Raw genomic sequence first — 108,536 nt, 5'->3', positions numbered from 1 at the left:
CTTTTCTGACATCATCACTGCAACTGTGGTGTCTTAATTTGAAATTTCTATCCTGGGCTTGAATAACTGTTTTTGTTTGCCTATTTAATGTTAATTAGAGTTCATATTAATGCTGAATGTTCCCCAAATGACTACGTGTCTGTTTATGAGCCATAAGAAATCATTAATGAACATGTAGAAAAACTAGATGTTTCAACAAATTCAGAAAGTCCTGAGTGTGTATTTTCAGAGCAGTGAGCTTTTGTTTTCAAGATAATGGGCTTAATCTCACAACTCACTCTTTAGACTGCTGTATTCATTTTGCTCATGCAAATTATTACATATTGCTCATTTAAATCTTTGATTACAAGTACAGAAGACACTGTGCAAGAGACTTTTTGCTTTTTATTGTCGCCCCATGGTCTTCTCTTTTGCACCTGTTGACTTACAATTGTGTAAAAGTTTTTCGCTCTTTGAAATTTTAGATTCTTCAGAGTCGCCACCTTTGGCTTTGATGGCAGCTTTACTCACTGTTGGTGTAACCAGAAGCATTTCTTATAATAAAGAAAGAAAAAGGAGAGGAAAGGGAAAGTGTGTCCAGACTTTTGACTGGTGCTGTATCTACAGTTGAATTGCTGTTCGTCACACAGTCAGTTTTATGTTTGCAGTGAAACTCAAGTGTTTAGGTGAGCGGAGAGACTGCAAAGGAAATAATTCAGTTTCCTTATGAGTGGGGACGAGTCTCTCCTGATACTGGGTAATACAGACAGTATTTGTACACAGACAGACACACACACATACAAGCTGTGCAGTGAACCGACTGACTGCATGGGCAGACAGTTCAAATGAGTTGAAAGAGTGTCCCTGGCTCTCTCCTCAGTTTTGTTTTATCCCACCTCCATGTCTGACTCACCATCGCCAGTTCTGATTGAAAGCAAAACAGTCCTGGGCTTGACTCCACTTTCATAAAACACCCTTACATTAAAACCAAGGTGATGTCTATCATGAAAAAAAAAAGTACTTACTAAAAGTGTCTGTCAGTCTTCCTGTCCTTGGCGACAAGTTGTGGTGACACATTTGTGTCTATTTCAAGTTTTTATTCTCGAACTTCAATCTGAGCTGACATATCCTTTGGCATACAATGCAGTATGTTTATGTTTAGCAGTCCTGTGTATTTGCATTTACCCACAGCATTTGCCTACTTTTGCAAAGTTACAGGAGTTACAGTAATTGAAAGGTTGATAGGCTGATAAATCCAGCCTGAGGTTGCCTGTCACAGCGAGGTGTTCTTGTGGTAATTGAGGTGATGTTGTGAAGGTTTGCTCCAGATTTTTTTTTTTTTTTATAAATAATAGAGAAGTGGTCACCTCTGAACACCAGGGATTCTCTCAACGGTTCAGAAAGTGAAACATATCAAACAACTCATTTTGAAATATGTCAAAGGATACACATAAGATTCAGTCCTACACAGCTTCCTCGCCTCTTCCTGCTTATCTACAGTATTTGTGCTTAATATAAATTGACCGTTGAACCAAAGATGTGGTTGTTTTTCAGAAATGAATGAATGCAAAATGAATGAATTTATCCAAAATGCTGTGATGTATTGTATGTTAAAGGGACAATTCATCCCCAAATCAAAAATACAGATTTCTCCTCTGCCTTGTTGTACCATTTATCCATCTAGATTGTTATGATCTGAGTTGCATAGCTGTGGAGATATCAGCAGTAGAGATGTCTGCCTTCTCTTGAATATAATGGAACTAGATTTCACTCACCTTATGGTCCTTATAGCACCAAAAAAAATACATTAGAAAAATTCAACACCAGTGTCTCTTTTCAGAAATCGTGACCTGGTTATTCAAGATAATCCACAAACCTTGTTGTGAGCAGTTTCACATAGGAACTTTTTTTTTCTGCTCACAGCTACGTCTGTGGATTATCTCAAATAACCAGGTCACGATTTCTGAAAAGAGACACTGGTGTTGAATTTTCAAGCGTAGTTTGAGCATTACATGCTGAATGCCATTTAGTCCCATTATATTGGAGAGAAGGCAGACACCCCTTCAGTCGATATCTCTAAAACTCTGCAACTCACACAAACAATCTAGATGTGTGAATAGCACTACGCGCCAGGGGAAAAATTTGTCATTTGGGCTGAATTGTTCCTTTAAATGTGATAACTTTGTTGTCACTACACCTGTTAAGCATTCTTTAGGTTTGAACTAAGACAAAGGCTTGCAAAGGTACCAAATACTGGCAGTAAAAACTTGACTCACAAAAAAACATTGGCAGACTTGTTTACTCACCTTATTCCTTTGTGCCAAAAGTTAACAATGGCCTTTATTCTCCATTAATCGGAGAAATGAGACCATTTTGTCAATACCTAATGTTAAGCACGTCCTCATGGTCAGCGAAAGGTCTGTATTTTACATCAGGTGCTCTGAGTCCTGACTGCTAAATAGTGCTTGTATCACTGTTATAAGGAAAAACACTCAATAATAGATGGATTGTTTTTCTGTCAACATGAGGGCTACACAAAGAAACTGTCATGAATTCTTCAATAAACTTCACCTTGCCTTGTTTTCTGTCTACTCATGTCCGAATATCCTCCCAAGCTCTCATAAAGAAATCATGTTCCTTTACTGCTCTACAAGGTAGCACATCAAGTGCAGGACGTAGCCTCAAGCTGAAACGGTCTGTGTGTGTGTGTGTGTAGACGTATTATTGCGTAAAAGGCCAAGGTAGACTTAGACAGTTTTAGAGAGTCTATTTAAAGGCCTTTTAAGAGTTGTACTTTTGTTAGAGCCTTGGGCAAAGAGAACTACAGGTCTCCAGTGGGAAAAATTCTCTGTGAAGTTGTACCCTTTACAATGTATCTGAAAATCCAACCAAGGGTACATTTCTCAATTAGCCATAACAGTGAATGATGAATTAAATAATATTCCTCACATGCTTGACTTCTGATGAAATAAAAAAATCATAAAAATGCCAGATCATTAAATTAAAAGAGGATATCAATGTTGCACATGTAGATCAGTGGTTCTCGACCAGGCTTGACTGCTGTGTGTGGTATTGTGACTGAGTGAAAATGAGTTAGTATGTCTAAACTGTCAGCCAGCGGATGTTGGTTAAATCATACATATAGTAAGGTAAATGTATTGGATAAAACTTCATTTGTGGGGGTGTGCATAAGACTGGCATGACAGTCATCATAAAGACATTTTTGTCCCGGTTAATGTCAAATTGTCATAATAAAGGCATTGCTGGCTTGATTAATGTCAAATTGTCATAACAGACATCTCAAACAATTACATAACAGACATTTTTTCATGGCAGCCTCATTGATATGAAGTAGGGTAAACACGGGTGTTACCAATCATAAGGACCTGTTCCATTTAGTGTGGCAGTGGCCAACCTGCACATAGCAGCATCCTGACTCTGGTTGACCTGAATGGAACAGAGCCTTAATGTGATGTCAGTGTTATGCTCACCCCGTCAAATGAAGGGTCACAAAGTATTGAATGAACTGTTGAAATAGTTTGCTAACATAACACAAGTAATGGAAATATAGTGAAAAAGCTGATAGTGATAGACAAATGGTTAAAACTAATAGAAACAGATAGCATTGTTATCTGTTGGCACTATACAAGTATAAGCACTAAATATTTATAATGCTTTATAACAATAATCAAAACACATTATAATGTATTAAATAATGAATTATATGATTAAGTATCATAATTATAATTGCTGTCATTGACAATTTTTACAAGGATCATAGTGTTTCCCAATTCTCATAAATGTAATACATTTAAGTCCTTTTATAATGCATTGTAATCTCTGTTGTAATGCCTTATAATATGAATAGAAGTTACTCTAAGTGGTCGTCATTCATTAGTGATGAAATTCCTGAGGTTTGACAGTGAATTGAATGCCTCGTTGATAATGTTTTGATGATGAACAATTGAATGTCAGACATTCACATTTCACTTTACTAAAACTACTAGGCTAGAAACACTAACTCAAATTCTAGATAATACCCAAAACACCTTATCCAACACTTAACCTGTAGCTGTTTATTATACTCGTACTCGCACTTCTGATCAACATAAAAGAAAAAAACATTGTTAAGTCTCAGCTTTCAGCCTTCAAGAAATATTTTTTTTTTAAATTTACACGATCTCTTATTTACATTCACTTCAGTGGAACGATTAAAAACTGTGCACTCTCCCCCTTCTTTGTAGTCACATAAACTCATTAGAGAGAAATGTGCAAATTACAATTCTCCATCATTAACAGTGATCATTAACACCACAGTTGTGTAAAAGTTTCCGAGCTCCATTCAGTAACTGAAACTCTACCAACACTCTGGACCTGATATGAGCACATTCACAGTGAAGTGATGAAGGGCAGCAGCTCATCATCAGATTAGTGACTTTAAAAAAGTACAACATGCGTAAATGTTATTGACCCTCATATCTCTCTGTCTTACTTACTACCAGGTGTCAGCTGCTCCATTCACTTCCATTCATTTTGGGTACTTAATCTACAGTATATATCATACTTATGAAGTACAAACTACTGTTGTCAAGATTTCTATAAAGAAGACAATTTCACATGTCAAAGGTATGTCTTGTTTTGATATTTTGTTTGATGTGACAGATTAATTACCTTTCCTGTACTGTGTTTTATTGTATTGTGTATCTTTGCCTTGCATAGTGTTGGGGAGTGGTTACCCGTGGTTACCAGCTGCCTGTTAGAGGAAAGATTCTGTTCAAACTACATCTCAAGTGAGAAATACTTCCTGTATTCAGAATTTGAAAAAGGCAACATTAGCAGTACCTTTGACTAAAAAAAAATATGTAAAAGAATAATATCACTGTATCCTAACCAGTGGCTCGTTTGCACCTGTTTTTTAAGGAGTAACTTTTGTTGATCAAATATTAACATACAAGTAAAATATACAGCTGCACATGAAGTAGAATTGTTTTCTAAATTTGAGTGAAATTAGTGTTTAGAGTGAGTTTTTGGCCCAATGAAAGCACCCCCATAACCCACTCCACAGGCATTTTAATAATGCTTAATGACCACTTTTTAAAAGCTGGCATTTATCTTGTCAACTTTTAACAATAGGGGGTGCTACATAACACACTTTTAGGATATATCAAAGACTGGGGGACTTCAATATTTTATTAAAACAAAGCTACATAAAAATGTAAAAAAAAACCAAACAATTGTTGGTAAATTATATTCATTGGCAGTGTGTCAGAAGCTGGTTGAAATGTGCCATGTAGCACAGTGAATGCAAACTTCACTAAATAATCTAAACAGTTCAGTTGTATGAAAGAACATTGCATCACCATTCACTTAAATATAATTTATATATACGTTTATATATACGTTCACTTAAAAAACACTTCAAATGAACACTTTTGGAACAGGTGGTGTTGATGACGGGGTACTTGTGTGCATCTGCCAGGACTTTAGGGGTACATCAGACAAAAAGGTTGGGAATCAATGATGCCTTCTGAGCCCTTTGTTCAATCTGTAGTCTCTATTTGAGCCCAGCGAGAGCTCCATCAGCCAAGGAGGGGCTTTGAAAGATAGCAGCCATAAGACCATTGTCTTATAAGACCAAGTCATTGTTTTCCTAGGAGGGTCTTACCCAGAAAAGGCGTTTGAGTGTTGCTCAGATCAGCTTCTGCCAAGCCTGGAGCTTGTCACACATAAGACACACACACACATGCCGCCAACCAGGAGCCTATCGCACACTAAACAAAAGGGGCCACATTCCTTACGTATTCCCACACGAGGTTACATCCTGCAGCAGGGGAAGAGTGGGATGCTGGGAATCCACTGGGGATCGACTAAGAACGACACTTCCTCTGCCGAAGGTCTTATCAGCTCTGTTTGTGTTTTTTTTTTTCTCTCCGTCTTCTTCACTATCTTCATCTTTCAATCCATCTCTACCTCCCACTCTGCTTCCCGCTCTCCTCGTCCCTCCCATCGGAATTGTGAGGCTTGATCTGAAGCTTTGGTTTAATATTTACTGTATTGTGGAGAGTCTTACAGTAGAAAATGCAGCAATGCAGATGTCCAGACAGGTATCTCAGTGAATAAAAGACTGGAAACACAAAATGACAAGTATCAGCACTCAAACTGAAAGAAACACCAGTATCTGACACAAGACAGTTGTTCTCAAGCAGCCCTCTATAGGATATTTGCCTGTGTGTGTGTGTGTATATGTGTGTCTTAAGGGCATTAGAGCACGGTCTTAGCAGAAAGAGAAGAGTGAGCTGACAGTGTGAGCTGGTTGCACTGAAGGAGAGAAGGGGTAGAAGAGGGAGAGTAGAGGAGGAGGAGGAGGGAGAAGGTTAGAAAGGGTCCTCCTGCCTTATATGGGAATTCATACTGCTTCACTTGTGGCTCAGTCTAAAAGCTGGAGTTGTTTCAGTTGAAAACACAGGGCTACAGCTGGCTGACGAAGTATTACAGGTCATGGAATATGTGCAGCAGCTCGGCTTTTACTTTGCAGCACGATTATATGCAATTCAATCAATAATGTGGTTGGAAGACAAAAACACAAACATTACACCACTGACCTCTCCTAAGTACCGCCCTCTTCGGAACAACGGTCAACTTTCTCCTTTCCTGTTTCCTGTACTTAGATATGCTACGTGCTAGGCTTGTCTTTGTTGAAAAGAAAACAAATGTTTTAACATAGAGGATGTTGCTGAGGGACCTGTAAAAACAAAAGGTCAGATCTTAAGTTAGCTAATATTAGCAAAACCTAAATAGCTAATCTATGTCAATCGTTCCCATGAGATGTCTAATGGAGTGCTTATTGCTTAGTGTTTCCTATAAAGCAGGCAGCTAGGGAGGGACTGATCGTTTACACCTATAGCTGTGTGTGTTATCTCTCCAGCTAATCAAGGAAAGCAGCCCATGGATGTAGGAAGGTGAGTGGTCTTATTAGCTGATGCTTTCCTGACAGAGAGCTCCCAGTGAACACGGCCAGACTGTGCAGCCAAAACACATTCCAAGACCAACAGAGGCCGGTTTGATGAGAGGGAATAGTATACAATACCAAGGTGGTCTTCTCGCTGGGCTTGGCTCCAGCAACCTGGGGCTGAGTCACGACTTATCAAGCTAACGGTAGTTGGTGGTTAGCTAGGTTACTTTAGCAACAAGTAAAGCTTTTTTCCATCAGGAAACTCTATAAATGACCCTGGCACTGTATTCCTTGTTGGTTTTGGAGGCTCGTCCTGGTGACCAGTCACGTTCACTGAGAGGCTACTGAGCCTGGTTTTGTTGCCCGCTAATGGCGACTAAGAGTTACGGGTTGCTACTTTAGCACAAAGTAAGCTAAAGTTATCTGTCTATCACATGTGAACCCAATCAATTCAATTCTCCCAAATCAGTGAATCACATCAGAAAGGTGTGCTTTTGAACCGTGAGACCTGGCCCCCAGAAACACCACAGTCCACTCTACTGAACAGATGTACTCGTCTTCCATGCTCCCCTGTGTCACGAGTGAGGAAGCGTTTCATTGGACACACTTTAGTATGATCTCGCGAGTGCAGGACAGTTTTACTGTTTTCCAGGAAAAAACAAACTCTGAAATACCCTTAAAATGTAACTGATAATACCTACAAAACAAACAAACAAACAAACACTTAAACATGGATTTGGTATCTTTACCTATCTAGTTACACCTAATAGGTAGTAAAAGCAAAACAATTGATAACTAGTGAGCTAATTTACATCAATCGTTAGCTAGCTAGTTAGGTAGCATTTATACTAACATTAGCTATCTTAAGATGTATACATGTGTCAGTTTTACAGCCTTCCACCTATATCTTTTAACCATCTTTAAAAATGTGTTTTCTTTTCAACAGAGGCAAGCCTTGCACATAGCATGTCTAAGTACAGGAAAGAGGAAAGGAGAAAATTGACCTAGGTTCCACCGGGTACCTAGCTTGCTCAGCTGTTAATGGAGCATGAAACGAAAAAGGGCGGGACTTGGGAATGGTCAACAGCAGAAATACTATATATCAGCACTGTACAGTAAATGGGCTTATCTGAGTGGCACCAGGCTTGTAGTTGCAGACAGAGATTGGGAGTTTGTGAATTTGGAGGATGGAGATAAGGGTGATGGGGGACGGTTTGGAGGTGGAGAGGGAGAACAGCTGGAGGGGTGGGAGAGAGACTCAGGTGGGCTCAGTCTAGTCCAGAGAGAGGAGTTGGCTCCCCTGAGGCCGGGAACACACACACACACACACACACACACATTCCACACACACACTCACAGACACAGACACAGACACATTTCACCACGTCTCATAGTTTAGCTGTGCCTTGATTTCTCCCCCCATGCCCCCCCCTCCTTATTTCCCCACTTTGCAGATACCCCGGCTGCTCTGGCGCTTTCAAAGCTACCTCCTTGTCTTGTCCTTCTCTAAAGCTATGAAATAAACTCTTCAGCTGCCGTGGATTCCAATCAGCCATCCACAATGCACAGGCATGCAAAAGCGTGCACCTAGACACACAGCACCACCACACTGACATGTTTTAGTTAGTGCGGTGACAGATTTGCTTCCTACAGAGTGCTTTTCTCTCTCTGTACCTGTCATGGATGTAGCTGCCAGAGGGGCTTCTGGTAAATGGCCAGCGCCAGGAACGGCAGAAGGAATAGGGAATTGGGCAATAATGAAGCCACAGAAGAAACACAGAACTAACACACACATACACACACACGCTCTTCCTATTCCCATGACTAGGCCAGTCCATTCCTTTGGTTCCTTCCATCGAGAGCAGGTAGATCCACGAACACTGCCTGGAGAATCTTGTGATTAATGACACGCCTGTCATGTCTAAACCCTCTTCATCTTTTTCCTGACGAGAGCCACTCTTCCTCTCCACACCTCCCTCCCCCCAGCGGTCTGGCAGACACACTACTGAAAATCCCCCGAGGCCAGCTGCAGCACATGCTGGGGAGTATCGCCCGGCTTACCTGATCCAAAGCTTCATTCATCTGTGTAGCCTCTGGAGGCCTGGAAAACACACTCAGTATCCTTAGACGAATGCACACATGGGGATTACAAATATATAAGTATGTACACACACATGCACTTTGAACCGCCGCAGACGCGCTGGCCAAACCCTCTATCCCCTCTGGATGCTATGCTCCATGGCCGTGCTTACAGACATCTTGGGCAGGGCTGGTGCACAGATAAACACTTTTAACAGGATAGTTGGGATTATTTGATGTAGGGTTGTACAAAGTAGTTAGTGTTTGCGAGTATATTACCTACAGTAGATGCTGGTCGGCACACCTACACCTTGGAAACTTGTTGGTTTATTGCTGCATCTGTAAGTGCAGGTTAAGACTCTACTGTGCAAAGAGAAAGCCATATATCAACAACATCCAGAAACACTGCTGACTTCTCTTGGCCCAAGTTTATCTGAGATGGATTGACACAAAGTGAAAAAGTGTGCTCTGGTTCACATTTTTAGGAAATCATGGATGTCATGTCCTTCGGGCTGAAAAGGGGAACGGCCATTCAAAGTGGTATCAGTGCTATTTTCAAAAGCCAGCATCTGTGATGCTACTGGGGTGTGTTAGTGTCCATAGCCTGGCTAACTGTTAGATCTGTGCAGGCCACATTATACCTAAAGTACAGGTTTTGGAACAACATATGCTGCCATCCAGATGATGTCTTTTTCACTGCTTATTTCAGTAAGATTATGCCTAGATGTATACTGCATGTGTTACAACAGCATACTTTTGTAGTAAAAGAGTCAAAGTACTTGACTGGCCCGCCTGCAGTCATGTCCTGTCTCCCACTGAAAATGTGTGGTGCATTATGAAGTGCAAAATACCACAACAGAGCTCTTGAAGTGGTATATCAAGCAAGAATGGGAAATAATTTCACTTTCGAAAACTTTTTGCAAATCATTGCATTCTGTTTTTATTTACATACATTTTATACATCCCACAAGTTTGGAATTGAGGTTGTAGGTGGACATTTTTAAGTGACTTAAACAACTCTTGTTGCTGTCCCTGTCCACAGCAATTCATTGTTTAGTTTCTGTGCTCGTGCTCCTCCCTGTCTCCCCTAATTGGGAACATCTTGACCAGCATCTACTGTAGATAATGCACTGACTGTCAAAAAGTACCTCACACAACCCTACGTCAAATAATCTGACCTATCCCTTTAAAAACAAGGCTCAAGAGAGGTGAGGTGAGGCTCAGACACCGTGAGTAACAAGAGGATCTTATTGAGGCCATTCTCCACCTGGAGATCCCCAACAAATGTGACTGAAGTCCCCGGTGACCGGAATGATCAGAGTTGAGACTTTGCGCCTGAGCCCCTTCTAATCACATTATCCACTGGCTCTGCCTGGCCCACATCACCTCAGCAATGATTAAGACAAACACAGGCGAGAGAGGAGGAGAAGGAGACAGCGAGAGACACAAAGAGAGTGCTGGCAGCCTAGAAGGAGGGGGTGGTCAGACAGACAAGGAGTGAGTCAGACAGGCAGATATCCTCCTACATGGAGGTCCGTCCAATAAAAGTGCAAATAATATGTAAAGATCGTGTTCAGCAGAGACAGTCTTTGAGCTGACTTTATCTGTTTGGGTGTTCGGGGTTTAGCCCTGTCAGATATCAGTATGATATCAGTGATTAGGGACTCTGGGTGTGAGGTGAGATCGGAGAAGCAGTTCTGACATCATTCAGTGTGTATACGTACATCCCTTTCACAAGGCCACCGAGGGCACAAACACAAAGACTAAGTGGTGAACAGAGCCTGCATGTGTGTGACTCAGTGCGCTCTGGACACACTCTTACGTCAGCCGCTGGAAACTCAATGAAAGCAAAGTGATTTGTCCAAGCAGAGGCTGCCAGAGGTTTTAAGTGTCCACCATCGCTCGCTCATCCCGGAGCATCGCTGGGATTTGTTCAAGAAACTCTACAACCTCAAGGCAGAGATGATAGGATTTGGTGATGCGCAATTCTCCTCTCCCTTGTCCATTTCTTTTTCTCTTTTCGCCACCCAGCTGTTCCTGTGAGCACATACTAACACACTGGGTTTTATTATGCTGATCTGACATTGCTGAAGTCGGGAGGGGAGACAGCTGTACTTGTGTGGCCCTGGGCGCACCCGTCATTAGTGCCAGCCTCACTCCACTCCTCCTCCTCCTCCATCCCTCCCTTGTTCTAGATCTCCCTCCTTTCTCGCCTACATTGTTTCCAAAACACCACCACACCCTTTTATAATATTTGCTGACCTAATTTCTGCCAGTCGTCCCACCTGTCCATCCATCTTAACAAGACACTGCACCCTCGCACGTCTCCAACTCCCCACTATCTGCCAGCGAGACGACAAAAACAACCGGTATTGTGTTGGTAAAAGGCTGAGTGCTGTGTGCTTGCCACTCAAGATTTTCTTGAATAGATAATCTCCAAATTGATTCAAGCTGGGCTCACATCTAATGGTCTGTGTGGGCTCTAATGTCTGCAGGAGATAATCAACACCCTGTGTTTCTGCGCTCTGTATTTCAGTCATTTATATTTCTTTGACTGTGTCTTCCTGCCCATACCTTCTCCTCATTGCCTTCCTTCATTTCTCTCTCTCAGGATCTCATCATCTGCTCCTTCTCATACAGTCTACCCATTCTCTTCCACCTCTCTTACCCGTTTCTTGTGATACTATCTGTGATACTTAGAGGTTGATTTCCCACTGTGCGTCATTAACCTTTTCTCTCTCGTCTTGGTTAAACCCAACAAGTACATTCTGCTGTTTGAGACTTAGGGAGCATGCTGCGCTCACTCAAGTGGGATGGGGGTTTCACCAGCGATCATAACTACATCCTTATTAGCCACTGAATTGATACTGTAGCTGCACTTCTTCCTTTTCCATATATCAATATTTCCTTGTGCCACGCTCTCTGTTACATAATTTCTCTCTTTGTTTTTACACAGAAGAGATACTGCAGAGGTGTCAAAGAAAATTACTCTACATGATACAAATCTCACCTCCCTTTATCTGCCATGTGACATAACACCAGTGCAAGACAAGAATGTACATGCCACATTGTCACCGTGGATGCAGTCCGATGATATGACCCAGTATATAGCGCTTTGTCGTTTTGCTTCATGCCTCCAGGGAGAGAGAAAGATAATCTTTGTGCATAAAATAAAGAGTCTGTCGAGTTCCTCTAAAAGTGAGTTTAATCACAATGAGTGAGGTGTAATTAATGTTTCACTGGTGCGCTGTGTATGTGCAGTCGAGGACCGTGGGTGAGAGGATGTAGTGTGCGGTCTCTCTAACAAGCTCCCACTCACCCCAGTGGAGGCAGGCAGGGAAGGCTGGAGTGACTGCGAGGCTGTTAGAGCAAGTGGGTTGCGTTGGACGTGTCCATGTCTGTGTGTGTGTGCGTGTGTGTGTGTGTGTGTGAGAGAGAGAGAGAATCTGTGAGTGTGTGCTTGTCAGTGAGTGTGTGTTAGTGTGTGAAAAAGTGTGCATGTGTGTCCTTTTGTGTGTGCTGTACTGGGATGTGGAAATTGAATGGAGCCTTTCAGTTCTACTGCTCGTCTCCCCGGGGGTGAGAGACTGGTTGCCATGGTTATCCTGGAATCCTGCCGCTAATGGGTGGGAGTTTGTGTAGCTCTGGCAACCTGGCCTGTCTAGGGTGGAATACGTGTGTGTGTTTGTGTGTGCAGTGTCTGTGTGTGTGTGTGTGTGTGTGTGTGTGTGTGTGTGTGTGTACCAGGGGGGTGTGGTTGGGTGGAGGCAACATTCTAGGACACAGGAGGTCACATATGTGAGAACACAAGCTTTCATTCCTGTACGCTCTTGCACGTACAAATGCAGACTCTCATATAGATGTTCTGCATGCAAAAATATCAAATCAAACCGAGGGCTGCAACTAATGATTTTTTTTCACATTTGATTAATCTGCCAATTATTTCCACCGTTAATCGGTTAGTTGATAAAATGGCAAAAAATTAGGAAAAATATTCATCGCATTTTTCATCAAATTGCTTTTGTTGCTTCCTTTGACAGTCTAAAACCCGTCAATTCTTCATTTACTATCATAAATGAAAACGAAAATCCTTTAATCACTTAAGCTCTGCAGTCGCACAAAATCACTTAGGCAAAGGTTTCCCCTAAATTTTATCAAAGATGCCTTAGAAAAAATGAGTTGCATAAAATCACCCTAAAGATTTCTTTATGTTGTAGGGGAAAACCTTTTAATCTCTAAATTTGTCTTTACAGAGTAAAGTGTTGATGTTTGCACTAGCAACTTTGTAGCTAGTTAGTCAAACTTTAACTGAACTCTGTGTCATAGATTTATCATACATGTTAACTATATTGTTTTATTGAAACTCACCAGTCTTCATCAACTCCTGTTGATGTTTGACTGTTTTATCTCTTTTCTTGCTGTCACAGTAATATTTTCGTATTTCTTCTTCTTTGCATTATGTGCTTGCGAAGCACAGGAGAACATTTTTTTTTATTCTTTTTCTTTTCTTTTCTCTTTGTTGTCCATTTTGGAGAAACTAGCTAACACAGACTAAACACAGACTAAGTGTGTTAGCTAAGCTAGCTAACAACTGACAATAATGCTGTCTAGTAACATTAAAGAATGATATGACTGAAGTTAAGCATGATAACTGGAATGCTCATGTCCTGTATTATGACAGTAACTGCTGTGAAAGCTGTCTTAACACAAACAACACATGTCCACATAGCGTTTTTTTTCTGACCAACAGTGCATTTTTTATATTGCTGCCAATATGAAGAGAGCGTTTGCGGAAGCCTAGAGAAAAGGCGCAGCGCCCAGTGTTTTTTTTTTCTTCAGAGGCTGCTCAGAGCACTTCTAGTTGAAAATCTCTAAAATGAGAAAGGCATTGGTGTCGTCACCATTGCTTTTTCCACGCAACCAATCAAATGTTAGATGGGGACTCATTACCCTGATAGCCAAGTAAATGGAGGCCATTCTTTTTTTCTGATGTGTGCCAGATAGCCAAGATTCAACTCGCATCAGTGCAGGAGCACACAGAGAAAGATTTTTGTAAAAGTGTCTGTGTGTTCAGCTCTCAGTACTTTTGTAGCTTCTTTCAGGCTTGTGGTTAAAGCCTCTGTTTGTACTTTCAGATGTCTGCTGTATTTTACTATTTCATGTTTGCTTTCAGCTGGATAGGAGTTGTGTTAAGTTAATGCTGATAAAAAAACAAACATTTCCTGATTTTTCTGCTTCATAATAAAAGCTTTCAGATAGCAAAATATCAGGGGACTTTTATTGTGAAGAATTTGTAGGAAATGTGATTAGCACACATTTTACAACAGTCTCAGTCAAGACACACTTTTGAGCAGGTAGCCTACATGCAAGTCTCTGCTTCGCTGGCAGGGCAAATAGATAAGAAAAAACAAACAAAAAAAAATGCTAGACTGTGGAACAATATTTCAAACATTTGTTGTCATAGAAACAAAACCCATGTGCAGCATGTTTTAAAAAATTGCACAGACGCTTCCTAATGCTCCACAGTGCCCTCCCAACACCTTTCTGCCAAGAAAAAAAACAACAAAAAACGGTATATGGACACAGGCCCAGAGAGGCTTAAACTTAAGTTTGAAACTTAAGGTGACTTTTGCAACTAGGCACCAGAACCAGCAAATATTTGAAATATTTGCTTGAAAAAATTGAATGATGAATCTCTCCTCAAAATACTTGTTGATTAATTGTCTTCCAACTGATGAATCAATTAAACGACTAATCATTGCAGCTGTAATGAAACCTCCACATCCAATGACAAAGCTCTAAATGAATGTCACAGTACTATGTAATGCCATAGTTTCCGGCTGACTTTTCCGAATCTCCCAGTAGCCATCAACCAGTGAAGAAAAATCTTTGATTCACTCACCCTACAAAGTCAAATTACAACCATGCTGCATATCATAATCATGCAGTGATGAAATAATCTTCTACTTTTACTATATTATTGCAAGTGTAAAACATAATGCAGTGAAATAGTTAAGCCCGGCTCTCCCGTCATCCCCATTACCATCCTTTTACCCTCAGGCGAGGAGTGGGACTCTTAACTGGGCACAGAGACCCCACTGAACAGGAACACAGTGGATAGTGGATAATGAAAACCTCCACACAGAGTAGATTAGTTAAGGGGAAGATACTGAGATTCTCACTGAGTGTTTCCCTTGCTACACAATTTCAGATATGATTAGAAATGCTTGTCCACAAAAGAGTTCCACCTCACAAATATGTGTGTGTGCATCTAACAGTGCATGCTAATTGGGATGTATTATTCAAATTGCATTATAAATTTGACACAGACCACTTTATGGATGGCAGCGAGGCTGGGCATGTACTATTGTGCAGAGAATATATGCCCGTGATATGCAATGTGACCAGATAATCCTGGTTTTCCTATTCCCAGTGTTCTGGTAGAGGGGATCAGTCTCTGCTAGTCACACAGATGTCTTGGCTCCTGTTCTTCTTGGAAGACTGATCCATATGTTGCGCGAACCCCTGTGGATTTAAAGGAACTTGGCTTTGGAATTCACTCTCCCCTATTCCAGTCATTATGTATGGCCAATTCACTGTAGCCTGGAAACATTAGGAAAATGTTTCTCTTGTACAGCATCCAACATGCATAAAAATAGAAAATAAAATGCAAATGCAATGTTGTGATTACCTTCACGCAGGATACTTTCATTATGTGCTCTGGATGAGAGACCAGGGGCCCGGGGATGAAATCATCTGTCAGGAAACTTGCTGTTGACAAGTTTGACTTGGTTTTTGATTCATTTTTGTATTGAACCCCTTTCAGAACAAGGCTGGGCCATGAAAAGTGCACAGATCCCCTCAAAATGCAGCGAGCAGAGGCTGAAGAATGTGGGACGGACTTGTGGTCAAACCCAGCAAGTCATGGGGGGTAGAAGGACTTTGTAGATCCACCCCTTGCTCCTTTGCCCAGATTTATGCCGAACAGTTATATAATTCAATAAACACTTCCAACTCAGCATTTTCAGTTGTATTACTACCAACTAATTATAGCGCAAGTGGAAAAAGTGAAGCAACTGTTACATATTTTGGATAATGGATGCTGATATATTTTACATGGCAGCTGGACAATATAAGAGTGAAGGTTTTCTTTCTGAAATATATGTCCTGTTGAGTGAATATCTTATCATCTTATGTAATGCATTCCTTCCCAGTGTGCTGCTATATAAGCAAAGGAGCACTGACAGCAAAACTATGAGGTACATATCCATTGTCAGTGTATTACCCACTGAAGATGCAGATTGGCACAACTCCAGTTTGGAGAAGCAGAGAGGAGAACCATCAGGGAAGCTGAGCAATGTGCTGCTCTGGACAGGGTCAGCAACAAAATGTATTTTAGTAGTCATTTAGTATCATTTCAAGTGTATGCTATAATTAGAATATTTTCACCACTTTACTTTCCTGTCAGACAGCCTCTTTCAACAGGAAAACGCCTATGGAGTTTGTTTGTTTTGGGGAGCGCAATACTTGGCTTATACAACAGAGGCTTCCTATCAGAAAAGGCTTTCTGATGGCAAAGAAAAACACTGAAAATATTCTAAATATAGTGCGCACATTAACTAATATTGATTTATTTTAGATGGACCTTTTTTTAAGTGGCTAAAATACCTTTTGTTGTTGACCCTGTCCATAGCAGTACATTGCTTAGCATCTGTGCTGGTCCTTCTCCAAACTGCGGATGTGTCTGCCAGCATCTACTGTAGCTAGTACACTGACTATCAATAAGTACCTCATACAATCCCACTTCAGATAATCCAAAGTATCCCTTTAATAGGTTTGCAGCATATACCGGCACCCTGGCTTTCCCTCATCAGAATCCCAGAAACCTCCTAACCAGGTCACTATGAGAGTTTCCTCTAATCCTTTATTTTGCATGTTCCCGTCTCCCTTCTCCAACCCTTAGCCTTTTTTGAGATTTCCACTCACTAACCCAGACAGCCTTAGCCTTGACTCGGGGCCACCCCATGCTCTCACTGTCCAACTATTTAACTAACCGCAGTGAAACAGCTTTAATTTCAGCTTACTGCTCAGCCTGGCTGAATGCAGCATCGCTTGGGGGTCTTTCTGGAAAGCCGTGGTATGGGGCCCAACAGGCCAGGCAGGCAGACAAGGGAGAACAACAGCCCTGTGCAGTTAGATCTCAGAGAGACCCCGGAGACACATACGTCAGTCAGAGCAGCCTCCCTCAGGAGTCGTTCAGTTAGTTATGGCTCTTTTAAATGCTTCTCTGCACCTCTGCTCGACGCATGGAGGTGAGAGTTATTGGATAGCCAATAGTCAACGGCTGGATAAAAAAACTATTAAAGATACATCTTTCAAGTGTGTTAGTGTACTGGCTGCTGTATTTGTTTTCACCTGACAAACTGTGGTTTCCCTCAATAGCTCAAAATTGCTTAGGTAAAAGACCTGAAAGGGAAAAATCAAGAGATCAGTCTTTTTCCACAGCTATGGCCACCATTCACATCATTTATGATGACATTTTACTTACCAAATGTTATTGCATGGACGTAGAGATGTGGTATCATCCCTGACCTGACATTGCTCAGGTGAGACGAGGCTTCTGAAAACCAGGCAGGTTTTAAAGGTCCAGAGATATATGGGGATTAATGGGCATTGTAACATAATAGAATAATATATTCATAAGTATTGTTTGATTCATTCAAAACCATCTGAAAATAAGAATCGTTGCGTTTCTGTTACTTTAGACAGAGCCATTTATATCTATAAAGGGTGTGGGTCCTCTTCCACAGAGTCTGCCATGTTGCACAGCCATGTTTCTACAGTAGCCCAGAATGGATAAACCAAACACCTGGGTCTAGATAGTGCCTTTTGCATTTTTTTTGCTAATTTCATGGACACTATAGGTTATCAGTCTTTCACAGTGAAAGGCAGTCCATTTTTATTTTCATTGCCCAATATCACAAATCACAATTTGCCTCAGACAGCTTTAGAATCCATACTTAAGACCCTTAATTTGGGTGAGGAAAACTCACCAAATATACCTTTTTAACAGGGAAAATGTAGAGGAAATTTCAGGGAGCACCACAGCAGAGGGATCCCCCTCCCAGGATGGACAGACATACAGTAGATGTTGCATGTACAGAACAGAGTAACAAAACATTTTGATGACAAAAATTCTGCTACATTGAATTATAAAATATGTGTATATGCTAGGATGGGGAGGGTGAGATGATATGTTTGCAATCTGCAAGCGCACTGCCAGATATCACTAAATCCTACACACTCGTTTTTTATGTAAATCACCAGTTTAACCAAATAATAAAAAACAGCCACAGAAAAATATGTATTTTAATCATGAGCAGAATTCTAAAACTGTGTAGTTGTAGTTCTTGAAAGTGGAGTCAAAGATTAAGTAGGCTAAAAGAAGTTGTGTAGCTTTCTAAGTTTAAATAATAAAAAAAAAAAAGTGACAATCTTAGTTAAATGAGAAGATTGATACCAACCTCAGGTCTGTACAGTAAACATGCAGCTAGAGCCAGCAACTGCTTAGCTTAGCATAAAGCTGGAAAGAGCTAGGCTAGCCTCCAAAGGCAATAAAATCAGGACTAGTAATTTCTCTGCTGGTTGCTTGGCAACTGGCTACAATCAAGAAATAGTTACCCTTTGGGACAGTGAGGTGTCATTTTTACACTTTACACCATGCTTTAACTACATATCAAATGAGAATAAATGTGTTTATTGCCTTTGGACAGAGCCAGAGCCCTGCTTCCTGTTTTTATGCTAAGCTAAGCAGGCTAAGCTAAGTTAAGCTACATTGCTACATATTTATCAGACAAGACATACAAGTTGTATCAGTCTTCTCATCCAACTCAACAAGAGCAAATAAGTGAGTTTCCCCAAAATATTAAACTTAACACCAGACCACAAAGCAGTGTTTCATTGCCTCCACTGAAGCATTGAAATCAGTTGGCCCTCTGATGATGGGTGTGATTGGATGAGGTCAAGTTGCACTTTCTAAGAGTGAAGTCACAGTATGCTGACACACCCTGATGTACACTTCTGTATCACTGCAGTAAGATGAGAAGCCAAACCACCAGAGGTCAGCAAAAACAAGATGTAATACATGTTTTGGATGATAACGATTTGTTTTTTAAAGTATGTCTGATTGGTTATCTGGTTGCTCTGCAGAGACATTGACATATGTCCTGAGTAAAATGTTACTGTAAAACCAATCGGTTTGGTAGCCAAAACTAAAACACAAGTAAAAGGAAACATATATTTAAAAAAAATCTTATCTTTTTTCAAGTTGTGAACAAAGTGTAAGGTAAAACAAAAAGTGAAAAGTCTATGTTCCAGGAAAGGTGGATGTGTGTGTGTATTTTTGCTGACACAGTAGACTGTGGATTTGTCTGGATGAAGGGGAATACATTTATGGTTTTTGAGGAGTGAGGGCCCACACCAGCCACCCTAGGGTCTTGTTATCCTCTCCTATGCCTGTGCTCTTGGGGCGACTTTAATGAATACTCCTGCTCCAGCCCTCCTCTGGCTCCAGTCAGGCTATCTACAGGGCTGCCCCCCCCCCCCCTCCTCCTTGACTGCGCCTGCCTGTACGGCAGAGCAGGTCCTTCTACAGCAAGACGGAAGGCTAAGATGGAGACAGCAAGGAGGCTAGGTGATCGAACTGAATAATTGATGTGTGGAGTTCACTCAAGAGTTTGTCTGAACACACTGACCACCATATATACACTTGCTCCTGTGCAGATTTGAAGGAGAAAGTGCAAAGATGGTGTTTGGGTTAAAACTTTATTTTTCTATTTCCTACCTCGTAAAAATTGAAAAACAGAGATTTGCTCATTACAAAATGTCAGTGATTACTAAGTGTCAAATTGACTCTGTCATCAGATGAGACTATAAATGAATGTAAACAGCATGGTAAGGAGTGAAATCATTCCTGTTGACTGGACTGATAAGAGAAATCGTGTCTCAAATGTGAACCTCTGATAGGGCCAAGCAGCAAGTGCTGAGGCACCTCCCATTACCTCATGGATAATGGGAGTTGACAGAGTAAAACTGCCAAGAAGCACGAGGCAGTAACATGAAGTGAAGAAATGTTTCAGCACGATATCTCCCCTTTATGAAGAAAGAGTCTCAATAAACGTTCTGTACACTGTGGCTAAACAGAGTCGAGGAAACATGTTGCATTTGTGATGTCAAGAGAGAGGTGAGGTGAAGCAGCAGCTGCTGGTAAATGGGAAGTTATGGAATCTGTCTTTGGTCAGTTTTCCAATAGTTTGTGGGCTAAAAAGGATAATGGACACATTAATAACGGATCTCTATTTCATGCTCTCTCATCTCGACTCATCACATGCTAATGAAATGTCACAGCCCCTCATGATCTGATATTGAGGCAGAAGGTACCCCTACCCATTTTTAACACACGATTAATGCTGTGAAGAGATTGCACTTTGGTTAGGTTTAGGCACTAAAACTACTTGGTTAGGTTTAGGACAAGATGATGTTTGGGAATACCATAACTAAATTCACCTTAAATCGCAGCATGTAACATTATGTGCATTACAAATTTTAACATTTTGGTTTCACATGGGACAACAACTCAAGTCACTGTGGTGAAAGTCCTGTGTTTATTTTAGCCATCCATCCACCAGCTCCTCCATGTGTGGACTTTCTCCTCTTTGTACTTCAGGCTAGGGCGTCTATATCCATGGATGGGTTTACACTGAAGTCACTTGGAAAGTCCAGTGTGTTGGGTACAGTTTACATCTGTATGACTGATCAAGGGGCAGTGACATTTCATCAGTAGCTGATGGGTTTGGAGTGAGACCAGGCTGGTCCCAGAGCAAGTGGTGATCTCTTTATTACTGACTTATTAGAGTCATGTATAGAAGGGAAACATAGACTCATGAAAGTGATCTCTTTTTTTTCCTCCAAACAATGACACGGTCTACTGTGTCAGCAAAAATACATCATTTTCTATATGTAAAGGGTGCATAAATAAACTTTAACATGGCTGCATACTGCAAGGTAGGTCTACTGAATGATGTCGTTTCCCTCCTGGATCTTGACCAGAGAACCTCTAAGTTGCCAAAAGTGCCTGCCTACATCTAATCTGAATTATAATACTGCATGATTCCTGTTTTATGGTCTGTAAATGCACAAGCAAGTCTTTTCTTGTATTTTTAGGGCAAGGGTAACAGCACGGTGTGTCTACATGTACAGTATGTGTGCGTGTGTGTCTTTGAATGTGGAGGACGGCTCAGAAAACTAACACTTCTGGAATGCCCCCTGCAGAGTGAGGACTTCAGGGTTGGATGTGTGTTTATGGGAGCGTTTTGGCAGGAAGAGGCAGGGACCCGGTCCAGAATAACGGAACAACAGTGGAATGTGGTACAGCAGGGAATATCCTGAGTCAAACACAAGGCAGTCCTGGGGTTTGAGGAGGAGGAGGAGCACTTTGTGGCAAGACTTTTGTAAACTACATTTTTATATTAAGATCGATGACACCCAGCGCACCATTCTCTTGTGCGTCTGACAACGCAACATGGATGCCTGCAATCGTTTTTCATTTGACTCTTTTCATTTCACACCACAACTAAATTAGAAGACCATGTCCCATGGAATATCTCTCAAACCTGTGACTCATTCACTGAAAATCTCTATCCAAATGTGAGAGCCTCAACTGTGGCGGTGTTGAAGTCACAGTGAATATGAAGTGTTAGTATTTCTCTTCAGGCTGTGCATTAGGCCGGATGCCACGCACCTTCGCCCACATGCCTCCCACGACCCAGCGCCCGTATATAGAGGGCAGAATCTGAGCCCAAGCTGCAAGCAGGCAGATAAAGACAATCTCATTGATGTAGGAGCAGCTCACTGTTAAAAAGAGACATCTCTGACACAACCCTGCTTGCGTTACCCTTGCTACAGAATCAGATTAACCACAGCAAGAATATTGTGCTGGGGCTCGAAGGCGTAGAGTCAGCTTTTACATACATATCAAGCAGTTATGGTGTATCTGTATATGTGAATATGTGTGTGCGTACATGGCCATAAACCTGGTGGTGGCTGTAGGGAAAAGACCTTTAACTGAAACATTGACAAGCAGCTCAGTCCATCAATTCCTTCAGGAGCCATGTCTATGCTTGTAATGACATAAATATGCATTGTGGAGCCTGTGAATGACATGTTCCACCCACAACACAGTCGACAAACTACACATCATCTTTCTTTTCTTGTGTGAAAACATAAGAATTTACAAAGAAAGTCTCTGTTGGGAATTCAAGGGACATTTTATCCCACCTGGTTAGCCAGCTAACACATAACGTCCCCATAACACTCCCAGAATGTTCCTTTGATTTGGTAACCCTCCCACATTTTTCTAAGAATGTTGCGAAAATGTTTTTGTGCAACGTGACATTCCCAAAACGTTGTAATTAACACATTACGTACTATTTTTTTTGGCAAAGGAGAACATTTCCTGAATGTAACCCAAATTCTCCTTTTAATATTCAGCCTTTCCTGGTCATTCAACTAACCTTCCCTGGAAGTTCTGTAAACATTGCATTACATTAGTCCTATGTGACTGTAATCAGGTTTAAGTCAAAAGAAGACTAAACCAGGTTGTTGTTCCCAACAACGCAACCTTTCACCCAAAGCATTTACAGAAATAGAAAATAGGTATTACACTTAAATTATTTAAGACAGTTGTCCAAATATGGATTGTGTCTTCTATTAAATAAAAAAAAAGAATGTTAGGGTAACAGATACGACTCTACAACCTCCCCTCACAGTACTTTCACTTCTAACTACACGGACCATCTACACACCCCAGAGTAGACTTCACTCCCAAGCTAACCCAAGTGCAAACACCGCATCTAGCGAGATGGCCATTTATATAAGTAACCCTGGGTAGAGACCACCCAAACTAACAGTTTCTTCAGCCAACACAAAGCAGCTAACACAAACACTGCAAAAGCTATTACAAAGGTAGAGCTAATACCAACTGCATGTACAGGCAAGCTAGCAGCAGCAGAGACAAAACTTGAGCAGAGCACAAATAGCACAATACATGAGCAACTAGCGGCTAACAGCTAACGTGAGCAAGCTTACAGCTAATCCCAAGGCAAGGCAAAGCAAGACCAAGACAAGACAACAGTGGTGATCTTGCACAGTGTATCATTCCATGACCCGCAAAACAGCTCGGTCCAATGACAGTCTCCCACACTTTAGCACTGCGGACAGGAGGAATACACTCGTGCACCTGCACAAAAGCGGTGGGGCACCTAAACGTCAGCCTGAGGCTTGCTCCGGAGGGGAACGCTCTCAGCAATGGAAGAGGAAGTGTAAAGCCTCCAAAGGATATTTGTCACCCCAAAGGAGATGAGGAAACAAGGAGGGGACAAGTGGTGATCCAAACAGAACACAAGTGAGCGAGCTCCTCCTAACCACCAGGTTATGTAAGGCCTACTCTTATGTACCCTTACATGAATGTTGTAATAATGTAACAATAAAATTGGTTTTACATAAGAAAAACTAAATATTCAAGTAACCCTCCTGGAACACTGGTCTACTTGTACAGAATGTTCTGAAAACAAGACCAAAACATTAGTTATATGTAAGGCATTCTAACTTCAAATGTTAAGGTTAAGTGTTAAATTAACTTTCTTGGAACATTCAGCTAACTCTCCAAGGCTGTTGTAATAACAACAAGAAAATTGGTTGTATGTCACTTGCTCTGGAAACATAACAGTAATCTTGGTTTTACATCAGAAAAACCTGCTGTTTTCACATCCAGAGGATGTTCTGCAGGAACACTCAATCAATGTTCTAAGAACATTTTGGGAACCACATTTTGCACGCTGTGGTTAGCTCAGGCATGTTTTTTCCTAGTAGTGTCTGTATAACACAATGAACGTCTCAACTCCACAGTACCACCCACATTACACCAAAGGACATTTGACAAACACCACCAAGAATCCTGTGGTCGATCTCTTACTCTAAATCTGCCTTCAGGAGTATTCCACCTGCTTTGTCTGTGTTTTTAATCATTATGAACAAGATTTGTGTGGAGTGTGATGCTGTACTACAGTATGAGCTCAGGCTACTGAGTCTGTCTCCAACTCTCTCTCTTTTACTCTTTTTCTCCCCCTCTCACTCCCGGGCTGTTTCCTCTCACTCTCTTTGTCTTTGCTGTTTTCTCTTGCTCTGCCTCTGCCAGACCTCTACTTTACACTCCCCCTCCTCCCTGAAACCAACTCCTTGGCAACCAGTTGCAGCGTCTCCCAGAAAGGTAGACAACCTCCCTGTGGTGCCACAGCAACCCAATGCAACATCAGACAGTGAGGCATGCTACATTATTAAGCAGAAACAGCCAAGAGGGGCTGTCGAGGACAGGATTGTGGACATGAGGGAGACAGCGAGACATAGAGAATCAGGGGGATACAAGTCCCAAACTGCCGGTTGTTGCAGTATAAACTTCAGAGGGGAAACAGCACTTCCAGCTTTGACTGGACATGCATGAGCATACATATGAGCACAGAGTAACACATTTGCTCACTGTGTGAGCGGTGTGAGCATGTAACAGAGAAGGGGGAGAAATGTTGGAGCGGTTACATTCAGCCAAACCCACAGGGGGATCAATAAGGAACATCTGGGGCTGGGGTGGACAGGGCGGCTTTTGTTTGCAGGCAGTACATTGGCCTGACACCTCACCCAGATTCTCTCTGGGTTTCTACATGGGGGAGGGAGGGAGAAATTGCTGGGGGGTGCAACCAGGGAGGGAAAGGTGTTTGCTTTTCTACAGGCAAAATTTGTCTGTTCCAAGGCCAAGGATATATACCGAGGGTGCTCCTACCATTGTATTTGAGAGAAAATTGATTCTATTTTTAGATAGAAATGTTCTACACTTATTCTGTGCTATTTTCTATTTTCAACTAATATAATTAAATATGGAATCCCTTTCTGATCAGCTGTGTGTGGCTGGGCTTGGTGATAACAGCAAATCAATATCAACATGATCACATCTTCAAAATGCAAAATCACTTGTCAAGTTGAGTCAGTGATGTCATCACAGTGGCCTCTATATGAAGTTAAATTGCAAATGTCAGAGTGCAGCTAGCATTCTCAAGAACTCTACTTCAGAAATATTTTGTGGAGAAATCTGCCAATTTCTTTGTATTTTTAATTTGGATAAAATTATGGCAACACATGAGTTAGGCACTCCTCATTCACCGTCTTGTTTACGTAGCAGAAGAGGCGGGGCTACCAAACTTGTGAACATGGCAGCCCAGGGTGCCAAGGAAGCAGCCGTGGTGACTACAGTGGCTGTGATGAACACCGATTCGTACAGATATAAGTCATGCATGTATTTTTTAGCAATAAGCATCCCTATATTGTTGTCAGACTGAAGCCACCAATATGTTTATTATTTATTTAAATCTCTAAAGATTTGGTACCGTAAATCAGATATAAATCAATATATTGGTGTGTTTTTAATTGGTAGGAGGAGGAAGGGCCAGCCCGTCATGAATAAACAAGCCAGTAAATGTTTTGGTGGATGGCAGCAAAGCTCTGCTTGGCTTCAGTTCGCCCACAAAAAAGAAACTGTAATCAGCATTTCCAGTATGGGCACAAGGGCCGTCCTTGATTTGAGACAGCTCTACCTTATTGAACTTTGCACACTACACAAGTGACTACAGTGTGAAAAAAGTGTAACAAAATCTAACAAAAGTAACCGAATCAAGACAGCATAAGAGTCTACAGCCATGTGAGTATGCATTGTCTGGTTTGATACAAAATGCTAATGTCAGAATATTACCAAGTTATAAAATTCGATAATTTAAGAGTTTGGTAGCTGGATTGAACAATGATGGCCGCTGTGGTGGAACAGACCAAGAATTACCTGCCGGGGGGCTCCAGGGCAAAATTGAGCTCCTGGCCCCTATTGGCCCCCAAATTCTCCACTTCTCCACTTCTCTATTTTGGTATTATTTTCCCAGACAACCAGGAACAAACCAGTGCTTCTGTTCTGGAACACTGCCCTGCAACACCTGTGACATATTATATATAGGAGCTGCATTAAAAGCTCTAGTGGTGTATATTCCAGAGTTCAATATTATTATTATTTTTTTTACGCTTGCCAGTTATTACTTGCCCCTGTACAAGTTGTCTTATTTATTAGCAGTTATCAAATAGCAACAAAGACTAAAGTTAATTGTCATGTTTAATCTAGAGCTGCAGAGTATTTTCAATTATTTTCATTTTAATTGATCAATGAATTGTTTAGTGTATAAACTGTCAGAAAATAGTGACAGTGTGATGTGATGCCTTTAAATATCTAAAAGATACTCAGTTTAATATGATAATAAACAGAGAAAAACAGGAAATCTCCATATTTCAGAGGCTGGAAACAACTTTGTCTGCCATTTTTGCATGAAAAATTACTTTATACTTTATAATTACTAACAATTAACTGATAATCAAAACTGTTTAATTTTGAAAAACCTTTTTACTATTTGAGCGAGTTGCTAGATTTACTAGCCCGTCATGGCATTTTACTTGCCCCGGGCAATCCTAATTGTTGAGCCCTGCATTCCCAAACAAATTTGCAATTTGTCAAATTACTAGAATATAATTGGCAGACAATGTACCTGGGGAAGTTGGGGCCCCTGAGGGTCTGAGGCCTCAGGGCATTTACCTACCTGCTTTACCTGGCTTGTAATCCAGCCTTGCAACAGTCAACAAGAACAATGCCATGCTGTAGACCAGTGGTCTCCAAACTATGTGCTGGTGCTCTGATTCTTCTGACAACCATATGTTATTATTGCAATATACAACTATACAAAAAGTCATGAATGATTTTTTCATTTATTGTATCAGTACTTAGTATGCATTCATTTCCCAATACACAGGCAAAAAAAAAACAAAAAACTTTAAAAACACTCTGTCAAAGCGGACCCCAATTTTTTGCCATTCATGCAGTTGCCAGATGGTGGGAATTATTAGTGTCTGTCTCTCCCTCTTTTTAGTTCCATTACCTAATTTTTCATTTTGTTACTGGGTTTAAATAGAGACTATTTTGCACAGATATGATTTTTGGCTTGCCCTTTGGTGTGCCTTGGGCACAAAAAGTTTTAAATCAACTACTATAGACATTCCAACTCCAGCAGCAGTACAGACATCACAGCAGAGGTGCTGTTTTAGTAATCAGTAAGACATGCTGTCAGACTTGGATAAAACAGGAAGAAAGTTAAAAGCCACAGGGATAAAGGGTGTGTAAACAACTTAAACAACACATCTATTAACTTTATCACTCCATTTGCATGCTTCATCGTTGACCACAAATCACAAATAGCTACTGTAAATTGAAGTAGATCCTTCAGTAAAGGTCTGAATATAATTAAAATCAATGCTGAAAGGATCTCTCTTTTGTATTAGCAGTATCCTTGACTGTGCTGAACTGCAGAGCTCCACAGAGTCATGGTGACAAAAGTGAAACATCATCTATTCTTCATCAGGTAGTCGAGTCTCTGACAGCCTAGCCCACTTCATGTTCCTGGAGATGAATGTACTTTCCTCAGTCTGCACTGCACTTTAAACAAGGGGATATACACAAATGTTGAAAAGGAGAGACAGACAGAGAGAGCACAAATATAGGCAGCGGAGGACTGAAATGGAAAAAAGTGGAGGAGATGAGAGAGAGGCTGAAGTGGATAGAGAGGGGGAAACTAGAAAACAGAGAGAAAGAGAGTTGGAGGGTGGTTTACTCAGAGAGAAAGGGGGAGCGAGAGGAGGAGAGAGGAGAGGTAATGAGGCCAGTGACTGGCTTTACACCTCGTCTCTGTGGAAACTAATTGGGAGAGAGCTGGAGGGCACTAATTTGAGCACTCTGCTGGGTAAATGTAGTGCAACGAACTATGAAGGGTAAATCAATGTACTACCTCTCCCTACACCTCGCTTTCTCTCTTTCTCCACCTCACACCCCCCTCCGCCCCACCTCCCATTATTGTTTCCTAATAAAAATTCCATTGACTTCAACTATGCTTGTGGGCATAAAGGTATCGACCTGGGCAGACATCATGCGTGCTGATGAGGTACAGCTCACCAGAGAGGAGTTCTGCTAGTTAACCAGCGAAAAAAAAAAAAAACACTGAATCATCAGGACTGGAGATCTCTGTTCAATCAAACTGGCACGGTGAGGTGTCGGCATGTGGCACTGTTCCTTCTGAGCTCAGCTTTACTGTACATCCTGTAAGGTTGTAGCACCGTATGATCAGCCAATACATTTCCCAACAGTCTGGAGATACATTTTCTTCCCACAGCCGCTGAGTATCAGAGGATGTAATGATCGAAATGCAGCAATGCTTACTTGGGATGTATTATGTACAGCATGTGTGTGTTCTCTCCCAGGGTGGCGTGTCTGTCTGATGGGAGAAAAGGAAACAGAATGTATAGTTGCCCCCCGTCGTGAGCCCAAGGGTGGCTGAACAAGGAGCCAGAATTTGGGAGGTCTTAAGGGGAATTATCCTCACCCTCAGGCGCGAGGATATAGCAGGCTTTTCATCACATAACAGAGGAGCCCTGCTCTTGTCGACATACACAGTGAGATTCAACAATGCTGAAAGAGAAGAAGGGAAACAAAGATGGAGCTCTGTGCATTAACAGACAGAGAAGTTTGAGTGCTCAGTTATTCATCAGTAACAGTAGTTCTGATAAGAGATGCACCCGAATCCCAATACATTATACGGGAAAGCACAAATAGTGGAATTAAAACAAACATTTCTTCTATCTGAAGTTGCTCATTATCATTTGGAAAAAGTCACATCTATGGTTATCCCTGCATAGTCAAAAAAATGGTGGCATCTAGCATATAATCAATCACTGATTTAATGCACCAAGATTATTCCCTTCAACTGAGGGATTTTAAATATATTTGTAAATCACATTTCCAATCGAAACAGAATCTTTAGGATAATAAAACCTTTTTTTGTTGTCAGTTTCTAATTATTCTATATCCCCCAGTTAAAGGGGAGGTGGTGGTGGAGTTCAAGAAGTTGAAAACTTAGTTTAGCTCGAAATGAAAACATTGCATTGGCAATGGATATTATGTATTTGCCTATTTCCCATAACTTCCTGTATAAACCACACTGACTTCTGAGCTTTTATCCAAATACAGAAACAAATATGAATACAGATATATATATATATACAGAAATAGATGATGTTGTTGGTTGAGCAGATACAGAGACAAATACAGATATTTTTATTATTTGAGCAGATACAGATAGAAATAATGGCATCTCCGTGCACCTCTAGTTCTGATCTGAAGTTCATGTATACAACTTATGGTTGTGTATTTTTGTCAACTCTTGCAACCGAAAGAACAGAAAAGTTGCTGTCTGTGAGCAAGGATGCACGATATGGAGTGATTATGTGTGTTTGTCTAACTCCACCTTTCATTGTGGTACTTGGAGGATGCTGATCTGCTCTGTTCAGTGCCATCTGCCCCCCTCTCTCTCGGTGACTGTGCCTTGCAGCTTGGCCCCCTGGGAAATAGCTGTGGATAAGTTATTCAATTAGAGGGGCATTATTGGCCCGCTCTCTCGGAGGACAGAGCTGATGATGCTGTGATTATACCGCTCTGCATTCCTTTATGGCTCGGCACCCCCTGTCTCTGTGTGTGCACGCTTGTGTGTGTGTGCTTACTTCTACACAGACACAGTTTTGCACTGGGAGTGTGTGTGTGTTTCTGGGTGTGTGTGTTAAATCAACAAATAATGTTTGTAGGGTGACTGGATGTGGAGAGGAGGTGGAGAGGGTTAAAAATAGGGGTCTATCAGAGATGCTTGGGTGATTTCAAATGAGCCCATCTAAGTTTCAATTCAAACACACACTCACACAACACATATGGGCTGACCACGCATCGTCTCAGAGAGGATGGAGACGTGCCCCTTCTTAGTGACTAATCAGTGTGAGATGGAGAGGCTCAACAACTCCCACTGGCTTTCAATTAGTAGTTCGTTTTAAAGTCTTCTTTTATGGCAGAACACATCTATGTTACAGTAGATGTGTTACCATACAATGAATCAAATTATGATTTCCTGATAATAGTGAGCCCAGTGAGTATTTTTCCATTGAAACAATGTTTAAACCAGACTAGGTCAATACTAATTACATGGCTGAACCGTGTATGGTCAATGTGCAAAAATGTGGCCACTTTGATACAGTCAGTGGTGGTGTCTGAATTCCTGAATCTGCAATTTTCTGTAGTAGTTGTCCCAGTAATATTTGTTGTTTAAGTGTACTGGAGTAGCATGTCATATGATTAGGCTATGTTTGACTGAAAATGGTTAGAAGAACAGTACTTTGTGCTCATATCTTCAGATGTTTGATTTGAAAGAGAAGATGTTTTAATGGTAATGATCAGACTGGTTGTTATTCGGGGTGCTTTAACTGTGTGCTTTCCCTCATGCCACTCGGTGCATAGAGAGATGTTTTCTCTCAGCCTCTGCTCTATGCATGCTCCATACTCTATAATTATGAAAGTAGTTTAAAAGCACAGACACAAAGAGCAACTATTTACTGCATAGTGCTGTCAGAAACTGAGAATTAGGTAATAATTAGTCTGATCAGCCACTATCAGTAATCAATACACACATTATTAAATCATTAATCAAACCAATAAACTAACAGCAATCAACGTCAGACAATCATCTAATACTTTAACAGTTACCATGACAAAACAAAGCTCCCTGCAATCTGTGGGGAAAATATTACACCAGACTCAAGAAATATGACATGTTAACCATTCCTTGTCTGTCCATAAAAATGCATAACACAAGTTAAAAGGTGTCATGTATCATCAGTCTTCTTCTCAATTCGCCATCAATGTAATTCATAAAGATAAACTATATTTCAGTACAACCTTTACATTTTGTTGCCTCAGTTTGTTATCAGCCTGTGTTGTTTGGCTGTGCTATTTTAGTGGTAGAAGACTGTGGGAATGAGAGGGAGCTGTTTCGAAAGTTAAGATTTCTCACTAAAATACATGCTGGTTGGTGGATCAGATAGACGCCAAATTAAACACTGACTCATAACACTGTGAATTAACTGTCTATTGTGTGAGTGATGGTATTTGAGGAGTTTTTTTTAACCAAAGTAACTAACCAAGTCTGTGCATACTTTCTTTCTAATGATATTAAACATGTTTATTTTATCAAAACGTCAAGACGAGAGAAAGACTGATTTAGGACAGCTAAGACAGAAGTTTTATGGAAGCAGAATGCAGTAAAGTGTGTTTCTGGGGCTGTAAGAGACCAGGTAAGGATGACATGTGGTGTATTTTTAAATTCATATACTACATGTGTATCTACACAACTATTTAAAACTCCAATGCTGTAAGTGTGACTCTATATTTGCCCTCGTGGTGATTCAGTTTGAAAGAGCAACAGGATGCAGCAGCGGCCTAACTTCATCACTCAGCTGCTGACAGACATCCACTTTTAGGGCTGGCCCCGCTGTTGCAGTCCAGCATAAAAACAGTTAAGGTTACAGATAAAAAGATGTTTGTTTCAAAAAAGTTTATTCACCTGCTATTTGCAGACATCAATTGACTGTTTGCATTTACACCATATTTCGTTGGGATTTGCAACAGTGACATTTTTTATCCTCTGCCTATCGTCACTTTGGACCTTCACGATGGACCTACATCCACATTTCTTTGTTGAAAGCCAGAAAAAAAACAGGAGTCAAACTGTCTGGATGAAGGTGCTGTGTTTTACCCACTCATGCACCACATCTTGCTATTAAGTAAAACATCTTTTTGCTCTCTTGCTGGCAGCACACAGTTCTATATAGTTCGGATTTATGATATTTTATGTGGAAACTCAAGTGTGTTGAATTTATGTCTTTGTGTAGACCAGATTTCACCTACCAGTGAAATATGACTTTAGAAATGCCTTCACACTAATTATTATTGCCTCTTTCAACTTTCAACTGAGCAAATTATCAACGTGATTAAACAAATATGGGTTTTGTGACATGTTGATGTTATAACTGCATTTTAACCATTTGAAAAGAGGGCAAAAAGAGGTCTTAGACGTTCAGACTGACCAGCAACCCCTTTTCAAGTAGAAATCAATGTTGAAATCCTGGTTGGTGCTCACTGGGAGCAATCATGTCAACTTGACTGTGTGCTTTTCAGTTTCATACTGGAGGGTATTTCAGGTGATTTCTTTTGTCCCCAGAATACTGGTCAGAACAAGAAACAACACTGCTCGAGACAAAGAAATGGAGGGGGAGACATCTCAGCAGGCCAACACACCCAAATCCAAATACATTCCCTCTCTGCGGACCAGTGAGGTGGTCTTTAAAGTGCTGCCATGATGGGTCTGCCCTATCTGCCCACTGCAGACCCACAGATGCCCTCCCGGGGGGACAGGCTAGAGGGGAGCAGGGCAGCGGGCCTGGAGCCTCATCTGCTCTGCCCAGAATACAAATAGGTCAGTGTGTGGTGGGAGAGGAGGGGCACAGGGAGGGACACACACACACACACACACACACACACACACACACTGACCATGAACAAGAAGGGGTCCTGCCAGCTGAATTCCTCCATTGGCCATGATGGGAAGGGCCATCTGGTATCAATGTGGGGAAGTCAAGCAAGCTTGTGAGAGCACACGCCCGCAACCCCTCCAACACACACACACACACACACACACACACACACACACACACACACACACACACACACACACACACACACACAGACACACAAACACACACACACACAGAGCAGACATGATTTTGAATCTCTAAGACAGTCGGGATGGCACCTGAACATCATGTCAGTGACCTTTCATTAAGAGTTTCCAAAGCAATACTCGCCTCCCAGTAGGGAGACGCTCAGTCACCTTTTATAACAGGGTTCTTCAGCAGTTGCAACATGGGGTCCACTAAATAATTATCTGATAATTTTTGATTTTTGTCAAAGTTTATTTTTTCACAAATTGAAACATGTCTGAAAATAAACATTCACATGAATCCAACAAATAAATCAGCCTATTTGTATAAAAAAAGAAGCAAGAGAGATAAAAAAAGATTTACACAACATTAACATGCATCCTCATGCAGTCATGTAAGTTAACTAACCTACTAAATCATTATGTGGCACCTATCCTGAACAGCCACTGTAAAACCTCAATGCTCAAATTAATTAATCTTAATAAGTAGTGAAAACTTTGTTTTGTTTTGAAGTTCTGACAAAGAAAAATGTTGAGTGCCAGTAGTATTTTTTTCTTTGTTTATTCAGTGAGAAAGGTGAATGAAATTTGCATTTACTGAAAATATTTGAGTTTGCTTAATCAATGATGTTAATTTCACTGAAATCAAAGAGTGCATGTAAAAAGTCAAAATATTTAAGCACTGATAACCTCAAACTGAATTTATGAACTAAAAAAAATGTAAATAAAAAAATAAAATTGTGGCAAATGATTGCCTCATTCTTTTGAGTACTGCTAACTTACTTACAGTGCATGTATTATTGCAACATATTGGCCAATTAGTTGTCTAAGCCTAAATGCACAGGCACTGTGAGCCACAGTGGATTGTTTTGTAACTTCATGAACAAGAGACTCTGACATACCCTCCATCTCAGAAACCACTGATGAAAGCGACGGTGACGCTAACACAGCTAACATTAGCCACGCTGCTGGAATAGCAACTGTGGGTAAGCATGAGTGAGAGCAGACTCAAAAATATTCAATAATATTTAGTAAAGGGGCTTTGCTCCATCTCTCTGTCAGGTAAATGGTCAATAAATAATTTGACAAGCCCTAGTGATCCCTGTTTGATGCTATTCAGATTAAATGCAAAACAAACAGCTGCCATAGTGTGTCACATGAGGTGTGTGCAGCTAGTAGCACAAACACACAGCGCAGGACCATGACATGCCGTGGGTGACTTGCTATTGTGATTGTCTATCTTTGATTACTTTGAACTTTATTAATCTGAGAAGTGAGATGTTTTGAAAGCAGCAAATTAACCAATATAATTGGCAGGCTACCATATAGCCTACCACTTGTTTCCTTCTAGTTTTAAACCATGGCAAACCATAAAAATGTTCTCAACAATATTTAGACATTAGCTTCAAATTATCAGCAATAGCAAGACGTGAGGAGAGGAAGTCCAAATGCTACTGGAGTATTAGTTGGAGAGTTAGTTGAACATAATAGTGTAGTCTTCATGGATCCTTTATCTGACTTAGGTTTGTGCAAGTTAGAATCAATCACAATCATGTAGGCCTTTAGATACACAAAGCATGCAGCTGACCATTGCTTGACTAATTCAAATGTCGATGATGACCCCACTTTTATGTCTGCAGTTTAATTTAATTTTTGCAGCTCTGCACTCAATCTTTCAGGTTTCTCCTGTTTTGGAAATTCCTGGAAGTAAGAAAAACTTTAGCCGGGGTAAAAATAGACATTGTTTGGCTGTGATGTAATCCTGTGGCTGTATTCTAAAGTTTTCTTTCTGCTGCTGGTGCAGGCTCAACATATCGCTGAAAAGGGAAACTGATTTATTTTGGCTTAATATCAAAACCCTGGCCTGATGAGGGAAGGCTTGCACAGAGTAAATCAAGTAGAAAATAAGCAGGGTTGAATTATTTTCAAAAGCCAGCGTGCTATTAAGCCGGAGCAGGCCCGTGGCAGCAGCTCATGAAAAGAAAACATTTCTGGGTTTTCCATCATACAATTTCTTGTTCTTAATATCAGCACCTCTTCATAGATACATAAACTTTCAGAAGGACACCAAGAGCTTTACATCAGCCTTCTGCATGAGTGTATTGAAACATATGCGCTGTAAAAAGTGTGTAAGACCCCTGCTGTACAGTACATCTGCCAGCGGCGATGTAAGAGCAGATGAGAGTTGAAGAGGTCTGGATAAGCACTACTGTTCGTGTACTCTGTGCTGATGTTACAGAGCTACAAGTTACAGAATGGATCTGGAAATGAACCTTCAAAATCACATTAACAGCGAGCTTTGGAACAAGGAATTGATTTGTCTCCCAGACATTCACATCCTCTCACGGAGACGCAGCAATTGAAATTATTACGACTTGAGCCTCCCCTCCTGCACTTGCATTAGCAAGATAAGTTCTGCACCACGGCTCGCAAATATCTCAAGCATCCTTGTCTCCACCCACCACAGTCTTAGGCCTATGTCTGGAAAAAAAATCATTTGTTGTGCAGCAATCTGCGTCTTTTTGATTAACACCCCCATTCTACTTCCATGGCGTGCCCCCGCCTCACCTCTCTTTCTTCCTCCCTCTCCCTCTACGCACATCCATCTCTATGATTATTTAAACGGGTGCCAGAAAAACACTGTGACCCGTCTAATTTGGGCTGTGTGAGAGCGTAGAGAGGAGAGAGGGGCCCTGCGATTTTCCACACTCCCTTTTACCGAGCGGGGAAGTGGCGGGTGAGAGAGAAGCTGTTGCCATGGCTACCTGCTGGCAGCTTCTGTCCTTGTGTTTGGAGAGCACTGGCTGTTCCCTCTCTACCCAGCGCCTGGGAGGGAGTGGAGGGAGGTGAGGAAGGAGAAGGAGGTGAGGGGAGGAAGGAGGTGCGGGTGAGGGCGAGGGGTGGGGGAGAGTCTGGGAGGGGTCGAGCTGCCAAAGAGGGAACAACACAAGGTCTCGCCGCAACAAAACCAAAGGGCTGCTGGCTGGGAAAAGAGCAACAAAAGAGCAACACTGAGTGCAACACTGGTGGCTGATCAATCCCTGCTAAACACACACACACACACACACACACACACACACACACACACACACACACACACACACTGGTGCTGATGATAGGCTTGACAGCAGTGGGGGGATGTGGAGGAGTGGCAGTGGATAATTGCTTCAATGCTGCCATACAATTCAGGTGTCTCCACTGCCATGTGAGGAGGCTTATCTCTCAGTCACTCCTCACTGGATCTTCAGCTTAGAAACTCAGAGCAACACGGAGTTAACCAGAAGATTCATATTGTCATCATCAAACCTGTACATGTTTGGTTCACAAACTTTCCAGCCATGATGAACCCTCGCCACATCCTGAATGGGTCAAGGTGTTGCATTTTGGTTTTCAGGGGCAGAAGTAGTGAATTACAAGGACTAAAATCACAGTAATTAATAATTTTTTTAAATGGGGTACTTGTACTTTTTTCAAGTCTGTAATTTTACTCATACTTAAAGGGACAGTTAACCCCCAAATCCAACATATTTTTTTTCCCTCTAGCTGCTATTTATCCATCTAGATTATTTTGGATTGAGTAGCTGGGTCTAAATGGCACTTGGCTTGTGATCAAAGCACCAAAAACATTTACATTTGAAAAATTAAGGACCAGTGTCTCTTTCCATAAATCATGACCCGGTTACTTAAGTTAATCCACAGATCTAGTTGTGAGCAAATTTCTTTCTAGTAGAATAATTAGAGTTCCAGTAGATTCTACCATATAAAGTAAGAAGTTCCAACATGCATCTGCTCACAACAAGGTATGTGCATTATCTTGAATAACGGGTTCATGATTTCCAGAAGGAGAAATGACTTTGTTACAGCAATTTGAGTAGCTGTAATTTGCCACTTCCTCCCCTGGAAACCACACAGTGACACACTGACACCTATGGGATGTAGGGAAGGGTTCACCACGGCGACATCTTGAACCAACATATGGATGAAAAAAACAAACAAACAAAACCAAACAAAATGCTACAGCAAGTACAGGTTTGGAGAGGTGACTGTGATCACTGACAGGAACAGCACAGATTTGGAGAAACAGACTGACCCTTCCTGAGTTTCCCCCCTTCGATTGTTTTGGGCTCCATTAACAGTTGAGCAAGCTCGGTACCTGGCAGAACCTCAGTCAAGTTTCTCTTCTCCTTTTTCCTGTAATTAGATATGCTATGTGCTTGGATTGTCTACGTTGAAAAGAAAAACAAATAACATCCATGGGATCGCCTCATCTTCTACTACTACTGACTACTAAGTAGCTAACTAAACTAAGGTTGTGTCTGAAATTCCCTCATTCTCTACTCCCAAATCAAGGCATTTTTATATACAGTAGAAGACAATATACTGACCTTACTATACAGTGAAGAAGAAACATTTTTGACATTACTCTCACTTTCCACACTACGTTCCATTAATTATGCAGTTGCTGTTATTTTTCTTTCAGCGTGATGCACTGTGGAATATATTGCTTCATTTGTGATACTGAAAACACTTTAAACATCAATGGTTAAAAAAGTATAACTTTAGATAATCTGGGTAGTTTTTATACTATATATATGTACTTTTACTTGATTATTTCTTTTACACCAGTAGTTTTTTAGTGGTTGAGTAATAACTCAGTACTTGAACTTGAGTACAGATTTTCAGTACCCCTTCCACAATCGGTGGTTCGGTTGATGTTTCAGTCACAACCTTTCATGGTATTCCTTGCAGCACTTCTTGTGTGCGCACAGGTGACTCAGGTATTTCAGGATGGCTTCGGTGTCTCAGGCTCCACCCTGGGTCTAGCCACCCAGTAAGATGATCTAGGTAATGGATAGCTGTGGAATGGACATAATACGGAGCTAGCAGTTTTAAAACACACAGGTCTCCTTGTTACTTTCCTAGCTACCCTTTCATCCTCTTAAGCTCTGGAGCTATTTGTCAGCTAATCCAAACTATTTCCGTCTCTTTGTACCTTTTCTTTTGTCTTATCTTATTTGCAGAGTAAAAAATGTGAGAGTCTTGCTACAGGCACCCCCTTCCTACCATGTGTCCCTATGTTGGCTATCAGGACTTTATTGTGTGTCTCTGTATTGGTGTTAAAGTTCATTCTATAAGTGTGTGTGTGTGTGTGTGTGTGCAGGAGCTTTGCGGTTGCTATTAGACACAGCGTGCCTGGTGGTTATGCTGAAGCGTCCCCCTCCCCGCCCCCGCTCTCCCCCTCCTCCCCCCCCTGGCAGGAGGCTGACCTTGGCAGGGCCTGACAGAGAGCTGGCCTGGAGGGGGATCCACGGAGCTCCACGCCAGCCCACTGAGCCAACCCACTGAGCCAACCCACTCAGTCTGTGCAGGTGTACTGACGCCTGGACAAACACATGCACACACACACACACACACACCACACACACACACACACACACGCATGCATAGCCACTAGACCAGAGGAGGCCCCCTGAGCAAGCAGATGTCCTAACGCTCCAGTTCTCTGTGTTACCTTTCTTCTGGATTTCTCATGGTCACTTTCTTTTTTCTCCATTGATTCTGTTTCTTATTTTCTCTTCTAACTCCTTTTCATTTGTCACTATCGGACTGTATTCTTGGCTTCAGTTATTGCAGTGGTACATAGTGGAAAATAAAAGTCCATGGAGACGTGGCTGAATCACACTTGTCACAGACCATACAGTGCCACGTATTTGGAATCTATTAGTTGATGACAGATGCACATGAATAAATACAGTAGATGTATAAATGTATGTATGAATCAATAATTTACTCCTTATGGCTGTCTTCACCAGTGTTCACTATAGTATCCATGTAGCAGAATACTGAATGAAACTTCCATTTCCAAATCCTCGGGAAAATTCACTGTGGAAATTCAGCAATCTGTTTTCAAAAAGATCAGTAAAAATGCAAGTCATGAAAGCATTGCATCACAACTTATATATGAAATAACAAACTACACAAATATAAGATGAAAACAGACATGTTTGGATTGTGCAGCTTCATCTATGAGCAAAAGTACAGTTCATCATCCTCAGTCATTTTTAGTATGCTGTTTACACTGTACATACAGTCCATTTCCTGTTAATTAGATCACTGAGTGATGAACTAATAAGAAGGTAAAGTCATGGAATATCAGTGTCAAACAGAAATAATACATAAGAAAGTACACACACTCAAAACTTTTTCAAGCAGCTGGGGTTTGGGGCCTTTAAAAACGTAACACTTTATTAAGGGGTGTGCATAAGACTCATAACACTGTCAAAACCATGCCATGACATCTGTCATAAACATAAAGAATTTTTCCAGAGTGTGACTGTGTCATTTGATCAGTTATGTCATTTTTAATGCAAAGTTGACATTGTTTAAGAAAGAAATTAAGAAATTTAATTTAAGAAATTGCTTTATGTTTTCACATTACATTAAACTATCATATGTGGTTGGTTTTGACACTGGCCATCATGAGACTGTTATAAGTGTGTCATGAGTATTTTCCTTGATTTAAAGTGAAGTGGAAACATTTGGACTTGTCATAAAGATGTCATTAAATGTTAATAAAGCCAGTTTGATGGCAAAGTACAGTACCAAGGTACCTTGCTCTGTTGGTACAAATACATGGACAGGTTATGTTGCCTTGGTTAATATCAAGCTGTCATAATAAAGACATTATTGGCTTGATTAATGTCAAGTTGTCAAAATGTCTGAATGACTCTTAATGACAACAGTCATAAAGACTCCTTCATGTTCATGACAGATGTCATTACATTTTTATGACGGTGTCATGGCAGCCTTAAGCACATCCGTTCAAATCAGGTGGCACCAAAACATTGCCATGTGTCTGGGTGTGCATAAATATGCCCAATAGTTAGTTATAGTGGGGGACATCAGTTGGAAGGAAATAGGCTGACATGATGTATTTGCTCAGTATTAAGAGCAATGGGCTGATGATATGGTAAACAAAATTTTGTATATTAAGGATGATAAAATATGTCATATATAATTCATCTAAAAAGCAAAGATCCTTATGTGCCCAGCTGATTTTACTACCTATTGTTGAAACTGTTCGATATTTCTTCCTGGAAGAAGAAAAGTGGATTTGTTTAGTGTTGGCATTGAAAATGAGTTTCACCTTGTTTTCTACTACCTATTTTTTTTTTTTTTTTTTTTTTTTTTACCGGGAACTGCACAATACCTTGTTCAGCAACATAAAAACATGTATTGATTTTGTGAATATGGGTGATGCACAAAGATAGAGTTGGTTTATCAAGATAAACATGCGGTTTGTTACAGTTCTTTGCAGCATACAATTCATTTAAACTTTATTTCAAATATGTTTTCTTCTTTTTTGAGTGACTGTAATATGATGTGGTCATTTGTTGTATTTATTTTTTGCTCCTAAATGTATTACTGGAACATGTGTGTCTTGTGATCCCATGGGCCAGATGTGTGGCATGAAACAGAAATAAAAGATCTAATCACATAAAATATTTGCAGGATTAAGACAATTTCTGAAGCAAAAACAAACACCCACAGTTCATAAAGTGCCAGAAAGTCTTTCAAAGTCCCTCCAGTCAAAAATGTGCTTTTCTTATTTTTACTTCACTTGAATGTATGACCTTCAATGCGACATGTTTGGGAAGGCTGTTTTCACATTCATTTACCGAAATGTGCTGTGTTCTGTACTGTAACAGAAAGAGAGTCATGACATGCATCATCCTCCAAAAAGTTTTGTGTCAAAAGATAGAAGATTTTGTGCACGACAGGCGGGCCGACAGATGTACATGCTCAGGCCAATCCATTGTACTTCTCAGATTTCATTCTGGAGCACAAAAAACCTTGACTTGTGAAGCTGAAAGGAAGCGCTTCTCATTTCATGTATGTGGCCCTATTATGTTGGGCATTGAGACCAGAGTGGTTCTGCAGGGAATAAAGAGAAGCTCCAGAGGTGAGCACTTCATTGTCTAGCAACCAGGGCTGTCTGACAGTATGAATATATGCTCTTGTCCATCCAGCTTTCAAGGTCTCATGTTGATTCTTCACTCTCAGTTTTCCTTGCAGCTACATTTTATATTTTATTTTTCATCCACGCCTTGTCAATTTTTTAACGCTCTTTTTATTCCATTCAAAGTCCTTTCTGAAATCTTTGAAAATGAGCTATAAATTTTATCCCACAGTTTGTCCTCTTCTTCAAAAGTATTTCAGGCATACAACTTGTGTTTATGCATACGTATTGATTATAATGATATCCTTGAACTCAGGGATCCTCAAAGTGCAGCCTGCAGGCCAATGGTGGCCTTCACAAAAAGTTTAGGCTTTATATTTTAGTCATTCAATGTCAATACTTTAATTTTCACTCCGTGTCAAACTTTGCCTACCTAGCATTATCAATCATGTCAGGAACTCAGGAAGAACTCGTCAGTTTTTAAGCTATAATATGTGACACTGTCACATTAAAATGTCTAAAAATGTTAGACATATTTAAATTAATTTTTATCTCTAATGTTTCCAACAATAATTGAACAACTGAATAATTGAGAAGTAATACATAAAATGTTTAAGGTGTGTGGTTTTACAGCCACCTATAGTTGGTATGTAACTTCTGGGAAAACACTGAATACATCAGATACATCAGAGAGTGAGGAAGGAAGTTAAACATGACTAAACATAATTTGAATACAACTAGCAAATTATGTCATCCGTGAACAATGATTTTTGCCTGAGTTATGTCAGATAGATTTTCATCAACGTTCGTGCTTTTTTTTTTGACAATGAAGAAAACAACTCCCATGATCCCATGCTACTTCACAACGTTATTAAACTGCATCTTTTGTTTTTGTTTTAATGTGAGAGAAGCCCCCTAGTGGCAGAATATACATATTATGCGTTTAATGTGGAATTGAGATAGAAAATCCACCAAACAGTGGAGGAGAAAAAGAGGTTTCAGGAAAAATGGAACACCTCAGACCTTGGGGGAAAAATAAAAATGATCTGCCTTATTAGACTCTTGTGTTCAAGGAAATTTTATGTTACACCATCATGAGGCTGGTTTTACACAGTGAAACTTTTAGGAAACTTTTGGTTGAAACTCAGGTGAAACTAAGTTGCAGATGAGTTGCATAGTGTAAAGCCGTCTGCAACACACTTGATAATTTGTAAGATAATGATAATTAGAATGCTATAATTAAATAACTGGACAGAGAATTTCAATTAGACCAAATACTGACATTAAACATTCCACATTCCAAACATTTCAAATGATTGATTTCAACTTGACAAGGCTTATTACCAAAATGAACAGCGTAATAATACAGAGCAGATCTTTTGGATATTTTCAGAGGGAAATGATTGTGGTAGACTTCACGTAACACCATCAACAAACAAATATGAATAAGGCAGGAAGTTTGATTACATTGCAGTTAGCGGGTGACAGTCATAGCTGCGATAGTTTTGATGAGAATCAGAGCCGTTATATAAAATACAATCATATGTCAAGCTACAATTTCAATCTGATGTCACAATACTGTCAACAAAGAAGATTAGAGGACCAATAGCTCACTGGAGGCTCGCTGGATCAAGCCCCTTGAACACAGTGTTAAATGATCGGCTGGTCTCTCTTTTGAGTATCCAGTATGTCATGTTTTCCCCTAGTGGTTACCTATTTTTTCCAGGGCAGCCAGCAGGAAACAAAGTAACCAACCAGTGCCAAAAGAAAAAGCAATGCAACACATTTGAATTGATATGATCCACCAAGAAAACGATTTGAAATAAAATACAAAGATGCAAAGTTACAATGACACTTTCCAAGAAAACAACTATTTAAAAAAAAAAAAAAAAGCCAATCCATGAAGTTGCATGGACATTTCATGCAATTTGCAGCCTGCATCTAGTTGCATGAAAGTTTCACTATGTAAAGCCAGTTTTAGAACAATGACAAATCCTGCAACAATTTCATGTGTTTTCCTGTACAGGCCTCAGTCATATACTGGCTCTCTAAATTGGCACTCATCATCAAAACTCTGAAAACCCCTGCTTTAACACAACCAACAATAAAAGAGAATGTCCTCCTGTTTCTTGAGTGTTTTTCTCCCCATGTTCCCACTCCCTCCCTCCCTCCATCCTGACTGTGCAGTAACAGGTTGTGTTTAGCTTCTCTGCTCTCTACTTCCTCGTCTGGCATGTCTGTTCTTTCGGTCCAGAGTCTAAAGTTCAGCCAGAGACAACAGGAAGGGAGCATCACATCGCTCACTCGCTGCATTTCACAACACACACACACACACACACACACACACACACACACACACACACACACACACACATTTTTTTCAGACAAGTCCAGGCTTCCTTTGCACAGTAAGAATGCTCGCCCCCTCAGTGTAGAAATTTTGTATGTGTGACTAAATGATGAATGGTGTTACAATAATTTGATGAGATTGGGTCAGATGATGCAAGGGTAATGCATGTGTAATGATAATGCTCTTCTTGATGTCTTACAGCTTATTATGCTGCTCCACAAATGATCCCCCCAGACACCCACGCCGTCTTTGAACTGCTCCCACCCCAGGGTGACGCATTAGCAACCTATCTGGAGTTGGCGCAGCCTTGGGAGAGGTGCTTGTGTCTCAGGTGTTTAATAAGCCCTACTGGGGCACCAGGATGGAGCTGGGAGCTCTGACTCGAGCATCCGACCCCCTTCAGATACCTCCCTTCCCATGCATCTCCTACGGTGACCCCTCCCCCATGTCCCTCACACACCACCTCCCATCATCCTCTCCCATTCTTCCTCCTCTTCACAGTCTCCTCCAGCAGATCTCTGTATCTTCCTCCCCCCCTTTTCTGTCCACACTCCTCCCTCCTCCACCTCCCTCGAAGCGCCTGTTTGCGCTCGACTCTGCCTGCCTTCCTTCAACACATGCCAGGACTCCTGGGGCACCAGTTACACAGCGAGGATTTCATTTGAAAGATCTCCTTAGGACGTCATTATAAGGATCATCACCGGGCCTTGTGGCTGATGTTACATTAGTGTTCCATCACACACAGAGCCTTCAAAGCACCTATTAACTAGCCAGCCCTCTTATCACACAAATCAGAAAATTTCTCCAAGATTAAGTAATGCCATATTAATCTGTAATTGACCACTGTCATGTGTAAATCCACTCAAGACCATGAGATTTAAACCACATGTCAGTAATATGAAGTGCCTGTGGTTTTCAGCTCAGATTCACTGATTGCCTGAAACAACAGGTAGGCCTAATTGAAAAGCAGGTATGTCGGATTATGTTGATAAGAGACTGACAGTGGAGGAAGTCTGATAATGTTTTGTAACCAGAACAACATGTTGCATTGGCTACAAGTGTCATAATGTGCGGGCTTGATATTCTCACACAGCTTCAGTTGCATGTCACCATTGCATTATTGAAAATATGATCCGGTATTCTATAACTTTAAACTTACACTTGAGGAAGTTTTAAAATGGCTGCCTTTCTGAGATGGACTAATCAAGTTCTTTGAAACTGATCTGTCGAAACAGTCTTTCAGTTGCTGCTTGGCTGTGTATTCCTTCTTGTGCTGTTGTCAGTTTTTAATCTTATTTAGCCACATTCTTCACTAATTTGTCCTACAAATTTTCCTCAAAGGATGAGAAATTTGAGCTTCTATGCCATTAGGCTATTTTTTAGCAAGCCATCAAACAATGCAATTTTTAAAAAACTGTCTGACTGGCTAGTGACCGATGTAATGTTTCTGTTAATGTTTTAGCAAGCTAGTAAACAATGTAAAGTTTCGTTGATTTTTTTTAGCTAGCTAGAAAACAATATAATAATTTTTAGTGAGCTAGCAAAGAATGTGATGTTTTGTTAAGGAATACAGAGCCAAAGGAATACAGAGCCAAAAGATAGTGTTTCCACTCTTTTATACATTTGCCAGTACAGGTCCTGACAACACTGAAATATATTTTTATTGATTTATTTATTTATTTTAATTTGGGTAAGCAGGCATCTCCATACTGATTATCTTTATTGGTGAAACCCAGTGTTTGAATCTCATCTTGTTATGAAAGGAAGTAAGGATTATTCCAATACACACACACACACACACACAAAAAAAAAAAAAAAAAAATCAGCAAGCATTTAGCTGTGTGTTTAACAGCAGTTCAGTTTTTCCACCCTAAGAGCTGTTCTTATGGTGTGGTTGGATGGTAGGTGGCTGGGTATTGTAGTAGGTGCCATGGAAACCACACACAAAAAAGCTTTTTTTGGAGCTTTACTGACGATTGTGTAACACAGCCTTATTTCACCCCTATTCAGTAAAAATAGGGGTGAAACAGATGTAAAACTCTCAGTTATACTGGTAAGAGATATAGTACAGTTCTAAAAATCTATTTAAACATGTAATCTTTAAATTATATGTGTGGTATCAAAATGCTTTAAAAAAATAAGAATTTAACCACCCTTTTACAGTATAGCTAGACGGTTTTGCAGTCTGCAATTATATCCCATTTGAATTTACACTATGGCCAGATCATCCGTCCTCTCCATTATTGTATCCATCCATTCATCCACTCATTCAACCAGCCCTGCTTCCCACTGGACTCCTACAGCCCCTCCTATCCAGACAGCCGCAAAATACACTTCTTAATTCACCCGCATACAATCACTCAACCATCCCTCTATCCAGCCTATCCAACCTTATTAATCTCGTCCTCCACCCCTTTCGTTCCATCCTCTCGTCTCCACCCAACCATTTTATCCCCCATTCATTGCAAACAGAAGACATACAGTATCTGAAGTGAAACAGAATGAATATTAAGCGGGGAGCAGTTGGACCACAATCACTGTACTCCTGTCTTTTTGCCTCCTCTCTGTCTCTCTTCCTCTCTATCATCTCTGGCTCTCTCAATCATGCTCCTCCAGCTCCATGATAAAGAGTGGTATGAGCTCCATCAGCCATGCAGATGAGTCCCGCTTCCTTTACCTTAATTAGAGCTCTCAGGGGACTGGCTGTGGGCGCTGAGCAGCATCAGCATCAGCCTCTCGTACCACAGAGATACCTTTCATCAAGCCGGAGAACACCATGATGAAAACTGACATGGGCACCGTGGCTCAGGCTCCATATAGAAGAGTATTTAAAAGCAGTCATTACAGGGAAATGTTCCTGCGTGTTATTCAAGGCTGGTCACTTAAACAGCAGGCGGAAATGTGGAAATTTACTGTACTGAGCAGAAACTAAAAGCCAGCTGAGAGGAGAGAAATATAGTCCGGTGAGAATTGTGAAAGGTGAAACATTATGTTCATTTGGTGATTAGCTGATCCACACAAAATCAATCTGCAATTTTAATGATCAATTAATTGTTTGGATCACCTGTTTTAAACAAAAAAAATCACTGTTTAAAGCTTCTCAAATGTAAATATTTGCTGCAGCCAAACAAAAACAAGTAAATTGATTATACAGACTCTGATTTACTAACTGCATTATTTTCAGACATCAGATTAATAAATTAATCAAGAAATTGATATTATAATCAACAGATATTTTATTAATCTATAATAAAAAATAATAACTGGTTGGTTTCCCCAGAGTGTACTGTATCAGTTATTGAAAGTTTTTTGTTAGTGTTGTTAATAAAGTTTCATTACAGCTGTGATCTTTGTAAATACAGAGACCTACAGTATATTCTAATGATACATATTTTAAAACAAAGATGTTTTTCATCTACATATGAAAATCTTAAAAAGCTGCTACTAGCAATTCTGGAGAAAGTTGGTTGATTGTTGAGTCTTATTCCCAGGGCATCAAATATATTGAAATCCATATGTTCACAAAAATCATAAAAAATCTCCATGGCACACTCTTTTAAAACAGTTAAAATATCTTTATTGTCACAGCACTCATGTTAGACCTTAAAGCAAATAAAATTTGACGCCTTTCAGCATCAATCAAAAGAGAGCTTTTGAACCTCAGATGAAGGCTCGATGCAGAAATGCATCAAATCAAAATTAAGGCATTTTAATTGTTTTAAAAGAGTGTTTTTTGATTTTTGTATACAAATGTATGCCTATCTTAAGAGCATCTCAAATAAACTCAAACTGAGTTCAGTCAACTTTTGATTTCCACATGTTCAGTTAAGGCTGGGTGATGATGACAAAATCAAATATCATAATATTTTTGACCATATTCTTTGATATTGCAGCAATATGGGGATGACCACTGGTGCTTTCACAAAATATCAACATAATGAGATTTCATCAGTAATGTGGATATATTGACTGAGTGGCAAATAGGCAAATAGGCTAATAGCACAACTATAGCAATCTAGTAAGTTCAGAAAATTATGGATTAATTGACTATTAATCAATTATTAAATTAATTGCCAACTATTTTGATAATCAATTAATTGGTTTGAGTAATTCTAAAAGGAAAAAAGTAAAACTTGTCTCATTTCAGTGTACTAAATGTGAATATTTTCTGTTTTCTTTACTCCTCTCTGACAGTAAAATAAATATCTTTGAGTTGTGGACAAACCAAAACATCTGAGGAAGTCATCAGCAGTGATCAACATTTTCCACAATTTTCTGACATTTTAAAGGTATACAACAATTAACTGATTAACTGAAAAAATAATCTGACTATGAAAGTAATTGTTAGTTGCAGTCCTACACTTCACTGTAATGCAGCCTTAAAAACCAGGAAAAGATGATTTATCAATCTAAGACAATATCTTGTCTCATGTCATGATATAATATTAATATATTACCCAGGCCTATGTTTATTATTTACCACAAAATGACAACAGATATCAGCAAATCCTCACATCTGAGAGGCTGGAACCATCACATTTCGATATTTTTACTCGAAAAATTACTTAAATGATCAATTGATAATGAAAATTTAGTTCAGTTACAAGTTACAACATGTTACTAAAATCTTTTAAAGAATTCCCGTGTATTTCCAGCAACTATTATCAAACGATAACTTGTCAAAAGATAAACTCATGTTTATTTGTAATCAAACAGAGTTCATAATTTCCCCTGTACACCTTCCTCTCCGTCCCCTTTAAACGGGGAGGTGCTCCGGTGCTCACCCCCGGCCCGGCGGGGCTCTCCGCTGCGCTGCGCTCCGCTCCGGGAGGGGTGGAGAAGGAGCTCGGGCTGGCTGAGAGCGGACGCGTCGGAAACCTCCCCGGAGGGGCCCCGTGTAATTCGATGCATGCTGTTAAAGCTTAGAGTATATTGTCTTCCCTTTGCTTATGAAGCCTCCACCCACCGGCCCACCCTACATTTAGCGGATCATGTGACTCGGGGTAAGTCATTTGCAAGTACAACAGTTCTCTGTGCGCTCCCATTCATTTCCTGAGAACTGCCTGAGCTGAGCAGCTGAGAGGCAGAAGGGGAGGGAGCTGCTCACTCACATACACTCACACACACACTCACACACACACACACATACACACGTACATACAGGCAGAGTGAGAGGAGAGAAGAGGAGAGGAGAGGGAGAGGAGGAGAGGAGACAGAAAGGAAAACAGTCTCCTAGTCTCCACGGCTCTGCAGCTTCTGACAAGGTCTGTGCATTTCTTTCTCGTCCTGTTCCTCTGCTGGCTGCTGCTGCTGCTGCTGCTGTGTGCTTCATTTGTCACGTTGCTGGGCTTTGTGCTTGTGTTCAGTGCGTCTCGTTCAGCTGTCATTTCTCTGTCAGGGCAGATGACAGCTCAGATCACCTATGGCATTGTATTTGGTGTTTGTCAGTGGGGGTGGGGGGGGGCCCTGCATGGAGCTGAGTGGACAACATGCAACACCTATTCCTAATGTATTCATAAGCTGTCAAGAGAATAAAACTGATCATACACTGAGTGACCATGGGCATGAGCATCATCCTGACTGTACTGTGCCGGCACCAGTGGTTAAGTCTCACTTATTTACCTGTAAAGCAAGTTCAAGCTGAGCTGTGTTGTAGAAATCACTTTGACGGAGAGTCTTAATGGGAACACATGAGAGTCACCAAACTCTCTCTCAGCACTTCTCTCTGGAAAAAAAGTTTGCTGCTTGTCAGAGTTCTGTGCATGCCTTAAGAGAGTTGTGTGTGTGTGTGTATGTGTGAGTGTGGGTGTGAGACAGGCTTGTTTTCCTACTGTAGCAGCTTAGAGACAGAGAAACGAGGCTGTTAGCAACGGGTTAAACATTAGGAGGCTCGGGTAGCGGAGGAAGGACACTGGGGGGGGGAGGTGTGTGTGTGTGTGTGTGTGTGTGTGTGGTGTGTGGGAGTGTTGCAGGGGTGGTGTCTTGGATGTCATCGGCAGCGCTCTCACTTCCAGGGTAATAGTCATTGGTATTGATGGGTGGCTGTCAGAGAGGCAGAGAGCCACCAGGTTGGGGAGAGTGGCCGGGGGCTGGCCCTTGGCTGTTATTTTCAATTACAGGGGACTGGGGCAGAGCTGACAGCAAAGGCATTTGTACATCCAGCAAGGGGGGAGGAGGAGAAGGAGGAGGAGGAGGGTGTGTGAGGGAGGGGAGGGAGAGGAACGGGAGGGGGGATGAGACTCTGGCCTCTGCTCCTGGGTTTGATGTGGAAACTGAGCACTGACCTCTGTGACTTTACCCCCGCGTTGTGGAGAGGCCCTGCCTTGCCTGGAACTGTATGACAGTGTGGTAGGGTGTGTGTTTGTGTGTTTTTAAGTGGGGGTCTCATCCACAGGAAAAAAAACTAATAATAAGGGGGGGTGGGGTGTCATGTGTATGGGGATGAGACCCCCTGCAGCTCATGGATGTTCAGCGGGCGAGATTAGTGCCCATTTAAACTCTCACTTAAATCCATTTACAAAGGGGCCTTCTTCTCCTTGTGCATGAATAATCAGGCTGATGTTACCACACATGTAGAGAAGACTCATATTGGAAGACGACTCATGTTGGAGCTGTGAAACAGGAAACATACAAATATTTCCTGGTGTTGATGAGCAAGTCACTGATGCTTGTTATTAGGAGAGGGTGCTATTAGCTGAAAATAATACCATAATTCTGCATGTTTTTTCTCCATAACAGTACTCATGACAATATGATAAAATGCTGAAGAATATTTTTCTTCACCACAGAATCAAAAATAATATTTTTCTCTTAACTGTATTGCTATATATCTATTAAGATTGTTTTGGTGTGAGTTAGAGAAATATCGAAGTGTGCGTCTACTTATGGACGAGAGGTTACGGCGCAGCCAAGGAGGACACCATTATTGTAAATGTGGTGTTGTTTGGTAAAACAAAGCAGTTCCTATCTGAAAATGCTCACAACAAGGTCTGTGGATTATCTTGAGTAAACAGGTCATGATTTCTGGAAAGAGACATTGTGTTGAGTTTTTCAAATGTATTTTTTTGGCACTTTGAGCAGCACAAGCTGAGTGCCCTCTTGTTCCATTATATTTGTTAGAAGACAGACATCTTCACAGCCAAAGTGACGTCTTCAAATTACTTCTTCTGTCCAACCAACAGTCCAAAGCCTAAATACTCTTCATTTACTATCATAAATGACAAACAAATCTTTACAATTACAAGCTTGAACCACCAAATGTTTCACATTTTTGCTTGAAAAACGACTGAAACTTCATGATAACTTCGATAAAGGTGGCTGCTGAACTATTAACCTTATAAACTGTGCCTGTACAGACTAGTGTTTTTCTATGGAGCTGAACTTGAACCAGCAACAGACTGTACATACCGCTCAGCGCTACTTTGAGGCACGGCTTTATGAACAGTGATGCATTCACTTACAGATGAACATACTGTACTAAAATTTACAAATTCAGTTGGTTATGTACAGTCAGCAAAGATGAATCTTTGAATCAGCAAAGTGCGTTATAGATTAAGTCCTCAAGATTAAACAACAAAATATGCTGTTTGTCCAAGAAGACAATAGTGTTGATCAGTGTCTAAAAGCTGTGGTTAAAGTTTGGTAAGGCGAAAGCATAAAAACGACTTGCTTAAGTTTAGGTAAAAGTCATGGATTGGCTCAAAATGACCACTTTGTTACGGTTAGTGATCCTTCAATGTATGATTACAAAAATAATGGCCAGGTTTAGGTTAGGAAACAATCACGGTCATGGTTAGATGATCAGTGAACCGCAGTCCCAAAAACTCATCTCTGGCTCTCCGCACACTCAAAGAGGTGCTTCAGCTTGAGATGGTGAAATAGGTCTGTTGTAGTGCCCCTTTTTTGCTTGTTGGTGCTGTACATCTGCTTAACTATGCTGATTCGCCACACCCCTACAATCGCATCAAGCTGCTACTGCTACTGCCACTGTGATTCCTTCAGTGACTCAAGCCCCCCCCATCCACTCACGACACGGTCCAAGAGCTTATGATAGAGATCAGTGCAGGTGGGGGGGACTCAATTAAAAAGCCCATCACCAACGGATAGACTCTATCTGTCCATCAACACCGCTCTGCCCAGCACATTTAATTGCGCAGCAGGATTCCCCCACTAAAGGCATCATCTGTCTGCCACAGATCACAACTCACAAATTGGGTGCATGTTGACAGACTGAATCTTTCAGGAAGAACTGGCATGCTCTAGTATCTAGAGAGACATGTATTCTCACTGTCTTCTATCAGGGAGATGTGAAATTCCCTTTATTACCCCTAATCAGCAGGGTTAACTGCTGGCATATTGACTGACCGCTGTATCATTGATCCAGTTAGGTGTTATGGAGTGTATCGACATTGATTGCAGATAGACTGCAGTGCTCTATATGGCTGGATTCATCTGGGTACCCAACTGCAAACCAAGGCCAAAGAGGAACGTGGGAGATTACAAAGATTGGGTATGCTCAAGGTACATCGAGGGATATCCTGTGGCCACTGGTCACAAAGGTGGTGTTGCGTCAAACCCAGATTTTCAGCCACAGGAGACTGCCAGATGCAAAGACCCTGAAACACACGCGATGACTCCCACACACACACACCCACACACTCTTGCAATAGATCGTCAAGGGCATGCATATGCAATATGTGAGACAGACTGCACCCAAATAATGGGTGACTTTGTATATTGATAGATGAACCTGCCCCCTGTGATTGGGTACTGTTCATCATCACCAGTAATAACAAAAAATGAATTATAGTTGTAAAAATTAGTCCAAAATTTCTGCATTTTTATTTATTTTGAATATTTTAAACCCCACACCAAATAAAATCCCCCCTTTCCCTTCCCAAACCTGTACAAAACCCTCCATCCTGTCAGTCTGTCATTTAACAGTTATTTATGTATTGGAGAAAGCATGTGCAATATCCTTCCTCTTATACTGTTATTACTACCATAGTGCTTGCATACTGTGACATTTCACATTCAGTAGTATGCAATTCTAAGGTTTCAGACATACTAATAAATTTCACACAGTTTTTGCACACTAAAAAGCATGTTGGTAAGGAATTTCGGACGTGGTCAGTGGCTGATTGGTGGCTAAAGTCAGACAAAAAAAGTGAACAAAGTCCAGTAATCTCAAACAACAACTTATCCAACAAGTTAATTAATGCCCTGAAGATGTCGGGGAAGTTGTTGATGCCCCACATAAAGTTTCGTTGTCCATCGAGGGTTTGTTTAAACTCTTAAGGTGCTAGCTGCTGTGCTAACGTTAGCTGCAGTTGCTTTGGGTAACTTAGTTTCAGGCTACCAAACACAGTGCTTTAGTGTTTAGATATCTTTTGTGTTTGGTTAAATGTAAACCCTTGCCAGCTTTCTATTTTGCATTATAAATATTATAGGAAGTATGGTCTGTGTTGTGTTTTGAAAAGTTTAACCACACTTGTGAGTGCTTTCTGCTTGCTGCTGCCCTGACTCACTGTGACTGGAACAAGCTGCAGAGGTATGCCACTCTCTCTCTATACTCTAGTTACTTTCTCATCCAGATTAGGGTGGCAAATAATGATTATTTTCATTGTTGGTTAATCTGTTGATTATTTTCAAGATAAAGTTTGGTCTATAGATGTCAGAAAATGATGAAGAAGAGTAAAGAAAATTAAAAAAATATCTACATTTAAAAAGCTGGAATTGCAGATGCACTTAAAATTTTTAATGTGTATCGACATTTGGTACCAATTCATTTAACACGAGTTGGTACTCAGCAGTACCGACACAATTTGGGTGGGACCCTTATAAAGAGTTTGGTACCCAACCCTACTACTCCCAAAGCAAAGTAAATCAACATGACAAAAGGTCATGATTCAAAAGTGTTAAACATCCAAAACATCTGCTGTTTTTTTGTTGTAGTTTCATTCTTAATAGTAAGACATGCGTCGGTAGTTTCATTTAACTTCCTGTGCGTGAAATAAGACTAATATTAGTAGTAGGTATTTCTGCAAGCTGAACTCCCCGTGCTGTTATTTCACCATGGCAGAAGATGACAAAATGTTCTCTCCCTTTGCGATTTCTCTTGTGGATTCAACCTTTAACCCCAGTGTCCAGCCCACGTTTGTTTACTAAAATTGAGTTAAGGGTGTACATGGAGTGCTAGAACGTGTGTGTTTTGTGACTGAGTGAGTGAGAGGAGAGAGAGAGAGAGAGCACGGAAAGTATTGTGCAACGACCAGTGACTCTGAGGCTGATAGTCTAAATAGTGAGCACAAACAGAAAGAACTACAGTCTAACATGGGTGATTGCATTTTGTCAAACATCATTGTGAGTATTTTAATCATTTGCTGCATTCCTCTGTTTAATAGTCTATACTCTCTGCAGTGACCAGGCTGATCTTTTGATGGAAGGAAAAACTGTCATCAAGCAATAAACAAACTCAGCGGAGGCAGAGTTTAAAGGGATAGTTTGGATTATTTGAATTGTGGTTTGTATGTGGTTCTTATCGATCATCAGTGTATTAGCTACAGTAGCAGCCAGGCAACACACCCCCGGTTAGGAGAAGCACAGAGGAGTACCAGCAAACAATTTACCGCTGTGGACCGGGTCAGATACAAAAGGTATTTTAGCCACTTAAAAAAGGTTTGGTTGGCTTTTATAACAGCGGTTTCCTGTCCATTAAGACTGTCTGATGGTAAGGCAAAGTGGTGAACATACTCTTAATATGATGTACACCTAAACTAATATTTATGTTTTTAGGTGGACGCTTTTTTAGTGGCTAAAGTACCTTTTGTTGCTAACCCTCTGCTCTCTCTGCTTTTCCTAACCGGGTTCAAGCTAATTCCCATCTACTGTAGGTAATACACTGACTATGGGTTAGTACCTCATACAGCCCCAGATTAAATAATGCAAACTATCCCTTTAAGATTATGTAGCCCAACCAGCACATTGATCCAAGTCTTTTTTTTTTTCTAGTAATGACACCATCTCTAGAGTAGCACACTCGGAGCTGCTTACTGGAAGTGACTCATTCAGCAGAGCTTGCCCCCAGACTCTGATTTAAGGCTGCTCGACATGTTTCCATGGCTAGGATGGAAAGGTGTGTCAATGGAAGGCCTGTCTATCTGTGCTTATGTTTCTCCTTTCAACCTAGTGTGTATTTTTACTTCAGCCAAATATGGTCAGTGAACATGAGGAAGGAGAAAAGGAAGGAAGCCAAGAAAAGAGGATGGAAGAGCATTCAAAGTCAGCATTTTTTGACTGTTTTTGAGCTGGTTTTACAGGAAGAGTTTCCCTTTACAGAATCTTTGGGGAGCTACATCTCTCTAGCTCCTGTGCAGATGGTTTCAGCAGACCTTCGTAAGGATGTTGCGTGGATCACTGTGAACTTTGTTTCCAGTCGTATTGTAGGTCAACTGTTAGGAAAGAAAATTATGCACACAACATGTGGAACCCATTTGGGGTGCCTTTGGTGTTCCACAGGCTGTTTGGCTTAAATGCAACCGAATGTAGGTTCACACTATGGGCCGTAACTCCTCTCAATTAGCTGCTTCAACCAGGTATCAGCACGGCGCAGCAGCAACAGTCAAAAAAGAGAGGAAAAATAATCGAAGTGAAGGCGTGAGTAGATGAGTAATAGAGGTAAACACAGCTGCTGGCTTTTATTGAGTGGTGTTGAAGAGCTGGAATGGGTCAAACCAAGAGGAAAAACTGGTGAGCGAAAATAACTGCGCGCACATTTGATGTAACAAGTGTCAGTGTGTTGGAATGTTTTGGTTGGTCCGTTATTGTCTCTTTCCATGTGCTGTGCGTTGGGGTGGATTTGGTTGTGTCAGCACAAAGTGAGGTTAGATGGGGTAGACTCTTCATGATGCTGCATCAAGAGGACTCTGGGAGAAACACCAAGTGAAATGCTTTTGTGTGTATATTTATATATATATATATGTATATGCATCCACGCATAGCTTTGTTTGTATCACAAGAGATGGCGAGTGAGAAAAAAAGGGCACAGGGAGAAAAGTGAAAAAAATCAGAGTGTGTGTTTAAGTGGTATTATTATTATTTCTTTGTGACTTGTTTACAGTAGATACTGTAGATGAGTCAGTGTATTGGTGCCTCTGCATGCTTGCATTGTACAGTTATTGTAAAACATCTAGGTCGATCTTTGAGAGTGCATGTGAGTGCACATGTGCTGTGATGCATGCAGGAGACAAGCTATTGTGAATAGTATGTACACAGTGCATATGTTGGGGGGAGGGGGATTGTCACACACACATTCAAACATACGTGTAATGCACACACGCACACACCATCAGAGCCTAGGGGGATATAAGGCAGTAGCCTACTCAAAGAACCCCCCCATTAGAGCAGGACTGTACGGTACTGTCATCCCTTGGGGAAGGGAGGAAAAGAGAGAGAGTATGTGGGTGGTTGGTGGTGGTGGGACGGATGCAGGTTATTGTGAGGATGCTAATCTAATGCATCCCACCTCCTGCTAGGGCAAGAGATGAGAGCAGGGTTTCAGTCTGACCCTCTGCTCCAGCACATAGAAAGCAGCTAAAACCTTCGCATGAGAGTCGGGCTGTTGTGGTGACAAAATTCCCCTGCAGTTATTTAGGTTGGCTCAACAGCATGGTACATGGTATTAGCCCCACTCTGTTTATTTTTGTAAATTTCTTAATGTGTGATAAATGAATGTGGCTTACCTTGGAAAAATATGAATGGAAGTTAGTGGCAAGAGGCGAATATTTGTTTCATCCTGTTTGAATTGTGCTACACATTTTTAAATTTTTAATTTAAAAGATAATTTATGTCTCAAGAAAGTCCCAGTTTGATGCAAAACCATTTAAATATAAGACTGTAAAGAATGGAAAAACTACATCAATGGTAGGAACAAAAATTGTCTCTCACCATTGACTACAGTTCCTATATTTCTTGAAGTAAAGCCCCATGGGGCACACTGGAAGGGCAGGACTTCACCTGTTTGGTGCAATAACGCTCTGTGGATCGCACCACACTGCCCAGCAGGCAGCGTTATGGTCCGAGCAAGCCAGCTGCTGGGTGCTAGTCATAGTTACACAACATTGCAAATGAATTCCTGCTTCAGTCTATCAGGCAAATTTACATACAGCAGCAACACAAACACACAGGTGAAGAGTATCAGTGTCCGACAACAAAGCTAATTCAAGCTCACACTAGTAAAAACCTTAAAGCAAAAACACGTAACATTTCAGCATTAAAATGTCTTAAAACATGAGACATATGTTACATATTTTGTCGAGTTCAATAACAAAAGGAGATCAAATATAGATCAGAATTCTGTTACTGCGTTGCTTATTTCTCACCCACCAGCTCCACGCTCTCTTTGGCTCTGTGCATGCTCTTGTTGCAAAAAACCAAGATGGCAGCCTCCATAATGCCAAACTTTAGTCTTCAAAACAGTAGTCCACACATCAATGGGTGATATCACGGTGGCTCCGTGCACTAATATACTGTCTATGTCAGTAGTGTGGTATTTCAAAATTATTGCAAAAGCCCCACATGGGAAGAGCAATGATTGGGTGTCATCATGATTCATTTGCTTGTACCTTCACAATATGTTCTTGTGGGGTTTTATTCTTAGCACATGCTGTTGACAATATCCCTCTGTTTTATACAGTAGTGGTGTCCTTACACTGTAGCTATGAAAGCAGTCATAAGAAAATAATAACTGGCTTTCCAGTATTTTATTTACTGTGAATTCTGTACAGGACTGTGCCCACGATGCACCTCTGTCAGGCTGAGATGATTATGAAGTGCTGCAGTGTGGCCACCTCAACCTAGGACCTGTGCACTGAGAGTAAATAAGAGACGAGGACAGAGTCGCTGAGTGCATTTTTTATTGATTCACTGGAGCTAACCTCTTTCTCTCTACCTCCCTCCTTCTCTTTCATGCACACATGTACAATATCGCCCTACAGAGTGTAAACTTCACCATAAACATGCGGAGAATATTCCTGAAAGGTTGTGCTAGCTACGCCTTACGTTTATCCTGGTTTGCTCAGCTCCACCTCCCCCCTCCTTTGGTACAAGTGAGGTTTTTGTGTCAGAGGCTATTTTAGATGCACAGCGACTGACCCTACTGCATTTACTGAGGTGTATGTGTGTGTGTGTGTGTGTGTGTGTGTGTGTGTGTGTGTGTGTGTGTGTCTGTGTGTGTGTGTGTGAAGGGTGTTCCAGAGAGGTCACCCGACCATGTTGAAGCAAGTGGACCTCGCAGTGTATTGGCTCTTTTGGAACCGTTTTATGGCATGTTTGTGGTTTCTTTTGCACCAAATTCAATCCAGCCTTCACACTGAATATTTAACTTATTCTTTCTCATGATTACATCAAAATGATCTTCAATTGGACATAAACTGTCTGGAATGGTGTCACAAATTGCTTTGACTTTTAAGTCGAAGCTCACTTGAGTAATGCCACCTCACTTTAGCGCTGTCACGGTCACAGCTTGTTTAGCTGTTTCTCTGCTGCATTTGAGGCACATGATGCAAGAGGATGTCAGACTCTTCTGTTTACCTCACTCTGGAGCACTGTGGAGGAGTGTGTGTGTGTGTGTGTGTGTGTTCGGTGTGCGCGTGTTAGTATGTGTGTGCACACTGTAGGTGTGTGTGGGTGGCTGTTTGTGTTGAATGGGCATCTTTATTCTTCTTTCATGAGCAAAGCAGCAATATTGAGAGACAGTGTTGTGTGTGTGCATGTGTACATGTGTGTGTGTGTGTGTGTCTGTCTCTTAATCTAAGATAAATATGGTTCATTGTGGGTGCAGGCAGAGGTCACAAGGCTTGTGTGTGTGGTAGCCAGATTGTAGAACAGAGCAGGGGCTCAGGAAGTCAACTTTATAAGAAGTGCGTTTGACACACAGACAGAGACGCAGACAGACCAGACAGCGACCGACTCTTCTTTTCGCTTTGAGTGTTTCCTCTCAGAATAAGTAGCTTCTTCATTTCCCACAGTTTCACTGGCGGAGGTGGGGAGCTTTCACAAAGACAAAAAGCCACAAAAAAATTACCAAATTCACAAAAGATTTCCCTTTTGTCCTGTTAAAAACTGATATTTTAGACAGCCTAATAAAGAAATGGAGGGAGTTGAGTTTTTATACTAACATTTGACATTTTAAAGAGACGCTAGAGACATATCTGCTGTCATCTGCTTAGTTTAAATAAGAGTGTTTGTGCTGACTTTTTAAAAAGACAGTATGTAACATTTTTCCATTGCTGTTCAGCATGTTTAGCTGTGTTTCTGCCTTCTGTTTGAGCACCTTTTATTAAAAACTGTACATTTGTTTTCTTGTGTAAACATACTGGCACAGTTGCAGTGCTGTATGTAGTGTCCACTCAGCAAAGTGTTCCTACAAATTATTTTCATCTGTGTGTGCATATATATATATGTATGTGTGTGTGTGTGTGTGTATGTGTATGTGTGTGTGCTAGTGAAGGCAGTGGACTTGAGCTGCATCCGGCGACCTCATCCCCCTCATCCCGACAGGATTACTGACACAGGATCCCCCTGCCCCTGGCAGAAATAGCAAGGACCCAAGGGCAATCCACCAGAATATGGGAACTTCCGTGGGCCTTGCTAGTGTGTGTGCAAATGTGTGTTGTTTGTGTGTGTGTTGTCTGTGTATTTATGGGTATCAGCTCTCTATAAATGGAGCTGGTTTCCTCCCAGGTGCTGAGCTCTTTGGCTCAGGCAAGAACATGAGTTCATGCACATACCCCTGCCCCTGTCCCTGTGTTTTTTTTTTTTGACTCTTTAGTTATTGCTCCTGCTGTATAGAGAGAATTTACTGTAGATTAGACCCTATACTGTATATGAAGGAACATTTTTGTATGAGATGTGTACAGGAACTTACATAATGAGGTCATTGTGCAGACATAAAGAAATTGGCATGCCACATTGTTGCTAAGCCCATTTCCATGTACATATACTTTGTCAAATCCCCTGAACCCAGGCTCATTTAAAGGCAACTATACAGGATTTTCCCAAAAAACAATGCATAGACGTATACAAAAATAATCCGTCTCAATCATCACCCGCAACCCACCCGAAGTGTGTGGCGGCGTCCGCATCCGCAGGGACCCCGCCCTCCACCCATACCTTCTTATTTTCTCATTATTTTTCTGTGCTTGGGATATTTTGCCAACGCAGAACGTAGGTCTGAGCAATCTTAGATTTTGTAAATCATTATATCGTGATAGGGCATAATATTGTGTTATGATTTTAAAGGCTTCATTACAGTAAAGTGATGCAGATTTCTGATCTTAAAGACTGTCCAGACTGATTCTGTCCATATCACCCAGCCGTAATGCATCATATTCTATATGTGTGCACTATTTGTGAATTTATTTTGATATGTTATTTTGGAGAAAATGTCTATATCAAGATATATAATGTAGATCATGGAATAGCCTAAAAATATTATTTACAAATAACTTACTGCTCCCTATAAAACAGATAATTTAGTACTATAAAATCAAAGGTCTCTTATCTGTTATCTGTTTTTCTAAACTGGGTCACAAATGTGCAATTTCTTTTTTTTCTTTCTTTTTTTTTTTTTTTTTAGATTTTCTCATGGCAGGGTTTCACCACAATGCAGCTTGATTTGTATTCTGACATATTGATCAATCAGATCAATACTCACCCTTTGCCATCTCCATTCAGCCTGTGCAAATAATTTTAGTGTCCATCTTTGCAGCTATCTCAGCCTGTTCTCACTGCGTCTTTGGTTTCATAAGTGCGCGTATTTTCCTGTGCATGGCATTTTTTGACAAGCATTTTGTCGATAATATCCTGCCTCAAAGCCAGCTTTAAGAGTGGTCATGCAAGGGGTCATGTTCCATTATGTGATGGGTCTTGAGTATTTTGTTGCTGGTGGCAGGCTATTTAAATAAAATGATCCTTTATTGTGTATTTATTGTGCAGCCAAGTTTTGAGACATTGAGACACCGTTCCATCGGATGGTTTTTGAATTGCAGGCTACATGTCTGAGTGCAGTAGGGAGCCTAGTCATTCAAGTACATCACATCATATTCAACAACAAGTGAAGCCTGGATAGTATCAGACAGATAGAGGATGACATTCACTTTAAATTGATGGGACCTGATGAGCTCCCCATGTTTTTCTGTATGTCCCAGAGATGAAAACATTCAACACATGAGATGTGTATTCTGTATAATAATAGCTGTGTTCATGAAGAAAGCTGTGTTTTCTCTCTGTGGGGCTGATTTATTCCCAGAAGGAAAAGGGCAGGGTGTTTTGAGGTGAAGTGCATCAGTTGAGTGCATCTCTAAGGGGTTTTTAACCCTAAAGGGAACTGTTTTCTCTTTTTTTCAAAGAGTAGTGCATATAAAACTGTGGTTTGATACCATTGTGCTCGACTAGGGTTAGAGAAGTCCATGCTTCCATGAGCAGCGAGGTAGCAGCACTCTGCTCTCTTGAGCCCCGTTCAAAAATGTCCCAGAAGCATCCAAAAGACTTCGCTTGCTGCTCCTGCCAAGGAAAATACGGCTTATGAAATGGAAATTCTGAGACCATTCACAGAGTGCCAGGAATGATTAGAAAAAAAAGACTATGTCCATCTCAGTACATCCAGGAGTGAAGACTGAGGGAAAACACACAGCCCCACCTCACTCACACAGACAGCAGCATTGTTGTTTACCTGGTGCTGTTAAAGGTTAGAAAGTCATTAAAGGGGAATTCCACCAATTTTATAGGTCAGTTACCTCGTCATGGGGAGTACTACTCAGCTTGTGGAACAGTTGTTATGTTTCTTCTGTGGCTCTGCAGGGAGTTTTGTTAAGTCTGACTAAATAAGCCCTGATGAAGTCATCAGATATATAACAGAATATCTGAGTTACAAATTGAGAATGTCAATTTAAAAGACATTCACCAGGCAGGGAGGGACTTAAAGCTGCAGTAGGTAGAAAGCTTATAAACTTTTGAGTGTTGAGTCTCATCTGAGTTAGGTTTCATTCTCTCCATCGGCCCCACCTACCAGACAAGCAATACTCGCCTTATGCACACACACAACAGTTTACCGAGCAAGAATGGCCCGACAGACATCAACTGTGTGGAATAAAGCAGATACCTGAGAGTACAAACACCTTTAGCTTCAGTTAGCGCTTCAGTGAGAGATTTGTCAGCACAGCTCAGTGCATTAAAAGCAATTATGGAAGTGCAAATCAACACAACACGGTTTGAATCAGTGCGGCCAAAAATGCTAGCACAAAAGCCCCATGACTGTGCTTGTGTGTCAGTTCTGACAGTACTCCCCAAAGAAGTCAATTCTTTCCTTTACATCCCTCCTCTCTTTACTCTCACGACGTGACTTTCAAACACATTTCTCCTCCGGTCAGTAGTCAACATGGACAGAGACACTAATTATCTCACTGTAAACAGTGCAGTCACTGCTGCACACAGGTTTACAAGCAAACATGAAGATAAATCCACTTTTTAATTTAACAAACAAATGCTGAGCTCTCATCTGGCTGGTCTGCAGCTCTGCAGTTTCTTCGTGGGTCGCTGCTGCAGAGGGCTGAGAGGCAGGAATGAAAATAAATCCTCTTTTTAATCCCAAAAGTTTAAAACATACACTCTGAGCTACCCTCCTGCCAATGAAGGCATCGGCATCGGCATCGGCGTGAACCCAGTGTTTCTTCCTCCAAAAGCTCCAGTGTACCACCGACCCTCTCATCCAGTACTCCCCAGCTCTGAGCAGCTGTCTGTCGGCTCTGCGTCTCAGCTCTGCTCAGTCCTTTTGGCCCTCGGCAAAGCACCGCGATAGATGTGAATGAACACAACTGAAGGTAAAGTCAACCCAGTGAGCTGAAAAACTCCTGGGCTGAGCATATTGCTCCTTAGCTTGACTCTTTTTTAAGATTCTCTGTCTGATAATTCCAACTTTTCCTGCAGGAGTTTATTCTGAAAGGTTATTATGAAAATTCTTGAAATTATCTAGAATTTATTAAATTATTTTTCAATGATACCAAAACAATATTGCCGACCCTAGCCTTAAGAATGGTAAAATTAAAACAATAAAGTATTGAGTATATTATGAGAAATGCAGCACACAGTGTGTTCTGACCCATACTTAAGAACTGAGGTTTTGTTCAGACGGAAGGGAAATCAGATTTGTTTCTCTCATCAGATTTTTAAGACACACTGTCTGCACTTTTCTTTGCAAGTGATCAGATTGGATTTGTGTATTCAGACATCTGCATGGGTGGCTGTGGTAACAACATAGGCATCAGTAACCACGCACACTGGAGGTGTGTTCAAATTGATGCAAATAAAAAAACAGACAGACACAGATCTGTAGAAATCTGATTGGTATCACACTTCAAACCACTTCCAAATGTGGCTTGGATCCAATTTGCAAAAACTGCATTTCATGTGTTTTTTGCTGGTCAAACTCTCTCAAATTAATCCAGATACAATTTGGATTATGCCAAAAAATGGATTTGGGCTTGCAGTGTAAACATGGCCTAAAAGTCAGGATATCTCAGCCTCTTCTGCTTTGATTTTGAGAGACTTTGATCTGTCTGCTGTGAGTGCACAACTGTATAGATGTTTAGGGAACTTCAGAGTTCATCTCAAGTTTTTGTCTGAATAGCGGAAGAAAACGATCTGTAGGAGCTTAAGTCAGCCATTTTTGGAGTTTTTCACTTCCTCCTTTCTGCAAAAAAGGGGTTTGAAGTTTAAAGGGTACTTAGTCAAAGTGTGTAACAAGTATACAATTTACTCAGCCCTCCGTACTTTTGGACGATCTATGGCAATCCAAAGGACATCTAGATATATTTGTGTCCCTAAACCTAATCAGATAATAACCAGAGTGTTGTCACATTATAAAACATATAAAACATCCATTGTGTGACTTCAGTGTCAAACTATCCTTTTAAAATCACCAAAGTTACATAATAACACAAACAAACTAATCAGTCGAGGCAGTGGTACACCAGCGACTCCTATGCTGGAGAGTTGGTTGCTTTGGAGAGAGCAATATTTGGTTTATATAACTGTAGTTTCCCATCAGAAAGGTTGTCTGGTGGCAAGGTAAAGCTGTGAAAATATTCAAAAATATAGAGTACACTTAAACTGATATTGATTTTTTTAGGTGAAGCTTTTTGAAGAGGCTAAAATACCGTTTGTTGCTGATCCTGTCCACAGCAGTTCATTGCTTAGCTTCTGTGCTCGTTCTGCTCTTTTCTTCTCCCAGTATGTCATACAACCCTACATCAAATAATCCAAAGTATCCCTGAGGGTTAACGGTTTGTTTTTTAGCTCACTTTTACAATTCCAACAAAACACAGAATATAACATGCTAGTTATTTTGCAAAAATTACATATTTATCCAGGATTATATTTTGTATGCAGTGAAGAGATGTCAAAAAGTCAGATTGTAGTTTTGGCTTAATATGTTGTTTATACGTTTTGGCTTGACCTCTGTGGGTTGAGTGTTTAAGTCTGCTGAACCTTTGACCACACTGAGCGCCGTTATTTGACTGGGTGCAGTTACTCTAAGTAGTAACTCTGCAGGGAACTATTTGAATGGGCTCTCAAGACCAGAATGAGGCCAACAAGATGAGGTCATGAACAGACAGACACAGCTTTAACATGAAGCAGACTGAGGCTGGAATCGAAAATCAGCTGTGATTCAGCTGTGTGGCTCTATTGTGTCTACACTGCTACAAAACAAGACGATTTTACTATTAGACTTTCATTTTCGTGCCACTCAGCCAATTCTCTTTGTTACCTGTCTAATGAGCTTGTTGTGGACATAGTCAGCTCTCTACTTTTTCTAAAAGTTGCTGCACTGTGACTCAAAAGAGAGGAAGCGGAGGAGTGAGCTGGTGAGCTAGCAGTTGTAGGCTGGTTATCAGGCCAACGTGTCACATCGGGGTGTCCAGGGGCACAGAAGAGGGAAGTGAGTCGCGGCAAAGAGGCCAGCGGCACACGATACAGGCAAAACACAGGAAATGCTTGCCTCACATCACCTACAGCGCTGTCCTTTTCATGTACACATCCAGCACTGGTTAATCATTTGTTTTTTATTTGCAACATGTTTTTCCTCTCTGTTACCCTCCCTTGCCTTTCCCTCTTCTTTCTCTCCTCTCTGTGGTAGAGGACTGGGTGGGAGGGGGGTCTGTTGGCATTCTTGCACCGTGTTCTTGCGCTCGACCGGGCCTTGGCTTGGATCCATATCCCCTCTCTACCCTCTCTCGCTTCTCTGATTCCCACCCCTCCTCCTCCTCCGCCCCACTAAACACCCTCCCCCCCCTCCTCAACCTCTTCAACTCCCCTCGGTCGCTTCCCTAACCGCTGCCCCTGCCAGCAACTCGCTGCGCTCCTCAACAAGCACTCCCCCCACACCCTCACTCACTTCTCTTGCTATCACCTTCCTTAACACTTCCTCATGTATCTCCCATAATTCATTGCCCCTTCCCCTTCCCCTCACCCTTCTTTTCCGTCTCTCTTCCATCGCAGCCCGTGGCAGCAGGTCCGGCCTCTGTGACACAGATGCACCCAGTTGCTCTGGGCGCTCGACATGGGAACGAAGCATTGGCGGGGCCGTCTGTTACAGTGTGTTTCAGGGTGTGTGTGTGTGTGTGAGCAAGTACGTGCACATAGGAGGGAGATGAGAGAGAAAACAGAGATGGTACACACAGCCAGATACTAAATCTAGTTTCAAGAGTTTGTATAAGCTTAGCTTTCACTTGAACAAAAAATGGGTTTCAACGCAGTGTGAGTGAACATCCAGAGACAGCATGTGCTGAGAGAACATGAACTCACAGCACAGGTGAGATGAAGCTAAAGGGTTCTTAAGGCTGCTGGAAATCCTAGAAAACACTTGAATTACAATGTAATGTTTTCAGTGCTTGAATTTGTTATAGCATTACTTTCATAATCACTCTGTGAATTAGCTTTTTAGATAAAGTAATTAGAGCTGTAACGATATTGGACTAATCGGTCAGTTGCGAGTTAGTTATTAGTTAAGTACTGAGGAAATCACCAATTATTTTGATAACTGATTAATTGGTTTGAGTATTTTTTAAAAGAAAAACTATCCAAATTCTCTGATTTCAACTCATGTGAATAATTTCTGGTTTCTTTAGTCTTCTATGAGTTGCGGAAGTGAGTTGCGGCCAAGAAACTGAATATCTTCAGGTTGTGGACAGAATGAAGTATTTTAGGATGTCACCTTGGGCTTTGGGAAATAGTGATCAAGATTTTCTGACATTTTATGTACCAAACAACTACTGGACTACTAAAGAAAATACAAGGATATAAGGCAAATTATTTATCATTTACAATAAGGTTATATAACAAGGTGTTCAATGTAGTTCCCTCTTGATTGATTGATTGATTGGACTTGGCCGAACAGATAAAGAAGAAGCTGCTCTTCAGTCTAATGGTACAGGAGTGAATACTTAGGTATCTCTTGCCAGACGGCAGCAGGCTGAGCAGGCTGTGACTGGGTGGGTATTGTCTTTTAGTATCCTTTAGGTTCCATGCAGGTGCTTCACCTTCCTGATATCACTGGTGCCCTTTAGATGCTACTGATATTCTAGGAAGTTTTAATGACTTGCTGTAGAGTTGTCCTGGGCTGTGCACATCCCTTCTCTGTGATGTTGATTCCCAGGAACCTAAAACTGTTCCCCTGCCCCACCTCAGCTCCACTGATGTACACAGGGGTGAGGGTCTTTGCCTCTTTTCTCTGGGAATCATCAATCAGCTCCTTGGTTTTGCTGATTTCCTCCCAACATTAAATCTCCTGGTTGTTTGGAATCCAGTTGATAATGGTGGTGTCACCCGTGAACTTAATGTTGTTTTCTCCATGTCAGGGGCTGTAGTCATGGGTGTACACCATGAACAGGAGGGGGCTGAGCACACACCTTGAGAGGCTCCGCTGTTGAGCATTGGAGTGGAGGAGATGAAACCGACAATGCGAACTGTCTGGGGTCTATTTACAAGGAAGTCCAATATGTAGCTGCAGAATGTGGTAGATTGTGTTGGATGCTGAGCTGAAATCAACAAACAGCATTCTGATATAGGTGTTGATCTCCTCAAGGTGAGTGAAAACTGAATGGAGATGGCATCCTCTGTGAATCTGTTGGTTCTGAATGCAAGCCGGTGAGGGATGAGGCTGGCTGGGATGATGTCCTGGTGAAAGTGATCACCAGATTAAGTTAGTTTCAGTTCAAAAAAAGAAATAAAATAAGTCAGAGAGCCTCATTGCTTTCGCCTTTCGCACCAAATGAAGATGGCTCTGCTGGAGTTTTGCTTCCCAGTCTGCATGTAGTGGTGATCTAGTGTGATCTGTCAGTCCTTGTAGATGTATGCTCTCTGATGGACCACTGAGTGGGAGGCTAACATACAACAACATGCTGGGAGTTGCTGTTTAAATGAGCACTGGCATGAAAGCAAAAAAAAAAGAAAAGAACTGAGGTTTATATTGGCTCTGGCAGGTTATATAGGATACCATGTCTACTTACAGACAGGAGACACACTTAAATGTCTTTTCTTTTAATTTGTCACCCTTCTGTATTTATAACAATAATATCTCATTTAATGTTATGCCTTTTACCTCAGCTGTGAGGTGCTGGAATAGCTTGGAAATGTACCTTGAAAAGTACTTGAATTTGACATTGGAAGACGTGTAGGATCCCTGAACCCTATCACTGCTTTTATAGACTTGTTAGAATTTTTACGCATTTTCCTTTAGAAATTTTTTGGCTTCATGTAGTTTGTGCATGGTCTCCTGCACGTGTGGATTATGCCACTAGTCTGTGAGGTCAACATTTGGTCTACGAAGGTCTGATGCTTTTTAGAGAGGTTTGTCACATCTTATTGATCCAGCTACTCCAGCTACTGTAGTTTGTTCTGGGTTGGTTTGCCTGGGCTTTATCCTTCCACTCCAGCTCTCGCCCCCATCATCAGCACAGAGCTGATAGCCATCAGCGAACTTCGAGATAGAGGACCTGAGGTCATAGATGTGGGTATGTGGTGGGAGTTCCAGTCCATACTTTGAAATGCATTAACAGACACACAAATAAGCACAAACTGAAAAGCGCAGAGGGCGGCAGACCCTGAAATATGTATATTTCGATCATTTTTTGCTGTAAGAACTGGCCTCAATCTTCACCTGCTCCCCTTTTCTTTCTTTTTTTATTCTAGGGATTTTGGTGGGGACAGGAGGGCGGGTAGGAGCGAGAAATGAGATGCCTCAACACTCCACTGCCCTCCTCTCTCCATCCAACTCCCCCACACACCTGGGATGGCCATTTCATTTCAGAGTGCAGCAAATGGAAAGGTGATCTTAATCTACCCTGTTTCCCTCTAACCCCCCTCCCTCTCTCCATCTCCCACACACAGAGCCTCACACCGCTGATGGACAGCACACTGTTGGTTGCCTCTGCCTGCCGCCAGCACACCAAATTTAGTGATAGAGAATCCTGTATACACATTGCTTTATTACCTTGAACAAATTCTGTTCATTTGAAACTCAATCTTTGCTCATATTGTTATCTGTTGGTTTGCGATCTAAAATACTAACCAGCAGACATGATCCTTTCATGGGAACAAAAGCAGTTGACTTCGGTCAAAGTATTTCGACACGACCTCTTCGATACACAGCGCTCCTGTGTTAGCTCATTACTCAGTGTTAGGTCTCTCTCATTGCTGTTAGCTCTTTAATCATTACAGTCACAAGCAGAGGTATGCAATGGGTATTGATTTCCTATGACTAGCCTGCTGCAGGCCAGTTCATTAGGAGGGTGATCACAAACCACTGGATTAACTGGACTCCAGGCACCAGGAAAGGTTCTTGCTTTCAAGAAATGTTCTGACTCTGTCATGTTGCGCAAAACTGAAAGCTGTTTTCATCTTTATCCCTCTATGGTACAGTGTTGCTTCTAGGTAACACCCCCACCTTTGGCCTTTTACACTCACACAATAAATCTTCAATTATGGTGCAATGCTGTTAAGGTAGAATCAGTAGGATTTTTCCAACCTTGTTGTAAACTCACCAGAAAGATAGTTTAGTCTAATTCCCATGATGACAAATACCAACATTTTGGTTTGGTAAATTGTTCAGAGCAAAGCAAAATAATGAGGAAAATAAGCAAATACTGGCAGACTGCAGAGTCTCTGCAGATACAGACACCGCCACACATTTCTAGTGGGTCATAAAGGATAATTGAAAGATATGATGTTTATATGAGTTTATACAGTGTGTTTTAGGAAAATGTTGCATATTATTCCTATAAAAATATGGTGGCATGGTCTGAAGGAAACTAATAGCAGTGTTTTAATTTGTCACATGACAGGAGCACATGTTGAACCCTTTTTGCATCCTTCACATAGTTCAGCTCCATCATCTCTCCACAAGAATAGTCTGTAAATGCCATTTGTTATTACTACTACTAATACTACTATTACTTTAATAGGTCAGTAAAGTTTAAAGTCTAATTGTTTAATGTACTTTATTTGATCATTTATTAATAGAAAACTGTTATAATGTAAATGTTGCCTTAAAGTAACACTGTACAATCATGGATTCCCACTGTGACACTATTGGTATTGTGTATTTAAGTTTATTTACTGCTCAACATAGATAGGGTGAAAAATATATTGATCGCTATTTCGTTTTATTTTAACACATAAACAGTGAGCCAAAGATGGCAGCAACACAACAAATGGTGGCAACTGTATGTCAGGAACGACACACAGCAGGAAACTAAAAACAAGCATTTAAATGTAACACAAATGGTCAAACACTAAATGTGACTCACTAACTTGTTTTGAGGAGGGTTATGGTGGCTTGTTCATTCTTATAGCCTATTCCACCTTGTTGTACAATGTTGCCTGAGGGTAACAAACTTCTGAAAAGAGTTCATTTTCAATGTTTTTCTAATAACAAATGGCATAAGTTTTTAGCTGGTGAGGCAATTGAATACCAGTACAGTGCTAAACTGTATTAAATTTGAAACAATAACTGTCTTTTTTCATTCTTTACCATTATAGTAAAGCATTACTTTAAGGCAACACAGCCTAAAGTGTACCCTAAACAATTATTTCTTTAAAGTTTCTAATATTTATATAGTCTATTTTATGTCAAAAAAGATTACAGCATTTTTTTTTAACCAAGTACCAAGTAGTATCATAATGCGTACCAGAGGCAGTGACAGGAGTGTGCACATTTAGCATAGAGAGCAAATAAGTTTGGTTGATGTAACTTTTTTTCAGGCTCTCAAAAGAACATTTTGATTAAGCGATTTAATCGAAAAAGATATTTCTTTCCTCTGAGATGGAGAAAATGCCAGAATGATGGTCATCTCCAGGAAAACAAACCTCACTTTCTGCCTCTCTTAGTGCACTCCTCTCTCTTCTTCTCTTTAACACATGGCTTCAGGCTGGACTGAGGCTGCAGCTCCACCCGCCCAGCCGTTACTATGGCAACACTATCTGGGCCTACCAAGACCTGAAGCCGAAGGACATCCTGGACAACAATACAATAGCAGCACAGCCAGGGTACCTGAGGGACTTAGACCTGAGAGGCGAGATCTGGGGGGTTGCAGATTGAGAGAGCAAATCCTCCCTCTTTCTCCACCTCCCTCACACACAAACACAGTCAGGATTAGCCTTTTGCTTGAGAAACTAAGAGGCAGTGGAACAATAAATGATTTTTCTGTCGCAGTTTTTATTGAAATCTGTCAAAAGAAATGTTTTTGATAACTATTTTGAGTGGATTTTCTGGTGAGTAAAAAAAACTCTTGATTTTTAGGCAGGCCGCATGGATGTAGTGTTAGATCCGAGGTAGTCAGTAGACTTAAATGATCTGGTAACCAGCATATGTCATTCATGATCAGCTGAGTTTTTTGTCTCCGCACCCGAGTGGTCATGAGGGCTGCGGTGCTGTATGCTCACTGCAAAGACTGGGCCACACATCCTGCTGCTGGTGCCAGCGGTGGAGAGTAATAGAGATGTTTAGAGTCTATTTGCCGTGCTTGCATTCCTTCATGTACTGCTGCTAAAATAATAAGGGGGAGGGTTACCTCAGGTCGGCCCCAGCTGAGGGATACGGAACATGCATTGTTGTCATTGGCTCCATCTGAGTATCCCTCTTAAAGCCACAGCGCGGAGCTGAGGAGCCGGGCACTGCTGCCCACTTTGCAGCGGCACGGTGCTCAGAGGCAACAGAGTGAGGATGAATGTATGGATGTACCAAGAAGTGTGTTTTCGTGTGTCTTTGCATGTGTATAAGTGATCACAAACCACTGGATTAATGGGACTCCAAGCACATTAGGAAAGGTTGTTGCTTTCAAGAAATGTTCCGACTGTGTACAAAACAGTATCTTCAAAAGTGTCAAGCGTGAAATTTTTCCATTTCCAAGTATCTATTTTTTTTTATTTTGCACTGAAATTGTGAGCAAATGAAAATTGCAAAAAAAAAACAGTTTTTTCCCCCCTATTTTTGTACAATTAAAAATCGAAAGACAGCTTGTTTCAAAGTAGAATAAAACCTCACTCTGCTCTAAGTGTTCAAAGTAACCTTACCAAAAAGGTTCAGGATTACAAAAATTCTTTCACAATATGCTTAATCTGTAAATGATGACGTGCACCTGGGTGTTTTCCACAAAGAAGCAAAATCTTTTTGGAGCTAAAACTCAGTCAATACAGCAAGCACACAATTATAAAATATAAAAGTCATCAGTTTATGCCATTATTCAACTGGTTTGCACATTTATGATATGAATTAATTAATTTATATAGATTTTTAAAAGGGTAATGAATCTGAATGTCTTGGAACTATGGTCGACCAAGACTTTTGGCACCGATTACTGTTTAAGTTGACTATCAAAGGGCAGCCAAAAAAAACTCAAAAAACAACTGAGTCAGTTTAATGAGATACACTTATATGATGTTTGTGCGGGGTACTGCTATGGTTGGTGGAACTCATGGGAAGCTACGATGACTGGCCAAAATTGCAAGGCTGAGCAGAATTCATGGGGATTGGTTGAATTTTGTGTCAACTGTTGTGATCACAACATTGCGGCTTCCTGGGGCAGGATTAGAGCTGCAATGATTAGTCAATTAATCGATTAGTTGTCAACTCTTAAAGTAATTGTCAATCATTTTGATAATTGAAGTGAATATTTTCTGGTTTCTTCAGTCCTCCATCACAGTAAACTGAATAACTTTGGGTTGTGGACAAAATAAGACATGTGAGGACAACATTTTGGGCTTTGGAAAGCAGTGATCAACACTTATTCACCATTTTCTGATATTTTGTGGACCAAACAACTAATCGATTAATTGAAAAAATTATCATCAGACTAATTGATAATGTAAGTAATTAGTTGCAGCCCCAGAATCAATTATTGTTTATTATTCCAGTGGTTAGGGTAAAAATACTGTCTGGTTGTGTTGCCGCTGCTGTTGAGTAACTGTATATCAAAGCAAGTATTTGTATTCCATTGAAGTGTTAAGAGGATTTTATTCAGTGTTATGAAGTGTTATTAGCCCTGCAGCAGCCCACCAGGCAATTGAAAATCTTTATTATGTAGAGGAGGGAGTCATGCTGTGCACTCACTGAGTTTACACAGTTTGTGTGCATCTTTTTGTCTGTCAGCTTCTGATGATTCTCAAACATGAATCTATTTAAAATGTGTTTATTTCTCAGTGGGTGCACAACATTGTAGATGTCCATGTGTGAATAACTGAGTGTGGGACCTGCTTAGTCATGCTAAAACACCCGTCTTACACCTCCTCTGTATCCTTTCACAGGCAGCCGAAGAAACAGGATGTTAATGCTTGACGGAATGCCTGCAGTCCGAGTCAAAGCTGAGCCCCTGGAATCGGAACAAGGGGTAAGAGAGCAGTTGTTTTCCAGACAATTCCCCCCCTTTTTTTTTTTCCTGCTTTCCTTTCCGTCTTTCCTCCTCCCGGCAATGGGCCGATAATCACTCCCAGGCCTGAGCAAGTGAGTGAGTTAGAGAGCGAGTGAGCGAGCGTTGGGGGCTAAGAGGAGTGGTCGGAGAGCATGGTAGTAAGCAGGAAGAGGAGAAGAACCAAGAGGAGGAGGAGAGCCACAGCTGGAGCAGGAATGCATTGGGGTGTTTCAGGGAGGTGGCTGGGGCCAGCGGAGAGTCTGTGCTGGCTGAGGGTGATTGCGCAGATGTAGTCACTGCTTCGGGGAGGAGGGTCACATGGGAAACTCTAAATCTTATCTGTCTCTCTCTGTTCCTGCCCCTTTATGTCTCTCAATTTCCACTCATCCTTCCATACCCGTCTTTCTCATTAACAAACACGAGTAATCTCGCTCTCTTAGACACAAATATGCACAGACAAACACAACACACCAAACTACAGAGTGCTGCAAGGACGACATTTTTGTAGGCCAACGGTGAAGTTAGCATCACTCTGGTTCCAATTGGATTTTTCCATTGTTTTCTGGATTAGTACAGAAAATAAGTTCTGTGGTGAACAAAAGTTCAGCAAGAAACAAACTAGCGCTACTTTTATGATTTTTGAGGCGTAAATGCCAAAAGTAAAAAGCTAACATTAGCTAACATAACGAACCACACCACGGTCTTGTGACTCAGCATCAAGTGACTGGTGTTCAGCGTGATGACGTAACGTCCCAAACAACCTCTGTGGTCTTAGCGATCACCATTTCAAAGACATAAAAGCTTCAGAATTCATGAGTGGGGTATTTACGGACGTATTTTATGTTTTAGAAAAAAACATGCAAATCTGATGAACAAATGTTGACCTTATTTCAGGCAAATAACCAAAAACCAATTCAAAAAAGCCACTGTGGTCAAGACAAGGGAACCAGGGGTGCTAATCAGCTGACTCATTTCCAGATTTTACTCATAGTATTCCTGCGCCACTCTCTACTCTTCCACTTCAAACGCTGTCACAGGTAGGGCTGTCGTGGTGGCAGGATTTTGCCTGCAGTTATTTAGGTTGGCTCTAAAGTGCGGTATGTGGTATTAGCAGTATTCTTTTGTTTGTTTTTATTTGTGTTTCTTTTTGTTTGTTTTTTTGTAGAAAAAGTCATTTGGGCTCACCTCACTGCCTAGTGGGCAACTTTACGGTCTGAGCAAGCTGCTGGGTGCTAGTCACAGCTATACAATGTTTTTCCTGTGTAGGTATGCCACGTACCTACAGGGCATGTCTATCGAATAAATTTACATACAGTAACAACACAGCCACAGAAGCACACACCAGCGATGAGGATCACAATGCAGATCTGGCTGGCTTCACTATAACAACAAAGCTGACACAGCTCACACTGCGCTATTAACTTTCACAAAAAGCGACATGAAAAAAACAGGTTGCTGGCATCCAATCTACTACTGCCGTTATTTAGCTGGCTTCAAATGAGACTTAAATGCACAAATATGTAAATTCTGCTGTCTCTTACATTAAAACACAAGACATAGTTTGATGGTGTCTATGAAGTGGTGTGGGATCATGGCAGTTGTTATCTGTTAAACAACCACCATGGCTGATGTGACTCAGACAGAAATCATGTCAGTAGATCTGGTAATAATAAAGTTTTTACTTACTATGACGTTTCCTTGGAAATTATAGCAACTAGCCCCTAGCTAGCAACTGTGAGCAGGAAAAGCACCGTTACTTTGAATAAATTATGGAATTCCCAGCATGTGAACATTGATAGAGACTTTTGGGTCGTGTGTATTGATCCATCCCTGAGCTTTAGCCATTACCGGTCCTTGTCAAATTTTTTGGAGCACTGATTCAATCATTGAAACACACTGAGTAAAACAAGCAGGAGAAAAAGAAACATGAACATGGTGGTTGCTGTGGTTGTTAACCATCCACTGTGGCTGGCTTGTCAATAGCTCAGTATTTCAAAATTGCACTTCCATCTCTTCCCCTACTGTATCTCAAGCATGCCTCTACTCTTCTCGCAGTGCTCCGTGTCACGTGTGTGTTGTTTCCATCGCTCAATATGAATTCATCACAGAGGAGGAGTTAATAGTCTCTCCAGGAACTGTGTTGCCTTAATTGTTAAATGCTTCGTCTTTGATGAGTTTGTTTCCATCAGAAGGCTACATTGCACATTTCAATCTCATTTTTGACTATTATGTTCAATTAGACTGTGTATATTGACCATGTTAGGAATAATGGAGTTACCTCATGCAGGGTTTTCAGGGCCCACATGCTGTATCAGTGCTCTCTGGTCCAGCATACCTAGAAATAAAGTGGTCTTGTTGTGGAGAAGCTGTTGCTAGGTTACAAGGGCTTTGTGTTGGTGCCACAGCTGTGTGTGCAGCGGGTGCAAGCCACTTAATATTTGTAATCATGATGAATTAGTGTTCAGTTATTATTGATTTCCATTCATAACATATCAATAATATCTTGCCCCCTAATATATCACCAAGAGCACTCTGTGTGAGAGGAGCAAAATAGTTTCAGTTGAGACAAACCCGAGAGCATTAGTCCGTGATGGATGAGAAAAATACCAGCTGCTGATAACCCATCAGATTACCTCAACTCTTGTAGAGAATTGTTTGGTGTGTAGGTGCTTTGTATTGATAAGAATTGAATCTGTTCTCCACATGTAAGGGCTTGACAGGGAGGCAGTAGGTGGTGACTTTCCCGATGTCCTTCTCTCAGCTGTGGCTGAAGGGTTTAAGAGCTGTGCTACCTAAAACCCGGAGTTTGAAGTCATTCTCCATACGTGTAGTGATGTCAGTCACAGACAGGATGTGAGCACCGCTGCCCACACGTCTTTGAAGTGCACCGAGATCCAATCTCGCCCTAACAGACTGTGCTTCCCTTTCGACGGCAGACACAGACAGACAGTTTAGGCTGCTGCAGAAATGTGGTCTTCATTTGGGTGGCGGGGGGCCAAGGGCTTGCTGGAAATGGTCTGCCTCGTTAGACAATTCGCCCGCAAGGGGCTGGAAAATCTGCCCCGCTAACCAGTATCCCCTAATAAAGACAATGGCATGTGCACAGAGGCAGGCAGGCGGGTCGAGCATATCTTTATATGTGTGTCAGAGTGTGTGCGTGTGTGTAGGTTTGAGCGCGTACATGTGTTTGTATCTGTCAAAATGAAAGTGGGGGTGGCTTCAGGTTTCCATTCGTGCTGGTTTAGATATGCCTGAGAACTTAACCCCAAAATGCAAATAACTTTTCTGTTTTTCACTTTTGCGTTAGACTAAACACTCTGTTGTTTTGACCTTTACACACAAGTGCACTAGTATCTCCCTTTTTACACTGTAAAAGTTTACCAGGTTGTCAGTTACTGACTGTCATGATCATGGTCCAAAAACAGAGAGGCAGCAAAAAAACAGTGAGCTTAACACTTTTGAAAGCAGAGTTAACACATTCTTTTTTATATTTGAAAAGTGGAAGTCATCAGTGAAAACAATCACCCATCTTAAGTTCAGTTCCCTCAGGTGGTTTGCCACAGCATTCTCGGTCAGCTGCCTGTTTATCAAAAAAGCAAGTTTAAATGAAATTGAATGAGCTTATAATTAATTCAGATTCATTTGAATATAACCCAAGTTGTTTAAACCAAACTACAAGGGAGAACATTGACATTGTTATGATGTTTTCTAGTTGAAAGTGTGTTTGTTAATGACCAGCTTAGCTCCAGTGGAGCAGCTGTGAAACAATGAATAAACACTTTAGTTCCTATAAAGTCTTCATAATAAAAGTCCTGTATTATTTTGTTATTTAAAGGCTTTTTTTATGAAGCAGCTAGATTGGAAAAAGTTGAGTTTTCATTAGCAGTAACTTAACAGGACTCCTATACGTCTGAAAGCAAACATGAAACAGTAAAAATAATGCAGATACCGGAAAGTACAAACAGCGACACAGGAGAGAAACTAAACTTGAAACCACAGCGATTTGTGGGTGACTTTTTACAACGCTTTTCTGTCTGCAAACACATCAGTTGAGTCTCAACGCATGCTTGTTGAGAGGCAGAAAGGAGGGTCTTCGGTGGGTGGAGCTTGCTGCAGCCCCTTTCCAGAAAAGGTTCATCTCAGGCCTGACTCAGAGCATTTAAAGTATAAGTATAATCCCCACAGTCGTGGTCATGACCAGTCTTGGTTTTCTTTGTCTAAGACTGAAACGAGGCTGAAAAAAAATGCGGTGGAAGAGACTGACACTTTCAAAACTGGGTGTCGAGACCAAGACAGATTTCAATTACTATAAAACTAATTTGACTGCTAACCAAATGCAGACTACATACAGCTGCTACTAATTTCGATATTTGTGCATTTGAAAAAAACTGATGACTCTGTATTTGCAGATATTGAATATTTTTAATGTATACTAAACATTAAGGACCCTTTAAAATGGTCTTTTCAGGAAAGAGTTTTTACAGTTGAAAAATAAGTCTCTGTAATGGACGAAATGTATAATTGTAAATTGTATTTTCTAAATTACTTCACACATATTTAGCATTTCTAATCTCTTATTTCTTTTCGCTCATTGTTTGACATATATACACTGATATATCTGCAATGAGTGAAAATTGGCCTGGGGGTTTAACTTAGAATTCATTTGCATGAACAGGTGGGTGCATATTTTCCACAGCAGCTTCAAACATATCTCAGACAATCAGAGATTAGGTCTACCACAACATATATATTTTGTTAACCATAAAATACTATTGAACAGTATTAAGATTACAGTTTATGGTGGTTGACATGCATATACTCTCTTCAACCTCCTCTTTTAATTATGTCTTCTTTCAGTGGCAGGGAAGACTGGCAACACTGCAGAACTTTAGTATCCTACTAGACACAACCTAAGAGCCCTTACTGAGTAAGACAAGATTTCTAAAACACTGAGATCAGCCTCAATGGGTGTAATGACTTCAAAGCCTTCAGGCGGTAGCTTCAGGCAGTCCGTGACACTCACGTCCTATACAGAACATGCAAACACAGAAAGATCACGTGCAACAGCAGCTGGATGATAGCCTGAGGGTCTGTCAAGAAAGGCTGCACAGAGTTTATGTAGGAGTTGATGCAAGAGAAGCACAGATCACATTTGACATTACAAACAGACACATTATCAATTAGGTGATATTTCTTTTGAAAAATTTCTCAAGGTAAAGCTGTGTAAGCCGCAAAAAGATCCAGCCAGTCAGGAATAAAATCAAATACAAAATGTTGATAGCCCAAAGGAGGGATCTTTAGGTTAGGAGACTGGACTCTGAAGCACGTATTTAGCATTTATAAGCACCAGGCCTAGAATTACATCATTTTAGGGACAAGGCTTAGCTTGTGGTGATGTCAGTTTTTCAAGGGAATGAAGGCCAAATGTGAGGACAGCTAGGCCGTCAAATACAATGATGATTAGTAAGTCCACACAAATAATGAGCCTAATTAAATTTTTAGCATGAAATAAATAAGCTTTTTATTTTGCAAAATAATTTATTGGTATTTACAAATATTTGTACAAACTTCAACTCCAACTCAAGTCAATCAGTCTCCTAACTCATTTGAAAATAACAACACGTTACTCATTAGGCACATGACACTAATTTGGCCACTGGGTGACCGTCAATGTGGTGATGTTAGAGTAATACCTAACATTATATGTTGCATTTCTTGTCTCATTTGTCCACTAATTTATCAAGCTGTCTTACCTCAGCTCACTTGACCTTCTCTTCTCACAAGTTCACTTAGGCACAGCTTGAGAAATCGATTAAGTTTCCTGGTTCATGCGAGGCTCGAAATCAAACCCACCACTGGTGCACAGCATGTGTCTAAATACTGTTTTATAATTTAGGAGAAGTTTTTTAAATTGAAATTGATTTTTAAATTGAATAAAATTTGTCGCTCTTCTGATGAGACATCCAAGGCTGACAAGCCTTTACACGGCTGTGCTGGTCTTTATGGTGTGGCGTATTGACTCAAAGAAAGATTTGATCACTGGGAATTTGTTCAGTTCATCCATATTGAGACTCAACTTGAAATACTCTGCAATTTTAGTGACCATCGACAATGTAGGTTGTATGTCCTCTGTCTTAAATACAAAATAGACGCCCCCAGTCTGCTCTGCTGACAGGTGCAGGTGGCAGTGCTTCTTGCAGCGATGAAAATGGGGTAAAATTGTAACGCAACCGATTGCTAATTTGAAAACATAACTACCGATTTATTATTTAAGTGTTTACAACCCATTTAATAACATAATTATTAACCATTTAGAAATCATTTATAAGGGTAGTCTTACATCTGTACATTAATAAACAGCGGGACTTAAAGTAAAGCGTTACCAACTCTAAACGGTGACTCTGATTAACTGAAAGAAAATCTGTTGCTATATGCATTTCTAACATATGAATATTGTGAGTATAACAAAGAGTACAACAAATTCTTTCTCTGCAAACTCAGGGTCTCCACCCATCAGAGTTATAACTTCTTAACAGTCACCCCAGGGACATGACTCATTGTGTTATAAGAGGACAAAACAATTCTACAACCAACATTTGCAAATTAAAAAAATGAAGCATTGCAAAGCAGTAAAGAAGAGGTTACATCAGCTGCTCCATTCATGTTTTACCATCAGTGGCTCTCTCATTAACAAGCTGACTAATTAAACCCAATCATATTCTTACAGGTGTACAGAACAGCCATTACAACCTGACACCTCTTGATACAGAGACCTTCGTGCCAATACCATTCGCCGCTGCAGCGTCCTCCTCCACCCCGGCCTCCTCCCGTTCTGTTGAGGCTTCTGATGCTTCTAATAATGTATGTCTTAATTAAGAGGGGTTAGATCTCCCAGCAGAATCCTCACTGCAGCTCGGATTTTCTGAGAGCTCCCACAAAGAGCAGAGACTTTTTCCACCGAATATAACTTCATAACTATTTGCTATAAATGGTCAGTTCCTTGTGGGAACTTCCACTGACTGAGCTGCACCACTAAAAAGAAACTGAGGAGTTTCCACCAAAGATGATTTCTTCAACACAGTACAACAAAAATAATCATCTCATCCAATTATTCACAAAGGCTGGGGTCAAGGTTTTTTTTCAGTTGCGATACTAAGGCTGTTTATACTCTTTGATATGTTAAAAAAGTCTTGAAGGGATTGTTCGGGTTAGTTGAAGTGGGTCTATATGAAGTTCTGATCTAAAGCCAGTGCATTACCTCAAAGAAGAGGAGAAGCAGTAGGAGTCACAGTGTTAGAAGCAAAGCAATGTACTGCTGTGGACAGGGTCAGCAGCAAAATGTGTTTTAACCATTTAAAAGAGGTCCACCCAGAAAATCAACATCAGTTTAACTGTATTATATTTAGAATATTTTCACTGCTTAACCTTTCTGTCAGACAGCCTTTTCTGATGCTGTTATGTTAGCCAAATATCACTTTCTCCAAAACAACCAGACCTAACAGGCAAAATTAGAAATTTTACCTTCACCTTTACTTATACTGGAGTTGCTGGTATCTCAGTTGTTCATGTTATTTTGACTTTGATGTGTTGAAAAGTTGGCTCGGATTTGCACAATAAAACAAGCAAACTAGAGCTGCAACGATTAGTTGATTTATTGATTAGTCGATCAAAGGAAAATGGACTGGAATTGTGAATTGCGAATTACTGAAACAATTGAATTGCGTTGATCAATCGTTTCAGTAATTTTCCAAGCAAAATGTGAAAATTTAGCTGGTTAATTTTGAGGATTTTCTGCTTGGGGGCGTGCTGGCTGTCATCTACTGTAGGTATTACACTGACTATAGATAAATACCCCATACAGTCCCACTTCAAATAATCCCTTTAAGCTGTTTTCAGTTGTGACACTAAAGGCTGTTTATATTCTCTTCTCTCTAAGTAAAAAAAACCTCAAATCAAAATAATTAAATTGTTTTTTTCCTGCAAAAGCATGATTACATACATAAAGCTGTGTAAAAACCCATTAAAATGCTTGGTGGGTGGTATGATGAAGCAGATCATAATGTGCTGTGAACCTTGACCTGACACCACTGACCCAGAGCTGAACCCCACTGAGGTCCAGAGGTCATCAGAGGTCATCAGAGGGCATATTTCATGGGGCAGGGTTTGTTTTCCAACTGAGCAGGAGTTACACAGGGAGAAGCCCATTTTGATTCATGGGGTCGTAACATTTCCTGTAGGCTGAAAACGAGTATACAAGTCTGGAGTAAAAATAGTAAGCTACTACATAAAACAACACACACACAAGCACACACACCACTCAGAAAAATTCGTAATTCACCGCAGACCCACTCTCAGCCAGCATTACATAAGAGGAAAGAAATGTGAGTCTCAAAAACAAAAGCGAGGATTAAAATCCACACTACAGAACATTTTTTATATCTGCAGCAGCTGCGATTGGAGTGCGAATTTGAGTTTTTCCCTTCACTTTAATGAGCTTTTCCTGTATGATTAGTAAAAAATCCTGGATGTGCTCGCTCCCTGATGGCCCTAACTGTGACTCAGCCTCTGAAAGGCTCCACTGTGAGGATCAACACCGCTCACCACACACTTTAGCACCCCTCCCACATCGAGCACAGTCAGTCGAGATCTGCTACATCACATGAAACATGGTTCATCTGACATTATAACAAAAATTGTGATATCAAAGATGCTCCAAAGTGTGGGAGTCTGGAGAAACAAATAGCTAGTAGCAGGGGTGAGTGTCGCTTTTCAACTGTGTATGTTCCTCATTATCTTTTCCAAGTAAACAGGTTCCTGAAACTTGTGCGGACAGATGGAGCGGTTGTGTTACAGTCTGCTTGGTGTTAAGTGAAAGATGTGTTGAGGGATACACTGAGCCACCAGCGTTGGCCTTAGGAGGCCCATCGCTGAGAGACATAGAGAGACGGTCAGGAAATTGAGCCCATATGATGTTTTTCCACCGTCACAAAGGAGATTTAGGAGAGATACGAGGGGGGAGCCAAGAGAGCTACGATTCTGTGGGAGTGATGGAAAACAGGAGGAAAAGAGTGAGAGAGCCACCCACGCCAGAGAGCAGAGAAAGTGTACGATGAAAGGAGGCGAGTGTGAGAGACGCTATCTTTACTCCTCTGCGTTTCATCTGCGTATGACATCATGTAAACCAGGGGGACTTCTCAGGAGGAGTTGAATGCTTGAATGGACTTGAGGAAATGAACTTTTTTCCTAATAAATATCACTGCGTATACTTTTATGACATATCTCCATCATGCAGTATTGTTATCTCTGCTGAGAGGAGATCATGCAGTGGGTCATGTGTGTATGTGTATGTGTGCGTGGTCAATGGGACTGGAGCTTCCCCACTACTAATCTCACATACTAGTAACATTAGGGATTCCAAATAAGAACTGGTTCAAAAATCATGATTCCAAAGGATTAATTGAGAAATTTTAATTCTGATTTTGCTAATGGACAAATTTCACTTGTTTGCACCTGCAGAATGTGAGTTGAATGCATGCATGTGTCTCCTCATGCTTGTCTTATTAAAGTGTACAGCATTATTCTCAGTTAGCTCACTCGGCTGTTGCTAAGTTGCTTGGCGGGCAGGTGAATAGCACAAATTGTGTAAGTTGTGTAAGTAACAGTCATCTCGGTTTAGTAAATGCTATGCAACAAAACGGTTTACAAGGACAAAATAGTCTATCATTATAATGAAGCCTAAGTAAAACCCAGAAAGAAGAAACCCCAAGAAACCAGAAAAGACGTTGTTACAGTTGTCAAGCTCACTAGTTCCCAAACAAGAGTCTGGCTAGGGGCTGCAAGTCATCAATAACTGCTAGGCTAAAAACAAGGCTGACCTTTTGGCCTTTGTTGTGTCTCAAAACCTGACATCCATAGAAAACTTTTGTCTCATCTTCTGGAGCATCTGCAGATAAATTCCATACCCGATATGTCATGATCCATTAAAGAGAAGCTCGACACGTGAAGCGATTATCATGAAATTTGGTTTGTTATGGACATGAGAAGTTGAACATGATAGTGGCTACTTGTTGGAATCAAATTCCATTACTGGGGTGATCTAAATCAGATTTATGCCAAAACATTTTCAAATAATCTATTTCATTTTTGTAAAGCTGCCTGGTTGCCTTTAATGCTCTAAACGAATAACAAAAGTTATCAGAGGTTTTCAAAGTGGGGGCCTCCCCAGGGAGCAGGGACAGTTTCAGGGGAGGTTCAGTGAGTGGAAGTGAAAAAATGTTACATTAATAATCAAAAGAAAATCACATAGAATAGCCTAAATGTGTGTGCTTTGGTTAAAGAGATAGTTCAGAGAGATTATTTATGTATTCAGTGTAGTCTGATGTTATGTTAAACAGTCATATTACACTATCTTGGCTTAATAGTTGGGCGCCTATGTGACAAAATATCCATGATTTCATGGACATCCAGTAGTCAAGCAAAATAAACAAATTAAATTAAAGGGGCATCTTTTACCAAGCATTGTCTGAGTCGAGGCCCACATACTCAGACTTTAAAAACCCCTGTTTTACGTAAATAACAGAGTTTAAATTGAGAAACTCATCAGCCTGTCTTTTTTCCTTATTAAGTTTATACAGTTAGGTCAACCCAGGGTGTTTGATTGATACCATTACACTACTCTATGCACATTAAAGACAGTTGATGATGGCATTGCAGTAGGTGCTTCACCATCAGTGGACTGGTCGTCTTCACTCTCAAGATTCTTGAGAACTCTTCTAGATGTTTCTGAAGCTGAATACTTTTACAAAAACAAGTGTCCTTGTCCTGAATTCATTCACACATCACTTTTTGTCCATGAATTTGTTAATTGTAGATATATTGTTTCTCCTACTTATTTCTTGCCTGTTGTGTGAGGCAGTCAAGTGTATTTTTAAAGCATTAAAATGACAAAATGAATGAATGAAACAGTGGAGGAGAAATCTCACGTCAATTTTTCTTTTTCTCCCACAGTCACCTAAAGTGCGCCCTTATTCTGCGATGGACGGCGTCCCCTTCTTCCTCAGCAGAGTCAAAGCTGAACCTCCAGAAGACCTGCTCGCTCACGACCTGCACTTCCACACGCAGACCGAGCCTGTCGACCTGTCAATCAACAAACCCCGCCCCTCGTCTTCATCCACCACCCCTCCCACCACCTTGTCTTCTTCCCCTCTCAGATCCGCTTTCTCTCCGTCTTCTTTATCGTCGTCATCCTCCTCCTCCTCCTCTCCATCGGTTATCACCTCAGCCTCATCGGTGCTCACACCAGGCCCTCTGGTCGCCCCCGGAAGCGGGGTGAGAGGTCAGCCGTATTTGCACATCCTGCACTCTGTGCCGCCGCCTCCATCCAGCCCTCTGAGCCTGCAGGGAGCAGGGAAGCTGGCCAGCCATGTTCACCGCATCCCAGTTGTGGTACAGTCACTGCCCCTCATGTACACCACTGCCGTTCGATCACCCTCCAGCCTCAACAACACCATCATGCTACCTCTGCTGGATGAGGTCAAAAGCCAGGGCAAAGGTGAGACCACCTTCCCCGAATTTACTCCATTATCATTTATTCTTTGGGGATTTATGCTTGAACCTCTTTCATTAATTCCAGTTAGAAACTCTGTAATTTCAAAGGTGTGCCAGCAATAATTTAAGAACTCAGAGAACTGTAAAGGAAAAGGTAAAGCATTATGATTGTGCTCCTCCGTCATGATGAGTCGTCTCATGAAAGCTTTGACAGTTTCTCCACCTACTAAGAAACAGCAAGTAGAGGTCAGTTAGATCACAAAAAATATTTAACTAAATCAACCGGTTGTCAAAAATCTCAATATACATCAATAATGTTCTTGCTAAGGTGTGCTTAAAAGTAGGCCTGCAGCTAATGATTATTTGCGTTATGGCCGGAAGCATTATGTTTGTAACATCTACTGATTTACCACTCCATATATTCAGTTATTAAATTTTAATACTTTCTTTTGTCAAAAAAATATGCCTTTTTATTGCAGCTGTGTGCTTCCCTTCTTTTGACATGGCCTAAGAGCCAGGTCGTAATAAACTGAACCCAAATGAGCCCCCAGTTTGTTACGACTTGTCTCTTAGGCCAAGTACACAAAGTTGCACTAAAAAAGACGTATTTGAATCTGAGAGAGGGCAAGAATGGATAGCTGATCTTAAATGCACTCTGGGTGGACTGGCCAGGTGCATCCAGTTGCACTAATAAACTCCACCCACCAGGACCACAGGAAAACAGAAACACAGACAGGCTCCCTGGGCAAGACACACACAACCACAGGCCATGGCTGAGACAGTGAGTCATCACACATTTTGCTTGAAAAATCGATTAATCAGTTATCAAAACTCTTGGCAAATAATTTTCTTTCGATCGATCAACTAAGCAATTGTTGCAGCTCTACTTAAAAGCCTTCCAAAATAATGAAAAGCCCATAGATTTTCATGGAGATCCTTTTGACAAATGGATTAAAAAGTAGTTCATGTCTGATTAAGCAGTTTCTGGGTCAAAACCAATGCGATGACAGTCAGGTCCATACTGGCATCATGCTGTGAAGAAAGAGCTGCAATATGTGTGTGATACAGCAGGAGATACCCAATGACAAGCTGTTTATGATGGTGTATTTCTCTGCCCAGATGCCCTACTATCTATAGTCAAAGAACTTGCAGATACAGTGCTGTGAAAGCTGACAGTGTGTGTACGTTCTTTCAGAGACGGCCCCTCAGGCCATAATGTTCTACCTTCAGAGTGAAGACAAGGTTTACAGGTTCAAAGGCTCTCCCATCCTTAACTGACAGAGACTTTACTTTGCTGTTTTAAATAGCCTCTGGTGCAGGTAACCAGGACCACACCTGTTGTTACCTTTCTTTCTCTCAAGGAGCAAATATCTGAGGCAGTTTTAGACCTTTCTGGCCTGGTCTTGACTGTGTTTTCTCTCTGGGTGTGGTTTTACTGTGAACCACTGGGAGTGAGCCTACAGTAGGTGTTTCTGTCCAGCTCAAGCTGTACACAGGGCAACTGTTGGTTGTAAAAGAGGCTGCTTCTTGTCACTCCCTGCACTGTAGGATGGACAGACACCCTTAACTCACACCCGTGCGTTCTCTGTACATACAAGCAAACAAACAGAGATGTGTAATTAGGGCATGTGCTCAGACAGACACTTGGCCGGCTGCTGGGTGTGGTGGTCCCCTTAGAGATGGGCGTTTTAAATGCTGGATGTCTGCTCCAAAGGAGAGGAGAGGAAAGAAGGAAGGACAGGAAAAACAAGACTTGCATAAGAGGGTGTGGATGGTTATTGAAGATGGGTGGCACTTACACAAACACATACACGCACACAAGTACAGCACAGCATCAGCTCTGCCCAGCTCTGAAGGCACCAAACACAAAGGAAATGGGGTGAATGAGTGTTTAATGTTGGGTGTGGTGCATACAGTCATTTTTAATGAGAAAGCAACCAGCAGACAAACAGAACATTTAGCTATTTATTGCACTTAAAGCGATAGTTCACTCAGAAATGAAATTTCACTCAATATCTACTGAGCCCTGTGCTGATGTGAGGATGGGTGAAGATCTCCAGGTCACAAAACACTCCCGGAGCTTCAGCGGAAAACAGCGTTGCAGCCAAATCCAGTACAATTGGAGTGAATGGTGACCAGTTTTAAAATGTGAAAAAAACGAACACAAAATGTCTCCATTTCGCTTTAATGTGACTGAGAAGATTTACACAGAGATGCTGCTGGTCAGTTGAGTACCATAAGCGTAATTAGAACATCATGATGGAAGTATGATGGTCATTCCCATGTTCTTTTATGTCTCATAAGTTGCTGCGCCAGTTTTTGGGTTGATACCATTTATAACACAGACTTGGTGCAAAATATAGCCATTTTGACCACTTAGGAATTCAGAAAAATGGTCAAAATACCTTCAAAATACCACATTTACAGCCGTACACATTGAGGGGTACCATAGAAAAAATCAGTGATTTGGTGTCAAAAACCTTTAACAATTGGAATTTTCTGTAAGAACTGCATTTTTCGATGATTAGATGGTAAGTTTTGTCCTGGAAATTTTCAGTATACTTAGGAAACCCATCCATCCATGACTTTAGTTTGTTGTTTATTCAGATTGTGATTATGCTAGAGGTCACAATAGTTCATTTTATCCAGTGAAATAGCCTTGTCTCCCAGCAATTACATTTATATACAACAAATATGCAACAGCAAGTATGTTTTTTTAGGTAGATGTGATGCCGACCAAAATATGTTTATATTAACATAATGAGGCGAGTCGATAAAATGTCACTGACAACATGTTTAATTTGTTTAATCCACTCGTGACTACAGCATTACTCAAAAGTCAAGTGTGTGTGATTTGAGATTCCTGTGTCAGTGTGTGTATGCCTGCACCAGAGCAAGAAACTGATGGGAGTCACAGCTGCAAAAAGATTTAAGACAGACTAACAAAGTGCTTTTGTTGCCAAAAAATCACAGTCTTTACCAAAGCCTACCCAAAGTGCTTTTATCATATAAACTTCCCCAAAATTATGATATTTTTTCACCTTAACAAAAGCATTTTTGTTGCAAGAGTCTGGACATGAACCCTGGACTATGGTGTTAAAGTCCTGCACCCAATTCCTGACAAGCTAGGATCACATAGTTGGTACCAATGGATGCCTTAGGACTTCTAGTTTCAATATGAGTATCTACACTCTAGCAGAGTTTATTACTGCAGTAGGTAGAGCTGTGAAATGCTTTCTGGGTGCCTTCTTCAGCACTTGGAGTCCTTTGAACAGCACGTGATGTGTGTGTACTTAGCACTGGTGCTGGATATAGAAAAAATACTTCCCACATCAGATTAAATAAGTGCTACAAGATATCTTGTTTTCTTTTTCAAGTATTGTAGGTATTGGTTGATGGATGGAAAAACAAGTTGTTGACATCAGGAGTCACTAACTAAAGCCCATTCCCCCATATAAAGTTTAATGTGAGGGTCAAGAACCCACGTTTACCTTGTTTGACTTGATACAAACCCAACAACCATGTGCAATGATGCAAGTCTCAGTCATACTGAAGCTTTCAACACAGATACAAAAACACTTGCATGCACTTCCACTCATCCTCATGCACACACACACACATACAGACACACACAGACACACACAGACACACACAGACACACACACACACACACAGGTTGGCCATCCTCTTTAAGAGAGGGCGGGTACCCTTCCTTTCACTGCTGTCTCCCTGTCTCCGGCAGGAGGTTGCCATGGAAACAGGGCTTGACTGGAAACAACAGGAGAGAAAGAAAGAAATCCGGTGCTCTGCCCACCTCTCCACCACTCCTCCTTTGTGTCCCTCGCTCAAAATACCCCTTTCCAGCACACGATGCATTTCAAACTAATTACAGGTTTTCCATAGGGTAGGCGAGTTGGTGACCACTCTGCATGTCTTAGTCTGCATCAACGGTTAGAAACCTTTAAAAGCAAATGCTTCAACAGACTTACAGTATTATTTTTGCACCCTCCGAGCCCCCCACCAGCCCCCAGTAATAACACCATATCTACTCCCAACTCTAGACCCTTATTATGGGCCATTATGGCCACAGTCTCGGCTGAGAGGGCAGTGGGGGTGAAGTCCTGATAGCTTATAAAAGCACGAGGCTTGCAGTAACTGGGGATGTTGCAGGACTCAGTGGAAAATGCATCTCTATATAATTGTCGTTTACATATTCATAAACAAGAAAAGTTATTAGTTACTGCAATATTTTAGCAATGCAGTTTCCAAGTTAAATATTCTTCTGTGTTTTTTTTAATAACTATATGACTTTATTAGTGTTTAGCTGACTGGATTTCCAGGAACTTTTCTTTGACAAGTAGTCTGTGGTAGTTTTTTTCACATTCATCTCTTGAGTTATCCAGGATGTACGCAGCCTGTGTCCATGGAGACAGAGAGATGACAGAATGGCTGCAGGCTCTGGCAATATATCCAATGAGTGGTTCAGGGGAGAAGTTGTCACAACTTATGGAATAGATGTAACTTTGTCAAGAGACCCCAGTGCTCATTGGCTCAGAGGGTCATCCTTAATAGCATGCCGACCAGTCAAATGTTCGACTTGTTTTCTCTTGGTTACTGTGCAAAAGAAAAGAATGAAAGTAGGGACAAAGCTGCCTTGTTAATTGTCAGGATGTTCTGCGAAAAGAATACAGCAGCGAATTGATGGAGTTAGACTTTTGTGTTGTCTTCAGGCCTTTTATGTTTTGTCATTATTATGAATATGATTCTCTGTCAGTTGCACATGTAGGAGAACTTAAAGCAGAGTGCTGTGCAGAGCTGCACTCATGTATGCACACATACTTTTAAAGGGATAGCTAGGGTTATTTGAAGTGGGGTTGTATGGGTTACTTGTCTATAGTCAGTGCAGAACAGTAGACGGCGGTTGACGAGCCCCCAGTCTGAAGAAGCAGCAGCAGTACCTGTGTAGGAATCAGAGCAATGAACTGCTGTGGAACAGGGTCAACAGCAGAACATATTTTTGCCTCCTAGGAAAAAGGCCTAGCTAAAAAATTATTTTTTTTTTATACATATGCTATATTTAGAATAACACCGCTTTACCTCGCCATCAGACATCCTTTTCCGCTGGTCTGCTTCTGCCTTGATTGGTTGGTTTCTTTGTGTTATTATGTGACTTCAGTGTTTTAAAAGCTTACTTGGGATCTGTCAAAGTCACACAAGAACACATGAAACTAACCATTCAAGGCAGTGGTTGACCAGCAGCTCCTCTGTTCTGCAAGGTAAATATTTCTGGTTTTGCAAAAGGAGGTTGAGCGAGGAAGAGTAAGATTTGGCTTATATAACAGCAGTTTCCAGTTGTAAAGGGAGCCTGGTGGCAAGGTAAAGCAGTGAAAATATTCTAAATACAGCATATTTTAATGCTGAGCCTGTCCACAGCAGTATATTGCTTAGCTTCCGAGCTGGTAATCTTCTGTGCTTCTCCAAACTAGGGGTATGTAGGCCAGCATCTATTTAAGTAATACACTGATTACCAATAAGTACCTCACACAACCCCACATTAAATAATCCAAACTATCCCTTTAACTTGGACATATTCAGTATTTACACACACACACACACACACACACACACACACACACGCAAAATAACACATGCCCACTGACACACATATCTGTGTCCCGTCCTCACAGCACACACAGACCCCAACGGCCTGTCGCCAAGGCAGATCAAGAGTGACAGCGATGACGACGACCTGCCAAACGTGACCTTGGACAGTGTTAATGAGACCGGCTCCACTGCGCTGTCTATAGCCCGCGCCGTACAAGAGTGAGTATCATGATCTGTACACGTGTGTGTGGGAAATGTTAAATCTCTATATTGACTGTTTTTCCTCCCCTGACAAGACCTCTACTCCACTGAACAGCTCTAAAAACATCCCTGTATCTCTGTCTTCAGCTGTTATTTCTGTTCCGTCATGTCACAGGAAGGTGTTGCGGAGGTTTGGTCTTGATTCACCCCTTACTGTTGGCTGGTGTTAAATTTGGTGATATAGAGTTTTAGATTGTTTCACTCTTCTAATATTTTAGTGTTGGAGAAAGGTAGTGCTTTAGCAAACAATTATTTTCTTTATCAGTTTCTTGATTAACTGATTAGTTGTTTGGTCTATAGAATGTCAGAAAATGGTGAGAAATGTTCATCACCGTTTCCTCAAATGTTTTGTTTTGGTCCACAACCTAAAGATGTTCAGTTTACTGTCATAGAGAACTAAAGAAACCAGAAAATATTCACATTTGAGAAGCTGGAATCAGAGACTTTAAACATTTTTTAGAGACTCAAAATGGTTAATTAATTATCAAAATAGTTGAGAGTTAATTTAATAGTTGACAACTAATTGATTAATTGACTAATTATTGTAGTAGAGAAAGTAGTTTTTTTTCTAAGATTATTAATAATGTGTGACAAACAACAGTTCTGGTCAAAAGACATCTATGTTGTCAAACTGGCCACTGTTGGTTTCAGATATTTCAATACATAAATACAAGCAACAAATTGAAAAAAGAAATTAAATGCAATATTTTAAATGTATTTATTAATATCTATCTAGCTATCTAGCTATCTAGCTATTATAGTATTATAAAAACTGACAACATGAACATCTCCAAAAGTTTGCATAAACCGACAAGTTGAAAAAGTACAATGCGGACTAAGTTGAAAAATCTGAGCTCTGACCTGGCATTACAGAGTTCAGAGTACAGAGGTTTAAAATGTTTTCCCTGACATTTCTCATTGTTATCCACCCTGCATGAGAGCATCATTTACATATAAACCCAGTATAAAACCATAGCATTGTGCCTATGTGTGTGCTTTTGTAACTGCTCTTGCACATTTGGATGGATCTGCGTGGGCGTGCATCTATATGCCTGACTGCATATGGCTCAGACATACTTTGTGCCCTGTTCGGCCTACAGACATCACATCTCCTGCGGTGCCAGTCCATCTGTGTTGAATGAAAAGACTTCCCTCTCCAGTGGATGACAGCTTACAGTATCCTGATCAGAGAGGGAATCTGACGCAGAGTAACATTTGGCTCGGCCGTGCCCTCCTCCCTCTGCCGCCCATAAACCCAGAACAGTCATAACTAGCCGCCTGGCCAGACTCAAGTTAATGCCCATAGGACTTTTATTTAGACTAACTGTAAGGAAACTATTCCAGGACTGTGTGAGAATCCTGCTAATGATGGAGCAACATTTACAAGGCTGAGGCTGACGGTAGCCCAGCCCCAGCTGGCTGTGTTTTGGTGGTAATACTCCAGCTCACGGGGTTGACATTGTGTACAAGACATTGTATTGTATTGTTTGTGCGCTGCTGGCTGTGTGAACAGCGACAGTAACGAAACTAAATGAGTTATTGTGGTGGCACCGTGCGACACATTGTGGGAGAAACTAGTTGTCTGGCTGTGCCTGTTCAGTGGTACAAGCAGAGGTTGGGTATGTTTCAGGGAAGACACAGGCACGCTCACACTTACACACACATAAACAGACTCGTGTTACTATATTTGTGGGGACCCATCACTGACATAATACATTCCTTAGCCCCTTACCATTACCCTACCCATCTGAGTGATGGTACTAGTATGATACTAGTTCTATGATACTAGTTCTAACCCTAACCTAAACCTAACTTACTCTTTGTTAAGCCCCGTCCTCCTTAGTTACTGTTGCTACAAACTTTTCATTCTCACACTGAAGTTTACAGTGATAACAGTAGCAGATTTAACATTGAAATTGCCAGCAATTTTAGAAACACTTTCCACAGAGAAGTAAACAAAAGCAGCTTTTCATTTATTCTAGCTGAGGACTGTAGATTTTATTGGTTAAAATAATGGTTCTCGCAAGCAGTGCACTGGTTAACCACTGTGTGTCATCAATATGACACCGACCAGAGTGACTGATCATCATTCAGTGTAGTAGTAGCATCTAGTAGTCAGAGCTAACCAAGCACTGGCAGCTGTTTTCAGAGGCTTTGTGTCTGTGGCAAAACACTGTGGGAAAAACAGTGCAGGAAACACAGACTGAGATGGAGCGTTGCCGGTCATAACAAGCACATCTGGGGCACTTTTTGAAAAAGGTTTCAGCGTTGTACCTGTATGGCTAGTGTTTAGCCTGTGTGCGTAGCTAGCCAAGTTCACGCTAGCAACTCAGAGAGGCTACTCTCTCCTGTGTGTCTCTATGGTAGGGTTGTCAAAAGTATGAAAGACTAATACTTTGTCAATACCACATGTTTAAAAATTGTTAAATACAATACTACTGTTTCATAATATCAAAAGTACTAAAGCTATAAAAAAAAGTCTTCATTTAAGATCTCAGTTCAGTTCACTCTTTGTGTTCCTGCATAAAATTTGGCTTGCAGGGAAATCAGATAGTGCTCAGGGACTTTTTCTCTACCAGCCCTGTGTGCAGGTTGTTACTTTAAAAAAGGAAGAAAAATATCCTGTCCTATCCTTTTGTATGCCTAGGACTTTTTTTCTTTTTGCAGTGGTATCAGTCATTACAGCTGTAGTCCTGCTGTTGCAGTATAGTGGAGGTGGGATTTGCCAAAAATATTGTAAACTCATGTGATTGATGAGTCTCGATCACCATATATGTGAAAATGAGTACTGTACACACAAGGCTGGGGGGGGTGGGCTGCCCAACTCTGATCAGAGGGTGTTAACCTGCTTTTTATAAATAAAATGTCACAACACAGAGTGCCAGGACAGTTGGCTATATCTCAGCGCTGGCCTTGCAAAGCTCAGGATGACTTAAAACAGTAGGTAGCGTTTTTCAACCCATGAAATACTGATTTTTATACATTTATTAAGAAATGTGAATATTGACACGATCACTGATGTGTTTCATTACAGTACAGTAATTAGTAGTTTAGTTTACAGCTCAAAAAACATGTAAGTGTGCAATACCTCTTTAAATAAGCTCATACACACACAGATACACCCACACACACACTCAGCAGAGGACTCAGGTTTCGATGCAGGTTATTGAAAGGGACAGGCGTGCCCCTGAGTGCCACACGTGGGCACCGGGTGGTCAGAGGAGAACAGAGGTTGGCAGGACCCAACCTTTCACTGCCCAAGCTTTCACTATGGAGAGAAATCACCAGCCAGGCTTAGCAATGCCCTGCCAGGGCCTGCCCACACACTCACTTCTCTGTGTGCAAAGTGCAGACTGTGCTGTGTGGAACACTGTGCTTCTCCTGCGTGTGTGTGTGTGTGAGAGACTGTGCGCGTAGAAAAAGTATGCGTGCACGTCTGTAAGTATTAATCCTCCGGTGTGAATGTGTGTTTGTGCACTGTATGCATGCACGTGTTTCTGCACAGTGGACACAACAGCTGGTTCCAGAAGGAGGTCAGCCATTGTCAACAGGAACACAGACTTGCATGTTTGTCTGCGAAAAACAAAGCAGTCTGTAGTCTTCTTGAGTTACACGCCGGTTTGGCCACATAGAGGAAGAATGTGCATTCTGTATTGACACAACACATGCGCTCTGTGGACATCTGCACTGCAACAGAAGCCGACAGCACTTCTTTGAAATATATGGGCCCGTCGAGTTGCTGTCTTTTCTTTTCATTTGAACGGGTTAAAAGAACTGCTTTACGTAACTTAGCAGCCGTATTTACACAAGCAGTCATCCAGAGAGCATCAGGAGGAGAGAAGTGCAAGGGCGGAGGATGGGAGTGCCTGCAGGTTCCAATCCAGGTATCCATATATAAATAAATGAGTGAAAGGAGAGAGTGAGAGCGCGAGTGTGTGTGTGTGTGTGTGTGTGTGTGTGTGTGTGTGTGTCATGTGCTTCTTGGGCAGCCTCGTCCATATTCATGCGTTTCCCTGGGGATGGGTGGATAGGCTATTGTGGGAGAGCACGAATGAAAGAGAGGAAGACAGTTGGAGAGAAGGTGTGTATTTGTATGTGTGTGTGTGTTTGGGGGTTTAGGGGTTTGTGTTGGAAGGGTTGTCTCTGCTGAAGTCTGGCTGGTCCCCAAGGACCTGGGGGCCACGGAGCAGAGCAGGTGGAAGGAGGGGAAGGAGGGGGGTGATGCAAGGGGTAGTATCCACGGACAGGTACAGGGATGCCCAGTGGGCAGTCTTCCAGTGCACACACACAGTTACACACAGACCCTCACACACACAGTTTTTTCAGTTTTCTTGATAAATCCACTATCACTGCAGAGGGGTCTTCCATTAAGCCTGATACTAAAATCTGTGTTTAAATTAAAAAGCCCTGCCCAAATTAACTTCTACTTCCACTCAAGGCTTAAACTGTTCCACTAACACACTTTAACCTGGTGTTGTTAACACTAACTCATGCCAGGTTTGAACAAGCTTGCATTGTGAGCTTGCATGGAGAACATTGCCCAGAGCAGGTGACTGTCAAAAAGAGGATGCTATGACTGTGTTTATATGCACACAGGTATCCTGGTTATGAGACTTAACATGGTTTGATCATATTTGGAATATGGTGTTTACATGGAACATGAGAAGCCTGGTTATTCATATCCCTCTATACAGTATCCAGGTTTCCGATCAATTGTGTGCAGTTGTATTTTGACCTGTCGCCATGGCAACCACTCTGCTCTGTATCAACATAAAATGTTCAGATATCAGGATAAGGTGTTTACATGCCACATTATCCTAGTCTCTATTGGGAGCACTCAAGATAGCATATCTAAGTTTTGCAAAACCTGGCTGGTTGCTGAAACCAGGATGTGACGTTTACATGCACAAAACTGGGATCAAAAAGCTGATCATATCCGGGATACATGTGCACATGTTAACAAACTCTATGTCACAAAAAGAGGGGAAAGTAGGAGCGGTTTTCTTCTCAGCAGTGGAACAAACCCTGCTGATTGAACTTTAAAGGGGTCAACGTGAAAAAAATATTGCCGCAATTTACAGAGCGAGGGAAGCGGCTGGCAAAAAACAATAACAAAAAGCAAACAAAACAACACAGACAGACTAAATGGCAAGTTGATATGATCCTGCAGTGCCTCGCCTCACCCCAGTAGCTCACTTGATAGAACATCTGCCCCCTGAATTAAGACCACAGCAGCTCCATATGTTCAAATCTAACCTGAGATCAACCTGCAGGTTATCCTCGCTCTCATTTATCCTTTTCCTGTCTATCTTCAGCTCTACTATGTAGCAAAAAAGCCAAGAGCCACATTTCTTTAAGTTATACAAGCCTATTTTTTATTTATTTATATTTGCTAATAAATGTCTTCATTCTACAAAAAAAAATCTGCATAACCATACTGCTGCAGGACATGAGTCAGTGACTATTCATACTGATTGTACCAAACTACATAATTAGCTACTCTTTGAAACATTTTCTCTTTCACCGGCTGTGTTCATTCAATTTACAAGCATCGCCTGCTCATCAGCAATTAAAATCAGAAACTGGACATGGACCACAAAAATCTAAAAATGAATAAGTTGAATTTGGAGATACAGAAACTGGAGAAATATAAATGTAAACTCTGCAGACGGTCATTGTTTGGACTTTTTTTGTGTGTTTTGTTTTTGTTCACAACTTGAGCAACTTAAACAACTTCAGAACAACTTTGGCCCACTTTTTTGAGTGTTGTTTGTTTTTTGAGTGTTTGACTGTTGAGCTTTTAAATAAATGTCAAATAACCAGTTGGCCTTTGAAGACAGTCAGAGTTGTAAGATATTATTATTTGTTTTGTTTTTTTAATTACCGTAATATGTTCTTTGGGAAGCACACAAATTCATGCTTGGTCATATAGACAGCAGGTCTGAACTTGTGTTTCTGCATGGACAGAAGTGATGCAAGTGCAGAAAGACACTTGAGAGAACTGTCTGTCGGGTTCTGTTTCTGCCTGTTGGGAGTTCTTTGACACACGGCTAAATTAAGCTCGGCAGTTAACCTGCCACGGAGCAGACTAGTTCAGTGGTATCAGTTACCATGGTTACTGAGCCGCAGTCATGGAACAGATTTCTCACTTAAATAAGCTAGACTTCTCAAAATAAGCCAGGCTTTTCCTTTATCCACACCGATGGTCTGTTTGAGAACCACGTAGCTCTGCTGCTGTGTTCGCTGCGACCTTGTGTCCTATGAGAAGTTAGAAAAGCGTGCGTTGTGTTTGCGTTGTAGGAAACCCCTGTTACATGTGACACACATACACTCGCTCCCCCGCTTTTTCTCTCTGTCTCACTGTTGTACTTGCGTAGATCGGCGGAGGAAGAGAAGCGAGGGGAAAAAAAAGGGAAACAAAGGAACCAAAACAGAGGTCAGCTCTGTTTGAAAAGGTTCTCAGCTGTACTTCCTATTTCTCTCAGCTGCTTTGGGAGACACAAACAGACACATTCACACAGCTATGATGCCACGGTGGTGACACAGGGTTCAAGGCAGTGTTAGCTTGCCCCTGGGCTCACATGAGAAAATACAACAAATTGATTCTCACAAAACAGCTAGGATACATACAGAGAGAAGACATAAAATATTTTGTTTATGTGAATTAACTTTGTTTTCTGTTGATTTTGCCACATTTTTGTCTCATTACGTGAAAAAGTTATTCAGCTATTAATTACACACACAAGTATTTTTACATTAAAGTGTAAACCAGTCCATCTCTAGCTGCTGATTTTGCTGGTTTAAAACACACCAGTTGAACAAGCGTGAGCACAACGATCTTTTACTATGGATGTGTTACACATACAGTAAGCCTGCAGATATAAATAGCAGCTTAACACTGCTAGTAGCATCTTTCAGAAGAGAAGCAGAATAGACCAGCAGTGTTGAAATCTTCTCAGCCCACAGAGAAGCATGAAAAGTCTTCAACTGCAGTTAAAACATGATGAGTAAAAATCATGCTGCAACTAATCATTATTTTCATTGCTGCTTAACTCTGTTATAATGTAGATTAAACGTTTGGCCTTAGTATGTCAGAAAATAGTGATGTCCATCACAGTTTCTCAATGTCAGAAGTGACGTCTTTAAATGTCAAATTTTGTCCAAACAACAATTGAAAACCCAGATGATCAGTTCTATCAAACAGAGTGAGCAAATGTTGCTTTTGTTTTCTGATAAATGACTTAACAACAATAAATAGATTATCAAAGCGTGGTTAAAGCTATAATATTGTGTTAAAATGTCTAAAACTCCTTGACATATATTATATATTTTATTGTGTTGTGTACTTACAGTATCTCAAATTGTTTGCAATAATGTTCACACAGAGAAACACATAATTTATTCAAGGTAAGGGTTTGTTCACCATGAGCCGCTAGTTGCTATAACTTCCGGGAAAAGATTGTATACTATAGATAAGAAAATTTACTGGGGACTCCTCATGTATGTCCTTTGGAATAAAGATGAATACAGTCTATATATCTATCTAATATACACAATAGAATGTGAAAAATAGACCTAATAAAAAAACATAAAGAGAACAACAAGAGGCCTTGCCTTGGACTGTGATGATGATGATGATGAATGATAGGCTTATAAAATTGTTTGTGGAGAGGACATAGTTTTTGTGAATACGTAATGCTTTTGCAGGGCAGGCTAAAAAGAAGCCTTTTGAAAAAAAAATAGCTCTAAATAAATTAATAAGTACAGAAATACATATTTTTATATCATGATCATTTAAATGAATGTATCTGGAAACATTTCATAGAACGCCTAGCAGAGTGCCATGGGCCTCTGGGAGTCCCTGGACCACTATTTGAGAACCACTGCATTAGAGAGCAAGGAAAAAATTCAGGAATCATGACTAAATGTAATGTGAATAAAACTTTAATGCAGTACCTTGTCTGTGAACATGATTTCTGCCTGAGTCATGTCAGATTTGTATCAGCAATGGTGCTGTTTTACCAGTGAGGAGCACAACTATGATCACAGGCTACTTAACAGTATCATCAAACATGCATCATTTGCTATTGTTTTAGTAAGAGAGAAACCTCGAGCAGCAGAGGTTACATGGTGTGCATTTTAATGATAAATAGATCAGCAAAGTTATTTCATAATTTTTTATTTTAATGCTTAGAGGGTCGTTAAAATGGATTTAGAAGTCTGGAACTGTTTACCTTTGTTTCGTTGGTAAGAACTTGTAACGTCTGTGTATCTGTGAGGACTGACGTGACTTGCATTGTGAAATTTCTATCTGGTCCCGAACATGGATTAAAACTCGAAATCTGAGTCACAGAGCAGTGATGCCAGCAGAATTATCAGCAGCGGAGAAGAAGCATTTGTGGCACATTAAATGAATTAATTTATTATGAGTAATGAGTCGTCGCTCGTTCTTTGTTTTAGGAGCTGTTGTACCCAGACCTCCCTAAATTATCTCATAATCACGGAGTCACTTCATGGATGAAGTCAGAATGTAAACATCCGCCTCATCTGCTCGATGTCTGAGCTCAGAGTGTTTCCACTGTTAATCCTGCCCTCCTCTTCACTACTCCTGAACATACACACACACACACACACACACACATACGCACACAGACGCACAAACCTACAGTTAGATTATCAGAAGGCCTGGTAATCTCATCAAATCATTTCTAATAAAAACTCACTGTTTTCCTTCAGTCTTATACGCTTCTTTGTTGAAATGTAGATTTTTTTTTACGTCATGTTGCAGTGTGATATTTTCATGGTTGGGGAGATACTTTGAAAATGTATTCTGATATCTGTTAAAATATAGTCAGTAACTTCTTTGCAATGTCAGAGTATTAAAATAATGTAACTTGATTACTTCTGTTACTTTTGGATTACCCCCATACCAAATATGGTCAAATTGTTTAGTCAAATATAATATTTTGCATATAGGTGATGTATATTGCAGTACCTGTGATAAAAGCACTTAAACATGAATTTTGCCTTCACAGGAACTTTAAATTTAATGTGAAGTCCTTGGATGATGAAGCTGCAATAACATATTCCTTATTCTGTTATATGTTGTTGTTCTGCTTTTTTGATTTAAAGTTAAAATAATGTCACCCATTGACAGTATTTTTTCACATGGGGACATGCTAATGAATTGTCAACTGTAAGATTAGCTGGTTTTACTTGAGATCAGAGTGGTGTCATGAGATTTGTGAAGTATTGAAATGTGTACGTCCTGCACATGGTAGCATATCATTATTTATTTTAAAATGTAGTTTAAAATTGTAATCCTGCCAATGGTTTGGGCATCTCGTAAGGATGTCACCCGGTCGCTTCCTGAGGGAGGTGTTCCAGGCACGTCCAGCTGGGAGGAGGCCATGGGGCAGAGCGAGGACTGGGTGGAGGGATTATATCTCCAGGCTGGCCTGGGAACGCCTCAGGATCCCCCTGTCAGAGCTGGTTAATGTGGCCGGGGACAGGGAGGTCTGGGGTGTGGGTTGAAAATGGATAGATGGATGGATGGATGGATGGATCCTCTTTTACCAAATGTATCTGTAATCTGATTACATTGTTTTTCAAAGATGGAATTAATGAAGTACTGAAGTCTTTACTGCACTAAAGTAGAGTTTTCAGGTATCTGTACTTTACTTGAGTGGTTTTTTTTTTGACAGCTTTTTAGTTTTACCTCCTACATTTGAACACAAATATATGTACATTATTTTTATTATGTGTTAATGGTGCCAACTTCCCAACGCTGATTTCAACTTATATGGATGGGACAATAACACATAAAAGTCATAAAAGTCTTGGTATATCCATCAGTGTATATCACACAAAAGAGACGTAAAAAGATGAAAAATTATGTAAAAGATATAACAAGATGAAACAGACAAGAGAAGGAGACTCAGTTGTGGAGAAAGGGTGAGTTTCATTTAGCTTTGTGCAGAAAGAGCTGGTAGAAATATTCTTTGGCCTACTTTTATACTTAAAATATATTTCAGAGGCTGTGCTTTTTCACTCTTACTTGAGCAAAGAAGTTAAATCTGTACTTCTACTTGATTAAAGAATGAGTGTACTTTTGCCACCTCCACCTTTTTGTGTGACTGTAATAGAGTACAGTTACCTTTTATTTTTCCTTATTACATAAGTGCGTTGCATATAATCTGTTGCTCCCAAAGCCGGGATATTTTCTGAACAGCAGAGATAGAGAGAAATGACAGAAATGAGAGGGGAGTTGGAGTCCACTTCATATCTGACTCATGTGCTCATTTCCTGTACAGCTTCAGATTGGCAATAGGCCAAGAGCAACAGGTGATTTGTATGTTTTTTCTGAATTTCTGTGTATTTGTGCAGCCTGCATGTGTCTTGGTTGCACGAGTATATCTGAGTCTGCATTTGACAAATCGTGCTTTGGTGAAAACACACAGACACAGGAAGTAGGTTTTGTGTGCGGTGGAGACAGTTCACTGGAGGGCCCGTCTGGCAGCCCCTGCTCCTCTTTCAAATCCCTCTAACGCAACCGAAGCTGTTCCTCTCGTGCGCTCCCTCCTTCCCCCTTTTACCCTCTTCACCCTGTCTTACCTGCTCCTCAATATCCACAGCAGAGACTCTGAGACATGAAAGAAAAGAAACTGTGCTCCTCCACCACTGCTGACAGTTAAATATATCCCACAGATCTCTCTCCTCCCCTCTAGTAAACAGAGATGTTCTTGTTTTCTGTCTCTACTGTATCCTTTTCTTTCTTGCCCGGTTGTTGTGTGCGTGCAACAGTCATGTGTTTATCACTGTGTGAAAAGTGCTTGCTGTTTCACACTCGACAATCACTGGTGAGATGTGAACTACTGACCATCCACCACAACACTACTCTCTCGTCGCTCTCTCCTAGACTGCGCTCTCTCAGAGTGTGTGTGTGTGTGTGTGTGTGTGTGTGTGTGTGTGTGTGTGTGTGTGTGTGTGTCTACAGCATTAAGAGAAGTGATGCGTGAGCACATTTAGATTTACCGGAGATATGATACTATACTGCACCGCAAACACTCGCACACACACTCACACTTTGCTACAGGGCTGCACTGTTAGAGGTGACAAATTACATAATCAACAGTGATATTGACTACTTATTGCAGAGGAAATGTCATGCCAGAATTTACTGATGACAGAAATAGCACAGTAGTCATTAACCTCACTGAACAGCACTGAAAAATAAAACTCCACCTTTTGATTGATGAAGTATTGGAGCAGTAAGAATACCAGCCTTCTTACCTCATCTGCTTCCTCACAGTTACTGGACAGCAGTGTTGCACTGCCACCTGGTGGCGGAGCTGCTGACCGACAACCTTATGCTGTTTGCATGTATTACACTAATGGGTAAAACTTTACAATAAGGATATAAATCATCATGGCTAAGCTGAAGCTGATATGTATAAATGCTGCTGATAGACAATATAAGAAATGAGATCTGAGGCTTAATAGTACACATACATGTGGGTTCACTATTTGGCAAGGAACAGATCGCTGTTACCTTTTTTTATATAATTTGTATTAACAGCTTATTACTGATTTTTAAGGTGTTTACAATGTAATTGATAACCTAATAAGCCACTTATATATCATTAATAATGGTAGTCCTGTTGTAAAAGTTTATTTCAGACCCATGTATTTGTTGTTGTACAGTTACATAAATAAACCTCTATGTAACTGAAATCCAGTTAACTTGATGAATATCAGTCCATGTGTGAAGTAACTATGAATTAACATTCCTAAACTGATGAATATTTAAGTGTGATATAATCACATAAAGTCATAGTGACTTGGTCATTTGTTAGTGGTGACCAACATGATTTCATGACTGCATGAAATCATCATAAGTAATGAAGTAGTATGTAATTTGTACTCTTATTATAAAGCAAATCTTTATAGTATACTGTTTTCTAGTTAGTTCTGTATGCTGGAAGTTAGTCTTTATTACCAACAAACAGATTGATGTAGTTGTTGTGCTGTGGGATATCAATTGCAGTTTTCACATGCCACCATGCAGCTCAGCAACAGTTAATCTCACATCTAAAATACACTAATGTAACTTCATACACATCCCATAATCAACTCTTGTATCATACCATAAAAATAAGATAAAACGATAACAACTGTAGTCACATTACAGTGTACATTAATATTGTCTTTGAGAAGAAGAATTTTATTATTAGTATTATTTACATAAATCAAGACTCAATTACACTGTAAACAATGGCAGCTCTTTACTGCAGGGGTTTTGCTGTCACAGAAATGAATGAGAGGAGCTGCAGTATGATTCAGGAGGATTTATTTTCCTAAACTATTATGAACAGCAATTTTACCCTGCCAACTAAAATTCACAAAGAGAATTTTTTAAACCCAGAAATTAATAACTATTTCTTTTTTTATTCTTTCTTTTGCAACTGTGTGCAGCTCTTGAATTTCCTTTGTGCATTACAGTGGGTGAGAACAGACCTTTTTCACAGCAGCCATATTGATATGAAATGAAGGTCACGTTCCATTTAGTGTGGCAGAGCTTTTCAGTGAGCCAACATGCACAATGGCAGCACCCAACCTTAATTAGTGTCATAGGTAACACCTGTTTTTACACTTTTATTTCATTTCAGTATAATAGCAGTCTGTGTGTCTTTGAGCATAAACCTGCTTATATTTTGTGTGTTTCACATTGTTTTGCAAAGTCATCGTCACAGTCTGATAATGCTTTTACGTTGATTGTTTTTCTCCTGCTGCAGCTCCATGTCCCCGTTCAGTATTGACAGCATACGGCGCCCCCGGAGGTCAGAGTCACCGGATTCCAAAAAGAGAAGAATCCACAGATGTGACTTTGAGGGCTGCAATAAGGTGTACACCAAAAGCTCCCATTTAAAAGCACACCGGAGGACGCATACAGGTCAGTAGGTCTGAGTGTGTTTGTTTAAATGCTGTGATTTTATTGGATTATGTTGCAGGCTCAAGTTGTCCAACAATGATGACATTTACATGTTCACACTCTAATTTATGTTACCCAGTGCCATGGGCTTGGGCTTGTCAACATATCACATATTTTCATGTAACTTAAGTGAAGGACAGAGGACAATCATGGTAAACTAACCAGACTTGAATCCAAGTAGGGAAAAAACCAAAACAAGTCCAAGATATCCACAAAGTGTTCTTAAGGCTCGCCTCAGTACTGAGACCATGATCATGAGAAACCCTTTAAAGTTGTTCTGAAATTGGTCTGATGAGTTTTAAAACACATGCATAATGCTTTAAAAGATCTACTGAACACATTTAACAGTGCACTGTGATGTCTTAAGAGCAGTCATTAAGAGATTTATTTATGATCATAGTACAGTTGAATGGCAAACATCTCAGTTTCTCATAATCTTTTCCTCTCTTATGAACATCATGGGGCTTTTTTTAATTATGGTGGATAACGGAGATTGTGGTTATGACTGCTGTGAGGCCATACTGATGGCTCATTGTCTGCTTTGAGCAAAAACACATGTATACTGATATTGACACAACCATTATGTCATGTATTATTCTCATGTTTATAGCTGTTGCCATAATACCTCACAGGAAATTAACGACTTTCTGGGAGACATCATTTATAAAGCACCAATGCCAAATTATGGCCACTAGCTGAGTAACTCTGTCTTTTTTTTCTTTTCTGTCTTGCTCTGCAGGGGAAAAGCCATACAAATGCACCTGGGACGGCTGCACGTGGAAGTTTGCCCGCTCCGACGAGCTGACGAGGCATTACAGAAAACACACGGGGGTGAAGCCCTTCAAGTGCGCAGACTGTGACCGCAGCTTCTCCAGATCCGACCACTTGGCCCTGCACCGACGGAGACACATGCTGGTGTGAATCAGACAGAGAGAGATAAAAAGATACAGAGAGATCAATGAAACAGACACACACACACGCACACTCTCTCTCTCACACACACACACACACACAGGCAGCCGGGGGAGCGGGATCTCCCTATGAATGTTTTTCAGCTGGCCTGGACGCACACTTACAAACACACACACACATATGCGCACACGCACACACACACTCACACTCACTCTCATCCGTCATGAGGAGAGAAGATGGAGAGGCGCACAGAGCTTGTGGAGCACAAAACAGGGTCACTTCTGGATCCTCTGTGGGTTGGAAGGAATGGACGGCAGGATCTGTTATCGTCTTTGGAGTCTAATAGGGAACTGTCTTTTACAGCACTGTTTGTAAATGTTTCACTTTGATTTTTAAGATGAACCCGCACTCTTTATTTGGACAAAAAAAAATATATATAATGCAATCGCAGCTGTCTCTTTTTTGGTATCTTTCTTTTCATAATTGGTCAAATGGCTGCTTTTCCAGCATTCATAATGTGAACGACCCCATTGTGTCGAATGGATTTCCTGTGTGAGCAGAGAGAAGTTGGACTGGATCACAGGAAAAAGGACTTTTTGGAGTTACAGGCAGTATTGTTGCGCCTCCCTGTGAGTCTGATTTTTGACCAGCAGAGGGCGCCATTTCACCATGGATGGTTTCCTTTTTGCCTGCTGGAGCCTGCTGTTCTATCCGAGGCATGCCATATAGAAGCTAAAAATGGGGCTGGACTTTCACCTTTCTCATCGCCAGCAAAACAGTAACCTGAATGGATCAACCTCATCAACGCATCGTTTCAGATCTTCATTGCTTTATTTCAAACAATGAAAACTGGACTTTCATGCCATCACACCAGCAAAGGAACACGCCGCTCATGACCCGCTCACAGGGCCAGACAACCCCAAATCTCATCAGTGCTATTCTTTATGTTGAGCCTCTTGAAAGCATTTTCTTAAAAAAAAAAAATCTTTGGTGGATTTTGTGCTGTGATTAGCAATCAGTAAAGTGCAATCTTAAAGGATAAATATACTTTCAGTATGACGTTTTGTTTTATTGATTTTTTTTAATGCCTGCTTATTGCTTATGTTTAACTCAGAAAAATAAAACCCCTCATGTACAGTGAACTTTGAAACAATCAGAGGAGATATCCAGTATGTGAAAAAAAAAATAATAGAGGCACCTTACAGACTCTCAGCTTTCATTCTGTCCCGATCTATCTGTTTTTATGATTCAATTCTGTATTCTCAGCTGGGTTTGACAGTGAAAGTGAAACTCGCCATGTGGTTTTTGCACAGCAGCACTTGACCATAAGCTGAAACTGACATCGGCTGCAGTGTTACAGGGAGAGCGTGGTACCTGATGTTCAATACAGAAGAGCAATACATACTGAACAAAGTGACGAGGAGGGACGTCAGCCTCCTCTTTGTTCTGTTTGCTGATGTCAATATCTGAGGAGAAGTTTATAACTGGGCCGACTCCTCATTTTGTACCACGACTCCCTCTGTTGATTGGTTGGTAGCTCCAGCACAAGGCTCTAATCTGAGTTCCACCGAATCATTTTTATTTTGTTTTATTTTGTTTGTCTCAATACAGACAGTCACTTGAAATGTTCTCACCTCAGACCAGATATATGTTAAAATTATTATCTGATGTACCTGAGATTTGGCTATGTACACTGCTGACAAACAGAGGAAACACATATGCTCATATAAAAATCCATACACGTGCACATACAAATCCAGCAACACTATATTTTAGATGCAGTTATTGGTAGAAATATCTCCTGGAGAACAACACATAACCTTAATCAGGAAATTAAATTAAAAACGATATTTTTACAGTCATAATAACAGACATTTTTGCAGGTATTTACAATACTCTTCATGTTGTGTAGGACCTGCGGTATCAAGCCAACTCATGTTATCTGATGGTGCTGCTAAATGCATTTATTGGACCGAAGCCAGTAAAAAGATTTTTTTTTTTTTTTTTATAATAGCACCTTGAAAATCACACACTCATGCACACATGCACACAGAGATGGGCACAAATACATCAGAAAGTATCTTACAGCAGCCATATTGATATGAAATGACAAATTGCAAATATTTGCTCCACAAATGTAGTTCAATAATATATGCAATAGTTGTATGAGAAAGGTATTTAATTAAAATACAAGTAAATTGTCATTCTGGGGCTCAGAAGCCCACGGCTCTGGAGTCACATGCAGCTCTTCTGCCTCTCTCCAGCAGCTCCCTGTGACTCTGACAAAAAACTGGAAATGAATCACATTTGTATTTTTAACATTTCAGTTTTCATTTATCATTGGCCTAAAGTGATTCTTACATTCTCCAATTTTGAAAAGTGTAGCCTATACACTGAATTTCAAAATAAAAAAAAAAACAGTTTTGATATTTCATCATCTAAAATGTGCATCATAATTTAGAAAACGTAATAGTCACAGCTCCGGTTTTCTTTCTTTCTTTCTTTTTTGGCCTAAAACAGGTCTGCTGATAGTAAAGGCTGTAGACCTCTGTTCTGTACACACTGATAGATTTTCCAGTATGGGTCAGACCTTAACCACCTTCGTTGAAAAGATGCGCTCTGCTCATTTACATTTATTATTAACCAGTGAACTTTAGTGGCCACAGTAATTACGACAGGAGCAGTATGAAGAGCAAGAAAGCCTGAGTGACACGACTGACATCACATGACTTAAATCACACATTTAAGGCCCAGTATGTCTGTCACTGGTACTTGTAATTGTAACTGTAATTGTTACTTTCTGTTTTGTATTTTACTGTCGTTCAGTAAGGTTGCCTTAGCAGCAATATCTGATCATATTTTGATCACATAACTTTAAGCTACTGGTCACAAGGAACACACAAAAATAGTTCACAATGAGTGCGTTGCTGGCACCGACAGGACATGTCACACGATTCACTTGCATTTATAGCAAGACTGTGATTAGATGTTTTTTTTCTTTAGCTGTTTTTTCCCCCTGCACTTTACACCTGGGGATAAATTTGATAATAACATTCAATAATGTATTTTTTCAGTATTTCAAATACACAAGTTCATTTTGTTACAAAGTACAATTTATTTTTTTCCCTTAGCAAAATACAAATTACTAAATACTGAAAAGTGATTACAGACATATTTTAAATACATTTTATTGAAATACTCTCCATCTCTGTATACACACACACATACACACACACACACACACACACCTGCACGCTTACATTGAACATCTGTCAGTGAAGTAGCCAAATCCAGGGAAGTCATTTCCACACATGCACCCTGATGTATGTGACACCCCTTTGATGTAACGGAGAATGGTAATGTATGTTATCATTATTTATGTATATTGTTTGTGCACATGTCATTAAGCCCAGTTTGTATTATCATTTTGGCAAAAGCATATCAGCACCTTGTTTGTTTTTTTTAGTATGATTTTCAAATTATTTTATTTCAGATGTCAATTTATAAACAAATAATCATCATCATATTTTATCGTCCATATAATGTATGAGAACATTTTATTATTGAGGGGCACTTCATCATTGCATATAACTCTTTTTTTCTTCTGTAAAAAGGATCTTTTGAAATGTTGTAATATATGTGATAGTGAAGATAAAACTTATTACAAAGTTCTACAGCCTGTATATACATTGGAAAAATAGGGCTTTTGATTAGTAGATGCAGGAAATACATTTATACATGTAAAGTCTTTTTCAGAGACTGTAATTTATCTAATTTGATATACAGTGAAATGGGGCTAATGGTATTCATCATGTAAATGATCATATGTGACGTTATATAACAGTTTGCTTTCTTTGGTTTGTGGTTTAATAAGTTCATGATCAAATCATTTTTATTCCCAAGGCTGAACCAGTGTTTGCTATAATCAACAAATTATTTATATACATTGACCGTATTAAGGTACTCGATTCCCTGTGTTGCTATTTTGCTATACCCGGACAAAGAATTATACTGATCAAGCACATATCAACAACACGTGTACTCTCGTATCCAGTGTATGACATTGCATGCCTTAATACACCAGTTTTTGCTCAATTCAATTAGACTTGAATATGGTGTCTCCACAGGACAGGGTGTATTATATTTCCCTTCAGCATCTCTTTCCTCATTTTAAAGCATAATTTTGTAACGGTAACCAGGGTCAAAGTTATGCAATAATAATGAATAGTGCCTCATATTGCAAACTTGTAATATCAGCTGCTCTGCGCAGAGTTTAGATTTCAACATGTGTGCTCAAATTAATAAATTTCAAATGGGAAACCATGAATTTTTTTTGGAAGAAAAGCACAGACAACATTATGCAAGGCGGACCTCTAATGTTTCACTTTTCTTTTCGCACTGAGCCTTATGCCATTGTGTCAAATGCAGCATCCTCCCATAACACTTTCACAGGCTGTTTATAGCTCGCATTATTACTTTGCTTGCAATAAGTCACTCCCTCTGAGGGGAACAAAACTGAGTTACAAAGGCCTCTTGATGTTTCAGCTTCATCACACGAATTCAACACAGTGGAAGATAATGAGGAGTCTTAGTCACAGGGAAAAAATCCTGTGGCTGGGATTATGGCTGTAGAGTGACGCCTTTGTTAATGAATACTGATCTTACACTTCTCTATCAGTTCAATATCTATTTTACTTTCTGTGTAACATCTGCTTTTGAGTTCCTGGTTTTGAAAATTTTTAAGTAGTGAAGCCAATGCCTTTGTTTCGAGTTTGCTGATATTACGTACAGTAATCGTTGTTCCTGTATTTATGTAAAGTGAGTGTAGTGTAAATATATTCAGATCTTTTCATTCTTACCATAAAAAAAAAGAAAAAAATTGTGATATTGCTCAGCATCGCTTCAAAAGGGAGATTCTGCTCATGGAATTCCACATCTGTAAAAGAAATTTTTAATCCTGATATTTTTCAAAACTTAAAGAACAGGTGTCCTATTTTTTTCTGTTACATTTTTCTTTTCTCCAAGAGTTGTTTAAGTATCCAGTCAGTGTTTTTGCCTTTTTCTCTGTATTTTTCATATGGATGGAGCTGTGAAATTAAAATAAGTTCAAACATATACATGTATATCAATATGAATGGAGGCATGAAGGTTAATAAAGTTGCA

The 108,536-nt window shown here is 40.7% G+C and overlaps 1 protein-coding gene across 2 annotated transcripts; it reads left to right on the top strand.

The window, feature by feature from the left end:
- Positions 1-47,947: 47,947 nt before the first annotated feature.
- On the top strand, positions 47,948-104,515 carry klf12b (Kruppel like factor 12b). Of its 2 annotated transcripts, none has more exons than XM_084724876.1 (6): positions 47,948-48,100; positions 71,955-72,037; positions 83,066-83,609; positions 89,293-89,428; positions 102,265-102,422; positions 103,201-104,515. In XM_084724876.1, exons 1-6 carry the CDS (start codon positions 48,007-48,009, stop codon positions 103,380-103,382), a joined length of 1,197 nt encoding a protein of 398 aa, XP_084581002.1. In that variant the 5' UTR covers positions 47,948-48,006; the 3' UTR covers positions 103,383-104,515. The 2 variants fall into 2 exon arrangements, with proteins under 2 accessions (XP_084581002.1, XP_084581003.1); XM_084724877.1 differs by lacking the exon at positions 47,948-48,100 and adding an exon at positions 48,128-48,361.
- The last annotated feature ends 4,021 nt before the right edge of the window (positions 104,516-108,536 follow it).

Source organism: Lutjanus erythropterus, chromosome 8 (assembly GCF_056507025.1).
Source record: "Lutjanus erythropterus isolate fLutEry1 chromosome 8, fLutEry1.hap2, whole genome shotgun sequence".
NCBI lineage: Eukaryota > Metazoa > Chordata > Actinopteri > Lutjaniformes > Lutjanidae > Lutjanus > Lutjanus erythropterus.
Note: the sequence above shows the minus strand (reverse complement) of the source record. Positions and strands in the feature narration are given on the sequence as shown.

Coding starts and splice junctions, on each gene's coding strand:
- klf12b (XM_084724876.1), top strand. CDS start 48,007: ATGCTGTTAAAGCTTAGAGTATATTGTCTTCCCTTTGCTTATGAAGCC. Junction 48,101..71,954: donor AGCGGATCATGTGACTCGGG/GTAAGTCATTTG, acceptor ATCCTTTCACAG/GCAGCCGAAGAAACAGGATG. Junction 89,429..102,264: donor ATAGCCCGCGCCGTACAAGA/GTGAGTATCATG, acceptor CTCCTGCTGCAG/CTCCATGTCCCCGTTCAGTA.